We start from the raw sequence: 144179 nt of genomic DNA, 5'->3' as shown, positions 1-144179 counted from the left end.
TCATTTGTGCTGATTTTCAGAAGGTTTCATCATACAGTTTGCTTGCTATTAATTTCTTTAGAATGGTTAAAAGTGGGAGGGGGAAGCGCTTTTTTTCCACCTTGATGATTGACAGATTCAATGCTCAATCATGATAAGTGATCACCTGATGTGAAGCATCCTCCAATCCCAATGTTGGAGGGGGGAATAAGCAAAACAGGATACTTAGTAACTTGAGATACTAGTAACTTTGATTTATATGTCTTTCGACCAGACTTTTTTCAGTGTTTTAAAGCAGTAGCCCCACTAAACTCGCACACACAACCTTAAATCATATACTAAGTAAAATAACAGATAGGCAACACACCACTGCAGGTACCCATCATCACCTTGGGGAACAACTGAATAGATGTAGTGCAAGGAGATTATGTCCATACGGCATGTGGACGTGCCCAGTGCACACTGCCCTGCCTTGGGGGGGTAATCAGAACCCTCCAAAGCGTAGCCAGTGGAGAAGCCAATGTGTAACAAGAGTTGAAAGTGTGATGTGGCTTCTCAAAGGCACGTACCTAAGCAGGACCGATCAAATGACTGAATCCCCTGTCCCTCTGGGCACGTCCACTTTCCCCTTACTGGTAATAACTTTTTTAAAATTACTTTTTTAAAATTCTTGTTGCTGTGATTATTCCTAGATTCAGCAACACTGCTGCTTTTAATTCCACCCCTCCTGGGTTTATTTATTTATGTAATTATTTATTTATTAAATTTATATACCACCCCATAGCCAAAGCTCTCCTGGCTTTCCCTCTTCAGTGAAATCAGGCAGGCTTTCATTGTGGTTCAAGTTCTTCTTGTTGTTGTGATGATGATGATGATGATGATGATGATGATGATGATGATTAATACTAATACTAGTACTGCTATTAACATTATTGTTGTTGTTGTTGTTGTTGTTTACTAATGGCTGTGTGATCACAGTGCAATCAATCAACTCTGAAGCAAGGAAGACAAAGGTTTACTCTTATCCTCCTAGCCCCCTATTAGTTATGGGATGCAAAAGGCACCTCTCTATGCTGCTCCCGCCTCACAGGGCTGTTTTGCATTACTGGCTTTGATGGCCTGGAAAGTGGAAACAATCCTTGACTCATTTACTTGTGCCCCCAGGAATGTCTGCTGCATGCCCGCCTTCCTGCCTCCTCCTGGGTGCTGTCATTGTGGGGTATTGGGATCTGCTGCCTGGGACTTACTTCCCCATAGATCTATGGCACAGTGTGTGTGTGTGTGTGTGTGTGTGTGTGTGTGTGTGTGTGTGTGTGTGTGTAGCACCTCTCTGTCTGCCTCTCTGTCCTCCTGGTGCCTGGGAGATGTAGTTGAGCTGTGTGGGTCAACCCCACAAGCCTTTTGCATGCTTGCTCCCAGTGCTTCAGGCCAGGGCATAGCCACCGCCGCCTGCTGCTGCCTCTCCTTTTCTGTGCCCGCCTCACAGGGCTGGTTTATGTGTGTTTTGCTTTGATTCAGGGCATTAGTACTTCCTGGTGATGAAAAGGCTGCTGCATTGCTGCTGCGCTCACCCTGTTGAAGTTCCTTCTTAATTTTTGAAGTTTTGAAGATTCTTATTTAGGTTTATCTTTAAATATTCCCCACAATAGCATGTTGGGATTTCCTTTCAAATGGCCATGAATAGGGATCTATTTATTTAGAAGCCCATTTAGTTGTCTGCAGGTTACAAAATCCCTGAGATGGAGGGACGTACTAAAACAAAGGACAGTACTTTCCCATAGGGAAACCATATTTGCCCTTAGGGATCCATTGCAAAGTGCTTGCTCATAGCAATCTATAGGGGAGAATTGTCCTATGTTTCCCTATGGGCAAGCACTTTGCAATGGATTCCTACGGGCAAGTATGGTTCCTATGGACAAGTACTGTCCTTTGTTTTAGTACGTCCCGGAGATAGATGCATTTCTTAAAATGAGGTGGTTTTTTTTTACATATTCGCTGGATGCTTGGATTTGCTTCAAACTGGCCATGAATGTGGATACGTGGATAAGCTCTCATGGTGCCGATTCTGAGGTTTCTAACATAAAAAGTGACGGAGATGTAGAAAAGTTTGTTAATTGGGGTTAGGGTTGAGGGTTAAAAAGGTTTAAAAATCACTAAACATCAGGGCATGCTCAGATTTGCTTGAAACTTGGCATAAATGTGGATCTAGGTGGAAGCAGGGATGGTGTCCATTTTCAAGTTTGTATCTGGAAAAATGACAGAGATATTTGCATTTCTGAAAATGGGGTGGGGGATTTTGACATATTCGCCAAAAATTGCTGGATGCTCGGATTTGCTTCAAACTGGCCATTATTGTGGATACATGGATAAGCTGTCATGGTGCTGATTTTGAGGTTTCTAACATTAAAAGTAAAAAAGTTATAGGTGTTTGATTTTCAATGCAAGTCTATGGGGAGGAAACACGGAGCTCCGATCCGGATCCAGAGCCCCCGCCGCGGAGCGGACCCTAGGCAGATTGGTGCGGGGAGGAGCGGACCCTATCTGGAAGTTGCGGATAGGGATCCAGAGCGGATCGGGGGGTCCGTGCACAGCCCTAATAAATGCGCAACATGAACAATAATTTGAGAGTGGAGCACAAGCTATGTTATGTATTTCAGGACTACTGACATATATAAGATTTCTCTAAGTGAAGAAAAATCTTTGACATTTGTTGCAACATCCAATATACATTAGCCTAGAGTTGCATCTCTCTGCCCATCAGATCTTTTCATTATTTGTTTACTTGTTCTCCTATTCTACTGTTCTCTCCATGGCTATTTAATTTTCCCTATGTGGTGCTATATTAGTGGGTGAATAGATGAAAGTTCTGCATTAAAAAGAGCTGAAAAAGAATAGTAAATTTATTTAATGTAAACCAAAATCTCAGGACTTTATTCAGAAAAGATTGCACTGTATTATACTTACATTTGGTTAAAAGATCTGACATTTTCACATTTAAGTGCTACTTACTCTCTTTTTTAAAAATGTCACTGCCATGGAAATTCAGAAAAACCACCTACATTTTACAAACATAATTACCAAGACAAATGTTATTATAGGTCAGAGTTCTACCACTAATGCACTGGATGTATCATCATAATGAAGCCAATTTTCAAGTGTTCCATCAAGAGATCTCTGAACACTTGGCAAACTGTGAATTACATTTCTAGGAGGCATTATCCCATAATAGGTATAAACCCATAATGGTTTTATAAAGATCACAGAATCAAGAACTGGAAAAAGAATTATTTGTGTCAGTTGAATGACCTTACACTTTAGCCACACTTTATATTTTAGCTTTAATGTTGTTCTCCCTCTACAATGCTTCTTACAGAGCCATGAATCCCATAAATTGTCATCCAGATTTGCAGAGGACTTTCAAGTTATCATTGTTCACAAAGATTCAAACAATGAACAAAAGCTGGGTATCCATGTGAAAGTACATGGGTAGAAAAAATATTACACCTGAACTAGAAATGTTCATTATATAAAACCTGTCTGGGATTTCCAAAGTGTTATCATAGTCTTGAAACCATGATAAAGTCAGTTTCTTGTTGTGTCCACCTTATGATTCCATATCTAACTTGACTTGGTGTTGTGAAATAAAACCTACACACCTCAAAATATGTTGGCTGGGATCCAAAGCTTTGCATATGTTGTTCCACACTTGCACAATGGCTTTTCAGCTTCTCCTTCTAGCAGGCCCTGCACACATCGCTTGAGGCTCTGTTGCCAGAAGTGAAGATCAGTCACCTACCCATGTGAACATAGAAACATTTTATGCACAGGACGCTCTGGTCTCTGGCATACACAGTGGTGCAGCTAGGTAATTTTAAACGCTGGACTTAATGGTCTTATGGCAGCCCCCTTTAGACAGCCTTGTGTATTACTTCAGTTGTGAAGTGCAGAGTAACTTTTCTCCTTGCCCCCATTCCATGCTTTACAACTGTTTCTACATGCTTTACATATTAGAATATTTGCCAACCCTGATTAAAAACAAATACTCTTAAGTATGGGCAGTGTTGCATTTTAGGCTCACTTAAATCATAGCAACAGCATAACTACAAGAATAAAATGGTGTTTGCTTCTGCTACCCTCATTACCTGCTGCTCTCTGGGTGGTCATTTTGGGAGACCCTGGGCTGCTTTGGAGGGATTTGGGCTTTGTACAAGGCAAAGTAGGGTTTCCATGAAGTGTCATGAAGCAAGTTAGGGTGCTCCTGAAGCCTCAGGTCCGCCTCAGAGATTCGGAAGGCACAGATAGTTGGACAGGCTCACTGTTGGTTAAATGCTTACCTTTCCCCTCCAAGCTTTCCACAAATGGGAAATGGCAGGGAGGGAGAGGAGTGGTTCAGTTTTGTGACTGACAGCTCTTGCTTCCAACCTTTGAATAACTTTACCAGGGCCTTGTTTTTTACTTCCAAAAAGGAGAACCCTGTGTTTTGGGGAGAGACGTAGAAGGAACAATTTATCAGTTGGTTAGCTTGAGCAGAAAACCAAAACAAAATCTCAGTTTGTTTTTCATTCATCAAAACTTATCCTTCTGAATTTTTCCAGGTTACTTACATAGGGACATCTTTACAATGTTTGGTATTTTCAAATCCCTTCCCCATAAATGTTAGATTCCCCTTGCTCAAACTCCCTTCACCTATCTGTCTGAAAGTTGTCCAGCTTCATTCCCTCAGAAGAGACGTCTACACCTGCAAATGTCATCCAATTCTGCCACATCTATACCTCCAAACGTCATCCAATTCTGTCAAGAAACTAAAAAAAAAAAAGTTACAGGTATCCCAGTAACCCCACCCTCAAAATCGTAAAGATGCCTAGCAAAGAACATATTTCTGGTACATTTTTTATTTTATTTTTTGGAAATTTGGCAGGCTCCATCCCTTTAGAAAGGGCTACTATGTCTGCAAAATGCATCCAATTCTGTCAACAAATAAAATGTTTGAGCTGTTGTCCATTTCCCCATGTAAGTCAATAATATGGTGACCATATGAAAAGGAGGACAGGGCTCCTGTATCGTTAACAGGAATGTAGAAAAGGGAATTTCAGCAGGTGTCAATTGAAGGGGGTGAACTTCCCTCTTCATCACAACAGTTAAAGCTACACTAGCTATAGTAGAGTGGCCAGATACAAGAGAGGGCAGGGCTTCTGCAGCTTTAACGGTTGTGATGAAGAGAGAATTTCACCTTCTTTAATTGACACCTGCTGCAATTCCCTTTTCTACATTCCTGTTAAAGATACAGGAGCCCTGTCCTCCTTTTCATATGGTCACCCTAGTCAATAAGGAGACATACAAAGCTTCAGCTTTTCCAAAGTAAGACTGTACTTTGGACTTGGGGCCAAGCAGATTGCACCCAAAGTAGTACAAGTTAAATCGGCCCACTTTCTGAAGTGGGATCTGGACTGAATTTTGTCCTTGTTTTACAACTGAAACACACCATTTCTACAAAGGACTCAAGATGGGCTAGATGGGCTATCCCCCTCCCCATTTAATTCTTAAAGACTTCTTGCAAGATATATTCAGCAGAGAAATAATTAGCTCAAATCCACTTTGCAAGCTTCATGACTTTGCAAGGATTTTAAATCAAGGGCTGCCTAGTCCAACACCACACTGGCTGTCCAGCTCATCCTAACTCCTAGCTGTTTTCTACGTGTTTGTGCCAGCTGTTTCCTAAATATTATGACATGGTAGGCAGTAATATATGTGGTGTAAGCATATCTTGAATATGTGTTAATGGCGGAATCATTTTTCCAAGTACAAGAGCCTTGTCACTATTATAACATTTTGGTTTTTAATTTTAAAGGATTGGCTTTTTTAGGGTGCAATCCTATTGATTGTGCATTCGCTGAATGGAAGTCTGCAAACTCAGGGGCTTCTGAGATTCCAATGCCTTGCCCGGCTGAAGCCAGCAGGGCAGGAGGAGCTGCAGAGGCGAACTTTGCCTCCCCAGCCTCTGTCTTTAGCGATTTTCACTAGGGTTTTTCAGCTGGAAAGCCACTGTGTATTATTTATTTAATTGTTGCATTTTTATACCGCCCAATAGCCGAAACTCTCTGGGTGGTTCACATACACAACGCTTTGTATCTCAGCTAATATATTTGAAGTTTTGTTTCTTATTTCCTAATAATTCCCTAATTTGATAATTCCATATCAAATTAGATATGGAGTAATTTAGAGGGATAGAGAAGGAGGCTGGAGGAGGCTCAGTATACCTCATATTCTGGCATCTCCAGCCCCTTCCCCTCTCACTGGAATGGCCCCTTTTCTCCTCTTCCAACATCGCTTTTCTGATCGTGTAGTTCTCTCCATGCTGGGTGTGATGTGGCAGGGGTGGGGTTGGATCTCTGATTCCCCCTTCCGAGGTCAGAGCATTGTCTTCAACTCTGGAAGGTTTTTTCTGAGCAATCCTATGATACCGGGGATTCTCTCTCCAGCAGCAAATCCCATGGAATGCACAGGTTGAATGAATGCACAAATTATTCCTTTGCCTCATAAGTAGCCAACATTCAGAACAAGTGTCTCAGTATTATCACTAGAAGAGAAGAGTGACAAGGGGGTTGAATTGAATACTTCCTCTCCATTGAGTTCTATTGAGATAGTGCCATCTAGTGGGAGATGATCCTGCTGTTTCCTGGCTATTAGCACTTTAAAAGTGGTTCTTTTTATCCCAAGATTTCCAGAGGATTCCGTGGGAGACATCCTGGTTGTTGACGATGCCATGAAATCGACTCCAAAACTTCCGTGAGTGGCCAATCACAAGCATGCAATAAATCGCTCATTTAGAAGAGCTCAGAAAATAAATCATTCCCAGGGATTGGAGAGCAAGGGCCAGAACAGCTGAAATACTGAAGGCTTTTGCACTTAGCTAGGGTGCTAATTTAGGATTTTTGTGTCTTTGATTGATACTACTTAAAACCTTGTCTTACCTGTTTTCTCCTGTCGCCCTGTAATGTGTGTTCAACCTGATCATTTGTAAATAAACACATTACAGCAAAGTCAACATACATCTCCCATGCTTTCTCTCAAAAGGAAGCATTCCTTTGGAGGCTGCCCTTAACATAGATTCCCCAACACTCAGGGATGGAAGAGTACAAAGATAAATGATGGAGTCCAAAAAATACACTTTAGCAAAATGCTCACTAACCGGAAGAATAAAGATGCTCATTAAGAGCATCAGCAGACGAGTGTCTGGTCTTTTTCCCCACAACAACCCCCCCGTAAAAATCTCACTTTTGGGGGTTGAAGCGAAACATACCGCCATTTTATACTGAGTGCAGGAAAAGCAGCTTGCTAAAAATGCCCACTGAATGGACCATGTGGTCATGGTTTACTTCCTCTGTCTTCCCCGTGTGAAGAAAGAGGAAGTATTGTGGGATAGAAGCAGACAGAAGGGGGGTGTGGGGGGGAGAAATGACAGTAGGGAAATGCGGTTCCCCCCACCCCCCATCTGATGATGCTGTAAAAGCTTGGATTATGAAGAAGAACTGATGCTTTGCACTTATTAAAAATAGCATTGTTTGGGGCACAATCCTATGCATGGTTCGACAGAAAAAAGCCCTACAACTAGCCATGCTGGCTGAGGAATGCTAGGAGCTGAAAGGCTTTTTCCCCCCATGTCAAACCATGCATAGGATTGCACCCTTCATCACTTTTATAGCTACTGGAAGCATATATGCTTACCCAGAAGTAACTCCTACTGTATTCAAAAGGGGGAGATAACAGTAGTCATGAGTCTGCTCTGAGGCAGGACCAAAAAAAGATGCTGCCTTCTGTGCAATTTAGCGAAATAGCAATGACTGTGGAACAAGCCTGGCACACTAGAGAAGCAACTTGCTTTTTGAAAATGTTTTTTTATTATTATTTTAAGTTTCAACAGAACAAAAAATAAAATGAAAATGAAACTACATACTTTGAAAGCAAATCACTTCATATTGGCCTTTAAGCACTGAAAACCACAAGAAAGGCCAATATGAGGGCGTGTTCGAGATACCTGCCCCGTTCTCAAACACCCTGGGAAAAAAATATAGCCTCCACAACCACGTGCTTCAATCTGAGATGCCAGATTAATATCCAGAAGAGGTATAAACTATAATTATCGAAGCACTTCTTTGCATGCCGCTTCAGCATTGGAATGAGGGTGGGGCTTGGCTGTTTGTACTGGCAGACAAACATGTGATATTGGATTTTTCATTTGTTGGTGTGCATCTGCATGCAGTGCCAGTGAACAACGCTCACTTAATTTTACCCGGGCAACACCTAGATTTAAAAGCGGCGTTTTACTAAATTTCAGGACTGCCTTCTCCAACCTGGAACCCTCCAGGCTGGCTGGGGAATGCTGGGCATTGTAGTCCAACATGTCTGGTGGGCAGCAGTTTGGAGAAGGCTGGCATAGAATATTGAGCTTCATCCCACGTACCTGTTTCCCTCAAATTATCCCCTACAGCGCTAAACTGTCGCCGTTGTTGTTGTTGTTGTTGCTACTGGGCGGCTAGATCCTTTGCATACCAGGAAATGGTTTTAAGGGGGGAAATGTAAAAAAATCATTAAAAAATCAACGGATGACCCAATCTGATTCAAATTTGGTATGCTTAAAGCTCTCCTTAATATCTATTACTGTGCCAATTTTGATGTCTTTATCTTTAAAGCTTACGCAGATATAAGCATTTGCTTATTTTTCCTTCAAATCCTGCTCCTGCGCCTCAGTGACCGCTCAGAAAGCAGCAAATGATACGCTCGAAAACTAGTAGCAAAATATTGAACTTCTTTTGGCTAAGAAGCGCAATTAAAGCAAGATGCATGGGGGTACTTCACAATAAAAGCAGATTATAAGCTGCTTTGCACGTGATTCACAGTGATTGCACAGTATAACACTGGTGTGATAAAGCTCATTGTCTGCCGACTAGGCCACTGTGCTGCTTTGTTTACTTCAAGTTGGGGCAGTAGTCAACAGAGGAGCCCTGCTGGATGATCAGACCAAAGGCTTATCTAGCTGTTTTTAAAGAAGGATATGTTTGAGAGCCTTTAATGAAATCTTGACTGATTGATTGCAAAATGTTTTGTTGTTTGCTTTGCAACTAGGACCAGATCTACACAAAGCAGTATATAGCACTATGAAAGCAGTATATAAAAGGAAGGAGCCACACCACTGCTTTATAGCAGTATTGAAGTACACTGACAACGTTGGGGCCCATGGACACATACCATATACTGCTTTCATAGTGTTATATCCTGCTTCGTGTAGATGGATCATGGGCCCCAACAGTTGTCAGTGCACTTCAATAAAACAGTAGTGTAGATCCTACCTAGGCATAAGTTTCTCCTCTTCTTCTTTACCCCCTTTTTTTCTCGCACACTGCTGGCACTGATGCTGCTTAGACATGGAGAAAGGTGACAAGGCAAGGGAAAACTGAAGCTTATACATGCCTTGGGTAGTGCTTTATAGGAAGAATGTGCACACACACACACACACACACACACACACATGGTATGGCAGCCCATACGCTCCTAAACCTGCTGCCAGAACCAGTCCTAGCAGTTGGTATCGGAGGAGCTCACTTACTCTGATAGATTCAAATCCGGTCAGACTGTTCAAAACCTGGCCACATGGGTAGAGGGCCTTCTCTGTTGTGGCACATTGGTTGTGGAATGCTATCCCTTTGGAGGCCTGACTAGCACAGACACTGACTTCATTTCAATGCCAAGTTAAAATGTGGCTTTTTATCAAAACTCTTGAGGGCTAAATTTGTCTAAGGCACACAGTTTTAATTGTTTTTGCTGCTTTTACTTTTTAAACTGGTTTTAGCTTGTCAATGGTTTCATACGTTTTTAGCTGTGCAACTTATTTATTGTTTTATATTGCTTCGATTGATTTTATCTGTACACCACCCTGAGATCCCAATGATAGAGGGCAGGGTACAAATGTTTTAACTTGTAGTCATGGATTTTGGAGTACAAGAAAGCATTTCAAATCCTATTATTTTATGTTATTTTCATCTATGGATGTAAGAAATACATTGCTTTTTAGTGAGCTTCCAGACCAAGGTCCTTTCTACACTGTCTGTTTTTTCCAGGGATTATCCCTGGATCATCCCTGTGCGTCCAAATAACGCACAGGGGATCCTGGGAGCAGGGAGGGATGATCCCTCAGTTATCCCGGTTTTACCTGCAGTCCTGAGATGATCCCAAGGGCGGTGTGGGCACCCATCTTAGCTTCTTCCCTCCTCCCCGGGAGTAGCGGGGACCATCAGAGGGAAAGAGCTGGGATGGAGGGAGTCCAGGGCCATGGGGGGTGGGGTGGGGTGGCGAGCGGGGTCAGGATTTTCTTTTTTACCTTAATTTTGGCTGGAGCGCAAGTGCTCTTTTTTTAAAAAAAAAAAATGGCCGTCGCAATGGGCATGACGCCCGGGACATTGCGCGGCCTATGTGGACTGAGGGCGACAATCCCGTAAGTAGGTAAGTCCAGGATCTCCCCCTCTCCCTCCCTCTACACCTATAGGTGTAGAAAGGGCCCAAGCCTCAAGAAATCCGGAATGGCTCAGCATAGGTGGTTCTGAAGACTGCAGATATGATGACATAAATCATTTTGATATTAGTGGCATGTGATGGATTTTAGTGGGGAAGAACATTTCTGATGTTTATGTTCATTAAGGCCTGTTCAGGGTGTGGCACCAGAGTTGAGGAGTAGCTCTTCTTTTATGATCCGATGCAACATGCTCAGCTCTGGGTTTATGCCAACACCATGTAATTATGTATTACATTTTAGTTCAAGAGCCAAATTCTAGATTTTTATGTTGCTCTGATCAGCAAGCCTGACTCGCTTGAAGCAAGTGGCTTATTAACCCACTTGCCACCTGCTCTTCTTAAGCCATTGCTTTGCCTGGTTTTCCTTGGCTATTTGTTCCCTTTTTAATGGTGCTTTCCATAATGGCATCATGGTCTTGCGTTCAGAATGCTCTGGTTGGATCTTCCGCTTTTGTGACATCTCTCTTTTTCCTCCAGCAAGGGTCAAAGAAAGTTGGGTGTGTGTGTTGGGGGGGGGGGGTTCTATGGGAAATGACACTTGAAGGAAGAATTGAAAAGGCCCTCCCACCCTCCACTTTCTTACCTGAATAGACAGTTACTGAAAAACCAAATACTATGGAACTCTTGAACCAGTGTCTGGAGGCTGTTTTGGGATGGATAAGGGTGAACAAGCTGAAACTTAATCCAGACAAGACAGAGGTACTGTGCGTTGGGAAACCAATTACTTTGGATAGAGGCTTACCCTCCTGCTGAGAGAGGACACAGACCTATTTGACTCCAGAAAGGAATTGCAAATAATAATGCAGGGTGGGGGGAATAAAAGGGCATTAAGCTTTTGGGCAATGCTCCTTTAAGAGAAAATGCAAGCCTAGTACTTGGAAAGTTCAAACAGTAAAAACCATTTCTCAGTGGGAGTGTGTTTGTGAAACATAGTCGAAAGGAACGTTTCTAATTACACCTGGCATTTTGGTTTGGCTGTCTCTCGCTAAACAAATGATACAATTTGTGGCATTGGCAGTAAAATATTGACTATAAACAAGAGCCTATTTAGATTTTTATCTTTATGATTCAATGAGGCCAAAGTTATGTACACAATGATCATGATGAGCAAACCTCCATAATTTTCAGCACAGTGAGAATCTAAACCAGAAACAAATCAGAAAGACAAGACAGTGGTTGACCTATGAGTAGCAGTGATCTGGACTGGGAATTTCAGGGCTGGAGTGGAAGATTGGCAGGCCAATCACATATTGGGTAGGCTTTCTAAAATGGGAGTAACATTTTGGCAAGGATGAGGTTTGGCTACCTGAACTGCACATTTAAGGAGGCACTTGGTTAAGGGTGCTAGAATAGTAGTAGTAGTAGTAGTAAAAATAATAATAATAAATATTTATTACCCACCTCTCCCTCCGGATCGAGGCAGGGAACAACATAAAATACAAAACATTATAAAATACATAAAACTGATGAAAACATATAAAAACGAATACATTATTAAAATAACAGCCAGACATCTTAAAATTCGATTGGTTAGAGCTGCTGGAAGAGATCAGTTTTATTGCTTTTTTAGAGTTTCATAAAAGGTGTGTCTTGTCCGTGACTTCTAAATGAAGCTTGTCCATAGCCATAGCTTGTCCATATACAATTAAATTGATTTTATAGCTACCCTTCCTCAAGAACCTTTCGTTTTTATCCTAGGAACAACCCTGTGAAGTAGTTAAGGCTGAGAGATGGTGATTGGTGCATGGACACTCAGTGTGCTTCATAATTTAGTAGGGATTTGAACCAGGGTCTCAAGTCCCAGTCCAGCAGTGTTATCAGTACATCTCACTGTCAGGCGTGCAGGGGCTTTCAACCTGTTTTGTGGCAAATTGTAAGACCTCCTCAGAAGCTTTTCATGGACAACGCAAGAAAAAGATCAGTAACATTGGCCCAGCTTCCCTGAAATTTTGCCTGACTGTTACTGCTCTTCCTTTGCTGTATGCAGGTGTTCATTCGGTGTGTTTTGAGGGTAACATCTCTGTCCCCCCACCCCCGGCCACGATTTAATCTTTTTTTATTGTTTCCAAACACCAATAAATAAAAGACACTACAGAGCAAAATATAACACATATATTATATTGTTTATCTGATCTATTCCGGCAGGCCTATCCAGTGAAATTTTAGAATGTTTTAAAGATGTTTTAATGTTTTAAAGATGTTTTAATGTTTTGAAGATGTTTTAATCATGTATGGTATCTTTTTAATCAATTTTTAATGTGTATTTTATATCATGTTTTTATACTGTTTTATTTATTTATTTATTTATTTATTTATTACATTTCTATACCGCCCAATAACCGAAGCTCTCTGGGCGGTTCACAAAAATTTAAACCATAGTAAGTAATTTATTCTTTGAATGGTTTTAATTTTTGTGAACTGCCCAGGTAGCTTCGGCTGTTGGGCGATATAAAAATGCAATTATTATTATTATTATTATTATTAATAATAATAATTGCCACTTCTTAAAACCATTTTTCCTATTCACCAGAATAGACATCCCCATGCCTAAATTGGTTGGCGCAGTTCAGCTGTGTGAAGGTACACTGATCGGGGGGCGGGGGGAGCAATGAATTACTACAAGGAGATCATTTAGGAGCTCTCCTCTAGAGATATTGCAAAAGTCAGGACATAAATAAGCGTCTGTGTTTAGGAAGTGGGGCATGAGAAAAATCTACAGAGAGACATTTGAGCTATAATGAAGCATGAAATAATTAGATGACAAATACAGATACAAGAGGAGTGGAGAATTAGGTTGCAGTTCTAAACAGACTTGCTCTGAGTAGGCCTCATTGAAGACAGCAGGATTTGCTTCTGCATAAACATGCTGCATGGACTGAAATGTACTATTGAGCCCCCACCTAAAAAAAAGTGTATAGGACAGAGAGGCCATTTTTCTCCCTCAGTCTGTTTTGAATGTCTCTTCAAGAAAAAGAACTGGCTTCACAATTGTTCAGAGGCTATATTAATATCCTCTGTGCTAATTTACAGCATGTGTTTCATTGTTAACATTTTAAGGGCTTGGGTAGTGCTGTTCTGACAAATTAATATTGTGTTGGCCTGGCATCCATTGGTTTTTCTGAAGAATCATTAGATACGACTCACTGCACTTTTTTTAGAGGACTGGGGAAAATAAAATGATTTTCCAGACACAATTAAGACACAATACAAGCTCCTTTATTAAATCACATGGTGCCTTGTTTAGGAATTGTCAAAGGTAATTTGTCTAACATTTCTGTTTCCACTGCCTAATCATAATAGTGTCTTTGCAAAGGCTCCATTAGGAGACTGAATGTCAGGTACCAAATTTCATTTGTTTCATTTTCTCCATAAATGTCTATTGACTCAGGGAAGAATTTGAAGGTGTTTAATTTTTATTTTCCCCCTCCCCAAACCACTAAATATAAATTCATGCCTGGTGGGACACTAAAAGAAAATGAAATGCTCATGCCAAAACCTGATTAAAGTAGGTAGTCACGTCGCAGTACAATGCTATAATGTCTACTCAGAGGTAAGCCCCACTGGGTTCAATGGGGCTCGCTCCAGATAAGCGGGCATAAGATTGCAGCCTGAAAAGAACACTCCTCTAAAGCAGGATGATGAATATCTGCTGTTTGGTTATCTTTACACTCCGCATACACGGTACTTGTTCACTGCACACTTGTTCACATCATACAACGACTTGTTCGCTTCACACAGCTGTTTTAATCCATAGCTGCCGCAGATTTTCGCCAGCTCTGCCAAGGCGTGAGCAACTTGTGTGAAAGCTCCTTGTTGCTGCCCACTACAAACTGAACTGAACTTGCATGGGCTTTCACATGCCATCACAGCCACTCAAAAAGCCGTAGTTGTGACGGCTTTGCTTAGCATGTAGTGCATGGGGCAAATTAGCAGTCTTGCCCAACATCTGGTGCCCTCCAGATGTTTTGGACGGCAACTCTCAGAATTCCTAACCATTGGTTAAAATGGTTTTAATGGAGGGCACCAGATGTTGGGCAAGACTGCCAGTTTGCCCCATGCTCCACATGCTAAGCAAAGCCGTCACAACTACGGCTTTTTGAGTATTTCAATGGCCTACTCTAAGTAGACTTATGTTGGATTTTATCCATTGACTATACTGGGTGGGGCTGATGGTAGCTGAAGTCCACCTGATTTGGAGGGTACCAGATTGGGAAATGCTATTCTAAATATTCCTCTATGTATAGCAACATTGAAAGGTCAAAAGCAGCATGCACTTGTGGGAAAGGGAATTTACAATGAGTTCCTCCTAGCTTCTCAGGGTCATCAGCCACAGAATGAAGATCCTTCAGTTGCACTCTCTCTAACCTCATCTATATGTCACATCCACCAGATCCTAACTATTTACAGTCACTCAGAGGCAGTCTTCCTCCACTCAGAAAGGTTGCTTGGCTGGCAAATCTAGAAAGCCTTCCACTCCTATGGTGGCTTTTAGAAGCAACCTGTACGATCACACACATGGAGGGGGGGGAAATATATCAGGATTATCCAAAGCCTCATGAAATCATAGTCTAGGCTCCTGCTTATGGTAACATTACATGGAAACCTGTTGCATATGTGTATAGGGTTACTTTAAAGAATAATCAAGTGAGTGGAAGACAAATCAGAGTAAGGAGGAAACTGGGAGAGCACAGCAGGAGAGGTGGGAAATGGACAAGGAAAGCTGGACAGGAGAGGGAAGAGATGAGCCAGTGTGGTGTAGTGGCTAAAGTGTTGGACTGGGAGTCAGGAGATCCAGGTTCTAGTCCCCACTCAGCCATGGAAGCTCACTGGGTGACTTTGGGCCAGTCACAGACTCTCAGCCCAACCTACCTCACAGGGTTGTTGTTGTGAGGATAAAATGGAGAGGAGGTGATTATTTACACCGCCTTGGGTTCCTTGGAGGATAAAAGGCGTGATATCAATGCAATAATAAAAGAAGAAGAAAGAGACCAGACACTTGGAGGACAGAGGAGCAGAGGAAGCCTGAACAAAGTAGGAGAAAGGAGAGCTCAGATAGCTCTGTGAGAGATGGAGGGTCCTGTTCACCAACCTGATCAAAACTCCCAGAAGGGAGAGGAACTGAGGCAGAGATTCCTATCCTGAGGCCACATCCAGCAGCCAGCCTAGCCAAATGTCACTATGAAGAGGCCTTGAGCCTTGGACCTGCCCTTGGACTGAAGTGGTCCCTTGGCCAGGGATGGATAAGAGGAGCCGGCCCTCTCCCTGCCAAAAGCAGGTCAGGGAGCAAGCGAAGAAGGAACTTATCAGTACTTCGGGGGAAGTGTGAAATCTTGATCAAAACCTCATCTTTGGGATCGAGGGGCAAGAAACTCTGAGCTGTATTTGTGGCCCCATGATGTAACAAGGACTAAGCAAATTACCCCTGTCTCCCTTTTGGAGGGTTTGATTGTATCCCCTCCTTGCATTGAAGGGGATGGCGCTTTCCATAGTGTTCCACTATTGATAATTAAATCCCGATTCCACCCCTCTGCTTTTCCCAGAAATGATGCAATTTAATCTGAGTACCATCTGTCCATCTGCTTCCTTTGGTATTTAGCAGCATGCCAGGTTAATAGGTTTGTTGTGATCATATATTTTTTTTAGGTTTCTGGGCTGGACTTCTCAGTAAGCAGTAGATCACATACATGACAGGAGTTTACTTCCACTATGAGAGAGGGACATGTAGCCTCCAGATGCTGTGTTAAATTGTGTAGCTAATAAATTACCTGTTTAAATTCAGTGGAAGCACTGAAATTATTATTAGTATGGTAGAGGGTCAAACCTTTACTTATCCTACTGAGATCATTTCAGCAAAGATGCAATTGCTTTTAATGATGCGGGTTCAAGTTTTCCCCAAAGACCAATGTTCTACTGAAGATACTTCATTATTGTGCGATATGATTGAAGTTCTTCCTTATGTGCTATAACAGGAAAAGGCAGAAAATAGGTTATCTAATTGTTCTTGGGACCTTAGTATGATTCATAATGGCATTTCTTGTTTTCTGAGGGAGGGGCTACTCGGGATCTTTTCAATTAGTTTACAGGGTAACTGTTTAGAGTCCTGAGTATGTACTCTTGTATTTAAAAATTTAACACACATTAGCAGACATGAGGATTCCTGGGGGGGAAACCCCCAGACCATAATAGCTTCACTTTTCAAGAAAGATTCTTCTTTTTAAAAATACTCCATTTGGTCATCTTCTGATTGGTTTGGTTGGTCTTTTGCTAATGTCTATTTGAAGAAGTATCTGAAGAAGAAGAAATAGATGTTCATTGTTGAGGATTCTGAAGTAACCATTTCATTTTTCCCACATACAGAAAAAGGGTAGTGGCAATAAACTGAATTGGTTTCCCCTACAGATTTCACAGGAAACACATAGTTAAGAAAAATATGTTGTTTTAAAATCCCCCCACCCCCAAATATGAACAATTATATGATGATAATTATTTTTTTAGCAAATTCCACATTATCTTTTGCTTTACTTGCTTCACTTCTGCAATGTTATTCTCCTGGCTGCTGTACTGCTTTGAAACAGTGTGGTGACTCTGCACAGAAATGCCAGAGCTGTTTCTTTGACGTGTATATTTTTCAAATCTCGGTGCAAAACTATCACTACTGCTAAGTCAGTGTGTAGCAGAAGAAAGGAAAAGCTACAGATAAAAAAGACCGTCCAGGGAGGTGGATGGGATTTTCTGAAAGAGACAAAGGAATTAGTCCTACCTGGTTTTCCAGACTGTCAAATTTCCTATAGGGGCTTATGAAAACCTGCCAGTGTGTTTTAAAGATGACGACTACGATGACGACGACGACGATGATGATGATGATGATGATGATGATGATGATGATGATGTTTCCTATCAGAGAATAGGGCTATCAGTGTGGATTGCCATGAGGCAATACCTAATCAATATCTAGAGTTGATCCCACCAAAAAAGTTGATAGCCTTTATTATTCAGATGATGTGTCTTCTAAGAAAGCCAGATCCCACCCCCTCTAGCTTGAAAGAGTTCAAAGAAAAGAACAATAGACTGAAGTTTGAGACTGAGAAAGATGAAGAGAGTTCAAGTTGGGCTCTGTAAGCCTCTTATGATGCTGGCCATCTTCCTAAAGATCTGATGTGGGAGCAGTGGACTTTGTCTGTTTTTTGGCATATTCAAGCTGTGCCTCTTGCTATGCTTAACCTGTAAATGTGCAAATAAACACAAATATTATAAAATGGCAATAAGGCTCCAGAGGAAACACTGGTAAGCTCTGTACCCCTGAAACTTCTCACTGCTCAGAGAACTGGGGTAAGTCTACTCATTGAGGTAAACATCACCTCAAGCTCAGTTTAGAAGAACACTTGGCTTGTAACTAATGATGCAGTGTTGCAATGCCTTAGTAGTACCCTGAAGCTTTGAAAACTCCCACAGGGTGTCATCATTATGATGCCAAGTATTGGTTAGTCATTGACTTAACACCCTATCAAAGGATAATCCAGCTCCTGTGTGGCACCATTGCTCCACCAGGCATGAAGAAGTTCTTAGGACAAGGGAAAGTTGGCTAAAATAATTGAGGATATATTGTAGGGATAGAAGACCGATGACCCTGCAGGCATCGTTGGACTCCTTCTTCCATTAAACCCAGCCAGCAAGCCAACAGCCAGTGTTCATTGAAGTTGAACTCTTCAAAAATCTGGAGTACCCTATGACCATCCCAGTGTTGTTGGTTTACATGGTCCTCCTCCTCTTCTCTATTTTATCCTCACAACAATCCTGTGAGGTAGGTTAGGCTGAGAGTCAGTGATCGGCCCAAAGTCACTGACTTCATGGAAACCAGAACCTATGTCACCCCAGTCCCAGCCCAACACTCTAAACACTATACCACGTAGGCTCTGGTATTGGATGTATCTATTTTATACTATGCATTTGGTTTCTTAAAAATGTATTCGCATGGGAGACAATTCCACGTTTTGAGATTATCTGCTTCCATCTCTTAAAATGTAAGGCTCAGATCAGAGGTAGGCAATGTGGCACGATCACGCACCAGTGCTCCCCCAGACACAGTTCTTGGCACCCGACTCCTCCTACTTTTAATTTTAAAAAAACATAACAAATGTATTTATTTATTAAATATTTATAATGCCCAACAGCCTCAGCTTTAGTTTACAACTAAAACCATTAGATCCACATTAAAACTTTAAAATCACATAAAAACAGAATAAATTACTGTCTAGGGAAGGCTTGTTTAAAAAGATATGTTTTTAGGAGGCGTTTAAAAGTGATTACATTTTCCGCCTCTCAAACCAAATAAGGAAGGGTTTTCCAGAGGGTGGGTGCCTCTACAGAGAAGGCCCGCCGTCAAGGTTCTTCATGGTGACATTTTTTTTGTGTTGGGATGACGAGCAGGGCCTCCTCTGAAGATCGTAAATGTCGCCTGGGTGTGTATAAGGGAAAGCGGTCTGCTAGGTATCCTGTTTAGGGCTTTGTAAGATAATAGCATAACCTTGTACATGGCTTGGAAATTTGCTAATGTCAGATAAGTTTGAAAAGTGAGGGCCTTTAGCAGCTCCCATCTTCTTTTCCCATGAATGTCTCTAGGCCAGTGGTCTTCAACTGGTCCAGATCCGAGACCCACTTTGGACTCTCAGCCTGCAACATGGGGCCCACTTTCACAATTTTATCCATGCTCACCATGGTGGCAACAGCTTTGCTGCAACCCATCTGGACTGATCTCGCAACCCACTTTTGGGTTGCAACCCACCAGTTGAAGACCACTGCTCTAGGCCACACATGGGGCCTCATAGACATTCTTTGGAAACGAAGATCACGGGTGGCTGCAGGCTGATACTTTCATCTGGTGCACATCCATGTTATGGTGGTGCCCAGGACAGTTTCTCAAATTGCCAAATGTGCCCATAGACCCAAAAATGTTGCCTGCCCTGGCTTAAATGACTAAAGACATGGTATTGGATTAAATTCTTAAAACACGTGAGGGAGAGAGCAGAGCCATTCCTCCAGCCCTGCTGAAAGGCCTCCCTCACAAAGGCCAGCAACCATTCCAGCTGGCTTATTATTATTATTATTATTATTATTATTATTATTATTATTATTTATTTATTTATTTATTTATATAGCACCATCAATGTACATGGTGCTGAGGGAGGGAGGTGAGATAAAGAAGAGCTGGGCCATTCCATCAGCCCTGCTAAAAGAATTCATTTTTTGGTTGGTTGGTTGGTTTCTTACCATCTTCGCTCCCCATTCCTTTTTCCCTGGGTGTCTTTTTACCGCCTGCAGGCAGGGACTCTTCTTTTAATGGTTGCATGTAAGCTGCCTCTGGGAGCCATTTTGGCTGAGGAGTGGGATAAAAATACTCTAAATAAATAAATAAAAACATTTATTTATTTGTTTATTTATTTCATTTGTTGTGAAAAGCCCAGAGAGCTTTGGCTATTGGGCAGTATAGAAATTCAAGTAAATACATAAATAATAATCTTGGAAACAATTCAGGGCACAAACCTACCTTGTTTAGAAAGGGGGAAAAAGTCCTACAACTCCCAGCATTCCTCTAGCCAGCCATGCTGTCTGAGGCCTGATGGGAACTGTAGGACTCTTTTCTGTCTAAACATGCGTAGCAGTGCACCCTTTGTGTATTTGATGCAAGAAAAATATGTGATCTAGGTCTGGACTCCAAAGAGCTGCTTAGGTGTATGCTAGTCCAACAGAATTTTCTCCATCTCCCTCCACCCCCATGAACATTTGACCCTGCTCAAAATATAACAAATTGCCTTTGAAATTCCTTCCCCTCCTCCGAGCAGGGTTTTTTTGAGGGGAGGGGTTGTTTTTACTGTGGTGGGACTTTTAGATCTATGTTCTGCTGCCCTATGTGGCAAGCCACAGAACTGCAAGTTGGAGCAACTGCTTTGGCAGTTAAGTACCCTCAGACCCTGGCATATCCTGGACGCCAAGCTGGCCACTGGATCGTCTGGGACTCACAATGAGTATGTGCTCGACTATACAACAATGGGATGGCTCCTCATTAAATAAAAACCTGATTTTTTTTTGTTGATTCGAATGTAGGTAAAGAGCGTCACACTGCAGCAGCAACAGTGATTCATTCCTGAATTATTATTTTTTTATATTGAGTTATTAATGCGCACATGCACATAATCACATTATCCCATATACAGTGATGAAGAGTAGAAGCAAATGAAGCTATAAATCTTATCTGCAGGGCTCCGCAGACTAATATAACACACAAACCGAGCGGAGCAGTGGGGTGGTGATGGTAATGAAGGAGGCCACAGAGGGAAAGGAATGAGGCTGGCTGCCTGTTTCCTGCTTTGTTCCAATAGCTGTTCCTGTCACATCATTGCTCCCCATAAGGAGCCTCCATGAACTGGGAGCAAGGGGGGGATGAGGCTACAGAGGGAAAGGAAGGAGGCAACAGACCACATCTCCTCGTCTGGCTGCCCGTTTCCCCCTCTTTCGTTTTGTGAACCACCCAGAGAGCTTTGCATATAGGGTGGTACAGAAATGCAATATATATATATATATATATATATATATATATATATATATATGAATAAATTTGTTTTAAGAAGGTTTCTCTGTGGAGCTCCGCAGAGAGACTTCAAACTAAAATTGGCGTGAACGAAGGAGGCAGTGGATTGCTGCAAAATCGGGAAATGGGCCAATCACGTTATCCTACCATCAAAGCTCTGCCCACATGTCAAAATCCAACATAACTCCCCCAAAGACACACAGCCATAATGTGGTGCAAACTTGGACCTGATCTAAAAGTCACGGTAAATCGCAAATGTGAATATGCGCATTATTGCAGTTAAAAAACAGCGCCGAGGTGAATGGGTGGCTGCGTCATGTAACCTAAAACACGAATATGTGCATTAAAGAAGCTGTATAGACAAGCCCAAGATAGAGTTCTCTGTCTCCTCTGGATCTTTGCTTGGAAGTAATGGCTTTATTTATTTATTTGTTTATTACATTTTTATACCGCCCAATAGCCGAAGCTCTCTGGGCAGTTCACAAAAATTAAAACCATGAAAAGCATAAAAACAACCAACAATTTAAAAACAGAAATACAAAATACAATATAAAAAGCACAACCAGGATTAAAACCACACAGCAAAAATGGATATAGGTTAAAATATAGAATTAAAACAGCAAAGTGATATAGGTTAAAATATAGAATTAAAACAGCAAAGTTTAAATTTAAGTTAAATTAAGTGTTAAAATACTGAGAAAATAAAAAGGTCTTCAGCTGGCGACGAAAGGAATACACTGTCGGCGCCAAGCGCCATTACTTGTGCATGGGCAGTTTCCAAAGCCATTTGCCATATACATCGCAAAAGGTTGGTATTTGGGGGCAAAGGTTGGTATTTGGTTGGTGTGTGTGTGCTCGGGGCTGCCAGAACTAATTTCAGCCAGTTCTGGCTCCCAGTTTTGGAGAGCCCCAATTGTATTTAAGATGATTTCTGTTATAAATTTGGTGACTAATTGGCCCAGTGCTGTCTTATAGGTCTCTTACACCAGGAGTGTTTATATTGATATCGTTATTGGGGACCGTGTCCTGTTTTGTTTTGTTGAGCTCTTAGGTCAGACAGACACACACACACACACACACACACACACACACACACACACACACACACCACAGTGAGCCTATCCTCTTATTGCCATTGCCACCAGTGAACTACTGTGATACTTTGTTCCTCATTCAGAAGAACTAGTTGGTGATTGAGATGTCTCCACTCGAAAGGCTTTCTACATTGGGAAAGCATGTTCCACGGCTTGGGTTGGGAGATGTCAAAAGACTTGCTGGGAAGAGCATGTGCACAAAGAATAACCAGATCCAAACAGATGCAGGGCTGCAGGGAAGGGGGGCTGATGGATGGCTGCCAGCCACGTACCTTCCCGTTGGATGGTGCTGCTGTCCTAGTCCTCCGCTGCTGCCTATCCTCCGTCATGCCGCCGGTCCCGTCCCGCCGTCGCACCGACTCGTCACTGGGAAGGGGTGGAGGACACATATCCAGCTCCCCCCAGTGCCGATGGCGCAGGCCACGTAGAAGGCCCCATCAAGGCAGGGAGGGGGCGGGGACGCGTCCCTCTAGCCCTCTCCCCGAGCACCAAAGGAGCCTTTTACATGCCCTGCACAATCAGCCCCATCGAGGCAGGGAGGGGGGTAGGGACATGCCGGGCGCCTGTTTTCCACGGAATTTGGGGGCCAGGCCCAGTTGCCCCAGAGACCCTTCCTCTTACCGGAGGTCTCCGGTGTTTTGGGAGTCATATGGTCACCCTAAGTTTAACTATGTGCTGTGTGAAAAAGTACTCCTTTTATCTGTTCTGAATCTCCCACCAATCAGCTTCATGGGATGAACCCAGGTTCTAGTATTATGAGAGAGGGAGGCCACACCATGCATAGTTTGCACACCTCTTCAGTCAAAGCCCCCAGGGGAGGCTCATCATGAGATAAATACTTCCCCATGGGGACCTTTTCAGAACAGGAAGGATGGGCAGTGGAGTAGGCTGCAGGGTGATGAAGAGAGGTGTGAAGAAAAGAAAAAATACACACAGCCCCTGTGCCTCCACACAAGTTACTTTCATAAATACCACCAATTTTTTTTAAAAAAAAAAATGCTAGGAAAAATGGAAGTTTCTTTTTGCAGGGGGCAAAAATGTTCAAGGAAATTAGAGGGCAGGGCTTGACACAGCCCTACTTGTCACATAACATCTGTTAGTTTTTAAGATGCAAAAAGAACCTGTGTTGCGGCGTTATCAATAAATGTATGCATTCTAACTGGATTCTGTCTTCTCTATAACAGCCTGCTCCCAATTTGTCTGTTCCCTCCCTCTTTCGAAACTTACGGGCTGACAATACTGGTATATTTAGGCATAGAGCACATGCCTCTCATTATGAACGTGCCACACCCTACTTGGTCCGAAGAGGATTGAGTTGGCAGAACATTCAGGGGATCAGGCTGTTAAGCCTCCTTTGATGCCACGTGTTTCTGGAAGTGAGAGCAAGATTTCGTTGGCCTTCTAAGTTAGTCTCAATTTTATAGTACTCTTTAACAACTTCCTCAGGAAATTTCAACGGGCACGTTGGCAGGCATTGATTCCAAGCAGAAACTATCTCATCAGGAGGCTTAAAAGGTAAGGATGCATTGTAATTATCTCTCTTGCGAGTTGGCAAGATTGTGAGAGGCCCACCATAAGCTAAATGACACACTGTGGTTATAAGAGCAGCTAATGCTCTAATTGATGCAGTTAGGGCTTTTAAGGAGTTTTCAGTGTAATTAGAAATCTGGATCCCAAATACGTTCTATTACGTTGGTGAAACACATGAGCAGGCAGAGGAGTCATTAAATGCCCTGTTCAGCCCTGATGCTCACAGCAACAAAATGAGGCAATTAAACCATCACGCATAATTCCACTTTGCTTAAGTTTATGAAGCATGCAGAATGCAAAGAGTTTTACAAGCAATTTATTTTAAAAAAAACACCACACAAATATTTTTAGTAGGAAAGTAAAAAGCAGAGCAATGTGGACAAACATCATGAATAAGAGAAATCAAGTGAGATTTGCCACCAAACATTGAAGTATATCCTTACTTCCTAACAGAAGTGGTCCGCTTCACAGGCCAGCCATTTGTGTTCTCTTTTGGAAAATATAGTAGCTGGATATAACCTAGTTTTCACTATTCAATTGTCAGGTGACAAGCTTCAAGTTCGGTGTGGAAGGACTTTTAATGGGCCTTGGCATTTTAGGGTTATCATGAAGGAATGTGTTCTTTTGGGGGGGCCTGCATCCATCAAATACATTGCCGAAAATAAACATAATTAAAGGTAATGTGAAATTGTTCTTAGTTTAGGGACCCAGGATTTTCATAGTGGTCTAAATATGGTGGCTACATGTATAGGCTCAGTCACTATTTGATGCATGCCCCGTCAGAACTATAGTTCATTTAGCAACTTGAATTACTTACTTTTGTGAATTTGCCTTAATGGTTGCAAGGAAAGCAGAGACTAGGTACGAAATTGCCAAAAATTGCTAGACAGGTTTTGAAGTTGTAAGGTGAAGTAGAAGCACGAAATCATCCAATTCTCATTTAACAAAAACAAAAACAAAAAAAGCGTCATAGCTTCATCATTTGAGCAAAATTCCATCAGAGCAGTCCACACTTGTGTCTGAGGATTTAGAAGCTGATAATCTGTGCTATTTAATTTTGGAGTCTGTGAATTTCATTTTGTTGTGGTATTTTATGTTGCTTTTGATGTTATGGTTTTATGTCTTATTTTCTATTTAAATTGTTTTCTATGTTTTGTCATGCAAGCAGTGAGATGCTTCAGGAGTTACAGCATTTCTGTGATGAAAGGTTTAGTTACATGTATATCCAAACTAAGATGAGGGTTCCGGGGGCTTCCTGTTTCCCATCAAATTTCTAGTGCTGTAGAACCCATAATGCCATAACATTTCCTGCAGAGCAAACTCATCTCTTTGCATGCTTTTCAGATCTCATTCCAGCACAGGCTGACTTCCTGTTACAGATGAGCTCTCACTCACTCCTTCCCCTTGTCTAGTGGGGTGAAGGAAGATGAGTCATTTCCACACATCACCTTCCCCAACCTGTGCCCTCCAGAAATTTTGAATTTCTGGCCAGCATGCCTGACCATTTGCTATACTAGCAGCGGCTGATGGGAACATTGGGAGGGCACCAAGTTGGAGAAGGCTCACCTATACCTTCTTTGGCTATCCTAGCTCCCATTGAAACTCATCCCCAGAAGGTTGATTTTCCTTTGTTGGGTCTTAAGAGGTACTGTCTCAGGGCAGCCACACTGATAGCTCTACTTACAGACCCTGTTCATCACAGCAGCAAATTGAGGGTTATTTAATCCACAATTCACAGGGATGTGCATCTCTGGTGGTTAACTCATGGTTTGTTTAGCCCCTAAACAACCCATCTGTCTGAGTTCGTACATCACACTCACAACCTCTGATGGGGCGATCGGAGGGAGCAGCTCGCACATTAATTAACCCATGATTTGAACTGGCCCTCAGAAATCTTTGCGTCAAGTATGACAGAATCAGAAAGGATCCTGCATCTCTTTGCAGTCAGAGGCACTGGTTGGCACGAGACCCCTGAAAGGTTATTTTTGATTAACCTCAGGCCCATCACAGTTTGTAAGCCACCAAGAGAACTTAGGCCCTTTCTACACCTGAGGGTTATCCCAGGAAAATTGAGGGATTGTCCCAGCCTGTTCCCGGGATCCCCTGTGTGGCATTTGGATGCACAGAGACAATCCTAGGACGATCCCAGGTTATAGGGCTGGTGTAGAAATGCCGTTAGTTGCAGGTGGCATATAAATGGTGTAAAATATACAAGTGGATGCAAATAATACATCTGAAAGTACTTGAGGCCGGCACTGCCTCCTCTTCCTCCTCTTCCTCTTCTTCCTCCTCCTCACTGGCTTCAGTGGCCTTCTGTTCTGTTGATAGGAATTCCACAGTCCCCCCTGGAATTGACTGCAGCTATGATACAAAATGGAGGCAAATACAGGCCATTGCTGCAGGCTGGCCCGTGTTTGTCATTTGAATGCTGAAGTTGTTTTACTTTGCTTATCTCAGGAGAATAACTACTGTTTTCTATTTTATTTTTTAAAAATCAATCGGGGGGGGGCGGGGAGTTATTGCCAGCATGAGGCTATTTATAACATGTTGAACAATAGCCGACCTTGGACAACTACAAAGGTTCTCCTTGCCTTGAAGTATCCTATACCCACCCAACAGCCTGGGGCTGGCTTCCCCAGTGAAGGTTGCCAAAAGGAGGGTGGAGACATCAGAAGAAAGTGTAAACAAAGGCAGGGAGTTAAGGCAATGCAAGTCGCTCGTGTGTTTTGAAGTAACTACAGATGGCATTTTGTTTTTCTTCTCTGAAAGTCTTCATTTGACTTGCTTTTCAGATTGCTATTTTTTCTAAGGACGTTGGCTGCTACAAAGAGGATTTGCAGCAGCACCTATTGGTATGACCACTGCTTTCTTCACGCACACATTTTCTCTCACACAGGATGGACATGTCTCCTCTTTTTTGGAGGACGGTCCTCTATCTGAGAGGCATCCTCTATTTGAAGACCTGTCCAGTCCAAATCCAGTTAGATAAAAGTTAAAGCACCTTCTGAAGGAAGTGTTGGGCTTGAGGTTGCCCATCAACAGCACCTGGGCAGCAAACTTAGCAGGGACACAAGTCCCCTACTCAGTTTTCTCCACTATGGTGAGAGGGACTGTATAGGTGACCATATGGGAAGGAGGACAGGGCTCCTGCAGCTTTAGCAGTTGTGATGAAAAGGGAATTTCACCAGGTGTCATTTGTATGCATGCAGCATCTGGTGAAATTCCCTCTTCATCACAACAGCTAAAGCTGCAGGAGCTCTGCTCTCTTCTGGTCATGCTAGGCTGGGCTCCTGCAGCTTGAACTGTTGTGATGAAGAGGGAATTTCACCACGTGCCACATGCATACAAATGACACCTGCTAAAATTCCCTTTTCTCTATAATTCTTAAAGATACAGGAGCCTTGTCCTCCTTTTCATATGGTCACCCTAAATTATATTAATAATAATTTCTTTGCATCTATACATATCAATTCGAATATGCAAGTGTTATGCAAATCACTGTCTTCTTTTGGCCTTTTTGTTGTTGTTGTTGATAATTCACAAGTGGCTACCCTTTACTCACCCCTCAACTCTGGTTTAGGAAGAGTGGGAACAGGTGGTACAAATTTTGTTTTGTTGGGGCTGCCAGTCCCATAGAACAGGGATGGGGGATGCGTCAGGCCCTTGGTCCATCTTGACCAGTATTGTTGACACTAACTGGCATCTCTCCAGGGTTTAAGGCAAGAGTCTTTCCTAGCCCTACCTGGAGAATCCATGGACTAAACCTGGGATTGATTGTGTTGGAGTCTAACAACATCTGGAGGGCCAGAGGTGCCTCACCCCTGCTATAGACCATACATGATGTGTTTTCATTTTCATTTATTATTTATTTAAGGCCTCCTGCTCTTAGTCAAAAAGCATCTGGCTTCTAAAATAGTGATTCACATAGCTGGCCGCCAGAGGGCTCTCTTGCTTTGAGCTGTGCAAACTGAACTAATAGAAGAATTAAAGTCTTTTTATTTCTGGAGGATAACATCTGCTTGTTTTAATGGCTGCCTTTTATCTTTTTGCATTCTGCTGCTTTTAGTAATTTTGGTTTTATTTGTTCTTAAGGTATTTTAAAGAAAAGGAAAATATAAATGTTTTAAATAAATGAAAATCTGTTTTGAGGATAAAGCCATATTTGGGGGACGGGGACGGTGGGAGGCAGTAGTTATATCTGAAGTTGATAATTATATCCTGTTTTGCAGTGACATAATTGTACAGTTGATGCAGCCTGCTTGGAAATTAAAATAGCAAAATATTCAGAGTAAAAATATTATATAGGTTTAAGTAAGATACTAGCAGCCCCTTTCCTCTGACTGTTCATTGTTTGGTGGCTTCCTTTGTTTTGCACAGGTTTTTTTCCCCATTCTAAAAGGATGAAATGCCTCTCCTAAGGCTTTAGTTACTGGCACTAAGAGCTTTAAGTTCAAATACGCTGGTATTTTTGGAATTTTGCCCCAAAATTCGTGGCTTTTGTGTGGCATACAGCTCACCCTTCTTATCTTCGTCACGATTTAAATACCTTGGCTTGGCAACAGCCCGTGGCTTCTAACTTCTGGTTCTACCACTGGTAAAAAGGAAGGCTGTTGCCTGGCTGTGTGACAGGACATTTCAGTCTGACACCGTTTTACAGTAGGGGGTCAGGATTGAACCAAGCAGCTGTTGGGCTATGTATGCTCTATTTCGACATACATTTTCTCAATGTACCTTCATTGCTAGCGATTTTAACACCATTTATTTTGTGAACAAAATAAACCAAAGGAATTTTCAATCTGGGGTAACTGATCACGTGAACAAAATGCTACAATATACCCTATTTCCGGCAGGTCCCAATACTATGACTGCTGCTATTATATAAAACAAACTACCAAGTAAGAAACACACAATCTGCAGTAAGAGAGGCCTCTCTCAGGCAAATGTACAAAGACAAGACACTCTTGCTACCAATTAGCAGCTCTAGCACTAAACACCTCCATGTTATTGGTTTGGGTTTCAACTTCCTACCATAGGAAGGCCCCCCATCTGCTAAGGCAGGATGGGTCAACCTCTCTGTTTACCTCCTGGTAAGCCCAGGGACTCCTCTCAACCTCTCCAGAGCTTTCACGTGGCATAGTAGCACACAAATGGTGTTTAGCCGGGCTATTAAGACACAGCAGCTTAAAAATGAGGTTTAGCAGCAGAGACGTTCTGATTCAAAGCCTGGGCTTGGTATTCCAGGTGTCTGATTTTTAAAGTAAACAGATTGTTTTGTCTCCGCCAGAAAGTAACCGCCCAGAAAGTAACCGCCCAGAAAGCTTTGGGTATTGAATCATAGAATCACAGAATAGTAGAGCCCTATAAGGCCATCGAGGCCAACCCCCCGCTTAGTGCAGGAATCCACCCTGTTGTCCAGCTGCCTCTTGAATGCCTCTAGTGTGGGAGAGCCCACAACCTCCCTAGGTAACTGGTTCCATTGTCGTACTGCTCTTAACAGTCAGGAAGTTTTTTCCTGATATCCAGCCAGAATCTGGCTTCCTGTAACTTGAGTCCATTAGTCTGTGTCCTGCACTCTGGGATGATCAAGAAGAGATCCTGACCCTCCTCTGTGTGACAACCTTTCAAGTATTTGAAGAGTGAAAGGTTGTCACACAGAGGAGGGCGTTATAAAAACATAATAAATAAATAAAATAATTCAACAAGAAGGATATAATGCTCTCTCTCAAAACCAAGCCACAAAAGAGTGTAGGCTGATGTTTTTAGCCCATGGGCTTCTTTAGATTAAGGGAAATTGTGTTGTTTTACCAGGGCTTTGCTTCCTGCTTTTCTTGTGCTGTTGTAATGGTGTGCATTAAATGGGCAGAGTGGGGCGACCATGTGGTCTATAATTAAAAATTCTCCTCCTCTCGGTGCTCATAGCCTTGAATGGGACAGTGCTCTCTAGTGGGTGCTTTGTAGCGCAACTTCAGCTGTACATGGTAGAAAACCCTGCGATATTTCAGAAGAATCTGGATATCCAGGGGGTTTTTTGGAACAGAATAACTGGGGGAAGGTGCAGGAGACATGCAGGAGATTGATGTCATTGTCAAAAGGACTGGTGAACTTCTGTGAGTGGCCAGTCAGGAGCGTGTCTTATTTTGCTTGTGTGAAGATCTCTACAAGGAAGGTTTGTGCCAAAAGTCTATGCTAGAGATGTTTAGCTCAAAAAAGAAATAAATCTACCGTCAAACCCTAATTTTCTTCTCCTCATTTGAACTTTGTGCTCCTAATGCAGATAAAAAATCTCCCTGTCTATAACCTCTAAGTCTGCAATCCTAAATCCATTTACTGGGGCGTATGTCCCATTGAACTCAGTAGTACTTGCTTCTGAGTACATAGATATTGGACATCAGCTTTCTTTCCAATATGATGTCCCTCAAAGGATACAATGACCAGGGCTGCCCAAAACTTTTTGCTGCCTGACGCGAAGGATATAATGCACTCCACACAGAAGTGAACCAGAGTAAGGGTTGGATCTTATTTTAACACTGGTAATGGGACACCATCCTCCTCCAAATCTGAAGACAGAAAGGTAGCCTAGGAGGTACAAGGCAGGCTGCATGTTACCCATAGCTCTGTTTTCCTGACACCTCACAGCTGCCCACCCCCAGCATCTGCTGTCTGATGCAGCTGCTTCACTTTGCCTAATGGTAGGGCCGGCCCCAATAAACAGTTGTGCAAGTACATCTTGTCTTTCGTGAAGTTACTTCAGCCCTGACCTCCTTTGCATCTCTTCTTTTGGTCACCCTATCAAAGTCGTTTGTGGAAGAAAAAAAGCCCTTCTTGAATCACTGTAGCCTTGCTTTTCTGAGCTGAGCTTGACAGAGTTTCTGGATTTGCACATAATTGGAATTATTTGGGCCTGTGTGGCTGCTAAACACAGCTGTGTGTACAGTTGAGAAGAACTGCTCCAGAAAAGCTGAGGATGTATTTAAGTAAAAAGATGGCAGGGGGAGCTTAATGCCAGCACACAAAAGAGCTCATGAAGGAGGAAGTGTAGCTAGAAGAACACACACCCAGTTCATGACTCTTGAAGCATCGTACAATGCAAATTTCTGATGGGGGGGGGGGGGAGAGACAAATTTGGAAAATTGCAATTACTAGTTTAGGAGAAGGTAACTATTATCTATTTAAGATAATAGTCTTGCGGACAAACTGCCTGCCCTCAAAAAACCAGCCTTGTAAACATAGAGGTTGTATTAGAAATAAACACCCCTCCATTTCTTAAGCCTCTGTATTTTTGAAGGATTGAAAGACTAACTCAATATGTTATTAACTTGGGAAACAATACTATAGTTTGTAAGACTGAATTTGCACAAATGCTAGCCCTACAGGAGACTGGGGAACAGAGTGGATTCCCTCCTCCTCTTTCTCTCCCTCCTTTTGCTTTGATAGATAAACTCCACGTTCAGACATTCTAAATAAAGGGAAGTATCCGCCTGTGCAGGTGTGGATTTGGACTTCACCCACTGACCCAATTTAGATTATCAAAACAAGCCACCACGACTTAAACATCCACCTGTGCCACCTGTGTGTGGCACGTGCCGTGGCTCACAAGCCACCGTGGCTTGCCTTGATTATGCAAGCTGGCCCTCTCTCTCCACTCCCAACCTCCACAAGTTCATTGACTGGCTTGAGAAAAAACCACACACACATGCAACTTCTACATGCATAGGCTCTCCATGCAGCCATGGGACGTTGCGTTTGGATGGCTTCCCCACAGCATAATACCAGTTGTACACACAAAATGCACATAGGCCAATCATATTGGCTGTATACAAACAGCCAATCAGCACACAGAGATTGGGAATGGGGGCAAGGGTTGTCCTGCGCTTATCAATTGTATTTCTGTTCAGGGCATCTGAATAGGTCTTGAATTAAAAGTGCTAGTGTAAACGCGCTCAGTACCTGATAAGACCAGAAGGACAGCTGTCCCACGGATGGTGTTTCCCGTTCCAATCAAGTTTTGCTTGTGCTGCTCCATAACAAGGATATGAAAACTGATCTTTGCCACAATGCACATTTGCTGTGGGTGTGTCCCCTGCCCCCCGCCCAATTCTATCTAGCATTAACACTATGTACATAGGGTGGGAGAGGCTCTATCGCTTGACATTGGCACCGTGTGAAAATGCTCCGAGCAACTCACATCTGATTTGGCTCAGCTCCCCTCGCCCTCAGGCAAGCAACAGCACTGAAGTCTGGAAAACAAAATCAGTTCCGATCTAAATGCTCTGGCTTAACTGGTTTGGGGCATTTTGACGAGATTAATTTCTGGCCTGTTTTCTCAGAGCACTTAAATTCTGAAAGAATGTTATTTCTATTTTGATAGACGTAGGGGCTGATTTGTGTATTGATGGGCTAGTCCCTTTTCCCGGTTCATAATGGAGCTGTATGTAGACAGATTTCATTTAAGAGGGTTTCCACACACCCGTTCTCCTTTCCGTTTGTTTAATTTATTTATTTTTAAAAGAAAGTTAAAAGCTTTCTTATCAGTTACTTTGAATCCGTGTTATTTTTGTTCTATAAACCACATCCCAGATGCCTTCATTTCAAATGAATGCCAGATTTCATGATGGCATTGGAGCTGAAGCAGTAATTCCTTTGGAAAGTAAAGAGATTTCCCTGACGTCTGTGTGCTTTTCCCATCACAGAGGAAATTCGTGCAGTTCTACAGCTTGTTATAAAATGTAGCGTTGTGTTACAAGTTAAGAAGTGGTTCGTGGTACTCCGCTCATTTAGAAGCCAAAGCCCTTCAAACAAATGACAGAGAGGAAAAGTATAGTTTGGTAAACACAGGCAGAAGGATTGCTTGTACAAAATTAATTTTGTCAGGCGAAGTGTGCAGGCCGCTAAGTGATGAAGCATCAGTCAGCCTTTGCCAATATCACTAGAGGTTCTATTTGATTATATCATCAGCACTGGGACTTTTTTTTTCCTATTAGCAGGGATGCTGCTGATATGACCTGCCACAACACTGCCCAACCCCCTCCTCAGACTTCCCTGTTCCCTCTGAGGTTAGCCTCTGTCCTCACAGTAACTGTGGGAGATGAATGTTTCCAGCAACATATTATACACAGTTTTAAAATTATTTATTTATGGCATTTATATCCTACCTTTTATCCTCCAAGGAACTCAAGGTGGCATACATAATCCTCCTCCTCTCCATTTTATCCTCACAACCACAACCCTGTGAGGTGGGTTGGGCTGAGAGTCTGTGACTGGCCCAAAGTCACCCAGTGAGCTTCCATGGCCGAGTGGGGGCTAGAACCCAGATCTCCTGACTCCCAGTCCATCGTTCTAGCCACTACACCACACTGGCTCTCCAAATATTTTGGCGTGGCTTGACTTTGAATGGGCAATTAAGATCTTTTAGCTTTACCAAAGACCTGTTCCTGGTGGAGATGAAAACTGTTCAAACTGGTTTGTGGGCGTGGATCAACACAGTGGTCTGTATTTTGGGACTCTCCATGGGGGCATGGCAATGGGGACTGTTATGATGAGCACCTGCTGTTCAAAATTTACCACAACACCGCAGTGTCTAGCTGGAGGGTGGGCAAATAGAGGGCCTACAGCTGTTTTGGCCTACACCTGTTTTAGCTACAACTCCTATCACTTGGCAACATTGGCTACGCTGGCTAGGATACTACTCACCCCTACTCTAGCCGCTACACCACACTGCCTTTCAGTTGTGTTGCTTTGTTGTTTGTTCTAGTATAAACAAACTATTTGGGTTAAAGGTTTTAGACTTGTCCTCTGTGCTGGGAAGATTCTTACAATTACATTTAGAATACTTTGTACGATTTGTCATGAGTTTCAGTTGCAGGGGATGTGTGTCATTTCCAACATTTATGATTTTGAAGAAGTTACAAAACCTATAGCTTTCCTCTTACAGAAGAATGTTTCTAGCCCTAGAGATATTGGTACCTTGTTTTTAAAGCATGAGCTGCAGTGTGACACAATTTGGAAACTGAGTTAGACAGCATTGTTGAATATTCTCATTATTATGAAGACTTAAATTTTCAGGACTAGAAATCCTAGACCCTAGGATTACCACCTCCTCCACTATCACCTCCTCTTCCTCCTCCTCCTTTTTCTACTTGCTTTCTTTACAAGTGATGATACTTCATTCCATGTCCTGCAGAACTTTATTTACTGATTTATGCAGATCAGCTTTCTGATAAAAGGACAGAAGTGGGTCTAGATCTAGCCAGGTGCTCCCCCCCCCCCACCAGTAGCTCACACCACCGATGCATCTATTGGACCAAAGAATCGAGCATGATTCAGAGTTTGATTGTGGTACCCCTGGGTTGGCCCAGAACAAATAAACCAAAGCATGTAAGTGAATGAGAAGAGGTACACCAAAAAAACCCAAACAAAGCAAAATGGTTAACTCAAATCATCTATACATTATATGGCACAAGCAAGAGACACCAACTGGCCTTGTACACACATGTGTATCACAGTTTCATCCAGTACTGTCTTTCCCAGCCTGGTGCTCTCCAGTTGTGTTGAAGTACAACTCCCAGCCATGCTGCCTAGGGCATGCTGGAAGTTGTAATCCAAGAGATCTGGAGGACACCAGGCTTCATGAGACTCTCTCTCTCTCTCTCTCTCTCACTTGAGCATGCTGGCAAGCAGGAGGTTAAGAACTCTGTGCAAAATGTTTGTACCAGGTTCTTGCCTTCTGCAGAAAGGCAGCCAAGGAGTTGCTGAGCTATGGAAAGAATGTGGCGCTGCAGAGCCAATGTTAATCATTCAGCCAGGGAGGAAGCAGCCGTAACAACAAACAGGAAAACCCCTGGATGCTTCAGGTGTTGGAAATGAATGTGTTATCATCTGTAAGGTTGCCTCTCTTTTCCCCACCCCCAAGTAGCATTCATGCACCTTTATCAGATGTAGGATGGTAGAAAAGTTGTTTTAAACCAAGAAACAGAACAGCTTGCTCAGACTCACTGGGTTCGGACGATCAGCAGAGGCAACGAAGCTGCTGACAGCACACTCGCCATTTCCCTAATTACCTTCACCGTGGTGTGGGTTGCCATGTTGTTCGAACCTGGCAAAGTGCATGGTGAGAGTGGCTTACAAACCACCTGGTAACCCAACTCCTATTTATTTATTTATTTATTTATTTATTGCATTTCTATACCGCCCAATAGCCAAAGCTCTCCTACAACAAACCATGGGCTGTGGGGTGGTTTGGAAGCCACCCCTGTGTGACCTCGCTGGGTTCGGACAACATGACAACCCCCACCACGGTGAGGGTACTTAGGGAAATGAAAGTGCACAAGCAGTTTCTTTTCCCTGCTGATTGTCTGAACCTGGCCATTCCCAGAAGTCTGGGGTTTCAGTTCTTGATGTCCCCACGCCTATGGCTGATGCCCATGGAGACCACAGAATTCTCCCCCCTCCCAGGCTGCCATAGGCCATTTCTACACCAGCCCAAAAATCCCTGCTGGTCACAGCCGACTCCCTGTGCATCCAAATGACACACAGGGACTCCTGGGAGCAAGTGGGGATGAGGGAAAACCTGATTCTTCCCACAGTCTCGGGATCATCCCAAGAACACAGGAGACGTGTGGGCACCCATCCCAGCTTAGTCCCACTTCCTCACGAGTAAACACAAGGAGGCGAGGAAACAGGCACTGGTCACAGAGCTCTTCAGGCACTCCATGCCCATGAGGAGGGAGGGGGGAGCAGGAGCAGGGGGATTTTTGTTTGTTTTTTAAAATCTTACCTTTAGTTGGAGCACACGTGCGCTCAACTTCTGGTTGTTGTTGTTTTAAAAAATGGCGGGCGCAACACCCTCCTTCCTCCCAGGATGTCATGCCTGCATGTGGACTAAGGGGAGGATCTCGCAGTCAGAATATTGCGAGATCCTCCCCCTCCCTCCCTCTACACCCGTGTGATGTAGAAAGGGCCTCAATCTCTATAGGCAGTACCACGGGCAGAATAAGTCTCTCACCGCCACGAGCCACCAGCTATGTGCTCTAATCTCACAACAGTTCCCACACCAGGCTCCATCACCAGCCCGTTTGGAAACTATATGGACAACTTACAAACCTTCAGTCTCATTTGGCTGTTGCTCTATATAACAACCGAGATAGAGCACATTGTCTGCACAAGCCATTGCCCTCCTGTAAAGGGCCAGTGGGTTCCCAAGTGCTCTTTTGAGGAGACTCAGAGATTCAATCCAGAGAAGCTCATCTGAGGGCCAAAGCAGACATTACTTAAGATAGATTAGCTCTACCAAAGTAGGCATTAATTTAAAGACATTGGTAACAGCTACAGCTTTCTTTCATTTTTACTCTAGAGTAGAGAGTAGGCACAGGGGCCCCAATTGAGATTGAAATCCTGGGTTCTCAGAACTGAGGGAACATCATGCAATACCACTGAAACAATAGCAGTTTTAGTTCTTATATATAAATGTTTTAACTCTGTATTTTAACCTTATATCAATTTTGCTGCGTGGTTTTATCCTGGTTGTGCTTTTTATATTGTATTTTGTATTTGTATTTTTAACTTGTTGGTTGTTTTATGATGATTTTAATTTTTGTGAACCGCCCAGAGAGCTTCGGCTGTTGGGCGGTATAAAAATGTAATAAATAAATAAATAAATAAATAAATAAATACTGGCCGTGGTTCCCCAAAGGAAGGGGTGAGATTGAGTTGACAGCTTCTGCATCAAGGCTTAGTCAGTTTTACAACTACAGTGGTCAACTGAGGGGATTTATTTATTTATTTTTATTTATTTATTTATTTTGGATTAATGGGAAACATTCCTTGTTGAGGAAATAAATTCAAGGAATAGCAACCACATTTAAATAACTTTGCAGATGGGAAGTAGGCTGCAAAGGAAAATCCAGAGTAGAATGAAATTTTTGATTTGGAGTAAATGGACGGAAATTGTTTATGATATTGCTAGGGTGCTTGGATCCTGCCTGGATTTTTAAGACAGCGAAGGAAAAAACAACTCCCTTAGGACTTAATTTCATTTATTATCCTCTGGTTAAGGAAAGACACACACATTTTAATCAATATCTTCTACAGTGAAAATCAATATTAAAAAAAATTTTAAAGGGAGGGGAAAGAAAATTCAAGGCTGTTCCCTCAGGACATCCGTGTGCTCACTTGCCAGCTGCCACTAACAATTTCTTGATGTCAATTATTAACCCATGTTGTGTGTAAAAGCTCGTGATGGACAACAGCATTTAGATTAGAAACACGGCAAGCAAAGCACTTTAAAATGATCAGCTGTTAAAAGAACTCCCTCGGAGCTCATAAAATGTTTGCCAGGGGAGGCAAAGGAGTGTCATATTGCTTATTATGGAAGGTAGTTTTGGCTTGGCTACATTGGCCCAGTAGAGGGAGCGTTTCTTGAAGTTCGAGTCTCTGTATACAAATTGATCAAGTTTCTAGCCCACTTTACACATCTGATGAGGTAAGCTATTGCAATGAGAGGCCATGCCAGGGTAAATTTGTTCATTTTTAAAGTGTCATTTTTCATCACAAACATAAGTTTTTCCCCCCGGAAGATCACCAGGGAATAAAGGAAAGGATAAGAAGTGAAGGAAAGCAAAGGTTTATAAGGAAAATGTGCAGCATGAACAGAACCCAAAGTCTGCCTGCCAAATAAATTTATCCCTTCCTCTCTCCATCCCTCATGTAATGAATATTGGCCTATTTTCGACAAGAGGAAGTTCTTGTAATGAATAGCTGACTTAGCAGGACTCAAGAGAGTTTAGGCTAAAATGCTCCAGCATGGAATCTTAGCTCAGGTGGTTGAACTGAACCCTGCTGAGGAAGTCAGACGTCTGTCTAGAACCTGGGAGGCAGTCTTTTGAAGTCTGTGGTCAGAACACCCTGCTGGGTTGGCTCCTCCAATTACTCACCCCCTTGCGCCCTCTTCGAGATCCAGTGGTGCCCCTCAGGAACTTAAAATAACCTGGGTTCTTCTTTGGTAGACTGCTCAGCATAAAGAGGCTGATTTCTGGAAGACATCAGGAAGGATGTATGGAAAGCAGTCTGAAATAACGTGGACATCATTCAATATTAACCTGTAGCACAAATGGAACAGAGCCAGAATAGCTAGTTGCCATGATTGGAGAGAGGAGTTAAGAGCAAAGAGAAGGAATGCAAATTGGAAAGTTAAGTAGGGTCATCATTTTTAGAACAGATCAGAGAAGATTAAGGCTGCAGGCCCATGCACACTTACCTGGGAGTGATTCCCATTGAATGTAATGGGACTTATTTCTGAGTAGACAAGCATTACATTGCACAGTAAGCCTGCAAAGTGTAGGATGGATTTCTCACAGGTTCTCCAACCATTTGGTTTAAGTGGCAGAATTCCCAAAGCACTGCAAAAATCCCAACTATTCCCTTTGTATGACTGTGATTCTTACATTATTTGTGTAGTTTGCAGCAGCAGCAGCGACAAAAGTAACCCAGGAGGAAGAGGAATGGGGGTGCAATGCCTTATGAAAACCTGGCTCCAGTTTTCATAAACAAGGTCTCCTCTGCTGAAAATGGGACTTATACTATAGCTACAGCACTTAGCCCTTGACATTACAGGCACTACTCCCAAGTAAGGGTAGTGAAGATTGTAGGTTTCAAAGATACAAGATGCACTCTGACAAATTTGTCTACTTCATCTCCAACACTAGACAAGTATGTAAATACATTTAGGGGTGAGAAATGAGAGGACCCACCCTGGGCCAAATCCAACCTCCTGACAGATGCTAAGTAGCTCTCCAGTTGCCAACCTAGAAACCAAAAGGGGTGGATACAGTGATGTCTGTGTTAATAGAACTTGCTGGCAGATCCCTTGAAAGGTGGAGGCTCAAGTACTGGCCCGCCAACTCTCAGTTGCTTCTCAAACTGCCCAACCACCCACCCGTCAACCAGGAGAGTTCTGTGAAGTCATGTGTAATATTTGTCAACTTTAGCCCCCGTGGTCAGGTTCAGCATTCACCTTCCATAGGGTGACCATATGAAAAGGACAACAGGGCCGGATCTACACTACTGCTTTAAAGCGCTTTATAACAGTTATAAAGTTTTATAACAGTTATAAAGCGCTTTAACTGCTTTAAAGCGCTATAAAACTGTTATAAAGCGCTTTAAAGCAATAGTGTAGATCCGGCCCAAGGCTCCTGTATCTTTAACAGTTGTATTGAAAAGGAAATTTCAGCAGGTGTCATTTGTATATATGGAGAACCTGGTGAAATTTCCTCTTCATCACACCAGTTAAAACTGCAGGTGCCCTGCCCTCTTTTAAATCCGGTCACTCTAGTATAGCTCCTGCACTTTAACTGTTGTGATGAAGAGGAAATTTCACCAGGTTCTCCATATATACAAATGACACCTGCTGAAATTCCTTTTTCTATGCAACAGTTAAAGATAGAGGAATCCTGTCCTCCTTTTCATATGGTCACCCTACCTTCCTTCTGTATTTGGACTTGAGGTGGCAAGTGATGGAAATCCTTCCTCACACAAGCATGTAGTAGCAAATGGCACTGCTTTGCCTTCAAGTTATAGGTTATCTCTATTTCTTTGAATCCACAACTCCAGTAGAGGATTTTGACCTAATCTGGGCCTGGTCAAAATGGCCTCGATCTTTGTCATCAGAAAAACAACAACTCAGGAACAACGATAAATATTCTAGACTATTTCTGCACCTTTTGTGTGGACAACTGAAACTGAGTTTGTCGACCACCAGTGGTCCATGGACTACAGTTGAATTCAGTATCTACTTGTTGAATTCCTACTTGTTGGGCTACTTTCAAAATAAATTTGGAGCTGGGATTTTGTGGGGTGAGGAAGAGAGATATAAGAATAGAGGATGGAATTGGCAGAGTTAATTGTGCTCAAAATGACCCAGGCCAGATTTTCACCAAGCAGGATATAACACTTTGAAAATGATTTGAAAATGATACATGGAATGTGTCCTGGGCCCCAACAGTTGTCAATACCATTATAAACCATTATAAAGCAGTAGTGTAGATGCTGCCCCAGTGAAGACCAACCTCCGAAGCCCCATGACTGCATTCTGAAGGCTGGTCTTGTGCTTCCACCAGAATGTGTCATCCAGAAATAGCAGCTTTACCAGAAGAAATTGCTAAAGGCTATACTAAAAGTTTTGCCACCACTAACTACTGATGCTAACATTCAGTTGTTGTTGTTTCAACATTCATGGCTTTGAGGTGACTAGAAAAACACTTGGCTCAGATTCATAAAAGGATCTTTCAACATGTTGAGAAGATGACTTCCTAAAATCAGTTCATCACATTGTTTTGATGGGAATATAAATTTTCTAACACTCAGTCCACAAAAATTCTTTACAGCTGATACAACAATGTGCCAAAGACGTCATCAGCATCATGGATCTGCCATAAGCTGCCATAAACATTTCTAGCTGCTCTTATGCTATGTATAAATCCAGTCCTCCATTCATCATGCACTTTCCATTAATAAATCAACAGGCTGCAACTCTGCTGATCTGTAATTCTTTATTTATAACCATTCTTGATCCAAAGCCAACATTCAAATGGGCAGCAGGGGCTGTGAATGAACTGTCCAAGGTGAAGCATTACTAAACTTCGGGAGGCCTCAAGAGGCCTCCAAACTTTAAAATTTACGAGAAACTTGTTTACTTCAAATAATCTCTTCCCCCTCACTGACTTGTAAAATATTGTAAAATATGTGCTGACTTAAAAAGGCGCGCAGCACATTGGGCACAGATTGATACACATAAGTGTGGAGCTACGATTGGCTTGACAGGCCTTCATGAATGAAGGCAATGTAATTGTCCTTGTGAGTAGGGCCAGCATCAAGGGGAAGTATAGTTGGGCATTGGCCAAGGGGGCCAAATCCCAGTGCGGGGGGGGGGGGGGCACTGACAAAATTATACATGGTGTGGAGAAAGTGAATAGGGAGATTCTCTCTCTCTCTCTCTCTCTCTCTCTCTCTCTCTCTCTCTCATAATACTAGAAACCAATTGGGTCATCCCATGAAGCTCATTGGTAGGAGGTTCAGGACAGATGAAAGGCGGTATTTCACCACACAGCGCCTAGTTCAACTATGGAATTCACTACCACAAGATGCAGCGATGGCCACCAATTTGGATGGCTTTAAAAGGGGGTTGGATAAATTCCTGGAGGAGAAGGTTATCAGTGCCTACTAGCCCTGATGCTTGTGTGCTATCTCCAGTATTTGAGGCAGTAAGGTTGGCCACTGTGTGAACAGGGTGTTGGACTAGATGGGGCCTTGGTCTGATCCAACGCAGGGCTCTTTTGTTCTTATCTTCTTAAAAGCCCCTCTTCTTTGCCATTACACCTGCTTGTTCATCTGCCTCTTGCTCTTGCCCCAGCAATCATGGCGGTGAGGAGGAACAGTGCCAATGCCTGCTTGCTCACTGGCTCTCCCTAGCAATTTATTTATTTATTTATTTATTTATTACATTTTTATACCGCCCAATAGCCGAAGCTAATAGCCAATTGGGGAGGCAAAGGAAGAGGAGCAGCAATGAAAAGTAGACTCACTGAGGGAGGGCCCCATATTAAGGGAGTCTTGCCTAACGGAAAATTTGTACAGTGCTAGGAACAATTATTTCATTCTCTGACATCACAAAATATAAGGGCAATTTAATACCCATATGGACAACTACTCAGTTAACAGCCCATTCTTATGCATGTCTACTCAGAGGTAAGGCCTATTGTGTTAAATGGAGCTTACTCCCAGGCCAGATGTACATTTCATGTCATATTGATATGACTCCATCCTGGTGAGACTATATTCCTCATTTATGTGGTATCTTGGAAAATACAGAATAAAAAATGGGAAATAGCATCAGTCAAGTGGTATACAGAAAATGTAATGTGCCCCGACAGTTATCAGTGCACTTCAAGACTGATAAAAAACACTCGTGTAGATCTAGCCCCAAGATAACTGGACATAGGATTACAGCTTAAATGAATCAAATATGAATTCCTTAGTGGATGCTCAACTCTGCTCTGCCTTTGAGGTTAGAGCATAAAAAGAGCCCTGCTGGATCAGACCAAGGGACCATCTAGTCCAGCATTCTGTTCACACAGTGGCCAACCAGCTGTCGACCAAAGAGCCACAAGCAGGACACGGTGCAACAGCACCCTCCCACCCATGTTCCCCAGCAATTGGTGTAAATAGGCTTAATGCCTCTGATAATGGAGGTTGATCTTTTTGGAATCAGAGTGCTGTTAACTGGGCAGTTGTCCATAGAATATGAATGGAAGACATCACTTCATTTCACAGGAGACACTAGGGAACACTTTTACAATCTCAAGGCTAATTCACACAGGTATGGGTGTCACTTGCAGCTAACTGCGTCATTGCAAACCATTGTGATTGAAGGGATGTGAGAATTCTCTCAGTGTTGTTTGATGTGTGATGGAGCATGACTTGCCATATGCAAATCCACCACTTGATATGGCAGCAAAAGTACAGATGCGGAAGTGTATGAATTAGCCTTTCACTTAGATCAACTGTGCCTTCCATGTTGTATATACAATTGGGAAGCCCATGCACAGCAAAATCAGGTCCCCAGCCAACGTGCTAGGTGGATAATCCACCAAATATGTTGGCCAGGGAGCAAATGGCATCAGGGGCATGGCCCCTCCTCTGATGTCACTCAGTCCAAGGAGGGCTGGGAGGGTCATCTGCCCACCCCCCAGCAAATGAAGGCAAATAGAAGTTTGTACAAATATGTTTTTATCTGGGTAAATGTGGAATTTATCCAGTTTCTGAAACAGGAACATTGGTTTTACATGTTTGCCTTTTACATTGCAGAAATAAGAGACTAATGACATAATGCCATGCTAGGGAGAAAGAAATCTTAGAATGTGCTTTTCCACTCAATTAATTCCACTCCTGCGGTTCATACATTCTTCTGGGAGCAGTGCTGAAAGCACAGTGGAAGAGAATTGCATTTGAATCATAGGCAGTGACTGAGAGGTCTAATCTGCCTGGGATGTTCATAGTTCTATGGGGGACTGTGGGAGGAAATATCTAAAAGCATTTCCATGAACCACTGCTTGTTATTTAGATTGGGTTTTGTGGATAAGGAGGACTGACACCAGGATCTTGAAAGGACAGGCTTCCAGGGGGCCGTCTATACATGCTCAAAGCCCGGCAGTGGCTGCGAATCTCTGCTGTATCAGTTATATGACACAGCCACAGGTTCACAGCCACTGCAGGGCTCTTCCGTGAAGTTGCGCACTAAAAAAGTCAGGGACTTATCCTGACTTTTTCAATGGGAACAAGGTTATCCCAGCTCTTGTGCCATCTGACCTCACTCCATAGCCGATCTGGGGGGGGGGGGGGCGGTCCAGGCAGAAGGCGATCAGCAATAGGCCGCTGGATGCCAGGAAGAGAGCTGGGGCAGCAGCTCCAGTACCCAGATGACTGATGGAAACCTGGCGCTCCCTCCTTGGCATCAGGATTACCTGACACCATCCCGGGTAAGTGAAACTGTGGGTCTTGGGGGGGGGAACACAGCAATGACTTGATGCCGTAATGACAGCCCCCAAGAGAGATTGGGTGTGGGGCTTTGTCCTTCAGGAAAAATACACAGGCCGTTTCTACACAAAGCATTTATTGTGTGCGCATGATTGGTCATCCACAGAAGTTCACAGGTCCTATACATGATGTCATCAACCTCCAGGGCACAACCCACTCTTTGCAAGATTTATCGCAATGTTTTTCATTACAATGAAAGTCCAGAATTTTTCTTCCTCTCTCAATGAACCTCTTTAACTAAATAGGGTGCTGATGTCATACCGGATTATTCCAAATAATACAACAGTGCCATCTAGTGGCTTCATAATGAAACATATAGACCTTGCTGAGGGAGAGAGAAAAAACAGAAAAAAGAAAAACACGTGGGAAAGTCCAGATGCAATCCCATGAGGAATCCGGAAGCAGAAGCCCCAGTAAAGTTGTGGGATTTTTGCCTGGTGTAGAAATGCTTACGGCATCAGGCAAATACACAGCAAGACTACTTCATTCATAAGTGGTTACTAAAAAGAGAAGTATGCTGGTTAGACTAAGGCAGAGATGAGGCTGAGGTTGCAGCAGCTTTGATCTTTACTTTGTGGAGCCTTTGGAGATAACCTGAGCCTCTGGTGCTTTGAGAGTTTTATTGTGTGATTGCACTGCCTCATTTGTAGATGTTTACTGGGGGGCAGATGTTGTCAGCCTTGAGTGAGAGGTGCTTTCTCACCACTTCTTCCATTCTTTTTCTTCTAGGCATTATAAGCATTGGGCTGGATCCATTGGTGGGAGGGAGCGGGATTGGGCTCCCTGCTCCATCATGGTAACGGATCTAGGGGATGTGGCACCAAGATCAGACCAGCATAGGGGCTGCGAGCTGGCCACATCGAGGGTGGTGGAAAAGTGTTGACATTAGTGGTCTGCACTGTGGTGTGACCCTGGCCCTGCCATCCACCACCAGTGTCCCTGGCATGCAGGCCAGGAAAGGAAATCAGTCAGCAGGCGGGCGGGCCAATGATAGGATCCATGCTCCATGCCGCCGCCAAGCCTATTCAAGTGAGTCAATAAAGTTGTGGCCAATTTATCATCCCAGTTATTTTATTTATTGCATTTGCATTTGTATACCGCCCCATAGCCGAAGCTCTCTGGACAGTTCACATAATGCCTGTGTGTCTAATTTGTTCTCTTCCCTTCACCAACCGGAGCCAATGATCCACAATGAAGTGCTGCCCCCCTGTCTACACACACAAAAACTATTAACAAAGAAAAGTCGGAATACCTGTGTAATCCTTTTTGGCTAGTAGTACCCTCTGTCATTCCAAAGGATAACATTTTCTTATCCCCAAGACTAAAATCCACAAATGTGGCACAATTCTATTTTTTTAAAAAAAATAGTCTTATGCCTCCATGCCAGAAAAACATGAACCTCTTGCTTTCTTTAAAGGCCCTAACCTATCCATTTTATTTTTCACAACACTTTCTTAGTAGCAACATACTTCGTGCGTCCTTTGCTTTGGAAAAATCCCCTGATCCAACTGGAAACTCGTAATATTTTTGCAGGGAACTAAGTGTGTCCTGCACAATGTATCTTTCAGCAAAAAATGCCATAAATCAATTCCTGTCTGTGTAATAAAAGGCTACTCTGCATTTCTGAGAATAGATTTTCAGGAAGTTGTCTAGTATAGCAACTTTCTAGAGAGGGGGTTATTGGGGTTGGGTACCTCTCAGATGCTTTCTTTTTATCAGGGCAGCTTTGTTCCAGGGCCTAATTGTGAGTTTGCAGCGATATGCAAAGCAGTATAATTCTGCATGCAGCACAGGCCTCCTACAAAAAGCTCCCTGAAAGGAAAGAGCTGCTTATGTGAGTGAATGTAATGCATTGATTATGAAACCTTGATTTTCCCCACACTCTGTATTGATTGGTTTGAAGATTCTTCCGAAAGCACAGTGCTGTTGTTCGTAAGACAATCAAGGTTCTCTACCAAATCAAGACTACCTATTCTCCTACTTACCAAAGCAGGTAGGTAGGAGTAGGGTGACCATATGGAAAGGAGGACAGGGCTCTTGTATCTTTAACAGCTGTCTAGAAAAGGGACCAGATACAAAAGAGGGCTGAGATCCTGTAGCTTTAACTGTTGTGAAGAAGAGGGAATTTCACCAGGTGCTGAGTGCATACAAATGACGCCTGCTGAAATTCCCTTTTCTATACAACTGTTCAAGATACAGGAGCCCTGTCCTCCTTTCCACATGGTCACCCTAAATTAAAATGTCATGGATGGGGAAAAATGCCCCACCCACGACACACTAGGCCATCATGAGCCTTCAGGCCTTGGCCCTTGCTCTTCATTTACTGTCTATCACACTGTCTGCCTATCAATCATTGCTAGGTCAACTTTAAGGTGGTGTGTACCACATAAAACAAGTACAATATAAATTCAGTGGATACATATTCAATTAAAATTCCATAAAAACAATGATTTTTTTAAAAAAAATCAATAAAAACAGATATTACCATTATAAACCAGCAACCTGAGACACTACGAGAAGGACGGCAAAACCCGGTGAGTCTTCGGAGCTTTCCTGAAGGCCTGCAAAGAAGACTCCTGATCAACCACTACTGGAAGCTGATTCCAGAGGTGCAGGGCCACCATTGAGAAGGCCATTTTGCACCATTTTACACCATTTTGTACTCATCAGCCTAACTGCACTTGGCAGCATGCAAGTGCAAAGGGACTCTTTGGATGACCTCAAAGCACAGACAGGTTGATATTGGAGAAGGTGATCCTTCCAGTAACTTGGGCAGAGTTTAGAAATGTCATCAAGAACCTCTCCTAGTCAGAGAACCTTTAAATAGTATATGATGCTCAGTTGGTACTTTGTTGCCAACTTCCTTTCCCCCCTCCCCTAAAATGCAGCCATAAAGGCTGCAAATTAAAGGAGGGCTGAGGGACAGGTTTCTTCATCCTTTCCCTTCATTCCAGTTTTTCTACTAGCAGCTCCCCCCCCCTCGTTACAGTTCCTTCTGGTCCTGCAAACTCTGTAGAGGAACTCTGTAGTAGTATTGGAACAAAGTGAATGGAGATGTCCATTGACTGGAAGCTCAAATGACTGTGTCAGACAACACGATAACCAATGGTGGTTTAAATAGTCTACACCCCTGATTTATAATGATCCAAACAGCTCCCAGCACCTTACATGGCCAAGTGTATTTGTTTAATACAGATGGATCAGCAGCATGGGTAAAATCCCTATTTATATCTTTATAATCTTAGAGTTCTGAAAATATACATTATGTCTACTAAACTTCTCTGAGAAATTCCATCCTGGCTCCAGGGCCAGATCTACACTGAACAGGATATGACACTTTGAAAACGGTTTGAAAACGGGAGTGTCCTGGGCCTCAACAGTTGTCACTATTGTTATAAACCTTTTTAAAACAGTAGTGTAGATCCTGCCCAGGTATTAGATAAGTTAATCCGGCTAGCTGTAGCCCACTTACCATGGAGCTTAGAAGTGGAAGAAATGCCCCCAGCCTCTCATTGGCTAGCACACCCCAGGTGGTCCTGTCTATACTCCAATCTCTTTCCTGAAAGGGTCAAGGGGAAATCCAGCCCCAGCCCCAGGTTGATCGGTGGGAACCAGAGTTCAAGCTAACCGCTCTCTGGGTTGTATTGCTGAACTGCTTGTATTGGAAACATCTCACAAATCATGAAAAATACCATTAAAAAGAAGGAAAATCGAACACAATGCTAAGAGCCTCTCATTAGCATAAGGAAGTCTGAGGCAAGGCAACCGGTTCATCATCAGTTCACTCTCTTGCTGCCAAGGGAATATAGCACCTAATATAACTGCTGTGCTTGACATTTCCGCCCCATCCAACTACAATAAAAAGAATTGCAGTGAAGCCAGTAACTCTGATCTTGATTTTCCATATTTATTTCCTTTACTTCAAGTTCAGCTTGCAATGTGCTGCTAATGGTGTGCTTGATTCCATATTTATTTATTCAAGTTGCATTTAGTGCCTTTCCACTAAAAAAATACTGCTCATGGCGGCCAACAATAAAATGCAAACAAAATGACCAAATTATAAGTAAAACATTTTACATCCCATCAAAAAAAGACATATCCCAATGAAAAAGTCAAATAAAAACCCAGCAATAAGAACAGCATCCACCAGATCAAAAACTACTTCTGTAGCACAGAAGCTTCGATGATCACATCAGCCCACATCCTGCCTAAATAACAATGCCTTTGCCTGCCTGAAGAATGACAACACAGATGGAGTTAGCCTAGCCTTCTTTGGTAGGGAGTTTCAGGGTTTGGGAACAGCCACCAAGAAGGTCCTCTCCTATGTTCCTGCCAAACATGCCTCTGATGGTGGCAGGACGGAGAAAAGGGGCCTTGTAGGCAGGGCCAGTGCTACCATTAGGCCAACTAGGCAGCCGCCTAGGGTGCAGACCTCAGAGGGGCACAGTACTGCCCTTTAAGGGTCACAGTTTTATACAAATTAGCTGTTTTAAGAAAAAAATAATAAAAGTAAAATGCAATAGTTCATAAACTCTTCTTGAACAGCTGAATCGAAGTTGGCAATTTGTGTGTGTGGTGGTGGGGGGGGGAATGCAAGTAGCTCACCTTGCCTAGGGTGCAAAATAGTCTGGCACCAGCCCTGCTTGTAGGGGGACCATATTCTTTCAAATACCCTGGTCCCAAGTCGTTTAGGTCATAATGAGCCCTTTGAATTGTGTCCAGAAATAGAACCGTAGCCAGTGAAGCTGTTCTAATAAGGGAGTCACATGATCCTCCTTGTAACTGACCACAGTCAACAGTTTGACCACAGCATTCTGGACCAGTTGAAATTTCCAAACAGTCTTCAAAGGCAGTCCCACATAGAACATGTTACGGTAGTCCAAACAGGATGTAACTAAGGCATATGTCAACATGACCAGATCAGACATCTCCAGTTGGCACACTGCCCTTAGATGTCCATGCACACTCCTGGCCCCTGCAAAAACTGGGCAACCAGATTTAGGGCTGAATATATGAGTAAACCCAAACTGAAAAATTAGCCTTCCAGAGGACTGTAACCACATCTAACACAAGTTAACTCCTTTTCCCCTGATTTGCTTTTGACTGGCCAGGACCACCTCTGTCTTGCGTGGATTAAGCTATAATTTGTAGGGATGTGCTCCGCTCCGATTAGAAGTGGAGAATCAGAAGCGAATTGGCCTGTTCTGCCTTGCCCAGAGGCGGAGTAGAAGCGGACCGGGGACCCGTAGAACCACGGCGAAGAGAAGCAGCCATTTTGAAAAATTTCGCCCATAGGATTGCATTGCGGAAAAGAATAGGGGATAACTGTGTTGTTTTTTAAGCTATCTTTCTGAAATTTCTTGTGCTTAGAGAGTCGTGGCTGGGGGTCATTTTGAGCCTACTCTCAGCTCTCTGCGTGCTGCGGTTCACTTGCTAGAATTTTTGGAAAAATCAGGTAAAACAGCGGGAAAATACCTTTTTCGAAGGGCTGAGGGGCAGAGTCAACTCCCAGTCATGATCCCAAAGTTGGAGGAGGGGATAGGCAAAACAGGTAACTTGGGATTCTGGGAACTTCTCTTTCTTAGTCTGAACGGACTTTTCCCAGTGTTTTTTAAAACAGTAGCCCCATCAAATGCACAAACACAACCTGAAATCATATACTAAGCCAATAATAAGAGATAGAAAAAGCACAGCACTGCTACCCACCCTAACTTTGGGGAACAACTGAATAGATGTGGTGCAAGGGGATGAGCTCCCCTAGGGCATGGATGTGCCCTGTGCACTCTCCTGTCCTTGGAGGGCCATCAGAGCCCTCCAAAGGTAAATCAGAGAATGCCTATCATGAGTTGAAGTGATCGTTTACTTCTTAAAGACTGGTACCTAGACAGGACCAGTCAAATTGGCAGATGATTCCCCCTCCTCTTGGGCATGTCCACTCCCCTCTTACTGGTAAAAGACAGATACAGGCTTTATTAAAAAATTTCTTCTTGTTGTTTATTCAGCAACACTGCTGCTTTTAATTCCACCCCTCCTTTGTTTATTTATTTATTTATTTATTTATTTATTCCATTTTATATGCATTACTGGCTTTGAAACTATCCTTGGCTCACTTCCTTGTGGCCCCAGAAATGTCTGCTGCCTGCCTGCCTTCCCTCCCTCCTCCCCTGCCCACCTCGCAGGGATGGTTTTTGTGTGTCTTGCTTTGACTCAGGGGAGAAGTCCTTCCTGTGCTCAAGTTACAAATCAATTTTTCAAGTGTGGAAGAAGATTCATATTTAGGTTTATCTCTACTCCCCAATTCATGACATGTTGGGATTTCCTTTGAAATGGGCCCATTGAGCTGTCTGCAGATACTGGGGTGTCTGACTTTCATAAATTCCCCAAAAATCCGGGGATGATGGGATTGGCTTGAAACTTGGTGTCCATGTGGACACATGGGTAAGCTGTCATGGGACCGAAGGTGAAGTTTCTGACATGCAAATTGACGTAGTTGTAAAATGGGACTTGATTTGGGGTGAGTTAAAAGGTTAGAGCCCGCCAAAAATCAGGGGATGATGGGATTGCCTTGAGTCTTGGCGTGCATGTGTATCCCTGGATAAGCTATCATGGTGCCGAGTTTGAGGTTTCTAACGTGCAAATTGACAGAGCTATCGAAAGGGGTGTGAATTGGGGTTATGGGTGGTGCGTTAGAGGTTAGAGCCCTGCCAAAAATCAGGGGATGATGGGATTGCCTTGAGTCTTGGCATGCATGTGTATCCCTGGATAAGCTATCATGGTGCCGAGTTTGAGGTTTCTAACGTGCAAATTGACATTGCTATCGAAAGGGGTGTGAATGGGGAGCCCGATTTTCAAAAATTCCCCAAAAATTAGAGGATGATGGGATTGGCTTGAAACTTGGCATGCATGTGTATACCTCCATGAGGTGTCATGGTGCCAAACTTGAGGTTTCTAACTTTAACAGAAAAAAAGTTGTATACTTTTTTAGCTTTCAATGCAAGCCTATGGGGGAGAAAAACGGAGCTCCGATCCGGATCCGGAGCTCCGCAGCGGAGCGGAGCGGACATAGGCGGAGCGAGGGCGGAGCGGCCCAATCCGCAAATCGCGGATCTGGAAGAGAAGCAGAGCGGGGGGGGGTCCGTGCACACCCCTAATAATTTGTTTGGTCTCATCCAGTCCATTACAGACTCCTTGAACCTATACCAACTACAGCATCCAAGTCAGCATGGATACAAGTGATTTGATCTGCCAGGGGTAATCTACACCGGTGCTTTAGTGTGGAGGGAGAGCAGTCTGAGGGTCTTTGCAGTACATGACATCCTCACCAACCTGTAGCCAACCAGTAGCTTCCCTTCATCTTTTCCCCTTAAAGCGGCTCCCTCCTCACTTAGATTACCATCCAAGATCCAAATAGGGATTTTCAGCAGGAAACCCAGATCCATAATGTGCCATGTTGAATGAAGCAGCCCATGAAGTCCTGAGCTACTCCTGACAAAGTAGCCTCAAAATGCATGGTGAAGTCTCACAGCACAAGAAGCCAGGAGGACTCCAACACCACCCCTGAGACCATCTTGGCTAGTACAGGAAGGGACACTGTTGGGCAACAGGCTGAATGGTATACCAACAGAATCCCAATTCTGTCCTCCCGAATACCTGCCTTCAGATGCACACATTCAAAACTGGAAGGCTGGATAGAATCATGATAGACCATGGCAACTCCACTTCCTCATTCCTCAGGTCTTGCATGATGTTTCAGCTCTGTGAGATAACAAAAAACCCTCTCATGAAAGCTTACCAGGCAAAATAAATAAATGTGCTGAATGACAAATAAAAGGAATTGTAAATGAAGCATGTTGGAAGACATTGTTTTATTTATTTATTTATTTATTACATTTTTATACTGCCCAATGGCCGAAGCTCTCTGGGCGGTTGGGCTATTCATTGCCCAACCCAATCTTAGAGGGTCGTATGTGTTGCCCATTTGGAACAAGGGCACACTGTTCCTAAAAACAAATTTGTCTTTTCTGTACTTTTTTATGCTTAGCTTGTGCAGTAGCACAACAGATGTTCTGGCAAACTAATCAAAATTAGACAAAGTAAATCAAGGATGCTTTCTCTCCAGGGAGTTGAAAACACCAAAGATTTATCAGAGCATTGTGAAATGCTGTTTAGTGTATTGTTGGAATTCTGCTTCTTTTACTTTAGTTTACTGTTAAAACTAAAGGCCTGTCAGGTGACGAAGAAACCAGAAACTAAAGTAAAACTATAACAGTTATGGCAACACAATCATTTCTGTAATGAAAGGCTTTGTACAACACCACTTGGTATAACACTCTATTTTGCAATAAATTCTGTAAAAAGAAAAACATGCCATGAACATCACAAGTATCTCTAATCCATATTTACATTGTTTTCCCACCCACACTTTTAAGCAGGGCATCCATGTCCCAAAACATCAAAGTGCCTAAGAGCCCAAAAGCAGCCCAACATTTAGCAAGTTCACTGCTTTCCTGTCCCCAGAACACTTTAGAGCAGGAATACACACCTTGTGGCCCTCCAAACATTTAGGCCTACAACTCCCATCAGCCATTTGTGAGGGCTGATTGGGAGTTGTAGGCCAAAACATCTGGAGGACCACAAGTTCTTAATTCCTGTTATAAGACCATAGAGAAAGAAAGAAGCATAGCTTGGCGCTTTAAGGCAACTTGTGGCCCTCCAGATATTTTGGCCTACAACTCCCATCAGCCCTTACCAGCTAGGACAACAGTAATGGATTGTGGAAGTTATAGGCAAAACACCTGGAAGGCTATTCATTGCCCAACCCCATCTTAGAGTTGTCCATTTGGAACAAGGGCACACTGTTCCTAAAAACAAATTTGTCTTTTCTGTACTTTTTTATTATTATTTATTTAAAACATTTCTTGACTGCCTTTCAGGACAGAAGCCCTCACAAGGTGGTGAACAATAATAACAATACTTCAGATGCTGACTACTGACTTTGCACTAACACCTTGTTGAAAACCAACTCCAAACTCATACTAAGAGTTATTTAATTGTTAAAGAAGGTCTGCTTCCAGCCAGGCACACATTTTGTCTTGAAAAAGTAATGTGGCAGTGTGACAGAGGGCTTCCTGCTCTATGCCATCAAGCCTATCATGCTAAGCCAGGAGAACCAAGGAACGGTGGGGTGAGGGCAGTGCTGAGGCTCACTACTCTAAGTTTAAGCACCCTGTTGAACAAACAGAAAGAACAATCTCCATTCAGTCTGCATGGGTGATGGAAGGACCTTCCTGTGGAGTAGGGATGTGCTCCACTTCTAATCGGACCGGCAAATTAGAAGCGGAGCGGGGGGCTTCGCCTGTCCTTAAGGCGGAGGCGAAGAGGATTGGGGGGCCGGCGGAGCATGGCGAAGAGGATCGAGGTGAAGGCGGATCCTTCGCCTCGATCTGGAGCTCCGCCGGAAAGGTAATTGGGGTTTACCGGGCCCTGCCGCTGTCGCTGTCGCCCATGCGGCGACAGTGGCAGGGCCCGGTAACCCCCCCCCGCCCTCCTCTCCCTTACCTGCCTCCGTCCGCGGTCCGTCGGCGTCTTCAATTGAGCCCGCGGTTCAACCAGGAAGTCTGGGCCGCTCAATTGAAGATGCCAACGGACCGCGGACGGAGGCAGGTAAGGCCCCCTCTCCCCTGGTCCCTTACAGGGCTCTGCCGCCGTCACCGCATGGGCTGCGTCGGTGGCAGGGCCCGGTAACCCCCCCCGCCCTCCTCTCCCTTACCTGCCTCCGTCCGCGGTCCGTCGGCGTCTTCAATTGAGCCCGCGGTTCAACCAGGAAGTCTGGGCCGCTTGCGGCCCAGACTTTGTGGTTGAACCGCGGGCTCAATTGAAGACGCCGACGGACCGCGGACGGAGGCAGGTAAGGCCCCCCTCTCCCTTGGTCCCTTACCGGGCTCTGCCGCCGCCGCCGCACGGGCTGCGATGGCGGCAGGGCCCGGTAAACCTCCCGCCCTCCTCTCCCAGCCTTACCTGGCGCCACTCCCCTCCACTGCGGAGCTCGGATTCGGAGCCGGAGCTCCACGGCGAAGAGGAGCGGAGTATGGGCGGAGCGGCGCGGAGCGGAGCGGGCCGACCTGAAATTTTCGGATCGGCCCGCGGGGCGAAGCGGGGGGTCAGTGCACACCCCTACTGTGGAGTACTATTCGTATTTTCAAGGGCTTAAAAAACTAGCCAGGAACACCTTTGTCTTGTCTGAATTAAGTTTCAATTTGTTCACCCTCATCCAGTCCACCAACTAGAACTAGAACATCTTCCTTGGATTTAGATGGAAAGGAGAGTCTCATCAGTTGGGTCTCATCACCATATGGGTGTCATCACAGTTGGGTGTCATCAGCCCTGAACCACAAAATTTTGGACAACCCTCCTAGCGCTTCCACGTATGAATCAGTTTTTACAAAAAAAAAAAAAACACCTCAAGACTTTATTTCACAACCCTTCCTAGACATGATGACATTAAGTATGTCTAAATGGCATCAATGGGGGGATTTCCTCCCAATACAAATAGCTTCAGAGAAACAGTTTATGTCAGGAACACATTAGGAGAGGAAACCTTAAACTCCCCTTCCCCACCTGCTGCTATATGTATTTTTAAAAAATGTGCCTACCAAATGCAAAGACAAGTTTAACATTCCATCTTGTTTGGCCTTTAGATGCTTACATCCTGCTTGATCACACAAATTTAATGAAATTATATAAAAATAATGCAATTTATTTATTTAAATATTTTTTAAAAAACTGCCTCTCAGCCTATGGAGTTGGAAGTGACTTCCTACCAAATACCTCTTTTCTCTCCGGGAGTTTATCCTGCAAGCCCTTTCCTTGTTGTCATTGGAAAGTGAGACAACAAAGCTGTTGAAACTATTATGGCTGAACATCCCAAGCAGTCATTGTTCACATGGGTTGACATGGTACAGGTTCTTTCTTCTTCTAAGCCCTCTCCCACCTCCATCAACCACAACTTTGGAGACAAGCCTAATAGGTACAAGCCACCAGTCATTGATGTGATGCTATGATAAGTCATTTATAACTATCCCATAATTTGCTCTCTCTCGCTCTCTCTCTCTCTCTCAGCAATAGCATGTGGGTGGTTTCACCTTTGCCTTTCACTTTGCCTATTTGGAAAAAAAAAACCTTGGGGGTTGTGCCTCTATCATTGCCTTCCTTATTCTTTGCAGACTATTTACCCTGGGTGGCCTTTTTATACAAATGAATGCTCCCACTGTTACACGTTCAGCAACAAAATGCTGAGAGAGCCCCTAATGAGATGCACGTCCATGTCAATAGTGCATCTGCTAGAGTTTGCTGCACAGTTGTTCTTTGACCGACCACCCAAACATCAGCCCATGGGTCTAATCGGCTCCAAACCTGCTTTGTAAACTAGGAAAACAATGTACTGCTTTCCCCTCGTGGCTGAGAAAATGCACCCTTTACAATAGAACCCCTATGTATGGACTTTCTGTTGAAACTGGCCATCCTCTCTTTCTCCCAGTATTAAAATGCATTCGCTGAACAGCAGTGAAAAGTTTAAGGAAGCAGATCATCTGGAACCAAAAGAATTCATTTAATGCTATTTTAAAGACAGATGTTGGCAGCTGTTTTTACTAAAAAGCCCTGCTATTGGGAATGCTACTTGCTGGTTGCTCTCTCATACAATCGTCCAGAGGACTTTTATCTCTGGCCTTTAGTTCTGCTAACAATATTCTGATAACTATATCCGGATGACCTGCCTACCGCCTTTGGGTCCTGATGCACTGATTTGAAATCACATCTTAAAACATACGTATTGTAAATATAAGCTGGGCAGAAAATATTGTGCTGGTGCAAACGTTTGAACTGAATGCAAAGCTAATATAAGCAAATCTGCCAGATTTTTTTAAAAATATTGTCTGTCATTTGTTCCAGTGCCTATGAACTTCAAATATTAAAAATCAAACTCAAATTTATGTAAGTTCAATTTTTAAAACTTTGAAATGTGAATGCTCCCATGTCGGCATTTTAAATCTCGCTAAATATGATGTTGCAGAGGCATTTTAAACCTCGATAAACTTGATGTAGCACTCCCAGCAACCCCTGAAATGAGGAGCTGCCTGTTCTCAGAACATCTGGATTGAGAAGAAGTGGGCACCAGGACCCTGAGGAGGCTGGCAGGAGGCTCACTGAAACATGCTATAAGCCATCAAGAAGCTACTAACTCAGAGGGAGAAGAATAAAGCCAAGACACTGGCAGATTCTCAAGGCAGCTGAGGTAGAATGAGGAAAGCCATTCTGAGGGAGGACTGTTGCAGATGGGGCTGTGGCTATCATTGGCACGAGGAGGTGTTCTACACAGAAGTTAGCGGGCGTGTGGTAGACTCACTTATAACTGTAAGGGTGACTTCACTGATCTGGTCCAGAGTGGTGATCCACAGTGCTTTTAATCCAGTGCTGTGGGGAGGATAGCATGGCAACTTCCCTTAGAAAAGAGAGCAAGGAAGCGCAGCCAATCTGGGAGCTTTATAAGCAGGCCATGGCACGGAACTCATTTCCCCACATTTAGGCATGTTGCAGGCATGCAAATGAATGCATCTGCAATGAGGGAGGTTTGCTGCCACAATCCTACATCCCCTAAATGCATCGGGTCATACGAATGGCAGTATGCTAGCTCAGATGCTGTAAGGTCATGTTCAGGATCAGGTAGCAGGAGCTGAGTGGGTAGAAATGAAGTCCCTCATGCTTTTTTTGCAGCGGATTGGGCTAGTATCAAAATAATATGGAAAAGGAAGCTTATGCCCATGATGAAGCAAAGGCTGAGGCTAGGAAGCAGGCAGCAGCCCTAGGTAGATCATCACTAGTTTATACTGGATCAGAACAAGGGTCCATCTAGTCCACCATTCTGTTCACACAGTGGCCAACCAGCTGTTGATGGAAGAACCACAAGCAGGACAGGAGTGTAAAAGCACCCTCCTGGCCATGTTCCCCAGAAACTGGTGTACACAGGCATACTGCCTTGGACACTGGAGGTAGCATAGAGCCACCAGGGCTAGTAGCCATTGATAGCCTTGCCCTCCATGAATTTGTCCAATCCCCTTTTAAAACCGTCCAAATTGGTGGCCGTCACTACATCTTGTGGTAGCGAATTCCATAGTTTAACTAGTGCTGTGTGAAGAACTCCTTCCTTTTATTTGTCCTGAATCTCCCACCAATCAGCTTCATGCGATGACTCTGTGTTCTAGTATTTTGAGAGAGGGAGAAAAATGTCTCTCTAGCCACTTTTTCCACACCATGCATAATTCTGTACACTTCTATTGTGTCTCTCCTTACTCATGTTTTTTTCTAAGCTAAACATCTCTGTCTTGTGCTGCTTGTCCAAACGATCTAGCTGGCCCCTCCTCTTCTGCGTTGGCATTTGGGTCTGAGCTGCTGTTCCTTGCACCCTCTGACTTTAGTTGTCAGGAGTCTCAGTTTCAAGACTCACACATAGTCATATCCACATGTGATTTGCCTGAACAGATTAAGCATGTTGAAAGGGGCAGCAGCGCCAACGTCCCACTGCTCCTTCTGCCCCTGTTGTCACTTGGGGGCCAGAGCCAAAATGAGCAGCCCCATAGCCCTTTTCAATTAAACACATAACACATGAACAAAGCCGAATGTCTTTGGATAAATGTGATGCATTTCCCTGCCATGAAAAACCAAACCAAAGGAAAATACATTTTAGCAGCATTTGGGGGCAATTGTAGACTAAAGCCCACTTAGGCTGTGGTTGATGAAGTTCATAGCTCGTATGAAGAACATAAAGATTCCAGCTGACTTCACTAATGGAGTAGTGTTAGGCATGGCTGTGCCTGGAACAAAGTATTTCACAGGCCTGGAGCTTGGGGTGGTGCTGGACTTGGCAAGGAACAAACCTCAATAAATCCCTTGAATCCTCTCACAGAGAAAACAATAGCAGAAGCTGTTTTCATCTGAGCAAATTACAGGGTTTTCCCCCTGTTAGTCAATGTTTTCAGCAAACAGAGCTTCCTCTCCATTTTTGACTGAAGTATGAGGGAGTCCATTGTATAAAGAAAAGGGAATGTTGATTTAAGGCACAATCCTATGCATGTTTAGACATTAAAAAAAAAGTCTTACAGCTCCCAGCATTCCCAAGACAGTGCTGGGAGTGTAGGACTTTTTTTTGTCTAAATACTGCACTTTTATTGCCCTATGGAATTCAGAGTCCATGTGACCATAAAAATGATTGCTGCTTTGGGACAGAGGCAAAGTACCACCTAGGTTTCCTGGTAAATTTTCCAGAGCAATTGCATGTCACTGCTTTGCTATTGCTATACAACTTTGCTCCACACCTTGAGCTTTGAGGTGACTTTCAGATGACCATTTGACTACACATCTTGATGTGTGTGTTTTTAAAAAATACATATGACACAGCAGAGCGATACAGAGGTTGAATACAGACAAACATTTATCAAGTAGTAACTTACCATAGTGTGCACAGATCACTCTAAGCATTAAGATTTTTTTTCATAGTTCTGCCTAGGGAAGGAATATATTTCTCCTCTTTACTTGGCAGGGCAATACTGGCAACTGGTTTGCCAAGTTGCTGCATGCACTCTATGGTACATTATCACTTGGTAAGCCAGTTCAGCCACTGTGGTGTAGTGGTTAGAGAGTTGGACTGCACTAGTCCTTACTCTGTCACTGGGTGACTTTTGACCAGTCACCAACTCTTGGCCTAACCCACTTCATAGGGTTGTTGTGATAAAACTATAAAATGAAGAAGGCCATTTGAGCTGCCTTGGGTTCCTTGCAAGAGGAAAAAAGGCAGAATATAAATGTAATAATAAATAACTACTACTTCTTCTTCTTCTTCTTCTTCTTCTTCTTCTTCTTCTTCTTCTTCTTCTTCTTCTTCTTCTTCTTCTTCTTCTTCTTCTTCTTCTTCTTCTTCCTTGAATGGCATCAGTCTTCAAATGGTGGAAGAATGGCTTCACCTGCTCCCCTCTACTATGTAGACAACATCACGTACGATGTGGGCACTTCACATGGCTGGATGATTTCTATAATTCTTTGTACTCAAAACACAGTGGAAAAATTGCACCATCAGGAATCTATGCAACTGTGTATCCATGTGGAGTGGCCACAACATATATAACATTATCTATGCAGTTGTGGGGAAGGGACATGGCTGCTCCTCTCTCATGCAAAACTGCCACCACATAGGTGAAGCTGAGTGGGTGAGATCACGTGGGCTGTTCTCATCCAATTATCATACAGACAGAAGGTAGCGAATCTACTGTTGTGTGGCAAAATGCAAAAAGGCATCTATCTCCACCCAGAGATATTTTAGACTTTCCTTTTTTTTTTCCCTTCTTTTTTTTTGGTATGAATTTTATGAGCCATAAATTCTACAAGGCCCTCAACTGTCCAGTCTGGGATGTGTGATTATCTGGGGCTTCTGTAAGGATATAGAATCATAGGGGCTGTTCACACAACACACTATTCCACACTCAGTGGTTCAATGAGGGTTGTTATTGAACTGTGGATTAATATGTTGTCTGAATCCATGGCATTTTCTGCAGGGTGGCGTATTAACCATGCATTGTGGCTTATTAACCACCCTGAGCAACCCAACCACAAGCCATGGCTTCTCAAGGTGGCTTGTTCAAGAAAAATAAGCCACACCATATGGTTTAACAAGCCAACCTGCTGGAAAAGTCCTTGGTGCAGAAAACACACTAACCATCGTTCAGCAAACAATGTGAGTTCAACACTAAACGTGGGTTAGCATTTTGTGTGAACATCCCCATGGAGTTGTAAGGGGGGCATTTAGACCATCAAGGAATCCTGTTTAAAGCATCCCTGAGAGATGGGTGTTTAGTCTTACCTTCAATGATGGAGAGCCCTCCACCTTCCTAGGCAGCTGGTTCCATTGTCTGTCAGTGAGGATGCTTTTCCTGATGTTCAACTGAAATCTGCCTTCCTGTATCTTAAGCCTGTTGCTTCGTGTCCTAGTCTTAAATCATAGAAAACAACTTGTGACCCTCTTCTGTGTGACAACCCTTTAGATATTTGAAAAGTGGTATTGTACCCCCCCCACTCAGTTTTCTCTTCTCAAGGCTAAATGTACCCAGTCCTTTCAGTCTTTTCTCATGGGGCTTAATAAGAAGTCGCCTGATCATCTTTGTTGCCCTTCTCTGAACTTGTTCCAATTTAGTTGAATCCATCTTAAAGTGGGCTGTCCAGAACTGGTCACAGTATTAAAAGTGAGGCCTGACCAGCAGAGAGTAGAGTGGAACTGTCACTTCCCATCATTTTGAAATACTTCTATTGCTGCAACCTAAAATTCCATTTGCTTTTTTTGCAGCCACATCACGCTGCTGATTCATATTCAGCTTGCAATCGACTCCAACTCCCAACATCCTTTTCACACAACCTATTGCTAAGCCATGTATTCCCCATCTTATGTTATGTGTGCATTTGATTTCACTTTCCTAAATGAAGAACTTTGCACTTGCCTCTATTAAATTTCATTCTGTTATTTTTTGACCAGTTTACTACCTGTTAAGATAATTTTGAATTTTGTTTCTGTCTTTTAAGGAATTAGGTGTTTGGCATAATATTTTAAGAAACTTATTTGACCAGAACAAAAAGCACAGAATCCTAGCAGCTAATGTCACATAAAGCAAGGGAAAACATAAGCATAGATACAAAAAGGGGGCAAAAAATAGCTGCCAATAGCCTAGCAATGAGGGCCTGCAAGTTTGTCCAGTGTGACTAATGGTCTCAGGTTGGAAAGGTAATGCTGCAACAAAACTACTAGGTTCCATCATGGATTTTGTAAATATAGGCATTGAGCCACAGAGGTAACAGTACTGCTCTGAACAGCATTGATTTCCTTTATTGAAAAGGAGTAAAAAAAAAAAAATAGCTTCCTTGTTTGTGACCTGCATAAAACAAAATATGAACTGATATTTGATAACAATGGTAGTTTAAGGTAGCTTCTTTCCAGCAGGCAGTAGATCACAATAGTTTAAGGCTTGTTTTGAAATATGTCAATATTGGTTCCTTTAGCAAAAGTTCCTTTCATTTCCCCATTTGCTCCGAGAGCAGCTGAAAACTGAGTTTAGCAGTGCTATGTATTTGTTTGAGTCCTTTCACCATTAGTGCATCACACAGCACAGGACAGAGCTTAGTAGTTCTGCTTTTGGGGGAGGGCCCTTCTCCATTGAACTATGCTATCCTGGCAGTTCTCTTCTCTTGTATGTATTATTATTTTCCCTGCGAAGATTTGGTCTGGTCCCTTCCCCTCAGAAGCATGCAGTTCCTTTAACCCATGGGAGCATTTTGTTTCTAAATTAACCCCACTTAATGGCTTGGTGTGCATTTGTTCCAAATTACATTATTTAACATCTGCCTCAATTCCTGGGGATCCAAGAATTAGCACATGTTTATCTGTGGGGGTGGGGGGAACCCATGCATAGCCAGAATCTAGAACTAGCTCTGACTTTCACAACTCTTTTCTCGAAGGAAATTATCCACTTGTTTCCCATAAACTTTAGGGTAGTTTACACAGTGAGCACCAACTTCAGATGAGGCACTGAGAAAACAAACCAGTTTGTTCAGTCATCTGCCAGAGAAACCCTGTCTAGGGCAACCAAGTATGGGTTAATGTTATATGCAAATCAGGCCTTTGGCTGCTCACAACTGTTTTGACCAATTCTTTGGGCCAGATACGGGAGACACAACAGTGCCATTTCTTCCTGAACAACTGGTGCAATATGAAAAACCACAGACCATGAGGGAGGGTCCTCAAAACGGATGTAGAGGAGCTTCTGCATGGACTCCTTTCATGTGTCCAAAGCATCTCATGTTACTATGGTGGTTCAGGAAGGAATGGGACTAGAGTGGTTCCTTCACTGCCAGGTTAATGTGAGTACCGGACCTCTCAGATAAAACTGTGTCTGCAAAAACAAAACATGCTGAAGCCATTCATACTATTTACACAGTGTATTTAAAGATTTTAAATAAAAAACAAGTTTTATTACAAATGAATTGTTTATTCGAAGGTTTTGATGAGGGAGAGCTCTATGACCACATTACAGAGAGGGTGCATTTTCAGACTCAGGAAGAACAAAAGATATTAAAGTTAGAACCATATGTGTAAACAAAAGCTAATTGACAGCACTGATCAAACCACAGGTTATATCATGCAAATTCCCTAATATCAACAATGAGGCTTTTTTAAAAATGAAAATGTTAAAGCGCAGAATTGGTTTTCAAAGCACAGGAGGGAAGAAAATAAAAACCACATGTTCTTGCTGAAGTACACAAATTACATTGTTCAGAGTGCGCCTAGCAATGTCTCTAAGATTACTGGCCACAATTCAGAGAGGTCATGTCAGCATGTGTGACAGCCTGTACATGTACAGGCAGCTTTTTTTTTAATAGTCTCCCACATTAATTTGCACCCCCCCTTTTAAAAATCTAAATTTCAAGAGTGTTTTGCCATCTGTTAGGGACTCTTGATGGGGTGGGATGTGGATGAAAAAGCAGAAAACTTAACTGCATGTGTGAAGCTAGCTGTGCATGTATGAAGCTAGTTGTTCCTTGGACTGTTAATACAGAGGCACTGTTTAATTGAAGGCACAGGTTTATACTTTTTAAGTCTGCTTCCCTTAAAACGTACACATACAAACTTATGACCAGGTTGTCACAGCTACAAGTTTTGGGGGAAAAGTTAGTGAATAGTGATTCCTGCATTGCGCAGAGGGTTGGACTTGATGCCTTATAGGTCCCTTCCAACTCTATTATTCTATGATGATACTATGATTCTAAGTTCTTAGGTTATTGTTATGAAATCTGTTGCCTGGTCTTCATTTTCAAAATGTAACTACCCCCACCCCTTAAGTACACTGCCCCCCTTAACTACAAGAGAAAGACCAAAATGGAATATCTTAGCTGGTGGATTGTAAGCCTGAAATCAGAAACTGTTAAAGAATTCACAAAGCTGGATGCTTACTCTAATGCGAAGCTTCTTTACTCTGTGATTTATTTTTATTTTTAAAAACCAGCATCAAGGTTTAGAGACAGTTTCTAACCTACAAGTACAAGCTAATGATTCTGACACGGAACATAGAGAAATGAATACTAGATGGTTCTGTGACTCTCCTAAAAATAGTTCACAACAAAAACTCAATGAAATAGGAAAATCTGTTATTAGCACCTTATAAAAAAACTGACCCTCCGATTGGCCCCCAAGGACAAAGAATACAGTTTAGGCCATGAGCTTCACCAATCTTTGCAGGGAATTTCTGCAAAACTGTAGGGGCATTCTAAACTACTGCATTTTTTTCAGACTGTAGACAGAATGTAGTATAAAACAGAAGCCAACCTGAGATTAATTCAGACTAATTCAAAAGCTCAGTAGCTTCCTTTTCGGAAGCCAAATCCGCAACTATTTCATATCAGAAATATTTGAATATCTGGGGTGGGGGGATCTTAATGTAGGAAAACATCTCAATTGGGGAAAGCATGTAGCTCAGTGGCAGAGTGCATGGTTTGCATGTATCAGGGCCAAGGCACAAGGTTGTCAGCAGAAATGGGAAAAACTCATACTGGAGAACTGGAAAAGTTGCTGCCCAAGAGAAGAAATAGTTCTGGGCTAGATGGATTAATGGTCTGACTCAGCATTTGCTATATAAGATGTTCAATTCCTGACAGCACGTACAAACTTTCTTAAGCACTAACCTGAGAGGCATAGATTTCAGGCTGACTGTCAATCACAGTCATACATTCTTAGTTCTCACATGCCTAGGGATTGAGCCTAAATCGTTTTGGAGTAGACACCCATAGCTGACGCTCCCTAGATTTTCAATTACCGATGGGAACAAAATTAACGTTATCAAACAATGGTTTAAATATATGGCTTTTATTTTCTCTCCTTCATTTCTGTTGGGAAAAGGTCATCTTTCTGTGATACAAGCTGCTAGTGGCAGTTGTGGTTTTTTGTGTTTTGTTTTTTAATGGAGTCCTTCTCTTCAACAACCCAATGGCAAAAGCTAGGCGAATCCTTGGTTGTGCTTTACATGAAGAATTGCTGTCACTTTAATGTTTCATCCTTGCTAACAATCTGGAATACACAGGAGCTGAAAAAGGAAGGAAGCAGAAACAATCGTTAAGTGCACCTTATTAATCACCCTACCTGCTGCTACAACTCAAATAGTTACACTGTTTCCTCCTTGAATTAAAATCAGTAATCTTTTAAATTTCTACCTCTCTGTTCTGTCTAATCTGTTCTGTAAACACTTAACATGAAAATGTGGATTGCCTGAAAGTAGGGATGGAATATGCCTACAGTGATTGTTTTGAATATAGGCTGCAATCATGCATCCATTCACACATACTTAATTCCAGTGAATTTGCAGAGCTTCATTAAATATAACTGGATACCTTTGGTCATAAGCGAAAACTCCTCAGAGCTCTGAAATGTGCATGGTGATTTGCAGGAGCAAGGGAGCACCCTGCATAACAGCTGCCCACGGGTAGTGGGGGTCAAAAATGGCCCCCTAACCCCCGAAGTTGCCTACCCCTGGTATAGAGGCTTACCTGGTGCCCACGTTGAAACCTCCTCAATGCCGGACTAAAATGTTTTTGTTCAGCGTGGCACTCTAACTTGTTTATATTTTTAACTGTTAAGGTTTTCCGCTGTAGTTTTATTGTTGTATTTTATGTTGTGATTTAAGAAACAGTAAATTCTATACAGAACGTAGGGCAATTAAAAATGGTTTAAATAACTAGTCCATTCTGCCACCCCGGGGATAGTTCATTCTGTCACCCATACATTCTGCTGCATGTATGGGTCGGCCTTAGTTTTGGAGAGCTTCAGCTATTGGGTGGTATAGAAATGTAAGAAATAAATAAACAAGAGAGGTATCTGTGAGAGAACCATGATAGGAAGCATCCTGCTGCTGAATGTCAGCGAGAACAATGAGCAATAAATATATATGATCAACTCACAAATATTGGAAACTCCATGCAAGTTCTCTTTGTTACAACAGTGAAGATGATAGAGTGGTTCCAGATTTTGGCTGGATCAACTGCACTGGCAGAAATGGACTTCATCATCCTCTACTTCCCAGGGCAGCCCCTCTAGCCCCCTGAAAATGCTACACAGAGAGTCAGGAGATCCCACTGAATGGGGTGAGCTGTGGTGTGTGTATTGGGGTGGGAGGAGATCCCCCGAAATCAGGCGGACAGACCTTCTGAGACTTGGGACCGTACTCATCCAGAAGGCAGATCCTGGATCCAAACCCCATGTATTTATTATTTGGGTTTGCAGGCCGTAAGAAAAAAGCCCTCAATAAAAATGGATGAATGATAGAAAATGAAGCAGATGTGGAAATAAGAGGGTAAAAGGCTATGCTGACAACAACATCTACTTCCATAAATTATGAAAGTTGGACAGTATGTTCCGTTTATATCTGCAGACTTCACACACTGAAGCCATTTGAACATTGGCTCCAAAATTCATGCCGGTGCAATGCAGTCACGGATAAGAAGTCAAGAGCTGTTTTCTTCATCTTACCTCAGCAATATTTGCCAAGTATGATGTGACAACAAAGCATGAATAATAAACCATATTTGGATTCATTAAAGCAGAGGTCAATAATGTACCCAAAAGATTTCTCTCTTTGCTATATTTCTCTCTTTAATTATTGTTCTGAAGACAAAGGACAGAAGCTTTCAAGAGTTATGCATGTGGTTAAAGGGCCTTGCATTGCTTACTTCCAGTTTACAGTGGGGGGGGGGGGGAGTTACAAATGCATCATTTACTGGAGTTTTTGTATATATACATTGTGCCATGGTGAAGATTCAGGAAATATTACATAACCCCAGTACAATGAGATCCTATAAGTGTGGGGCTCTCCAACATGGTGCCCATGGCCACCAATGTGCCCAAAGACATCTCTCTGAGCACCTGTCCAGCTCCCTGCCTCTCCTGTTTTTTATTTTCTTTACATTTTTTAAAATTATTTGGTGTTTTTTTTAAAAAAAAAAAAAAACTGGGAGGCTGCCACGCTGCAAAGTGAAGTGTTGCTCTCCAGCACCATCTTTATGTAAGTTCAAAAGAGTGGTTTTGTGTTTTACAGTTCCAACCGCACATCTGCCTTGTATTTCGGTTCTTGAACAAGCTATTTTGTTTTTAATGTCACCAATTTTATTTCTAGCCAATGAATGTTTTGAGACCGGCCATGTCCACCATGACAGCCATTTTGTGAGCACACCCTCAACACTCTCTCAACATTCCAAAAAATATGTCCACCAACCTGAAAAGGTTGAAGACCACTGCTATAAAGTCCATAGGGTTGCTTGTGCTGCTGAATCCTAGATGAGGCCCTTTCCAATGACGCCTGTCAACTAAAATCCATTGCAGCTATTTTATATAATACTTCAGACAATGAGGGTTGCACTGCAGTAGCAGGCTCCAGGATATCCAGATGGTTTGTACGTAAGAATCCCAGAATCTCATCCCTAGCTTGTAGCCTTCTAACCATGTTGTGCAAAGCCATTGTGCTGCACTGGGTGGAGGAACTTCTTGCCAGGCCAACAGCAGATTCCTTGATCAGCTAGTGTGGTGTTGGTATCAGTGTACAACCCTCCATATTGATTTGTTTTTTAGAGATGGACAGTCATTAAGATTACAAAACAGTCTCTCCAACTTCCCAGGTTGGTTTATGAGCTAAAAACATTTCTCTTGACTGGCACTCAAAACACATTACTAAGATGCCAAAAGGTGCAAGTGAAGATGCCGGAATCACACGGGTCCTTCCCATGCCACGAGGAGGGGTTCTGATGGTAGGAAGCATCCCCATTGTATGGGACACTCACGAGTGGGTTCCTCAGGCGAAACATGGAGCCAACCACAGAGTAGTAATTTGGGGGGAGCAATCACACCACAAAGAAACCATTCTAATTGCCCCAGAGCATGTCATATGTAAAAAATACTTACCTAGCCTAGAATTCTTTATGGAAACCTGCAAAAAATAATAATATTTTTTTAATGTTAGAGTAAGCATCAGTGTGCATAGATCAAGGTGGCTAACTCATGATCCTCTAGATGTTTTGGCCTAAAACTCCCATCTTTCCTAGCCAGCATTGCCAATAGTGAGGTACAATGTGGGTTACCCACCCCTGATATATACAAGTTACCCACCCCGGTAGACATAAACAGACAGACAGATATAATGCTGATATAAATTTATGTAGCAACAGATGTATAATAGACAACACAAATAAAGAAGAGACTTCTTATGCATTTATCTTAAGAGGTTTGGTTTCTCTTCATATTGGAGTGGAAAGATACTGCCTTTAAAGACAGCAGTGGACTAATATATTGCTGGAATCCTGAGTCTGCCAGGCAAACATCTGTGTGCTCTGCAGGGCTTATGAGGACTTCTTAGACAGCAATCCTATCATCCCTAGACAGCGTCTGAGGGCCGATAGGATACTTTGGATTCTCAGGGACAGCTATTCGACCTCAAAGGGGGGAATTGTAGCTCTGTTCAAATAAGAAAAAAAATGCAATTTTTGAAAGGTCGGGCATATGTTGGTTGGGCCTTATGTTTACCTGGGATAATGCAGAGGCATGCTTGAAGATTTCCAGTGAAGGGTTTGAAGGATCATCATTTCTTTCAGTCGGCCTAGAAGCTGAAGAGACACAATTCAAACAACATCAACACATAATTGCAAATATTTTTCTGCTTTCACTAATTAGCAAATTGTTTTGTTTAATGTTTTTATTTGGGACTTATGTTTTTTGAATGGTTGGTTGGTTGGATGGTTGTGAGCTACCTTAAACATAGCAAAGAGGCAAGATATGAAGGTGTGAAATAAAATGAATGCTGTACAGGCAGTAACACTGTCAACTTGTCCACGGAATCAAATATTAGAGTTGTATGCAGAAACCTAAAGATTCCACCTATTATCCCAGATATATCTTTAAGACAAATGTCTGGCTGCATATAGGGGATATCTCCACATCTGAAACACACATTGAAATACATTGCTTCATCTTATATCTGGTACTCAATCCTTCGGTGTGTGTTTTTTTTAAAAAAAGCATGACATATCTGACCAAGTCACGTGAGTGTGTGAACACATAAAGAGAATGTACTTCAAGTTAGTCTTGCAGATGTGGAATATGTGGGACACATCCATTTGGGAAAACAATCTTCTACAAAATCAGACCATTGGTCAATCTAGCTCAATACTGATTATCCTGACTCCAGGGTTTTAGACAGAGGTCTTCCACAACTCTCCCTGGAGATGACTGTCAGACAGACAGATAGATATAGAAGATTCACATGGGGGACCGCAAGGGTGGAGACCCAATTCAAAAAATTAAGAATGATTGATTAGATGAGCAAATTAATAATTAATTATATTTACATATATTTGTATTTATTTTTATTTTATTTATTTCATTTCTATACCGCCCAAATAGCTGAAGGGCAGTTCACATAAATTAAAACCATAAAGTACAGCTTGAAGTATAAAATATGGAAACATAAATCACAATATAACCAGAATAAAACTGAGTGACAATACATGTTTAAAAATATTTAGTTTTTGATATTATATGCCCTTCCTTGCAAAGATACCTTTGGAAACAAAAAAACCCACCACATCTATTTTTGATGATGATGATGATGATGATGATGAACATACCTGTTATCTAGCAGGGTCCATCTTAGAACAGGCATTCCTCTCTTCTGGGTTGAGAGAGGTAGCAATGCCTTTTATAAGATGCCCCCCCCCCAGCTTTTGTGAATATTTATTTATTTATTTATTTATTTTATTACATTTATATACCGCCCCACAGCCGAAGCTCTCTGGGCGGTTTACAACAATTAAAAATAGTAAACATTAAAAGTATATAAAAATTTAAAAAACATAAAAACAGTATAAAACAACAGTATCCATTTAAAAACAACAATTCTGGGGTCCATTAAAAACAAACTTAATGTTGTTAAATGCTGTTAAAATGCCTGGGAGAAGAGAAAAGTCTTGACCCGGCGCCAAAAAGATAACAATGTTGGTGCCAGGCGAGCCTCATCGGGAAGATCGTTCCACAGTCGGGGGGCAACCACTGAGAAGGCCCTCTCTCTTGTTGCCATCCTCCGAGCTTCCCTTGGAGTAGGCACTCAGAGGAGGACCTTAGATGTTGAGTGCAGTGTATGGGTAGGTTCATGTCGGGAGAGGCGTTCCATCAGGTATTGTGGTCCCAAGCCATGTAGGGCTTTATAGGTTAAGACCAGCACCTTGAATTGGGCTCGGAAACATATAAGCAGCCAATGCAAGCGGGCCAGAATCGGTGTTATATGCTCAAACTTCCCTGTTCCAGCTATCAATCTGGCCGCCGCATTTTGCACAAGCTGCAGCTTCCGGACTGTCTTCAAAGGCTGCCCCATGTAGAAGGCATTGCAGTAATCTAATTTGGAAGTTACCAAAGTATGGACAACTGAAGCTAGGTTATCCCTGTCCAGATAGGGGCGTAGCTGGGCCACCAACCGAAGTTGGTAGAAAGCACTCTGTGCCACCGAGGCCACCTGAGCCTCAAGTGACAAAGATGGTTCAAGAATACTTCATTAAAATTATTCAACGTTTAAAAAATCGACTACATATTATCAAGGATACCTTTTTAAATCAATAAAAGGTTCTCAGCTGGATTCTCTAGCTCAGTCTTCTCCAAACTTGTGCCCTCCAAATGTTTTGGACTACAAGTCCCAGAATACCTGAGCATTAGCCATGCTGCCTGGGGCTGATGGGAGTTGGAGTTCACAACTTCTGAAGAGCCCCAGGTTGGAGAACACTGTCCAAGCTTAAGAGATGGAGTAGGTAAAAAGGGGATGGCAGTTGTGGGCAGGTGAAGGGATGCCAGGCAAGATATAACAGGGGTAACAATTGGAACTGGTTGGCCATGGCATTTTTAGAGGCAAGCCATTTATCCTATTATCAGCCGCCTCCCTCATCAAAACCGATGCAAGATTATGGGTGTACGTCATAGTGCATGGGAAGAATTCCATGTGGTAAGCTGTTCCTGTGAGTGGCTTTCCCTGTAGTTTTGGTATATTTTAACTATGACAGTGCAAACCTCTGGCGTGGTTGTGGGGAGGTGGAATGTGGTTGGAGCCTCCTACTATCCCAACTGTGTGTGGAGCCCACATGGCTGCTGCATGTATGAACTGAGCCATCCAACTCTGTGCTGTAATTACCCAATGATTTTTGCTGGAGTCATCGTCTTTGCTGTAAACATGTGCTTCTGGTGCACGTGCAGGGCCTTTAGTTATACAAGCTGAGATTTTGGTGGATTCTCTGCATGCTCTATATTCTATACAGAATCCAGGACAAACATGTCAGCAACTCCCTCAGAGAGAAACCATGACTGAGTGGTAGAACGCCATCCCGCTGCAGGCCAAAGCCATTCCAGCAGCATGCAGAAGTTCTCAGGTTCAAACCCTGGCATCTTTTCTTTTTTTCTCCCAAAGTTTTCAAGCTCTTTATTTATTTATAGAATTCATAAAGCTCTTTTCAACCCACCAGGGCCCTCAAAGAGATGTACAATTTAAATAATAATAATAATAATAATAATAATAATAATAATAATAATAAATCCACAATGTAGTAAAAGCAGAACCAAAACATTCTTTAAAAGTTGTGGCCCTCCAAATGTTTTGGCTGACAATTCCCATCATCCCTCACCATTGGCTATGCTGTCTAGCACTGATGGGAGTTGTAGGCCAAAACATCTAGAGTTACCCACGCTGCCTTTTAAAAAAGCTAGAATAGTATTAAATTCTGACAAAGTTCTGGTGAAACAGTCAGGTTTTACTGCCTGTCTAAAACTCCATAGGGATGGGGCCTGGAGGGATTTGAATAATCAGGATGCTGCTACAGAAATGGCATGATATACGGCACCTATTGTTTTTCTAAGTTTCATCTTTGGCAGTATACTCAAAGCACTTCATTACTACATGTGTGCCTTACTGAAATGAACAAAGACTTTTCGAGACTGAAGCTATAACGTTTCTCAGGAAGATGAGAATCACCCGCTTGTTTCCTTCTGCACAGGAAATGAACTTCCTCTTATAAATACGTATTTCACTGGTGTTCCACAATAATAATGTGCTCTTAACCACTTAGGAAAAAGAAGCAAACTTGAGGGAAAATATGAGAACTCTTTCATGCTTCAACCCAATTTGACCTACCTGGTGGTTGTAAAACAGTATTTACAGCATAAATCACACCATTAGTGGCCATAATATCAGCCTCAGCAACAGGTTCCTTGTTGATGTTTATTACGTTGTTTTTCTGAGGTAAAAAGAGTCAAAGATACACAGTTAAAAACATTATACACTAGGAGAAAGAATTCTAGAGGGGTTTTCAGGTTCCTCCTCCCAAGGCCATAGACACCCCAACCCCTCCCCATGCCCTCAATAGGTGCTGTAGAAAGAACTGTGGCAGCTGCTTCCCAAGTTCACGAAAGGGAGAGGTGAAAAGGGGGTGTTCCAGCAGATGGGGTGAGGAGAGGCCGGGATGCGCAGTATCCTGCGGCCTCCTCAGTCCCTGGTCCTGTCCCCAGTGACATCAGAAGAAGAAGAAGAAGAAGAAGAAGAAGAAGAAGAAGAAGAAGAAGAAGAAGAAGAAGAAGAAGAAGAAGAAGAAGAAGACCCAACAAGGACAGAGAGGTGAAAATTGCCCCCATCACTTCTCGTGCTCTGCCAAATGTCTGCCCACAGAGCAGAGCATATATTGGGCTCCTTCAAAGGGCATAGAATTCCACCCTAAAGGTATTTGTAGATAAACAGCCAGCAGGGACAGAAAACAGAGCTTCCTTAACACAATAAACTCTAGTGTTAGGGAAGATCTATTTTAAACCTTAACACTTCTTTAGACTCCTTATGTCAATGTTCGGTCTACTAGCACCTTGCAGCACCTTTTTTAGTAGAAGGGATGTACGTTTAGAAGCTGTTCTTAAAAGGGCATTAGAATAGAGTGATGGAGCTTGAAAGAAAAACAATAGAGTTTCTTTAAACAAAATGGAGAGGAGAGGGAGTAAAACTTACAGAGCTGATTTCCAGCTTTTCACCCTGTAGAGACTTGATTCTTACAACAGCACCAACTGCGCCACTAACCAGAATTTCATCCCCAATGTGGTACTTCAGAAGGTCAGCAAGTTCATTCGCATTATCTGGGAGAGAGCAGCGGGGAGGGAGAACCAACAATATAACGTATTTCCCAGAATTCATGATATTTAAGAAAGAACATAAAACATCGTGCTAGGATCTCACATGAGTGAAACAGATTGGAAGAAAAATATCAAACCAAAAAAGGATTTTGCCCTCTGCTAAAGGCATGCAGCTATTCCACAGAAGGGAGATCTGTCCAGAATCTCCTGTATATGAGTACATTCCTTTCAGCTAATAAACCGTACTACACAACATTTTGGACAGCAACAGGAAGGATACAGCAAATTTCACATCAGGTTTCTTTGATTTAGCTTAGTGGTTCCCAAACTTTTTCAGGTAACTGCCCCTTTGGTTCCACAAACTCATGCCCAGTGCCCCCTGCGTATGGCCCCTTTAAATGGGAAGCACCCGCCGCAGGTTTGCCGAGGGAGGGAAAAGAGAGCGAACACCTGTGTTTTGCAGCCAGCATGGCAGGGCACACCAGGGTATGTCTCTTCATTAGCGTTTTGGTGCTTTTGAAACATTTCAATTCACCGTTAAAGGGACTCTTCTTAAACAGTATTCATACATGTGTGGATTCTTCCCCAATATGGCTTGGGACCAAACTACCTTCTCCCATAAAAATGTCCCTGGGTTTTAAGACCTTCTGGAGAGGTGCTTCTCGGAAAAGACCACCTTGAGTGTCCCCCTGCTGCCCCCTTGCCTCTTAACGTCCCCCTATGCAATCCTACTGCCCCCAAGGGGGCGGTACTGCCCACTTTGGGAACCACTGATTTAGCTCTTCCACTGCAAAAACAGGTGATTCAAGTGATCTGATTTTTTTAAAAATAAAAGGAATCTCTTTTTCTCAACAGGAATGATGAATTCCCGCAGTTCTCCATTTTTAGTTAAAATGCTTGCTTGACATTACACCATTTCCTTGCAATATTTTTTTCTGCTATGCTGTACTGCCACAGCTAGTACCACACTCCTGCTTCTCCAGCTGTTTCTTTCACAAACAAAAGAGGATGCCAGCATATACTGGCACTGAATCACTAGTATGTACATCTGATATTGGCAAAGGTGATCCAAATGTAGTCCTTGCTTTGCCTCTCCTGTAGCTGTTTAGGATGCACAGGACACTGCAGGGAGGAGGAGGAATCATGACTCTCGTCTCCCTGCCCCCTTCCTCTGGCGCAAGCAGAACTCTGCTAAGCATTCATCCAGATCCAACCCAATGTATATACTGCCATCCTATAATCTTGACTACTGGATGGTTTGGCACGCACATGCAAGTCAAGTTAAAAACCCATTGGCCCCAATCCAGTTGCAACTACCACGAGTACAGCCAGGGATTCTCTCATTGTTGGCCATGGCCCAGCTGGTCTTTGCAAAACTTTTCCTTCCATAGCAGACAGTGGGATCTAGTTGAACTTATGGTTACTTGGATCATAGTCATTGTATGGAAGTAAGTCCCAATGATGTCAGTGGTAATTGCTACCACCCAAGTTGTTTAGGATCAGGGAGTCAATCCAATATGACCCCTGGAGGCCCAAGTCTAGAAACACAAGCCAACTTTCATATATCAGAAAACTGTAGCAAGATTAGTCAAACACTGGCAACAAATTCTACCAGAATCTAGCAGGCTTTCCATCATGATCTTGTACCATGGTTATTTTAAAACTTTACAGGGGCCAGCCTGCCACCATTTTTTATGATGTGTGAAATGCTCAAAGATGCATTCGCTTTCAAGAGATAAAACTGAACAAACAAGAAATCACAGCTTCTTCTTTTCCCCCTTTTTCCTCTTTTACAAGTCTGTGCTTTGCTATATATTCTCACCAACTGTGATTCACTACTTTCAGAACAGTAAGCTAAATATTTTGCTTACAAAGCCTGAGAACATTGTGACAGTTCACATCTGGCATGTTTCAGCTCCACAGCTGCTTACAGTAGCTACAAATCACTTATGAAATATTTGTGCATTAAGCAATAGAACAAATGTGCAGAGTGCCGCTCGACGAACTTAAAAGGCGAACCGGCTCCCATAAGCAGATGCTGCATTAAGATGACACAAATCGGTTGGGCTTTAACAGTGAAAAGATATTGCCGTAGAACAGCTCGTATTCTTTCTAAGCCATAACAGTTTTTCCACTCGGGAGAGAGAATGTTTCAATATTTACATGAAAGATGATTGAACACGTCCACATACCCTTTCCTTATAGGGATTGCAAGCTAGCTCTTTGTTGGGTGGCTGGTCCCTATGATCATCTGATCCACTAGCTCAGTTACTTTCATCACCATTTATTTATGACCATCTGTGATTTCCTTCTTTCCTGCAATAATTCTGGATAACTGAAGGAGACATGCATATTACATTTTTCTAACTCAGTTCCTTCCCATATTCAAGACCCGTGCTCTCTTTAGCACCTTTCCTGGTCTCTCTGTTGCGGAACATATAATGACCCAGTAGGTTTCGGGGTTATTAATAATTATGTTTGTTAGCTCTTTGGGTGCCCCATTAAATGAGAATGCAGCAGATAAATGCCAAAAATAAATCCAACACAACGAACTAAACGTTGCACTTAATCTATGTACAGGAAGATTTGGGGCAACCCAACCACATTCCACTATTGGTCCATCCCATCTTGATGAACACTCCTCTTTCTTTGCATTTTCATCACTCCCCCAATGCGCCTGTAATATTCCTTAAAGCAGGGTTGGGCAACTTTTTTGGCCCCAAGGGCTGCAGGCAGTGCCAAGAGTTGGGGGGCAGGGCGCACATGAACATACTCCCTACCCACACACACCCAAACCACATTTTGGCTGAAATCAAGGGGATGTAATCACTGGGCTGGGGAAGTTTAAAGCCTCTTCCACTGCCCCAACAATTCCGATCCCGACTGCTGGGAGGGGGCACCATCATCCTCAAGCGATCCTAATCCAGATAGCTATTTCTCCACTGCTATTTCCAGTGGGAAATCAGTGATCTGTTCCCTGCCCTCCTGCTGAAGGGTGATCAGTTGGGCAGTCAGGAAAAATAGAATTGGTAGGTTTGGTAACCTGGGATTCTGTGGGCCACACAGAGAGCAGTCAAGGGCCATGGGTTGTTTATTTATATTTATTTATTACATTTCTAATTTCTATTGTTCTCATGTGCCTTAAAAGACCAAAGACTGTGGCACATGGATGAACACCTGGATGAAAGGTGTTCATTCCCACCTAGGCAAGACACATCATGAAGCGCTTGCTGTTAGAAGAGTAAGGAGACTGAAGCCCGGAACGTGAAGAAACCTGGCTATCGCTAACAGGAAACGATGAACAGAGCACCTTTCAGTAGTAGGAAGGGACAGTGGTATAAAATATGCATTGGGCCCATTCCATTAATAGACACCATTCTGTTGAAGAAAGTGCCATTTGCATATCACCCATTCAGTAGTAGTAGTAGTTGCAGCAGCAGCACAGCAATAAAAAAATCATACTTCTAGATCATGCTCACAGATCTCCAAGTAATAGAAATATGTCCTTTGCTATTGCATGCTTGGCATGAAAGGAACATTTTAGCACCTTCATTAAAATACTAATAATAGCAGACACAGCCATAGTGGTTCTTGAAGAGTGTATCTCATAAACAAATGTCAAGGCAGTGATGACAAAATAGTTCCACGTGCACTCTTTTCCTAATGACATGCGTTGAAACCTGAGTGCCATTTTTGTGACTTACTGTCACCTCCCCATGGACACGCAGACCAATCAGAAACCGAGTATTTTATGAGACTGAAATGGAATTCCCTGCTGGAAGCATACTTAGCCCAGGAATGCAATTTCAGCAATCTCAACATCAACCAAAAAGATCTATGGACATTTACTCATAAGTCTTCTCAGCTCCCTTGGTGGCATGGCCTGGAAAGCTTCATTTGTAGGTGCAAACACTGTGAATGACCTCGGCCTATTCAGTGTTTCTGTCAGACCCGCAGCCTGGATGGCAGCTACTAGAGTACTGTAAGAAATCCAGAAATTGGGGGAAAAAATCATTGGTTAAGTATCAAGTGTTTTCCAAGAGCTTTTCAAAATGTCACTACTGACTTCTGTCTAAAATGCCCTGTGGTCCCAATGTGCGCTTGGAGCTCCTAAGCAACTGGGCTTCTCCATTTATTCCACTGGAGGAGAACACTATGGGTTGTATCCAATATTAGTCCTACTTAGAGTAGGTCCATTCAAAGAAAGGGTGGCCACTGTTGGAAACAGGATGCTGGTCTAGACAGACCTGTTGCAGTGGCTTGACTGGCCAATTTGCATCCTGGTAATACAGGTCCCCATCAGCTTAACTAATCACTCAATGAGCAATCTTTGGTCATCGCTGTCTCTAAAAATGACCTCCCCGTGTGTAAAATGGAATTAATATTGACCTACTTGCCTGACACTTGTATTGGGAAGAAGAAAGAAAAATGCACGTTAAAGAAAATAAGGGGGTGTTAGGATCCAATTAAGTGACAGCATTGGTCTGTGTTTCATTGATTTTACTGCATGAATATTGGGGAAATATTTTTTAGCCTGGGTATCAATTAGTTGGTTCACTTTAATCATATAAAATAAAATATATATTCTAAAAGATAAATATATAGAGACTTTCATTCTAGTACATCTAACTTTTATTTAAATACCTAGTCAAAATATGTCCATCTTTTAAAAACATCTTTTATTTTAATTTTTTAAAGATAATTAATTAAAAGCCAGGCTAATCTCCCACCACCACACACAATATTCATTAATAGGGAAAACATTTATTTTATTTTATTTTATTTATTACATTTATATCCCGCCTTTTTTCCTCCAAGGAACCCAAGGCGGCGTGCATAATCCTCCTCCTCTCCATTTTATCCTCACAACAACAACCCTGTGAGGTAGGTTGGGCTGAATCAGAGATGAATTAGATTCAGGGTGCAATCCTATGCATATTTAGATAGAAAAAAGTCCTAAAGCTCCCAGCCAGTCATGCATAAGACTGCATCCTAAGTCAGTATTTCTTAATAATACGGAGACAGTCAGAGCAGAGAACCATATAACTAACAGTGTGGCCAGCAGAACATTTGATTATTCCTCTAACAAAATAGCAATATTGCATGGCAAACTACTTTTGAAATTCAAGTAAAACAAATTTCTTGGATGTGTTAATTTTCCATCCCTGGCATAGCTAATATTGAGCTAGATGGACCAATGCTCTGAATTGCTATAAATCAGGTTTCTATGTTCCCCTTGCATTCTTTTAGAATCAGATGAGTGGTTTATAAAGACAGACATGTACTTAAATACATGAAAATAATTCGCTCCACCAAAAATGCCCTTACTAAAGCAAAACTACTTCTCCCCCTCCACTGTTCTGACACTAATAGTCAAAAGTGAAAACGTTACCTGAAGCGATCGTCTGCTTTAAGCACATCCATGACCGTTCCGACAGGAGGAGTCAGCATCTTATCTACGGAGAACAAGGTTCCAAATCTTCCTCTCTTGTCATGGGCAGCAATGCAGACATTTTCGATGCAGAGATTCTGCAAGAATGGTGGCATTATAAATTTATAATAACAATCGTCAGCCAAGTTTGAAATCATTCTTTTCCTAAGGCCCGTTTAGGACCATTTGGGGGTCTCTGAAATGTGCTTGTACACCAACTGGCTACTTGAGCAGTACATCTGTCAAACAGTCACACTAGGCTAATAGATTCTTGACTGCATGTTCATCAAGTCACTCAGAGGGCAGAGCACTCTGGGCTGCATTATTGCAGAAGCAAATTTGGTGCTGTTTCAATAAGTCTTTCAAATGAAGGAAGAGAAGAATTCAGCTACACTGAACCAGAAATGAGCCAGCAGATGTGGAATGGGAATGTCAAATCTTTCCTGTTTCATAGAATCATAGAATAGTAGAGTTGGAAGGGGCCTATAAGGCCATCGAGTCCAACCCCCTGCTCATTGCAGGAATCCACCCTAAAGCATCCCTGACAGATAGTTGTCCAGCTGCCTCTTGAATGCTTCTAGTGTGGTGCCCACTACCTCCCTAGGTAACTGATTCCATTGTCGTATTGCTCTATCATGACGTCCCTGGGAGATCTTGGCCTAACCAGCCCTATAGGAGTGTTGCAAGCATAAATATGGAAAAACCTCAGGAGTGTCTGGGGTAAAGGCTGGGATTCACACATGATACAGAGGCAGCACAAACTTCCATGGGTAAAATCCAACATAAGTCCTACTTAGAGTAGATCCATTGAAATGAATGGGACTTAAGTTAGTCAATTTAATTCCCATTCATTTCAGTGGAGCTATTCTAAGTGGGACTTACATTGGATTTTACTCCATGAGGTTATTTCTGTGCAGTTTAGTGTGGATAAATATTAGACAGCCTAATCTTAAGAGTAAAACTGGGAGTGATAATTAAATGGAAACATACGTTGCGATACACAAAGACTCTCAGTTGTTTCCCACTCAGCGTTTCTAGCTTCTGTCCATGATAAAGGTACTTAGAGGAAAGCTGTTCCTTAATAATATGATCCCGGAGCAAGTTCCTATCTGCTGAAGGAGTGTGATCTGTAGAACAAAGTAAAAAGAAGGTTTACAGTTGAATCTGCTTTCTATGGAATCTCATTGCTTAAATATAAGCTTCAAATGCAGAACTCTCAATTGCTTGCCTTAAAAATAATCCAGGCTGTATTTGCAGGAGCAAAATCAGTGTCCATATGGGGAAAGGCTATATAGGAACACAGAACTTTTGTTGATGGAGAATTATGATTCACAGTGATGTCATCCTCAGTGGATATTTCACAGAAGTAAAATTAATACTAATACTACTAATAATAGTGTTTACATTTCCAAGAGAATGCACTCCCATTCACACCTTCCTTGCCTGCCAGAGACTAAGGGCACAATCCTATGCATGTGTAGAGAGAGAAAAAGTCCTACAACTCCCAGCATTCCTAGTATAGCTGTCTGAGCACTGCTGGGATTTGTAGGACTTTTTTCTCTATATAAACATGCATAGGATTGTGCCCTTGGTTAATCTGCAAAAAATGCAGAAAGTGTTTCCACTCCAATTAGCTTTATCATGAAGTCCTGGCAAATGATGATATAGTTCTACAAGTGGGACCTGTAACAACGTGTCACATTTTGAAGGACATTTAGGATGCCACATACTTCATTTCATACCCTCTCCCCTACACCCAACCAACAGTCTGTCAGCATTTGGTATCCAGTGAACATGCTGTGTCCTCATTGGGCTGTTTTGGGGTGGGTGGGAGGTCCATAAGGATTTTTTGTAGTTCCACCAATCTGGAGTTTTCCCCAGGCTTGCTGATACCTCCCTCTTGGGTGTGGATGGTGTTGTTTTGGCTATATAAAGGACCAGCTCTCAGAGAATTGATTGTGATTTATTTATTTATTTCTAGGTTGCCTTTAAGATCAAAGCAACATACATTAGTATATGTAATTTCTACTAGTCCTGGACTAGTTAATGCACATTAGCCCTAATACAAATTAGCACGAGTAGAATGAAATTCTGGTTTAAAAATTCTGATGAGCAGATGCCAGAAGGAAATCTGATGTTCTGTGTAACACAGACAGAATTGATTTAACAAAATCCATTACATCCCTAATTGTAATCTAGACTAATATGATGGATATAAGTGAAAGCACATCTATCTTGCATGCATTAAAGCTGCAGGCCTGGTTTTGGAATGAAAACTGCCCTGGTTGCCCTGTGGGATGACCTTTGCCGGGAGAGGGACAGGTGGAGTGCAACCCTGTTGGTTCTCTTGGACCTCTCAGTGGCTTTCGATACCATCGACCATAGTATCCCTCTGGGCTGTGAATTGGAGGCACTGCATTGCAGTGGTTCTGCTCCTACTTGGATGGCTGATTCCAGAAGGTGGTGCTTAGGGATTATTGCTCTGTGCCATGGCATTTAGGCCATGGGGTTCCACAGGGCTCTCTTTTATCCCCTATGCTGTTCAACACCTACATGAAACCGCTGAGAGAGGTTATCTGGAGATGTGGATTGAGGTGTCATCAATATGTGGGAGACACCCAGCTCTACCTCTCCTTTTCATCAAACCCAAATTAGGCAGTGGCTGTTCTGAATCAGTGCCTGGCCATGGTAATGGATTGGATGAGGACCAACAAACTGAGATTCAATCCAGAAAAGATGGAGGAACTGTTAGTGGGTGGTTCATCTGTCCGGCTAGGTGATGTTTACCCTGTTCTGGAGGGGGTTGCACTCCCCCGAAAAGATTGGGTTCATAGTTTGGGGGTGTTCCTGGATCCAGAACTGTCACTTGAGGCACAGGTGGACTCAGTGGCAAGGAGCACCTTTTTTCAGCTCAGGCTGATATACCAACTGCGCCCTTATAACTGCGCCCTTATCTAGCTACAGTTATCCATGCTCTGATAACTTCTCGTCTGGATTACTATAATGCGTTATATGTGGGGCTGCCTTTGAAAAAAGTCCAGAAACTTCAACTGGTACAAAACAGGGCAGCCAGACTGTTAACAGGCCAACAAGACCACATCACACCAGTCCTTTTCCAGCTTCACTGGCTGCCAGTCCAGGTCTAGGCCTAATTCAAAGTGCTGGTTTTAACATTCAAAGCCCTAAACGGCTTGGGGCCAGGTTAAGGAACGCCTCCTCCCATATGTGCCTGCCCACACCCTAAGTTCATCCTCAGGGGTCCTTCTCCATGAGCCCTTGCCAAAGCAAGTGAGGCAGGTGGCTACCAGGAGGAGCGCCTTTTCCACTGTGGCACCCCAGCTGTGGAATGAGCTCCCTAGAGAGGTCCGCCTGGCACCTGCATTACACTCTTTTCGCTACCAGGTAAAGACCTTCTAATTGCCCCAGTATTTTAACAGTTTATCATCGTAGTCTTTTAACCTTGTTTTTTAAAATCTGTATAAATCTCTCCATTGGCGCTCGGCTTTACTCCAGGTTGTGCTTTTAGATATTATTTTTACTGTATTTTTATACTATTATTTGTTTTATACTGTTGGTTTTATACTTCAATTTGTGTCTGATGGTTTTAACTTTTGTGAACCACCCAGAGAGCTTCAGCTATTGGGCGGTATAAAAATGCAAAGACAAATAAGACTGTCAACTAATCAATTATAAGACTGTCAACAAATCAGTAAAATGTCTTTATTATTGCTATGTTATTATTTAAATAATAACAACAATATTTATTGTTCGTAATAAAACATCTCTAAGTGGTTTAGTCACCTGTTTTCGCTAACCAATTGAAAGAAATGTTAATATCTTTGCATATTTTTAAAACCTGAATATGACTATATTTGTGAGGATAATAAAAGAAGTTCAAGATGCAAGGGAATAAAGAAAAGCTACCATTTATTGTGAGAAGGCAAGGCTATCTTCCCCATTTTCATTTTTCAATCTCTATTACAATCATGCTTCAGAACCAAAATAACCTCAAAAAAATAAACAGATGTGATCTTAACTTGCAATCCTACCCATTAAAAATGAATCCTAGCAATCATCTGAAGCTTTCGGCATGGCCATGGGCCCGGTTCCACATGTGGGGAAGGGATCGCCTGCTCTCCGCCTTCTACCTCACAGATGCCCACTGATCATGCATAGAGGAGAATGAATTGCGGCCAGAGTTGACTGAAGCTTGCAGCTCTAATTCTAAGCAGATTGTGTTGTCTATGAGTTCCAGCACTTACCTTCATAGAAAGAGTTGATAGGGACCAGGAGCGTCAATCGTTCATTTCCAGTGAGATGAGACTGGAGACCAGCTTGTCTAAAAAGGTCAATAGACTTTGAAACTTCAGATTCCATACCCAACTCCAACAAAGTTTTAGCTTCAATTTAAAAAGAAAGAACGACAAGATTGATCTCACAATTATTGTTCATGATTGAAGGATTAGCTGATTAACGATCAGGGCTCTTAGTTCTGAAATGAAAAGATGAGCTAAAAATGTGCATTTTCAATGCCGTACACATTGCTGATTAGATTTTAAACCCACAACTCTTTCATGCTTTTTGCCAACACCAACCACCCCTCAGAAGTAGGAAGTGCAGAGCAATGGGCAAGCAGCTTTCTACTGAACTTGAGGGTGAAGGCAGCATATACTCTGTACAGCACCATGTACACTGATGGTGCTATATAAATAAATAAAAATAATAATAATAATAATAATAATAATAATAATAATAATAATAATAATATGAAAAAATGAACAGAGATCACCACAATTTATTTATAATACATTTACTTAGGGCAAAAAAAACCCCACAAATGCTTGGATGAACTTTCTTTTTTTTTAACAAATGACTCTTCCTAAACTACCATGTGAATCCTGCAGTAGCATAGAGATGTTTGTTGCTAAGAAATCACAACAGAGTTCCATGACATGTATGACTTGATTTGCATCTGTGAGCAGAGCTGCAGGCTTTTCCCTGAACTCTGTGAACTTTTTTGCGCTGGGGTGGGGGTGGGGGGTTCTGCAATTTGCACAAATAACTCAGAAATTTGCATAAATTGCAGAATCTTCACACACACACACACACACACACACACACGGGTGCAAAATGCCTGGCAAATCCTCAAATTGCCCCGGCTCACTGCAGACCAAGTCAGGAGCCGTATTGGGAACTGGAACAAAGTCCAGGGGGCCAAACCTAGGAAAACTTTTCATCCCTATGGATTTCTTCAACATCCCTATAGTAGCTATTAGCAAATTGCGTTCTAGTTTATGTAGGCTGTCAAAAATCAGGTGCTGAAAGGGCTAACTGCAGACAATTCATGACTGTATGTAAGAAACCTCAATAGACGTCTTTTATAAATCAAAGCAGATTTGGGGCAGGGCGTTTTTGCACAGAGAAACAATCAGAGAGCACACATAATACTTTGCCTGCTCATTGTTTCCCCCTTAAATAGCCTCAGTCAACCAACTGCTTTCTTTGCCTCAGGTTCCAGTTGCATATTTGTGAAGGTATCCATGCAACTAGAACTTTGTGAGAAGAAAGGCAATTGGACCGGAGGGTGGGGCGGGACGGAGAAGGAGCAGAAAAAAACATGGGCAGAAAAATGGTTAATTCTCCTCTCCACCAAATGCACGTGAATCTAATATTTAGAGTGGCCATTGAGTCATGACTGGGGATCATTTAAAAAGGAGCAGGAATTGAGTCAAGGTCAGGCAAGGTCAGGTGGGAATTGAGTCAAGGTCAGGTCTTGAAGTTGAACCAGGTCATTTTGTTGCAAAGGCAAATTCCCGCTTTTTTTGGGGGGGGGGACTTAGAAAACCTGGGACAAGAAAAGAAGAAGTGTATGAACTGGCTGGTGGAACTCTGTCTGGTTTGCTGGGACAAACTAGTTCCCTCTTCAAGCTTTCCAAGTAAATGCCCCACCCGCAACGTGCCCTCAGCGCCTCAGGGCTTTCCTCATTGAGTTTTCAGCTGAATGTAGGGTTCCGAATCATGTGGAGGCTTCTAAGCATGTTTACCTGAACCCAGTTTTAAGCCCCCTTCAGCCCTTTGTGCTGAACATGGAAAGGTCTGATGCTCCCTCCATAGGGACAGAGACATAGGGCATGGATCAAATGTGTGTTACCCCATTCCCCTTCATTCATGTCAGAAAAAGACTAGAGTCATAGGCTGTTCTCCATATGTTTGAAGAAAGGAGTGCAATTCATGATGATTAAGCTGCATTGTTTACATTGGCAAGTGCACGTAGCACGTCTCAGTTTGAAGGGAAAAGTAATAAATGAGGAGGGGGAAGGCCCCAAACTTTTTACCAGAATCTGGGATGAGTAGTTCGTTGACAAAGTGTATCACACCATTGGTCGCAATGACATCCCTGTTAGCAATAATTGGCTTTCCGTTGAGGGTCAGTTCATCACCATTACAGCCGAGTTCCAACATGTTACCCTCCAACGTTTCCATGGATAAGCCAGCAATGATGGCTTCAGCACACATAGCAGTTTTCAAGATATGGTTGCTTAACAGATCTACAAGGGAACAAAATATAGTAAGTAGCTGACCTGAAAAAGGGGCTTGAACATTACTTCCAGCGTACTATAGGCAATGACTGCCCACCCCACAAAACAACAACAACTAGGTGTCATACTTAACCTGGTTCCCCCACGAAACTTGCTAAATTATCCAGCTAAAGGATCTCAGTGTTTTAACAGAGGGGCACATCAGCACAGAGGAACAGCCTGCCTGAGTACATAGGCACATAAATTGCAAACGGCTGGAGAGAAGGGAAGGAGTTACTACTATCACTCAGTAGACCTTGGTGTCCTTGTAATTAGGGCTGTGCACCGCCTTGGCCTGAATTCCCAAATCCAAGGTGAGGCATCCCGAATTAAGTGTCACCGGGTTGGCCCAAAGCACCCTGAGGCCAAAGCAGATTGGCTTTGAAGCCTCGGGGGCACCTCAGTTTGATTCAAGGTGGTGCAGGGCTGCTCCCCCATACCCAACCACCTGGGAAAGCCAGTGCAAGGCCGGTCATGAGTCCAGGTGAGTCCAGTGGACTCACTGAAGTCCCTTTCCTTCCGAACCCTCCCACCACAGTGGTCTCCCACCCACCGCTGGGACTTACCTGCAAATGTGTCCTCTTCCTGAGAGTCAGGGCATGATTTAAAGTAATCGCAGGGGCTCTTTACTTTTAGTATATCTCTATGGTTGAAAACTACGGCGGCCGTAAAAGGGAAATGATGTGCAAGGCCGACCCGCTTCGAGGGGGGGGTGAGTCTCACCTTGGCTTCAGTCCCAAGGCAAGGTGTGCATCCCCCAAAGCACCTCAAGTCGAATCAGGGCCATTTCGGAAACTCCAAAATGGCCTCCAAGGTGAGTCAGATGGGCTGTGCACAGCCCTACTTGTAATGTCATAAAGTAACCAGGGAATCCAGTGTCAGTTTTTACATATATGCAGAGTCTTCCTTACTATTTCCAAAAACATTTCAACTCTGAGGAAACATTTCTGCTTCTGCAAAAGTACATTTTTCACAATGGTAAGATTTCCCACACTTTTATGTTTCATGTTAGTTCAGATCCTACCATTATTGAGTATTGTTTCCCATTTAAAGGCATTGTTTCTGCTTTGGAAATGAATGTAGTTTGTTTTTCAAACCAGCTGCACAGGCTACTGTGACCATACTGTTACCATACTCATCTCAAACATCATTCAAAGTGCTGACCAACTAGTTCATCTAGTGCTGACCAACTGCTCATCTAGTTCCCCATGGAAAGTGCTGACCAGCCTGCGATTACTCATCGAGTTCTCCATGCATCTGGGCTCCCTGTTTACCTTCTGGCTAATGACTCAATGCTGACACAGCTTTCTTCTTGGCTTTCTCTCTGCGTTTCTGCCTTAAAGCCAAAAGGCAGAGTGGGGAAAGCCACCACCATAACAGTGTGTCATGGCAACACAACACACAACCATGGAGAGTGGGGTGTGCCTTCCATGCATAGTCTTTCTCTCTGTCTTCTGTCCTTAAAAGGGCCTGAAGGAGAAAAGTCAGAGAGAGAGAGGAGCCCAAGTGCATCAGTACAGTGGCTGCCCCTCCCAGCTCTAAATGGTCAGGATGGGGACCAAGCGGAGGGCTCCAGAGATAAGTGAAAATAGATGGCCCAAATTTTCCACCTGTAGCCTCTCCCCTCCCCAGTTAGCCCGAGGACATTGCCATTTGTCTAGGTGAGTGGAAAAGGTCTAGCCAATTTTTAAAAGAAGAATATTGGGGGGCCCAAAAATCTGTGTGCTTGGAGAAATATTGTTTGTTTGGCTTTTTAAAAAAGTAATACTTAACATTTTTTGATATAGCCTTTCAAGATAAACAAAATTCTGAAATCAGCAGTACAAAAGACTACTATAAAACAGAAATAAAAACAGCAAAATAACCAAAGCAGAAGCAAAATGCACTGTCATTAAAAGTTTGGGAGAATAGAAATCTTCATTTAGCATCTGAAAACTAACAAAGCAGATGCTAACAGAGTGTTCCTGGGGTGAGTTTTCCACAGCTAGAGGAGTATTATTAGAAACAACAACAACCTATATCTAATTTTATTTCTCCTAACCTCTGAAAGCTGGCTCTCTTGGGAGAAGGGCCTCCAAGGAAGTTCTTCAAGAATGAACAAGATCATACAGTAGTACATCAATTACACTGGTCTCAAAACAATATTTATAGGTTATAACCAACGTCTGTATTTTCTCACAAAAGGAGACCAAACATTTGGCACAATCCAGGCAAAACTAATCATGTTTTATTCCAGGAGGAGAAATACAAGCACCTGAAAAACTGGTGGAACTTAAGAGTGTGGGCCACTGTTAACAAGGGCAGCCTCAGTTTTGCCAATAGCATACGTGAAGATGTATCGAAGGGCCGGATGAACAACAAAGCCAAAGACGCAATAGCCCTTGAGTCACTAATCTTCGGAATGGCATGTTACAGCCACTGATGCAGCTAGGGTTGGACCATGGGGGCAAAGTCCAGAGCCCTGCAGCTCAGAGGGCCCTCAAATCAGTGTTAGTGACCAATTTTGTGGTATCAGGCCTGTTGAAACAGTTGTAAAGTATGGGATGATAGTTGGGGCTTTGCTAGACCTACTGCCTAATCTGGGCAGGAGGAGCGGCAAGCCCGTGCTACAAGTAGCATGGGCTGTCGCACCTTGCTAGACATGGATGCAATGGGGGAAAGCAAAGCCCCGTTGCGTCCGCCATTTTTTTTTTTTTAAAGGGGCTGGACGCAGGAACGCTCCTGCGCTTAGATAAGGCCCTTTTTTTAAAAAAAAACCTTCCACCCACTCCCCGCTCCCTGGCCATGAGTCCCCCCCTCTCCCGCTGGCTTCGTTTCCCCCCCATCCCTGCCAGCTCCATTGCCCGCCCGCCTGCCCGCCCCCTTCCCCGCTGCCTCCGATCTTCCCCCACCACCTCCCCCAGGCTCTGATCTCTCCCCCACCTCCCCCGGGCTCTGCTGCTTGTCCCGGCTACTCACAAGTAAGCGCAGTAGCCGGAAAAAGCGGCGGAACGAGCTAGACGCCCGCAGTCTCAGGCTCAGCCTGAGGCCGTGGGTAATACCGGGCCAAAAGACGTTCTGGTTAGCCCGGGCCGAAGGAGGTTTCAGCCCTGCCTATGCCCGGGATCCCCTCTGCATCATCTGGATGCACAGGGGCCGGCCCAGGGCTCGTACCGGGCTACCCGGTCATCTAGCAAGGCCTTGGTGTGCTTCACAACTGATGCAAACCCATGGCTGTCTAAATGGGAGGAGATAAGATCACTAAGTCCAGGATTTAAAACTACCTGGCTGCACTATTGGTTACATCTCTACACAACATATTCCAGTTCTCTTATGATTGCTTTACCAACTGGCCAAGGTGAATAGGAATAGACAGCAACAGTATACGATCAAAGCAGTATGAGAGCCCAGAAATACATTTTACCCCCATCCATCACAGTATGAGACCTCTGGCAAAATGTGTAGTCAAACTCATCACTTTCCACAGTCTCCAATGCCCAACTCATGATATCCATGTACTACGGACATGTTGTAGCAGTTTACCTTTTAGAGCTTCTGGGTCTCCCAGGATCCTGGTTAGAGTTTCTGGTGGGATCTTCTCAAAGGCTTCATTGGTTGGAGCTAACAGTGTAAATTGGCCTTCATTTTCTAAAAGATTGTTGAGACCAGCAGCTGCCACAGCAGCCTTTAAAGGAATGCAAAAGAAATGTAATTAAACATGTTAGAAGAATGAATCTGATGAGGCTACGTTAAATAGATTAGGTTGGATCCAGACCAAAATGAAATCAATGGGACTTGAGTTAGTCATTACTAACTCATCCCCTTGATTTCAATGGGTCAACTCTAAGTATGACAAATCTGGATCTAACCTATTTCCAAGAAACTGATCCCACTTTAAATTGGCATCAGAAGATACGTTAGAACCATTTGAGATGGCCTTACCCGAAGGGTTTCAAGACTTTCTTCAATCTCAACAATTTGCAGGATATTGTTTGTTGTTGTAGAAATGACTTTGTCTATCAGATGGACCACTCCATTGGTGGCATGATGGTCAGCCTTCAACAACCTCGCACAGTTCACTGTCACAATCTGGAGAAGACAGGGACCAGCAAAGTCAAAACCATAAGCTAATGTATTATTGGCACTAAACATGTTCGTGTAATAATAGACCATGAGTTGGTTGGAAGAATTACATAGCTCATTATGTGTGTCTTTATGCCCCTGTGTTCTTCTGAGAGACAAGGCGAGTTCTAAAGATTGTTTGTGTGGATGTGCCGGAGCTACTGGTTTGAAAGGCAAATCACTAATCTTAATAAATAAATAAATAAATAAATAAGGTCACAATCCTATGCATGTTTAGACTAGGGATGTTGCGAGTGCCCGATTGTGTCCAGGAATCCAATGGACCTCAACGCATCTGCTCCCCCCCGGACCCAGTTGGGTGCTCCTGGCTGAGTGTGGACCCCATTCGAGCACTTGCAAGGCCCCTAGAGCGTTCGGCAGCTGCCCACCTTTGCACCAAAATTGCGCACTTCCCATCCCCATGTCAATGGCAGCTGCCACTGACGCAACGGGGGAATTGCGCAATTTCCAGAGCCTCTGTAAACTGCGCATTTCCCACTGCTGCACCAATGGTGGCCGTAAAGGCCCCGTTTACACAAGGGTAAAGGTGCAAACGGAGCATTCATACCTTTACCTTTGCATAAATGGGGCGCAATTTCAGCGCAAAGGCAGGTGGCTGCCGAGCGCTCCCTGGGCCAAGCTGAGAATCAGAAGAGGCTCATGCAGCCTGGCAAGCAGGGGTGGATGGCAGCAGCAGGTGAGTTCACCCATCCCCAGTTTAGACAGTGAAAAAGCCTACTACTCCCTGCATGGCTGGCTGGGAAATGCTGGGTTTCTGTCTAAACATGCATAGGATTGCACCCTATGTAAGTAAGATTCATTTTAAGAATGAGTATCACTGATATTCACACCAATGTTTGTACTCAGACACAAGCACCCAGGTCCAGAATCCATGTCCACTGACTCAACTATGAAGACTGCAGGCCTGTATCATCCCCTGCTGTTCCTTCATACCATCTCTACTACATCTGCCCATATGCATCTACAGTAAAGGCATCTATACATATTCAGGTGTAATTGTGCAGCTGCGTTTTAAATTATACATAATAACGTAAAGGTTCTGTGATCACAGATGTGGAGGCAGCTATGCACAGGCAGTGGGACGCTTGAGTCTTCCCATCATGAAAGGAATTCCAAACACAGTTTAACAAGCCCCCAATGAAACCCAGGGGGGGCATTCCAAATGCTCCATGCAGAGCGGTTAGGCGAAAAGAATTAAAAAAGCCCCCATTCACAGGCATAAGCTCTTCCATGTGCCTAATGTTTTGTTTAGAACTGTTATTAATTGTTGTTGTAGTTGTTACTGTTGTTGTAGTTGTTACTGTTGTTGTTGTTACTGGATTGTACACTTTGTCTTAAGCCTTCCTTATATATCAAACATAGTGGAAGAAACAAGTGAATGCTAAGAAGAAAAAGGACATTGGTCTATTAAGAAAGTGCAAACAGAAGAGCTAGGCCAACATATATCAGTTTCATACAGTCCAATGTAGAATAACGGCTATGTTATTAAGTTTGGATGTTCAACTCACCAAAGTTCAAGGCTGCATTAGGAAGGGGAAAGCACCCCAAATAGGTGGAGGTACGCAGAGCTCTGCTCCACTCAATTTTGGCAAAATTCCCCCATGCCCTATCTCATACTGCTCAGGAGGGCCTCCACAGGTGGCTTCAAGGGAGAAAGTAACAGGAAAGGGACCTTCCATGAGCCCACTTCTGCTTGCAGATCTTTGAATGCAAGCCGAGATGAGCATCTGCCATAACTTGCCATAGTTATGGTGCTATCTACAAATTACAACTACCACGTGAAGGCACTTGAAACAACTTCTCTGTGGCAGGAACTCCATGGATGGCCATAATGTAGACCAGGGCAGGATCCACACTACTGCTTTATAATGGCATTGAAGTGCACTCACAACTGTTGGGCCCAGGACACATTCCATATACTGTTTTCAAACTGCTTTCAAAGTGTTATATCCTGCTTGATGTAGATCTGGGCAACTTATGGAGTGGGCAACTTATGGCCTTCCAGCTTCCTGGAGAGGTACCACGGCTGATGAAGTGCATAGCAATAGTGACTGGAGTTATATTTCAGTGGAACATTAGGATTACAGTTAAGGCTCAGGTTAGGGTCAGAGTTGAGGAGGCTGGAAGGCTAACGGTGAGGGATTTGGGGAACTGTAGGCCAAAATAACTGAAGAATCACATGTTGTGTAATGCTAATGTATACTATCCAGTTCTAAGTCTCTTGTTTACATCATCCACCGCTTTTTTGGAAAAGCCAGCCAATATCAACATATCCGGTGAAATGATTGATTATATTAACAAACACATCTAAAAGAGGAACAAAATAATAATGATAATTTCATCCAATATAAGATTGGTACTCTTCCAAAAACAAAAACAAATCTGTCTTCAGTTATATTTGCAGATTTACCAAATACTCACTCCATTTGGGTAATGGTGGATCTGGATATGAATATCTTGGTACATTGAAGGGAAAGATGTTCCATGTTTCAGATCATCAGTTAGGACTCGCTTATTCACCATGTGGTAGCGAAGAGCATTTAGCAGCTCAATATTAACATTACTCACCAAAGAATCCAACATTTCCTAAGAAAAAGAAATCAGTTCCATTAAGCTTAATTTTCCAAATAGGGAAATGAAATTGTATGTGACTATTTCTATCTGGGAGGAGGAGGGAAATTAGTCCCTAGCTTGACCAGCCCCTCTGCAGTGGGACTGAGGACTTCGCCAGTGAAGCAATAAATGGTTGCTGTGTTATTAGATTCTTTGACTGGGGCTTCTTATGCACAGCCCCTAGATCAGGGATGCACAACCTTTTGGCCCTGACAGCTGTATCTGGAGCATACACACACACACACACACACACACACATTATTCTTGCTGATTTGACCATTTTCCACCAAGCAAAGCATAGCTCAGTTCTATGCATGTCTACTAAGAAGTAAGCCCCAGCACAAAAGTTTGCAGGCATGCAAACTGCAGCTAATTTTTAAATGTAAAGGTATTTAAACTTTAGATGCACAGCAAGGTACTCAAAGTTTAAATGCAGGGGAAAGTGAGGGAATTTTAGGATGCTTTTAGTATGCTTTTAGGATGTTTTTAGAATGTTTTTTAACAGTGTATACTATGTTTTTAATCAGTATTTTATGTATTTATGTATTTTATGCTTGCTGTTGTTCCCTGCCTCGATCTAATTGGCGAGGTGGGTAAGAAATTATTATTATTATTATTATTATTATTATTATTATTATTATTATTATTATTATTATTATTGTGAATTTGGGCTGCAAAACCCACAGATGAGGACCACAAATGACCCATGAGCTGCAGGGTGTGCAGGGTGTGCCCCTCTGCCATAGATGAAAGTTTCCATAAACAATCATGTTTATGGAAGAAGCAATTGGTACACAGGATGCACAGATCCTGCTCAGTAGAGTGCGAATAAAATTATTATAATATCTTCTTGACCCTAAATCTTATTTTCAACTATTAAACCATTTTGCAACCTCTTCATTTTTATCAGGGTCCAATTATAAAGAACAGTTCTAACCAAATTTCTACTGCTGCATAATATTATAATCACAGCTGCAGCATAATCTCAGTCCTTTTTCAGACTCCATGCATTTTAAATGCCTTTGATTATGGCAAGGCATCCAATCTTAATTTTTCTTATCGATATTCCTATTAAGATTATAATGAAAGATTACAACAGCAGCTGCAAGCTCTTACAACAATGAAAATGTCTGTGCTCTCTATACCCATCCACTAAGGAATTTGAGCACAATTATAAGAGTTTATGCGGCAGGGTCTTGCTATTTACTGTGTAATCTGTACAGCACCATGTACATTGATGGTGCTATATAAATAAATAATAATAATAATAATAATAATAATAATAATAATAATAATAATAATAACTCCACAATGAATAAAGAAAGCAAATTTATAAGGGCACCTAAATTCTCAAGGAATTTTATTTAGAAGCCATTTTGCATTTTCTACTTTAAGAAAAATCACTTCTTTGCTCAAGGTAAAGCTTTTCTTTAATTGTTCTTCATATGAATGGTTATAGGACACACATAAAGAAGCAAGAACTGGAAATAAAAAATAAGGAAGGTTGTATGGGATAAAGTGCAGAATGGGAACTGAAGTATCTAGGATTGTCAGTTAAGCAAGTGATCACTCCAGTCATGGTGTTCCATGGAACATCTTGACATAGCAAGAAGTCAACCGAAATTAGGGATCATTGCATTTGGCTACTCTTATTGTCTTTATGATGGCTCCATTCAAGTGCTGCTTAGTGTGCATTTCCGACTGTGTGGACAAATGATTTCTGTTTCTCTTTGGGCATGTCTAAACCAGGGGAGGGGGAGGATCTCGCGATATGCTAATGGTGAGATCCTCCCCTCAGTCCACATGGGCCACATGAAGTCCCGGGCATTGCACCCGTCATGTCGGCCATTTATTTATTTATTTATTTATTTATTTATTTTTGCAAACATGAAGAGCTGGAGCGCACTTGCGTTCCAGCAAAAAGTAAAAAGTAAACAAACAAACATCCAATCCCTTTTTCCCCACCCCACCCCCAATGGGCCCTGTACCCTGTGCCTGGTTCCCAGGTCCTTGTGTTTACTTGCAAGGAGCTGGGACAATCCCGAGACCATGGGAAAAATCGGGCTAAAAGCCGTGCCGGTTATCCCAGGGAAATGGAGGGATCTTCCCTCCCTGCCGCAAGGATCCCCTGTGCGTCATGTGGACGCACAGGGATGATCCTGGGGCAATCCCCAGGATAAGGCAAGGTATAGACAAGTCCTTTATCTCTTCAACCCATTCAAGTTTAGTAGGGTGACCATATGAAAAGGAGGCCGGGGCTCCTGTATCTTTAACAGTTGCATAGAAAAGGGAATTTCAGCAGGTGTCATTTGTATATATGGAGAACCTAGTGAATGAATGAATGAATGAATGAATGAATAAGTTTATTATGGTATAACAACCAGCACTCCGGAGAACCTGGTGAAATTCCCTCTTCATCACAACAGTTAAAGCTGCAGGAGCTATCCTAGAGTGACCAGATTTAAAAGAGGGCAGGGCACCTGCAGCTTTAACTGTTGTGATGAAGAGGGAATTTCACTAGGTGCTCCATATATACAAATGACACCTGCTGAAATTTCCTTTTCAATACAACTGTTAAAGATACAGGAGCCCCGGCCTCCTTTTCATACGGTCACCCGAAGTTTAGGGAAATGAAGCTATACTTATTCTTACAGCAGGCAAGGATGCCCAGGCCTCGTTGGTTGGGGCAAAGATGGTGTAGCTCCCAGGGCCTGTGATTTCAGCACTCAGGTTAGAGCTGGCAGAATAGAGCTGAGTGGTTGTGGCCCCAACAATTCCAAGTGTTTCGTAAAGGTTTGAAAGAGGCAAAGCTGTTAAAAAAAAATCAGTTCACTTTAGCATGATGGTAGTAGCGTTATAATATCTGCTACTTTGCAACTGCAATAAAAGAGGCTGATTGCCCAAAGAATTCTCAAAATGAATATCGGGCAGAGGGCTGGATCCAGACTTAGTCATGCTTAGAGCATGTGAAATCCGTGAGGAAAGAAGTTAGTCATAATTAATTGAAGTCCTGTTGGTTTCAATGGTGTACTCCAGTGATGGGGAACTTTTGGTCCTCAGCCCCAATATGAAACTCCCTTGGATTCTTTAGAAAGCCTCCAAGCCCCACCTCCCAGAGGAATCCCTGCTGTTATCTCCAATATGTGATAGGAAATAACAGTGGGGATTCACTTAGATGTTCTACCCACCTTCCCAGTTAGATCATAGATAACAGCGGTAATCTAGCTTCTCATGGCACTTGTCTTCCCAAAGCTGGCTTGGAGGAGCCGAGTCTGTTAGTGCACTGCTCCTTGCCCCATTTGGGATGGTGCACAAAGGAGGCACAGGCTTGTCCAGGGCCTGGAGGTGCCACTTCTCCAGGCACCAGCCAAGTACCTGTCTCCATGCAGAGAGAGACAAAGAACTCTGGGCCTTTCTCTACATGGAGAAAGTCCTAATGGGTGGGGCAAATAACCTCAGGGGGGCTTGTGGCATGGTCCCACGGCTGGACATCATCTGGCTTTCCTCTCTGGTCTTGCAGGGGAAGGCAATGTGGTCCCACAGACCAAAACAGGTTCCCCATTCCTGGTCTACTATAAGAATGATGAAGTCTGGATTCAACCCAGTGGATTCAACAGGAAGCCAGATTCCAGCTGGACATCAGGAAAAACTTCCTGACTGTTAGAGCAGTATGACAATGAAACCAGTTACCTAGGGAGATTGTGGGCTCTCCCACCCTAGAGGCCTTCAAGAGGCAGCTGGACAACCATCTGTCAGGGATGCTTTAGGGTGGATTCCTGCATTGAGCAGGGGGTTGGACTCGATGGCCTTATAGGCCCCTTCCAACTCTACTATTCTACAATTCTATGATTCTAATTCAGAAAGATTTTTCACATGCTGCTTTTTATAGCACAGGTCTTGATTTAGCTTGAAGAACATTCCAGAAAAGAGACACAGACCCTGCCAATGTCTTAGGGCCAAACTGCATGGATCTAACATTCAGCCTGTGTCTTTAAAAGAAAGGGGGGAAATGGAACACTGCTTTGGGAGTGGGGAAGCAGCCAGAGAGTGGAGCCCTTTCCCCACTCATTATTTCCCATGCCACACTGCACTCCCAAGCATTTTTCTTGGTGGGTTTTCAAGTGCGTGTTTCTCCTGGCAAATCACAAGAAACAATCTAAAAGTGGGGAAAGGGTCTCCTGCTATTTGCCCACTCCAAATCAACTCCCTATTAAAGGAGGTTTTCTAGTAAGGAAAAGGGCTCTCATGTTGCCATTACATGAAATAATAGGAGCTCTTGCACACTATGTTAATTTGAGATGTCAGTAGGACACAAGATGGGTCCAGCAGAGTAGTTGCTCACCACATACTGTATTCATTAGCCAGTGAAATACACACATTTCAAGAAATACTTGTGTTGCTGGTTAATGAATGTGTTTTGTACTTCCAAAAGGCAATATGGAACAGTAGTCCTTGGAGTTTAAAAGAGCTGCCACTTCTCATATTAACATGTCTGGAATCTGTACTAGATTAGGACCTCTGCTCCTCTTCACTCAAAGGTATCGGCTGAATCAGTATACATGAACCAACACCCTAACCTTTACAAATTTGCACAAGATTTTATATCTCTTTAGTTTATTTACCTGCTGGGCAGCCTTTTTCTCCAGGAACTTCTTCATATCCTGGACAACATTCATAGGCAATCACTCTGCAATGAGAAAGAACCATAGGATATTAAGTTGCATGACCAACCATAATTCAATCCTTATCTGTTGCAGTGTCTGTATGGAACACCAATTGGACTGAAGTCCAATCAGACCAGCCTTCTCCAACCTGGGTCCCTCCAGATGTTTTGGTCTACAACACCCATCATCCTTGGCCATTGGTGCACTAATGAGAGATGCAGGCGAAAACATGGGGAAGGCTGAATTACACTGGCCAGAAGGTGAAGTCCATTTTAAGAAACACAGCACAATACACTCCTCTGAGAACCATACCACTGTAGGTGGTAGATCATATGTTTGAATGGTCTCCAATATTAAACATAAGCCTCCATCCCACACACAGAAAACTACCATGACAAGGAGAAGGCTAGGTTAGAACTATTTCCCTTCACATACTGTCTTTTCACATGGAGGGAATTTGGAGCACAGGGTGGCATTCAAACATGTAGCCACTATTCTAAACTGTGCCTCGTTGAACGACTCCAGATTCTAGTATATGTTACATAGGAAGCAGGTCTTAAACGTACAACTTTCAAGATTATAGCCAAAAGTTACCACCTAATGCTGAAAGTTACATTTTACAATATGCAAATTTCTCAAACACATATAGATTTGCTTATTTCCCCTCCTTAGATTTTGTTGATGGAAGCTGTCTAGCGAACCAGGGTTATGCAGCATACTTAAGTCCTTTCTGCAAAAGGTGCAAAGCCACTTGGATTATAGAATACCATTAGAGTGGCCACTTATGAATCACCCCCAAAAGAGGACAAAATAAGATTGTGTTTTGCATACAATCTGCATACAGTAATTGATATACATGCAAATTTAGTAATAATTATTACAATTTAAATAGAAATACAGTCCATCTCAGCATAGTTCAGAGGACTGTGACCAGGTGACTGACCAGTATGCCTGCCTGTTCAGGTGTTCACTGCTGATGGGCAACAATTCTTACAATTCATTATCTTTAAACTGCACAGGAGAGCCCTCCAAATAGAGGACTGTCCTCTGTGAAAGAGGGCACCTGGCCACTGGGGCCTGCCTATGCTGGCAGTTGAGGATGGGGGAAGTGTCAGCACAATGCAGCTTAATTATGAACTGCACTTTAATTTTTGTGAACCACCCAGAGGCCTTTGGCTACTGGGTAGAGTGACCATATGGAAAGGAGGACAGGGCTCCTGTACCTTTAAGAATTGTAGAGAAAAGGGAATTTCAACAGGTGAAAGCTGCAGGAGCCCTGCCCTCTTTTGTATCTGGTCACTCTAGTATAGCTCCTGCAGCTTTAACTGCTGTGATGAAAAGGGAATTTCACCAGGTGCTGCATGCATACAAAGGACACCTGCTGAAATTCTCTTTTCCATTCATCTGTTAAAGATACAGGAGCCCTGTCCTCCTTTCCATAGGGTCACCCTACTACTGGGCAGTATTGAAATGAAATAAATCACATAGCATGCATGCCATGTGATTAGGTTGCAATCCATAAATAATGGATTTTGTGTTAAAGCTACAATTGGTAAGATTCAGGCTTGAGTCTTACTTATGCAGACTTACCATACCTGGATGTAAGCCCTGTTGAATACAGTGGGGCATACTTCTAAGTCAACAAACAGTGTTCTTAAATTGCCTTGACACTGTAGGCTCTTATCTCAACCGTGTGGCCTCCTGTTTAGCTGTGGCATATGGAGCCTCTTGCCAAAGCACCAGAGTGTTTGGTAACAGTCTCTTGTGTCCACTTTGAAAGGAATGAAGTTGCAAGTGCAGTGTTTTGTTAGCAGATTATGCTATTTTGGGAACTGCTGGGCTTCTACTCCACGTTTAATCATGTTTGGATAACACTGTGATTCCATTATGTTTATTATCTTAACGAAGCAACCTAATGTTTTCTCTCTCAACAGGCCCCAGTACTGCAATAATACTTCTCTCCTTGAGGCACACTTTTTTGTTTCCTTGGATCGAATTGTAATAGAGACATTCAGCTGGCAACATTAGGAATTTATCCCTGGATGTAGATGGCTTTATTTACCCTCTGTACCTATTTAAATAGGCTTGAGGGACATCTAACTATGTTATGAGCAGTTTGATAAGTAAAGCAGCGAATGTAACCTCTGTGATATAAAGCAAGCAGCTAAGCCAATTAGTTATGTTCTAAGGCTTTATAGAAAAGCCTGAAAAGTTGGTCAATTACACACTAATGAACTGTCTGATATATTTAACAGCTGCTGGCTTGTTCTTTCTCAACCTTTGAATGCTGTTAAGTCATTCTAGTAACCCGCAATTTAATTAAGCTACAATGTATATGCCAGCTTTAAAAGAAACCTCACAACACTTGCACTTACTATGATTTTTTTAAAAAGCAACAACAGACAAAGGCTATCCTTTCTTAAAATAAGAAAGGCAGGCCCACAGTTTCCCCAGGGTTGTTTTATTTCTAGCCTTACAGCTTTTAGTAGAGAACAGACAATATAATCTCAGTGTCAAAACTGCAAAGAGTAATAGTATGTTGACTGGTGACCTGACTTGTAGAATTGGCTTGGAAGCGAGTATAGCCAAGAGCTGGGCAGCAATTATATAAATAAAAATGTACACAAGCTTGTCTGTGACTGTTATGTATGTGTGTGGGGCAACCAAAACTATGTGCATGTCATGATTTAGTCCAATAAATCAATAGTGGATTAAAAAAAAAAAACCAAAAATGTGAAGGTAATTGAGAGTTAGCATGTGAAACAAATACCTGCACTTCAGTTACAGAAGCAAATAAATTATGTGTCACAGTTTCCAAGCAAAATTACACAGAAATCTCCAGACTGATTGTCTAGACATTATATATTCCATGTGGGAAATGGTTTGCCTAGAGCAAATTGCTTTCTTTGACTCCTGGAGATCTCAACACCCCACTGGTACACTTTTCAATCTCAGCTACCCTACTTTCTCATAAAGAAACACACACACACACACATAAACCTGTATTCCTTAATTGTACTTTTGGGCCACAAAAGAAACCAACCATATATTCTCTCAAAGTCTAGACAGCACTTTGGTTCAAAATTGAAATTAAACACAAAGAGATGATTAAAGACGAGTCCACCCAAAGTTTAGCATAAAGAATTCTCAAGATCTGACGTCGTTCCTCAAAGGCTTATTTATAGAGAGAGGGAAGGTTAATGAGCTGTGACTAACAGACCAGGAACCTAATGTACACAAAACTCAGGATGGCAGTCTAAACTCTCCAATGGATGTGTCTGCCTGGATAAGGGAAGCTGTGGAAGAGGCTGAAAATTAACTTACAAGGGGCCCAAGGGAAAATAAAACTATAATAGAATTTCTTTTGCTGACATGGGCGTCAGAACTGTTTCACACATTATGGAGAGGCAAACATGGATTTTCTGCCAAACATTCACTCAGTGGCCAATGGCAACCTATGAATATTTACAGAACCATGACCTTAGTATCTGTCCCAGTGCAAACAGTGAGCCTCATAGGTATAGAACCATATCTCAAATACCACCTATGCTCTGGGCTGTCTGAATGGGCTGTTCTAATCACTGGACACTTAACTCCAACTGCTACACTAGATGCTTCATTGCGCATAATACAGTGGTAGTCAACTGGCCATCCCTTCCGCTGGACCCCAAAGCCATTTTGTCTGGGCCATTTCAATCCCACCAAAATTTGTTACATTTTTGTTTGTAAGTAAAAAGGCTGAGAAAGGTTTTCAAGAAATAGTGACAGTAACATCACACATCTCTTTCAGAATTCTGCAGGTGTGCAAAAAGAGCAGCCTGGTAGAATGCAGAAGTTGGTTGTGACTGTTCTAGTACATCATCTTAACTAAGCAGGCCCTCAGACCAGGTGTCCATCCTAGACATTCCTGATGGGGCCATAGCTCAGTGTGATAGAGCGCATGCATTGCATAAGGAAGGTCCCAGGTTTGATCCCAGGCTTCTCCAGGTAGGGCAAGGAAGGAATCCTGCCTGAAAGCCTGAATAGCTTCTGCCAGTCAGTATCAACAATATTGGTCTAGATGGATCAATGGTCTGACTGAGTATAAAGCAGTTTCCTATGCTCAAGTTGTGGTGAGTATAGGTTCTGAGAAGGATTTCTGGTAGACTACACTGTGCTGTCAGCTCAGCCTAACTCTCTTCTGTTATTGCATACCCCAACTGCTATCAAGGCTGGGTTCCACATACTCTGTCTTAGAGGGATGGCATGATGGTTTCCAGACCCCAGGAGCTAGACCGTTATCAACCCTCCTCCCTCCCAATCCCCTTTCCTTTTGTGTCATGTCTTTTAGATTGTAAGCCTGTGGGCAGGGACTGTCAAGAAATACCTTTGTAAGCCGCCATGAGAGCCTTTTTTGGCTGAATGGCGGCATAAAAATCCTTAAATAAAATAAAATAATAATAAAAAAAACCTGGCTCCCTGACCTATTTCCTTGACTTAGTTCTTGCCTCCTTTCTCAGCCAGATTTGCTGCAGTGACCTTATGGTTTCTGAATTCTTCTGGGTTCCCTGTGTAATATGTACCAGCCCAAGCCCTGGTAACATCACTCAAACTAAAGCAGAGCCTTCAATCTTGCCAACTACTGCATTTGCTATTTGTTTTGCATCAGGCCTCCTCACTAAGACACAAGCTATACTTACAAACAACCAAACACGCCTACATGAAAGTAATCACGTTTTGCGGCAGTTGCAGTGCATAATAAATTGCAATGGGAGTGTCCTCAACATGGTCAACCATGGGAATAGTCATCTTCTGCCACTTATCACTCTTCCAAAACACAAACAGCAGCCCATCTGTCATTTTGTCCAGAAGAGATAGCCAGCAGCAAAACAGCCAGACACCATCAGCATGCCAAACTCATAAGCTGAATATTACAGTTGTAACTAACACAGTAGTAACTAACGAATACTCACAGTTCCCATAAACCAGAGCAATGTAGTAAGGGACAGAGAGAGCAGAGACAATAACGTAAGTGCATCACATTAACCAAAACGCAAATCGACATGCAGTTTAAAGTACCTGGCTTGAAATAACACGTTTGAGCTGATTAGTTTAAAAAACTAACCGGAGAGAGAAGTGGGGAGGGATTTTTCCCTCTTAGATTAAAAACTTTTCTGATAACTAAATATATATTGCTGCAAATTTAAATGCTGGGCCAAGGTGTGTGTGGGGATCGCTGAAGAGCTGAGATATTAAAAATAAAATCTATTAAACTACACCAAAGTGAGTAGAACAACCATTTTAGTGCTATTCCAAAAGAACAAATATGTCTCTTTTTTCTTAAGCAGTTAATATTGTTGCATAGGAAAACCATGAAAAGTTTTTCACATGACCATCATATGTGTATTGATTTGAGTGTGCATGTAGCAAAATGCACATAGATGTGATTATTGCCCATGCGCTTCCTACATATTCAAACTCTTATAAAATAGGTTTCAAGTGTCCCAACAATGTCAAAGGTTCTAAAAATATTTTGTTCTCATCCATGTTCATGCAAATGTGTAGTTACTGGAAAAGTAAGCTCTGATTCATAATGCCACAGAACCATCCATTTTTCGGAAATGAAAGCTCTGAGGTCAGTTGCTAGAGGGTCATTTGACACAATGTTTACAGTCAGCAAACTGCACAAACTACTAGTATACTCTGTGTAACAGTGCTGCATTTGCATTCTATATGGATGGTTCTGCTCAGCTGCTACAGATATTTACATCTCAGCAATGCTGAAGCTCAAACCAAAGTTGTTTGTCCTATCTACCCTAATCCCTTCTAACCACAGTTTCCTGACTTCTTAGGTGGGTGTTTTAAGTGAAGACTTACTCATGAGTCAATCAGACTTTGATTTCAAAATGTAAAACAGACATGTTGGTCGTATGGCTTTTCTCCCCTCCCCAAGTTAATTTTAACTGCATTTTAAGGCATTTAAAAATAAGTTTAAATTTACTGGCCAAGGGAGCAGCTTCCAGGGGAGGCTTTTATTGTGCAATCGCCCTGCCTCATTCAGAGAATTTGATGGGAGGGTCCAAGTGTCATTTTCCATTTGTAGCCCTCCCATGTTTTCCCACCATTCCTTCTGTCTTTTTTCTTACCAGAAAAAAAAAATATGTTAAGGATAAAAAGCCAGAATAACTGCACAATGCTTTTTGATTATTAGTACTAGGCCACCGTCTCGAAGGCAAAGCGGGCACGGCCAATGGCAAAAGAAGAGGGGCAACGATACAAAAGAAATTAGCCAATTTTATCTTAGAGCTTTTACGGTTAGCAAGGAAGCCTTGGGAGAGACATTACAACTTTTTAGAACGGGGAAAAACTGCACAACAGCTGTGAAACACCCAGATGATCAGTGGTCACAAGAAGGGAGTTATGCCAGGGAAAGACATATGGCCTTTTGAGGAACCCCAGATGACTGGATTGGGACCCTAGGAGGACAAGATTCGCTCTGAGGTTCCCCACCCCTGGTCTAGAAGCTTCACCAATCAAGATCCATGAGTAATAGTTTCCTGTAATCAAGTCTGTGGCCTCAGCAGCACAATGGTGGTGTGACCATTTCGGCGGAGAGTGGGATGTTCACGGCAGCATCTGGGAGCCTCGGGGAGCCACACAATAGGGGTTGGGGAGCTGCTGGAGGGCTGTAGGTTGTGCAACCCTGCTCTACAGCCACCAACCCACCAGCTTATGAAATCTCATGTATTACTGATCTAGAAGCAAAGGTATTCTTATTTGTAGTTGGTGGGACAGAATTCTAACATACTTTTGTAATTCCGAGTTAAATGTGGAACAGGTGACACATAGCAGAAAAGAAGTATAAACGTATAAGGGAGAATGATTTCTTCCTTTGTCCTGCATCATCCAACCCTGGAAAGTTACATTAATTAGCCAAACAGAGCTCTTCTTTCCCTGTACAGTTCATAAAATACCATGATGTCACATTAGCTGCCCTTGCTCTTTCGCCAATTTATCCACAATTTATCCAAACATATGCTGACAATTATCCAAACCTACTTCCAGACCTACTAGATTTACTTCCAACCAAAGGGCACGCCCTCTATAATGTGGAATACCCCAAAGAATGTGCTGTACTTTGTGAAGTTTCATCCACATATTTTGCAGTAGCTGTAATACATATACCTTAGCATTTATTTACTGGAATATAAGCTTGAATATAAGCTTCCAAACATGTTAGCGGTATTGCAAATATCCATGTTTTTCATATTCCAAAGCAGGTAAATAAGATCACTATATGATCCCAGGATTCATTTAAAGCTGGTTTGGCAACTCCTATGCATAACACCAAACAGGTCTGGAGTAGGGGAATTCACACAAGAGAAAGGAAGGAACATGTGCCAGATCCCCAAACCCAGACATTTTATGTCTGCAGTTGACTTTTAGGTGTGCATAAGAATATGTAGAACAAGACAGATGATGGTAGAGCAGTGGTTCTCAACCTTCCTAATGCCGCGACCCTTTAATACAGTTCCTCATGTTGTGGTGACCCCCAACCATAAAATTATTTTCGTTGCTACTTCATAACTGTAATTTTGCTACTATTATGTAGCAAAATTATGTAGCTCGGTTCCTAAGACCATCGGAAATATGTGTTTTCCGATGGTCTTAGGCGACCCCTGTGAAAGGGTCGTTCGACCCCCAAAGGGGTCCCGACCCACAGGTTGAGAACCGCTGTGGTAGAGTGTCAAGCAGCTCGCAGGAAAGCTGTAATGACAATAGCAAGACAGACACTCTTTGGTTGCTTACTCTAAGGACAAAGCATGGTTCAGAGATGTTTATAGGTGTCAGATGTTCAGGTCAGAGCTGGGAAGGGGGCAAGTACTTTTCAGATGGCCCATCAGTGGCAGGAGATCGAAGTCTAAAAACACAGAATAGATGATAGCAGACCAGATCCAAGCTCTTGTGGAGGACTCGGATTTTTCTGAGTCCATTTCAACTAATGTTTAGGTCTGGATTTGGCACCAAAATAGCAATATCATCATTACATTACTGATGTAATGTGGCCAGTAGGTTGATGACACATAGTTCTATTTCTCCTTCTCTTCAGAGCCAGGTGACCCTGTGGGTGTACTAGACTGGTGTCTGGCCGTGATAATGGACTGGATGAAGGCTAATAAACTGAGGCTCAATACAGACAAGACAGAGACACTGTCAGTAGGTGGTTAGTCAGTCCAGATGAGTAGGAATCAACAAGTTTTGGAGAGGGTTGCACTACCCTCAAAGGGTGTGGCCATGCCCTCTGACATCATCAAGCCAACGTAGGGTGGGGGAAGGGTCATCCAGCCCCCCCTCCATTCAAGTCCAACATCCATACTGAAGACAGAGATATGAAGACACAGATCTTCTGCATTACCATTCTGTAATGGGACACCCAGAGGGAAATGCAGGGAAGGCAATGTTGCAGAGGCAAATGTTTCTAATTACATTAGTTGTGCCTGTGCCAATGATACATAGCCACTAGACTCAATTGGGACTTCTCCGTAGACAAGATGTATTAACCACTGAGTGCTAAAATTAGCTTCTTGTTTAAAACAGGAAGGAAGAGATGGAAGACAGAATTTAAAAAGAAACCGACAGTGATCTTTAGGGTTGAAGCAAGTATGGTATTCAATTAGGTCTTAGATCAGATGGTTGAATTCCAATATGTGTGGTAAGATTTCACAGACAACGCTGCATCTTTCTTTGGTTGTGGAAGCTGGATCTCTGACATTTGTTTATTTACAACATTTATATACCACTCCACATCTAAACAGATTCCAGTGTGGAATCTGTCAAAACAAAAACAGAGCACTGTTCCAAAGGACACCATGCACATGGAGCCCGTTCAAAGAGGCTGAAATTCTGCCAATCCACATATTTCCCAGGGAAGGGGCTGCCGACACACCATCAGCCATTCGGCAGAGAAGCAGCTGCCCATCCACCTTTATGAAGAGCTGAGCAGAGGAAGAGCTGAGCATATGTTCAGAGGGCTGTACATATGCAGTTCTAGTTGTTGGATCTATAAGGGGTACTACTTGTGCAAAGGCTGTTCCCTGTCCATCTGGGGATATCTACATGGAAACTTGCTAGGGTGAGTTGATATATTTGCACTGACTGGTGGAATTCTATCAAGGAAATGGAAGCTTTGTCTTGTCAATTCTCAGTTTATTGGGTGTCTAAACATTTGAAATATTTACTTGGTCAAACCCATATATCCTTGATGGCCCAAATAACCGGGGCAAGAGGTGAAATATATTTCTAAACAATACATCTGAGACCATCAATAAAATCTAAGCACATTTCATACCACATTAGCTTGCTTCTGTCAAATGTCCTTTCAATTATCTATGCATTTATCGAAGTATTTATTAGTCACTTCCTGCTCCACCCAAAAGCCCCGCAAACTTCATACTAATTAAAACATATATAACAATATCATATAAACAAATAACAAAATAAACCAATTAAAGCAAACATCTTTAAAAACAGAGAACAGGATTAGATTTAAAATCACTCCAATGCTAGGTAAACAAAAAATGTATTAATGCATCCACAGAAAAGGCTCTGCCCCATGTCCACACCAACCTAACCTCTCTTGGCAGTGAGACACATAACCGGAACTCTGAAACTGATCTTAAAACTATGGGCAGGCTCAAATGGGAGGAGGCGGTCTTTCAGATACCCTGCCTCCAAGCAATTTAGAGCTTCATAGGTAAGCACCAACACCTTGACTTGTGCCCAGAAACAGATCAGATGCCTATACTGTTTGACTGGTGTAATGTGGCCAGCAAAGCACACACGAGGAAGCCATCTGGCTGCCACATTTTGCACCAGCTGCAGTTTCCGAACACTCTTCAAGCAGGTGTTGCTACATGCTATAGGACATTCCTGTCCAGGCATGCTTTGGAAGGGATTGGATGTGCTGGAGGTTTTTTTCTGGCTTTCAGTATCTTAACATGGTTAATTTTATTAATTTAACTTGGTTTCATTGTCATTATTTTTGTGAACTGCTCAAAACTGTGGTAGATCAATAAACGCAGGAAGCCACTTAGGTAGGGTGCGCTGACTAATCTGGATCCTAGAAGTGGGGGACTCACATGCATCATAGCACATCCCTACTGGGCAGACTGGAAGTACTGGTCCTCTCAATGGGCTCTAAAAACATAATTTAGCTGTGTCATGGTATCCTCAACTAAAGAGACTGTCCTCAAAGCATTGACGAGTCCATGCAAGACAGACAATTACTAGTATGATTTTAGTATTGACAATTGCCTGAATGAGCATGAAATTCCCTTTTAGCCCAATGGTTCATCACAAGTGTGTTTGGCAAATCTATACTGAAGGAAAATATGTACAGGATGAGAAACACACCCACCAGCTGTTCTGTATGGACACTCACATTCTTCTTGTCTCAAAGAATAATTGCACTGAACGTTTGAAAAGAAGCAGAAGTCTGAGGTGAGAGTCATCCTTCCGCAATTCCCCCAAGAACAAAAAAAGTACATTATATAACCTTCAGAGTTTATTCTGCTGCTCTCAACAGCCATTTTCTCTCTGAAGCTTCCTTTTTCATATGCATGTACAGCTGTCAATAGGAACACTCTATTTGCATGGTTTTCCTATTTGTTCATTATTTATTTAAAATATTTATAGACTGCCTTTTAGAATCAACCCTCCCTCGACAGTATACAACAACATTTAGAACCACAATACACAATAGAACAATGATAAAGAAAACAATAATAAAATATCATAATTAGCAGCTAAAACCAGATAGCACCATATATAGAATGGCACCCAGTAAAGCCTTAATTCAATTACCAGCCAATGTAAACAGGTAAGATTTCAGTGCATGCTTCGGGGCCTGGTGGACTTCAATTGGAACAGAGTTTCATAAGTAGGGGGCCACTACTGAGAAGGCCTTCTCCCTTGTACCTGCCATCCTAATTGCTCTTACAGGTAAGTACACAAATAGGGCTTTCCAATGCTGATCTCAGAGTGTGGGCAGGTTGGTATGGATGAAGGTGATTCTTGTTTATTTATTTACAATATATACCACTCCATATCTAAAATAGATTCCGTAGTGGTGAACACAGGAATAAAACAGTAAAACATTTGAAAGATTAAAATAGCATATTAAAATTGGTCAACTTAAAACAGAATACCAATAAAAACGGTAACTGGTCAGTTGTAGAAAAGAGCTGTTTTCAGAAGCCATCAGAAGCAGCACAGTGTTGGCACCTGCCTGACCTCCAGGGCAGAGAGTTCCAAAGAAAAGGGCCCACCGCACTAAAGGCTCTTCTCCTGATGGACTCCAATCAGGCATAGGTCCATGTGGAATCACCAGGAGCATGCCTTCTAATGACTTCAATGAATGGGCAGTGGGGTCATTAAATTTTTGTTTTCTCCTTGATAGTACTTCATGTAAACAAGTCATTAGCCTGTTCAAGTGACTAAATAGGGAATACTGTATGAGTGGGAGGGGGGCACAGCAACCTCTGCACATTGATTGACGCTTCTACAGAGAGCCTATATGCAGATATGCTGAACATATGCAGGGTTCCTGATTGTGAGGAGAGAGAGAGCCTACATGTGTACAAGTTGTATGTGTGGTAGGCTCTGTGCCAATGAGTACACAGATGGCTGAACTTGGCACAACAATCCTACATTCCCCCACACCCCATATGCTCAGTGTCCCCTGAATGGTATCACGAACAGACAGACACTGAGTGAAGAACAGGCATGTGTCAAATTGCCCTGATTAGTAGTTGAGGAGTACAATAAACCCAAGCAGGCAAATTCTGTACCTGTAAGAATACATATTGTTCCCATGAAAACTGAAGTTAAAAGTTATCTTGGGCAAACAGACATTTGAATAAAATCATCCAATATCAAATTAGGGTTGGATTCAGACAAGTACGTTCAACACTTGGGGATTTCATTGTCAAGTGAGGATTTGTATGGGATATAACATCACATAGGACTCATGCATATACCAGCAATCTCAGAAGAGACATTCTGTACTCCCATTTCTCTGATAGAAATAGTTGAGCAATGCAGTAAGCTCCTAGTAGAAACCTATTTCTTTCAAAGATGTTTGAGACTATGAAGATGTTTGTACAATATAATGCATAAAGAGCTGGACTTGGAGTTGGGAGCCACAGTAATGCTCAGACTGCCATGTGGCTACAGAAGAAGAGTTCCTCCATAAAGTTAGAGCTGCCATGCAGATGTGATTCAACCTCAGTCTGGCTTGTTAAAGGAAGTGAGAAACCACAAATTGTGATGAGTAAAGACAGGGAACACTAAAAACCCAAGTTATCTTGACCGAGCAGGGTGCTTGGTGAAAGGCAAACCTAGAGCAAAGAAGAGTCGGAAAGAACCTTGTTGGCCATGTAACCAAAGGGTGGGCAGATGGTTGATCTCAGGTGTTTTGGACTTTTAACTCCCAGAAGCCTCCACCAGTATGGTTAAAGGTCAGGAATGTTGGTAGTAGATGCCCCCAAACATCAGGAGATCTACTTTCTGCCCCTGATCTAGTTTAACCCTCTTCTTGGGGCATGTCTACACCAGGAAGGTGCAGGGGGAGGAGCTTGCGATATGCTGATTGCAAGATTTTCCCTTGAGTCTACACACAGCATGCAACGTCCCGAGAGGAAGAGGATGTCGCACCCGCCATTTTTTATATATATAAAAAATGAGCACAGGAGTGCTCCAGCGATAAAGGTTTGTTTGTTTTTAAACTCTCCCTCCCCACACCGGGGGAGCCAGGATGAAACCGGGACGGCGGCCCACACCTCGGGCAATCCCGAGACAGCAGGAAAAAACGGGATTAAAGCCATCCTGGTTATCCCGGGGCAAGGGAGGGATCATCCCTCCCTGCCCCTGGGATCCCCTGTGCATCACGTGGATGCACAGGGATGATCCCGGGGTGATCCCCAGTATATCCCATCATCTAGAAATGCCCTGGAACAAATAGTGGGAGTAAAGATTACAATGGTGGTTTTTGGCGGGGGTGAAGAGTTAGCATAGAAAAAAGGTGAATAAGGTAGGACATGATACTTCATCATAGAGGTGTATGAGAGTTGTGTTCCTGTTCGCAAACATATCCTGTCCATAACCACGAACACGAGCAGGAGGGAAGTTTTCAGGGAAATTTCGCAATTTCCCAGATTTGCGTTCATGTTCAAAAGTGTGTATTTGTATAAGTGCACATTTCCAGATGCATTTGCATGCTTTAGCCTATGAAGGAGAAAGTGTGCATTTTGGGTGTGTATTTTAAAAATGAAAATTTTTCCCAATCTGAAAAAGAAGTTTGCATCTATTATAATTATTACATTTTTATACTGCCCACAATTAAAAACCATAAAACAAGTAAAAAAGGTATGTTTCCAGGAGGCGTTTAAAAGACGTTAAATTTTCTGTCTCCCGAACCACACGAGAGAGGGTTTTCCAGAGAAGGCCCGCTGCCAGGGGGTTTCATGGTGGCATTCCGTTCATTTCGGAATGATGAGCAGGGCCTCCTCTGAAGATCGTAAATGTTGCCTGGGTGTATAGAAAGGAAGGCGGTCTGCTAGGTATGCTGGTCCCAAGCTGCTGAGGGCTTTGTAGGATAACAGCATAACCTTGTACATGGCTCAGTACCTAAGAGGCAGCCAGTGCAATTCTTTTAATACAGGTTTTATACAAGCAGAACTAAGTGTCCCGTGAGCACCCTACCTACAGCATTTTGCACTAGCTGCAGCTTCCAAACCACACACATGGGTAGCCTCACAAAGAGCGCTTTACAGGAGTCTAATTGTGAGGTTACCAGTGCATGAACGACCGTGGGCTATCCCTATCCAGGACCGGGCATAGTTGGCATACCAACCAAAGTTGGCAATGGGCGATCTGGGCCACTGGAGTCACCTGGGCCTCCAATGACAAAGATGGATCCAAGAGCATCCCCAAACGATGGACCTGCTCCTTCAGAGGGAGGGCAGCCCCATTGAGAACAGGCAAACACCCCAATTCCCTGGTGGAGCCACCCTCTTCTCTCTTACTTTCTGCCAACACCACCCTTCCTCTCTTTATAATATTGAGCTTCATAGACCAACATTCCCACATTGGTACTATTTAGAAGTACTTCTGTTTGACTGGGGTTCTACATTACTGTCATAATGCCAGGATTCTGCTTTCCATGCAGATTGCCTGGGTTGCATATTAAGTAAACCCACACCAGTGTTGCAGCTCCAACCATGCAGAAGCCATTTTCTGCAGCATCTCACTGTTGTGGTAGCATTAAAACTGGCCTTAATGCCACATTGGAGCATAGAAAAAGAATCTCCTAGTCCAAGGAGGGAAAAGGGGCTAGGGGATAGCATTTCTACCATTTTCCTGAGAGAGGCTCTGTGCCTTTAACCCAAGTCCAACACTCTTTTCACTATGCCATGCTGAATTTTTAAAATGGTGAGATCGGGAGCATGAGGGAACGCCCCACCTGGCCATCATCACAAACTTGTAGATCCTTACTCACTTAAGGCACATGTACCAATTTCTGTGTTGTTGTTTTCCTTTCAAAATATTACTGTAAACTACTGCATTGGCCTCAGCTTACACAGACACTTTTATTGACCATTATTACTGACAAACATAGAAGTCACTCAAGTAAAATTAGCTGTCTGGAGTCTCTCATGTACATTCATGAGGCTGTCTCATCTCCCAAATTCCAATTTTCTGGAGCTCGCGTGACCTTGTGGAGGTTACACCTTTCCTAGAAGACTAGCAGGCTTCAGCTCAAGGCTGGCAGTCAGCCAGCCCTGTACACAGTCTTAATTAGGTGCAGACTGCCCCTTCCAAGGGTCCACGTCGAGGCCACTTTTACAGGATGCTTTATGCAATGTCAATTGAATGCTAACATCTGCAGGGACAGGCCTCAGACTGTTTTGTAAGTCTCCCTTCTGTGGCTGAAGGGGCCGGGGGGGAAAAGGCAAGTCGTTTTGAATACACTTTAAGTACACAAACACATGCAATCATGAACCCGCCGTGCAGAGAGAGAGAAAAAGCACTTGCAAAGTCTGCATTTTCCGACATGGAAATGACCTCCCTATGAAGTGGCCCTTTGTTTGCCACCAATATAAGAGAAGTAGCTTCTGTGTCACACAGAAAAATGGCCCAAAATCTTGATTGACCTGAGTCTGATTCACATAGAGACCGTGTCTACACCAACCATTTATTCCAGAATAATATTGAAGTCATCCCTGCCAGGCCACATGACGCACAGCTCCTCTCACAGTGAACTCAGGTCCACCCCTCAGCTTTCCCGGAATATCGCTGACTGCTTTTGTCACTTTTTTCTGGCTATCTCGGTACAATTCCAAAGTCCACGGCTGGTGTGCCCCCCCCTTCGCAAAGCTGCTGCTGCAGCACAAGTGTCTGGCTCAGTGAACAGCCAATCATCTGTCAGGGGTGTGTGCAGGCCTTTCAGAGGTGTGTGGGAGTGGATGCGGCCACCATTTTTGCCACATGTTTTGGATATGTATCAGCATCTTGTGGTGGCAAGAGTGTGTATTTTTCTTAACACAAACATATCTCTGTGCAGCATCGCACATTCAATGGACTCCCTTATCCACCCCATGTGTAGCTGCGAATTTGCTTTTGTGCGCATCTCTAACGAGTCATAAACAAGCCATCCCTGCAGCTGCATAATCTGCCTATCCCTGCCCACTTCTCCCAATCCACATGTAGAAGTGCCATCACGGGGCACACGTCCTCCCGCAACGGCACTCCTGAAAATGCGGAAAACTTCGCTCACGTGTGCCCCATGAGTGCCAATCCCGGAAGTAGGAAAACTCACAACCGCCCCCTCCAGATTAGGCTGGAGTCACTGTGAATTACCAGGAAAAGCTCGTTGTTTGGTGGAAACTTGAGTTTAGATAAGAACAAATGCACTGGATCACCTAATAATCCACCCAATCCAGTGCCATCTGTGACAGTAACCTCATCCAGTTTTCATTCCTTACTCCTAGACTCAAGTGGTTTAAGGTATTAGAAATATCACAGGCATTAAGGTGGATGCTTTGGACATCCCACGTAACAGCTGTCCACAGCCCAAGAAATGCTTCTCAGTTTGTTATTACCAGGAAATATTTTGATGTCAACAGAACATTATTCTGAAACATTCTCCCAAGATGGTTTATTCAGGAGGTGAATGACTTGAAGGGTCCTATTCAGGCTTAATGCCTGAACAAGGCATGCTATGTTAACATGCATAAGAGGAATGGGGTTGTGCATGCCAGCCCCACTTCCAGCCTCTCCAGCCTCTCCATGTTGAGTGGGGACGTCAGCAAGAGGATTTTTCTCCATTCGCCTGAATGAGATTAGAAGCCGCCATGAGTCAGGAGGCCTGCTTTATCAGGATTCCTGTGTTCAAGTAAAAGTAGAAGCTCGCCAGAGGCCTCCCCACTCAACATAAGGATATCAGGCACTGGGAGGGTAGAGTCAGCACATACAAGACTTTGGTGCGCAGCCAGGGCATACAGCCCTATGCTTCTTACGCATGCAAAGCATGGGCTCCACCCCCGAACGATGGCTCTTGCCCAAAATGTTATGTGAACAAGCTCAAGAGAGTCACAGGATCATGCCCTTCTCTTTGCGCAACATGATTCCCTTTTTTATGACAGCCAGGATTGCAAACCAGAGTCAAACTCTAGTTTGCATGGGAAGCACAAACCATACTTGACTGGAATCAAAGAGCGACATTTGTACACACCAGGAGTTGGATGATAATCTTCTCATTTTTATTTATGTATTTTTATTTATTACATTTATATCCTGCCCTTTTAGCCCAAAGGAACCCAAGGTGACATACATAATCCTCCTCCTCCTCTCCATTTTATCCCTGTGGGGTAGGTTAGGCTGAGAGTCTGTGACTGGCTCAAAGTCACCCAGTGGGTTTCCATGGCCAAGTGGGGATTAGAACCTGGATCTCCTGACTCCCAGCCCAAAACTCTAACCACCACACCACATTGGCTCTCATTTTTAATTTCTACTACAAAGGCAGAGATGTTGTGAAGCACCTGAAAGGCCACAAAATGTGGCTGGTGCACTGTGTTTGGCCCCGTGGGTAACAAGAAGTGCAGCAAAGTCACCAGATGTGTGCATCACGGCATAGTGTTTCCCTTAAAACCCTGCCAAGTACTTACGTTGATTTTCCACAGATTTTCCTCTGGTACCACAGTTTGCAGTTTGGCAGGTATTGCCTGTTTGTTCCAATGAGCTTCAGCACAGCACACACATTGGGACTATAGATAAAAGAATAGAAAGGGTAGAGAAAGAATTACTTTTAAGTCCCCCATTTATAGCAGGGTATTCAAAGATGTCTTTTCAATAATACATCTGAAAAGAAGCAGAGTATTTATTCCTATAGTTTAACTTCCCAGGAGATCAGAATATCAAATGGCTATTATGAACTTAGTTGAAATATGAAAGTGTTTTTTCTTCACTAACCCAGGTGTGGGTTTTTTTCCCTTCTCCTTCCCTTGAATGAATATAAAGACTTGATCTTTCCTTGCCCTGGCAATAATAACAAGAATTTAAAATGCTGTAATTACAATTGTGTCTTTCTGCTAGTACAACTAGTCAGGAGGAGTTATAATTTGGGAATAAATTGCCTTCCTAATTAAATAAACACCAAGAACAGAGAAAAGACATTACAGATTCAAATCAATTATACAAAACAATACCCTATAGTGTTTTTCATGTGAACTCTTAGATACTTACCAAACTTCAGATCTTGCTGAGTATATACTCTGGTCACCTGATTATAAGGGACAAACTACGCATTCCATTGATTACGTACCATGTAGCTGAGCCTCTTCATTTTTTCTCCTCAAGAGTATGTGTGGCCCCAATTCAGATCAGGGCCAGTGTGCACTAGGAGGGAAGGATTAACCCCTCCCCACACCCATTTGTTTCCCCAAATTCCTGATAAAAATTGGGGTGGGGGAGTCTCCATTGACACCAATGGGGGTGCAACTTTGGGATGCAAACAGGGAAGGGGAGTTTAATCCACTCCTCTAGATGCATGGTGATCCAGATCCAAATTGGGACCACACATATTTACTCTCAAGTAAAAATAAAAGAGAATAGGCTCAGCTACGCAATTAACAGAACATACAGTTTGACCCTTACGTTTGTAGTGCTGAATACTTCATCCATGCTTTTCCTTCCATACTGCAGTGATACTGTGGGCACACTGAACATAGATATGTTCCCACACACACACTTGCCAGAATCCATTATTTTAAAGTTTCCCGTATGAGGTCATAAGTTCACATGTAAATTGCCATGTGCAGTCAGACCAAAGGCCCATGTAACTCAGCATTCTGTCTACAGCCCTGCTGTGGCGGCATCATCTTATATAGGGAGGGGGCACCGAAGGACCAAAGTGCACTTCAGGATGGGAGAAAGCATTGTCCCACATATTAGATGTGGAACAGAAACAACGATGCATTATTGCTCCTATCCCATATATATATATATATATATTTCGGGAGCAAACCCTATTTTAAGTTTGATGGAGGAGCAGGAGATGAGGGGTTATGGAGGAAAGTTGAACTTCAGTGGCTTGGAAGGGAATCTCTCTCTTCCCTACCAATAAGTTCTGTCACCGTCAGATAGAAATCAGCCCATGGAGACCTGTTTACTTACACACATATGCACACACTAACACAAAACTAGGTCTGCTGACTAATAAAAAAGGGGAAACTCCAGATGCTAGAAAAGAAATGTACTCCCAGCCCAACGTGTTTAGAAAAGAAATCTTTCCTCAGGGGAATGTTTCCAGCAGCAATTTTCAAATACAAAGGACAATTTGCTTTTGGAAATGTACCCGCAAGGAAGATTTTCTTTCCTAAACACATTGTGCCTGGAGTAAATTTACTTCCTACCAAATGGAACTTTCCCCCTCTTTTTTGCATACTCACACACACACACACACGCACACCAAAAGCACTGAGCAATATAAAAAGTACTTTTCCACAGAAGCCCAGCAGTGGGAAGGGTGGGGAAGGAGCTGAAGTACATGTCTGAGGGAGTGCTTGCTCCCTTCACCCTCTTCTGGTGCTACTTCTGACACTCATTCCCACAGTGCTGTGTCATCTATTTCCCTGGATACTCATCATGGGGAAGTGGATTGTATACTGCTGCGTGTGAGACAGAGGGAGTATGTCGGGTTGCCGGGAGCCTCCCAACAGTGGTGAAGCAGTGGCCAAGTAGAGAGAATCAAGAGCCACGGTTTTAATATTGTTCAGCACCCTGATCAAGGCAGGGCTACTGGTCAGGGGAGCTCTGTTGTAATGCACTTACAAGCCCCTATTCAGTTCTTCATGCTAAATGTGCAAAGATCTTGATGTAGCCAGGGTCGTGGGAACATTTGGAGGTAGGGCAGGCAGGGTTACCCATGTCCCATCTACACTCGTTTTGTAACTGGGTTGCAAGCCAACAACTGCCTAGGGCTTCTGAATGGGAAGCCCACATTCAAACCATTCACTTAGCAATGAAGCTGCCTCACCGGCCTTGGGCAATCACTAGCTCTCAACAGAACTTACATCCCAAGGCGGTGGTGAGGATATAATGCTTCCCTTCTTGGATGAAAGGCAGGATGCCAGCACGAGCCATCACCATGTCAATTCCCCACATCTAGTCAGTGAAACTGAAGCTGCACTTCTGGCTACCAGGACTACCAATCAGACATGTATTCATCTCATTCTATAAAAATACTATATATATAAAATAGACATATATCATGGTGGTAAATTTTGCAGTGCAGGTGCTCATCATAACTGTCCCCATAGCCACATCCTCAAGGGGAATCCAAAATATTTTTTGCATTACAACAGGATAGCTGAAAACATCCCTGCTGTAATGCAGAGCATCTTGGAGTGAAGATTACAGCTGAACTCAGAGGGAACAGGGAATTCAGAGAGGGGAGGCAACTTCCCTACTAATGAAAAAGTTCTGGTGCTGCATCCTCTGGTTCCATGTGTGTGTGTACGAGTGCGTATGCTAGCGGGTATCACACAGTCTTGTGGCAACCAGTTTGATTGGTTAATTATAGATCACATAAATTGCTACTTAGTTTTCCAAGGGCAGGGATCCTAGCCATACTATAATAGAAGTAATCCAGACAATGTCCTGCCAGTAACGTGTGCGGTATTAGAGAGAAATAGGCTGCTGAGACTGAAGCTTGTCCAATGTCCATGCTTCAACACAGGGTCACGATGGCTGTCATAAGCTATGTGAAATGGCCCTGAGGAAAGGCATCTCATCAGAGCCCATCTGCAGGCAGATATTTTGCCTCTTCCAAAATCCTGCTTGAGAGGAGGAGGTGGCACTGGGAGGAGATGGCAAGTTTCACTATGGCAAGATCTTTATTTGTTTCCCTGTGAATTTGCCCTCTGTTTCTTCCCCATTCTCCTCCCTTTCCCCACTTTGCTTTTTAGGTGTTCTACTTTGCTCCAGTTTGCACCAGGATTTTTTGGATAAAATAAAGTATTAAAAATGCCCCCAGAGGACTAACGTTGTGACTGTGCACACACCAGCAAAAGTGCCAGCTAGAAGAGTGCATCCTCTCATTACTCAGATCCCTCTGACTTTTTAGCTCCTACCGTGTGGTGGATAAAAATCTCTACACAAATATGTAGGAGGAGACAAATAGGACGTTTACAATTTGGCATTCAAATGAGTAATTTGTTTCCTTTATATTCAAAGCCTTCCAGGAGCCTTTCATCTCCTGCATGTATCAGCTTGATTTGATCCGACTGTGTTTCATTTTTGGTAGGCATGAAGGATCGCCTCAATGCTATTTGCTTTGCTTCATTCACTAGCAGTCTGAGACTAAAAGGTGCTGTTCCAAAAAATGTGCTTAAGTTGCAGCACACAAAGAGCTTGCACCAGTGCATGGCATGCACAAATGTTTGGGAGAGAAATGGCAGGTTGCAATCAAGTGCTCAAACATACTCAGTGAGGGCCAACCCTACCATCAGGCAGAATGAGGTGGACATCTCAGGCAGCTCATTATGGGTGGCAGCAAATTGGTAGTTATTTAATTTATTATTGTTGTAATTTTTACTGCCTGGGATAGGGAGAGGTGCTTGCGGAATTTCCTGCCTCAGGCGCCAAAATAACTTGGCTGGCCTTGGGTTCTATGTACCTTGACTTGGGTGGAGGGGAAGCAATTTACTGCTCTGCCTCAGGCAGCAAAAAGTCTTGGGCCAGCCCTAATCCCATCAAACCAAGTAAGGCTGGCGCACATGTATGATTGGACAGAATTTGTACCGTTGTTTTGTTTTGCTTCATTTTCTCCATATCCATGGCATGAAGAGAGGATGAGCCAAGGCTACAAAATACATCAAATACCAAAGCACCAAGAAAGATCCTGCAGCACTTTGGCAGAAAACAGTGTGATAGTTCATCTTCTCTCATGTTGATTCAAGTTTAACTTCAGCTTAAAACAAACTATAACTGTTTGAAAAGAACTTTGAACTTACATGGGAGACTATCCTATGCCCACATGTCATACTTTCTAGGACTTTCCTCTACAGAAATTGAGATGGATTGCATTTATGTATGCTTCCCCTTCCCTAGAATCTGTCCAATTGTCCATTAAATCCTACACTACTCACCTTGATGACACACTGACCCTTTCTTACACCTTTCAGAATTGGCTAGTATAGTGTGGCTGCTATTCAGAAATAGAAAATAGTTTGCCTTCACATGGGTAAACTGAGACAGGCAAGTTTTAAAACATTGACTTCTTATATTCGAAACCAGAATGGTCAATAGAATATCAAAATATACATTGGTTAAATATCCTTTAAGCAAGACACATATCAGCACAGAAGCCAATGGGTTTTCTGCCCAGCATTACTCACTGCCTATCTCAGTTTATGTGGTAGGCAATAATTTCTCTATGGTCATGGTTTGAACTTCATAGTAGTTCATGATATGGCTAATTCAGGCATTCTCAAACTGTGGGGTGGGGCCCTCAGGAGACTCAAGGGATCCATGGGATGAGACCCCAAGAAGTGTCCATAACATTCCAGAAAAAGAGAGGATCTCTAGGCAAGTGATGCTTTGAATGTTGAGGTCAGTGGATCATCATTGATCCACATTGTCTGTGGGAGTGCCTTTTCCCATAAAAACCTGTTCCAATTCTCTGATTTTGGAAGATAGAGGAGTTTTGAAAGAGCTACTGCTTTGTTCTTATGTTCTCATGTGTGTGGCTTTAGGAGGCAATTGGAGAGATCCTCTTCCAACACCAAAACAACAAAGAGTCTTGTGGCACCTGAAACACCAACAAGTTTATTATGGCATAAGCTTTTACAGACTAGATTTCACAGATCCATGCCTGCAGCAGCAGGTTGGCTGCATACAACTTTGTGCAAAAATCTCAGCTCTTCATCTGCAGAACAGATGACTGGTACTAGGCTGGGGGATGGGGTGAAAAAGCTGAGAAACTCTGGGATAATTGATCCTTTGTTCTTCTTAATATAAGACAAATATAGGCTATAGATTTGACTGGCTTTCAGAAATCAGAATTCGAGATACAATGCAAAAGCTTTCCAGGATAAATGCATTTTAAAAATAAATAAAACCAAATATCACGAAGATACACATATACACACACTCGATAAATTCCAGGTTTAACATTAACACTAGTATAGTATTTCTTTTGCCAATTCCCCTTTTCGTTTCCTTTCGTTTTTGCTCTATTGTGTCTCAAGGGTTGCAAACTGTCAAGTCCAGCGTTTCTCTAGAGGAAGAGTTCTATGTGACTCTAAAGTTTCCTATCCTAACCACCCTACACAGTTCAATAGAAGGTATCATCTGATTGGCTTTGGATCTTATCCTTTTAGGCATGTGTATTGGGTGCGAGTGCGTTTGGCATGGAAAAGGGTTTCACTGCTTTGGGCAATTTGGACTCCACAAGCCATTTGGTCTCCATGTACCACAATCTCAAGCGGCTCCCTGGCTGTTTATCAGGGCAGGCAGATGGCAACGAACTTTCCATTCATACTTCACGCTTTCCCTTACTACACCTAATCTACGAACAGCCCTGCACTATGGGACTGCACAAGGCAATCCTTTCTTGCCGTCCATCTTTCCGTCCGGCACGGATTGCATTCTAAGTGAAACTCAGGAGCTGGCCTCATACCTGGAGGCGCTACACACAACCCCCAAAGTCTGTCCATACATTCATGATCTCGCCCCTGCTTTATCATGTCCACCACGCAGTCCCACCCACTTCAAAAACCACTTCAGGCGTCTCTCTTTCCCCCGCCTCTGTCTACCCAAAGGTGGAGATTCTCGCCTCCCGCCAGAGGCATCGGGACCATGGGATGGTTGGGTCAGGCCTCGCCAGAGACCACCACCTCCCCTTCCCCTCAGGGTTTCTTACCCTTGATGCCTGCCCCGGATTCGGCTGTGATGCAAAATCTGTTGGTAAGGGGTCCTAGCAGCCCACGAGATGGTGACCCACATTGCCAGGGCCAAAGGAAGCAGCAGTCCGGAGCGCATCTTGATGGATGGATGGAGAAGAAAGGACAAGGCGATCGGCCAGAGGGGAGGCTGCTCACACGCTTAGTCCCAGGGCGAGAAGCGGCGGCGGGACAGCCAAAGGAAAAGTGAGCAGCTCACGTACTGGGGCGATGCAGTTAAATAGGGGCGTGAGAGAGCGCGGAGGCTGGAAGGGGCGGGGACAGGCAGGCCCCGCTCGGGCCATGCTCTGTCACGACGGCGGGCTGCCCCAAAGGAGCGAGGGCGGCAGGGGGCGGCGGCGGCGGCGGCCATCTGGAAGTGCCGAGCGGCTCCTCAAGCTGATCCGGGCGTGTGGGGAACGAAGGAGGGGGCGTCGAAGTTAAGCCACGAGGATTCGTTTCTCCTAGGATGGGAAGGGGTCGAGCGAGACGCCTCCTGTTGAGCCAAAAGGTCCCGGAATCAGTAGCAGAAACAAGCTGCGGTTCTGTTCAGCTTTCTTTAAAAAAGAAAAACTGGGAAAAGGGCAGAAAAGGGCAAGTAAAATGATTAAGGGGCTGGAGCATCTCCCCTACCAAGGAAGGTTACATCAACTGGGGTTGTTTAGCTTGGAAAAAAGGAGGCTAAGGGGAGACATGATAGAGATGTACAAAATTATGCATGGTGTGGAGAATGTGGATAGGGAGACATTTTTCTCCCTCTCTCAGAATACTAGATGGTCATCCCATGAAACTGATTGGTGGGAGATCCAAGACAAAAGGAAGTACTTCTTCACACAGCGCATAGTTAAATTATGGAACTTACTACTACCACAAGATGTAGTGATGGCCACCAATCTGGATGGCTTTAAAAGGGGGTTGGATAAATTCCTGGAGGCAAAGGCTATCAATGGCTACTAGCCCTGATGGTTGTGAGCTATCTCCAGTATTCCAGGCAATAAGCCTGTGTGCACCAGTCGCTGGGGAACATGGGCGGGAGGGTGCTGTGGCACCATGTCCTGCTTGTTCATCCCTGGCCGATGGCTGGTTGGCCACTGTGTGAACAGAGTGCTGGACTAGATGGACCCTCGGTCTGATCCAGCATCAGGGCACTTCTTATGTTCTTAAGAAGCCACAGCAGGTAACTGCCGAGGAAATTAATGCAACCTACTGGTGAGGGAGCAAAATGTGTAATTTGGGGTGTGTTGTCTGCTCGTGCAGCTATCCTTAGAGTAAGGGTGGCCTTCCAGTAGTTGGATTGCAACTCTCATCATCCCTCACCATTACTGATGAGGCCTAATGGGAGTAGGAGTAAAAAAAACTTCTGGAGGGCCACACGTTCCCTGCCTTCGCCTAAGGAATCTATTCCATTTACAGCATGATTGAATTTCAGCCTCTGTGGATGGTGCAGCGTTCCAGGCTTCCCCAACCTGGCACACCCCAGATGTGTTGGACAACAGCCCTATCATCCGTAGGCGACATGGCTCATGAGAAAGGTAGCCTAACACATCTGGAGGGTGGCAGGCAATTCCTCCCATTTCAGTTCTCTATCTCCAGCGGGAAGTTATTGTTCTGAGGCTCCCGACACCATAAAGTCTGGGAAGCAGTTTGCAAGTACCTGCATACATACATGGCAGACAGTCACATTTACTATTCATGAGGGGTGGCATGGCTTCTGAAAAAGGAACTCGTGCCTCACCCACCTTTTGGAGTTCTTTGAAAATGTCCATCTTTTTGAGACAGTTGATCTGTTAGACATTATTTACTGGGGTTTCATACAGTTTTTAACGAAGTCCTTCATCAAAGGCTCTTGGTCACAATGGTTTCCTGGAGTCCGCAGGTTTAAAAGCACACACCCAATATCAGCTTCTGGGGAGCAAGAACAGGGGCAGTTATTGTCTTGGTATTCTGTTTGTCAGTTTCCTGGAGGCATCTGATTGGCAACAGGGAAAGAGGAAGCTGGACTGGATGTCGCAAGATATCAAATAGGAGAAGCTCACAAAACTGAGCAGCATTTCTCTTTAATTCCCCTCTAGCAGGTTTTAGCCAAGCAGGAGACTGCTTGCCACCTCTGGCCTTCCCAAGGGCCTGCTACTTGCCTGCAATAGCAGGGGAGTCAGCTGCAGGCATTGTAGCTCCCAGGTGGAGCATAATTCCTGCTGAGGATGATGCTCAGAAGACTACAAGTCCAGCATCCTGAATACAGAATGCACTCTTCAGGACCAAGGTGGAAGGAAATGATGGCTGCTTAAAAATAAACAAATGGTTCAGCTGTGATTGGCAACAAACTTCCAACATCTAAGTCAGAGATCACCACCACCACCACAGCTCTGCTAACCTGAGACTCTTACCTACAGCTCTCAAGGTTTGAATGTGGGACCTTATGTGGAGAAAGCATGTGTTCTGCCAATGAGCTATGGACCCCTTTGAGAGAAAACATAGGAAGCTGCCTTACACCATTGGTCCATCTAGCCCAATGTTGTAGACAATTGGCCAATTCTCATGTAGATGTACTACTCTACATGCAGTAGTATTCCAGCTACTGGAATACTGTGGCGCATTCCAGTAGCTATTTTGAATATTCACCGCCCAGCCACAGCTTGTTGTGTTGTGTGAACTTGGACAGGAGGGTTGTTTAACCCTCGCATTATCCCCAGAACAGGCCATGGCTTATGTATGTGAGCATTGTTTAACCCTCGCACAACCCCGCTTCCAAGGTTTGCACAACTTGACAAACCATGGCCAGGCAGTGAGTATTCAATTCCTGCTCCGCAGTCACCATGTCTTGAATAAGTCATGGTGGGCTATATTGATCATGCAAACTGGGTCATTGGGGCTATTTGTGTGACATGACAGCCCACCGAGGGGTGCATGCAGCTACCATTTTAATATGTGACCTCTGCTCAGGTGTTGTCATGTTCTGTGCACCTGGCGAGCATGGGTTATGTGAGGGTTAAACAACCCTTAACCCCTGCTCACCAGGTTTCCATGACACAACAACCTCTGATTGGGGGTTGAATATACAAGTTAGTGCCAGCAGGTGCCGTGGCTTGTCATGGGTTAAATAACTCACAATGAGCCATAGCGTGTTACCCAAACCTGGTCACTGACTGGCAGCAGCTTTTCAAGGTTTCAGGCAGGATTCCCCCCCCCCCCAGCCCTACCTGAAGATGCCAGGAATTGAACCTTGGGCCTTCAGCACTACCACTGAGCTACAGCCACTCACCAGTGGCTTTTATTTGTGCAATTATTTCAGGACATTTTATGATGGAATTCTATTATTGAGGGACAGCCTTTTATTAATTGCCATCCTTAGGCAGTTTATGAAATTGATGGACAGATACAATATTTATATCGCCTCCAAGAAAGAGTCACTCATGTGGCTAACAAAGGATAAAGGAACAAGCATAAAAATGACCATAATCTATTGTAAAACAAAATTACAAGATTCAAAGCAGCATCAAGAGCAAACAATGCAAAGAGCTAAAACAAACAATTATATCATATAAACCATGTTGGAAAAAGAAGGAAGATGGGCTGGAAAGTTTTAAATCAACAGATAAGCAGTTTCCTTCAAATATGATGCAAACTGTTCCTCCTGAAAATCGAAGGGCTGTTTCCATTCAAAGTCTCTGCTGAGAACCAGCTGAGGCTCTCACTAGGATGCGGGGAATGGGCTAATGTTTGCCAGTTGGAAAAACTGCCTGTCTGCCTCCCTCTTCTTTCAATGGGAATGTCCCATCAGTTGAGTTCAACTAACAGGAACTCTGGATCCAGGCCATGGCTTCTGCCATCCACCCTAGGGTGGCCAAATGTCCTCTACCCTAGGGTGGCCAGGTGTTTACAGAGGATTTGTCTATTTTGGAGACCTGGCAGAAGATATTCCTCTATTTGAAAGTGTCCTTGGAAGGGCTGTTCAGTTCAAGTCTAGTTTAAGTCATCCAACCATAAAGAAGGAGAGAATTGGCCCATTATAACAACACCTGGACAACAGACTGACAAACAAGGCCACAGGTCACCGGGTCAGTCTTCTTCACTACTGTGAGATGCCTTGGATTTTTATTTGAATTATACTTATTATTTCTAGATTTGCACCTATACATATTAATTTGCATGTGCAAATGTTATGTGAAAACAGACACAACCTCCTCTGCTAACCCCAATGAAACAAACAGGAGATACACAGACATTGTCATGTTTAACCCTAATGCCCTTGTGTCGGGAGAAGGTGTTTCAGGTAATCAATCAGAATCAGATTCCAAACTAGAAGACGTAGTGTCAGACACCACCCAGCCAGTGCCAGTGGGGGAGGAAGCTCTCACGGGAGAGGCCTCAGCTGGGAGTCGCCCCCCTCCAGAGCTTATCTCTTCAAGGCCAAATCCTACAAGCTCAGTGGAAAGGGAGGGAGCTTCCGGGGGTGAGCATTGACGCGCTAACTGATGCTAGGGTCCACCAGAAGCTAAAACACTCAGCACTGACAGAGGCCGTGAGAAAGTCAGAGAGATTACGCCAGAAACTACCACCGCACCAGCCCCTTTGAAGTTATGGATGTTTGAGATGCTATTTCTTTTCTTTTTGAATGGACAGTTGTCTTGCTTAGTTTACATAGTTTTGCGTAGGGGGTTGTTTCACAGCGGTGGCCTCTATACAGGTTAAAGAGACGTTTGTTGCTTGAAATAAAGCTTTATAGATCATTTAGCAAGTTTCCTCATTTCTCCTCCCATTGAAAGCATGAGCAACTGAGAGACACAACAGACATGAAGGAGGTGCTTATGCTGGTATGTGCCCAAAAGACACAAAACCACGACCAAGACAGAGAAGTACAGATCCCAATAAGCTGGACAGTTTTTCAACGCAGTTATTATTTTAGTCCTTAAAAAAAGTGATCTCATAAACAATCATTTTCTGCATGGTGATAGGGGAATACCTTGCTCATTGTCTCACATCTCAGAACATGCTGGAAATATTGACTATATACACATTGACACAAAAATGCTTTTATACACATTTTCAAAGCAAGTAGCAGCCAAGAAATGGCAGCTGTTCCAGTACAAGTCAGGAAGCAAATTTCTCCCAAAGGTACCACAGAGCCAAACAGAAGAAGCCTTTAGCAATGATAAGGCTTTATTATTTGGAAAGCCTCCCCCCCATTTTTTCCTTCCGTAAGCAAAATACAAAGAGCAAATGACTAAATGACTCAACTTTTTGCACCAAGGATACTGTTGTTCTTTTTATGTGAATTGCATGTGGCAGCCAGGAAGTCGGTAGACATATCTGGGTAATTTCTAGAACTTGTTTCTGATTGAAGCTGGCCCTACCATAAGGTACATGAGGCAGCCACCGCAGGCAGCTGATTTGGGGTGTCATGAAAGGGAAGCAAACTGTTAGTTATTAAAGGTACTGTTGTTATATTTACACTAGGGATGTGCTCCGCTCCGATTAGGAGCGTAGAAGCAGTAGCGGATTGGCCTGCTCCGCCTTACCCAGAGGCGGAGTAGGAGCGGACCGCGGACCCCCTAGAAGCAAGGCGAAGAGAAGCGACCATTTTTCGGAGCTCCGAGTTCAGTCGGAGCGCTCCGGTCGCCATCTTGAAAACATTTCGCCATAGGATTGCATTGCGGCAAATAATCGCGCATAACTACGTTGTTTTTGAAGCTATCGTTCTGGAAATTCTTGTGCACAGAGAGTCGTGGATGGGGGTCATTTTGAGACCACTCTCACCTCTCTGCGTGCTGTGGTTCACGTGCAATATTTTTTTAAAAATCGGGTCAACCGCGGGGCTCAAACTGCGTTTCGGCTTTTCGCCCATAGGATTGCATTGAGGGAAAGAATCGGGGATAACTGGGGGGGGGTTTAAGCTATCGTTCTGAAAATTCTTGTGCACAGAGAGTCGTGGATGGGGGTCATTTTGAGACCACTCTCAACTTTCTGCGTGCTGTGGTTCACGTGCAATATTTTTTTAAAAATCGGGTCAACCGCAGGGCTCAAACGGCGTTTCGGCTTTTCGCCCATAGGATTGCATTGAGGGAAAGAATCGGGGATAACTGGGGGGGGGTTTAAGCTATCGTTCTGAAAATTCTTGTGCACAGAGAGTCGTGGATGGGGGTCATTTTGAGACCACTCTCAACTTTCTGCGTGCTGTGGTTCACGTGCAATATTTTTTTAAAAATCGGGGTTTGGGTTTTTTTTTTTTATTATTATTATTTTTTTGGAAGCGATGACAGGCACATTCAACTCCCAATCCTGATGAGAATTCATCTCCTCAGAAAGCATCCTCCTCCAATCCCAGCGTTGGAGGGGGGACTAAGGCAGACCCACCCTGAGAACTTTCTGTTTTGTGTCTCTTTGTGGGTTGGCGTTCGTGGAGGGAACACTTACTTAGCTAGTGCTCCTGCTTTGGAGATAGATTAATTTAATATAGGTTTAGTTTGGCGCGTGTGTGTGTTTGTTTGCTTCTTTCTGACTTGTAGCTTAGTTTGCCCTGTGTTTTCCCCTTACTTTGATTTAATATAAACTTTATTTTTGAATTTTGGAGTGTGTGGTTGGGTTGGTTGCCCCCCCCTTCCCTGTATTAAAGCCTGACTGTTCTGCTTTTGTGAAAGCTTTCTTTTGAAAGCATACACACACTTTTTGTCCCATTTCCCTACATTTATATTCTTAAACATATTTTATTATATTCTTTCACATAGTCCATTAGTATATATTCTCATACATATTATATTAGTATTCATATTTTGTTCTTCTTATAGTAGTGGTTGGTTCTTTTTCCCCCTCCCCTCTCTTAAATCCTGATTGTGTTTCCTTCTATCTTCTATATACCAAATATACCAAAAAAATTGGATTCTCTTTTTCTTCTCTGTGTAACTTCGACGGAGTGGGCTGCTTTTGTCAAGTTCAACAGGCAGCCACAGATTGAGCATTTTGGGGAAAGCATACGCACACCATTTCCCTATTCTTAAACATATTATTATTATATTCTTTGACATAGTCTTAGTAGTCTATTAGTATACATTCTCATACATATTAGTAGTAGTATTCATATTTTGTTCTTCTTATAGTAGTGGTTGTCCCATTTCTTGTCCCATTTCCCTACATTTATTAGTAATATTCTAAAACATATTATTATATTCTTGTAGATATTCTTAGTAGTATATTCTCATACATATTAGTAGTAGTATATTTTATTGTTCTTGTCCCATTTCCCTACATTTAAACATATTATATTCTTCTTATACATATTCTTAGTAGTACCTTATACATAGTATTAGTAGTATTAATATTTTGTTAGTCATCATGAAAAGAGAAAGCAGGCGTGCTGAAAGCAGCAAGGCTCAGTCTGCCAGCAGGGCTTCCTCTCCTCCTGTGAAACTCAAACGGGCAACTCCTTGGCTGACTGCTCCAAAACAGAAGCAGGACAAGCAGCAGGCAGAGCCACTCTCTTCTGCAACTTGTGCCCGGCGTTCTCTTTTTGAGGGTGGGAATGGGAAAAGTGCCCGTTTGCAAGAGGCACGTGGCAGCAGTGCCATTAGAGGAGGAGGAGTATCCCCAACTCCTTCATTCTCCTTTCAGCCCACGAGCCCGCTGATGGACCTAGACGAGGTCCTCAGCACAGTGGAGGGGGGGGAGGAGGAGGAGGCGGTGGGCCTCCAGGATGTGGGGGCTGAGGAGGAGCAGCAGCAGGCCGAGGCTCTCTCCCCAGTCTCATCCCACACCCCTGTTTCTGTGGCAACACCAGAGAGCTCAGGCGGGCAATTGGTGGTGTCACCACAGAAACGAAAGACAAGCATCGTGTGGGACCACTTTGAGTTGGGAGCGGATCCCCGCTTTGCTGTCTGTCGCCACTGCAAACTCAGCCTAAGCAGGGGTTCATCGACAGGGCATTATGGAACCAGCAGCATGAAGATGCATCTTCATAGGCAGCACCAGGCGATCTTGCTGGGGAAAGAGGCGGGCAAGGCGACTGGTTCCAGGGGAAAGCCGAAGGCTGCTGCTGGCACTGCCACTCTAAGCTCTCCATCTCCCATCCCCACAAGGGTTAGGCAGGCAACCCTGCAGGACATGGGGTGGGGGAAGTATTGACCCACAAGATGGCGTTTTCCAATGCCCACCCAGGGTGCTACTGTGTTGGGGCATCTGCCGGGACTGACTCCTCCCCAATACTAGATCTATGACATGTCACTCTGCCTGCCCCTCTGCTAGCCTGTCCTCCTCGGTGACCGACTCGCTGGGATGGTTTGCGTTTGCAATGCGTGACTAACTGCAATGCTGGCTTAGAAACCAGCCATCACTTCCTTGTGCCCCCAGAAATGCCCGCAGCCTGCCTGCCTGCCTGCCCGCCTCCCCCGGGGTGCTGCTGTGGTGGGGCATCTGCCAGGACTGACTCCTCGCCTACTCTGCCTGCCTCTCTGCCCGCCTGGTGCCTGGTTTGCTCCCAATCGTCCTCCTCTGTGCCCCTCAAGGCGTAACTGCTGGCTTAGAAAGAAACAACCAGCCATCTTTGCCTCACTTTGCGCCCACTTATGGGTTGGTTTGCTATGCGTTAGTGCTCAAGCCATCCTTGCGGCACTACAATGCATGCTGCCTGCCTGCTTTCCATTGATGGTGCTATATAAATAAATAATAATAATAATAATAATTCTCCCCTTCCCGCCTTGCAGCGATGGTGTATGTGTCTTGCTTTGACTAAGGGGAGAAGTCCTTCCTGCGCTCACTTAGACTTTATCAAATTCAATAATCCCTTTTTCAAATGTGCCAGAAGATTTAGGGTTATCTCGTGGCATGTTGGGATTGCCTTGGAACTGGCCCCATTGAGCTGTCTGCAATTGCAACTTTAAATCCCTGACATACTGGAGTGTTCAAATTTCAAAAGTTCCCCTAACATCAGGGGATGATGGGATTGCCTTGAAACTTGGTGTCCATGGGGACACATGGGTAAGCTGTCATGGGACCAAAGGATAGGTTTCTAACGTGCAAATTGACGTAGTTGTAGAATGGGACTTGATTTGGGGTGAGTTAAAAAGTTTAAGCCGCGCCAAAAATCAGGGGATGATGGGATTTGCTTGCAACTTGGCGTGCATGTGGACACATGGATAAGCTCTCCTGGTGCCGAGTTTGAGGTTTCTAACATGCAAATTGACGGAGCTATCCCAAGGGGTGTGAATGGGGTGCCCGATTTTCATAAATTCCCCAAAAATCAGGGGATGATGGGATTGCCTTGAAACTTGGCGTGCATGTGGACACGTGGATAAGCTATCATGGTGCTGAGTTTGAGGTTTCTAACGTGCAAATTGACGTAGTTGTAGAATGGGACAATTTGGGGTGAGTTAAGCCATGCCAAAAATCAGGGGATGATGGGATTTGCTTGCAACTTGGCGTGCATGTGGACACATGGATAAGCTCTCCTGGTGCCGAGTTTGAGGTTTCTAACATGCAAATTGACGGAGCTATCCCAAGGGGTGTGAATGGGGTGCCCGATTTTCATAAATTCCCCAAAAATCAGGGGATGATGGGATTGCCTTGAAACTTGGCGTGCATGTGGACACGTGGATAAGCTATCATGGTGCTGAGTTTGAGGTTTCTAACGTGCAAATTGACGGAGCTATCTAAAGGGGTGTGAATTAGGGTTATGGGAGGTGCGTTAGAGGGTAGAGCCGCGCCAAAAATCAGGGGATGATGGGATTTGCTTGCAACTTGGCGTGCATGTGGACACATGGATAAGCTGCCCTGGTGCCGAGTTTGAGGTTTGTAACATGCAAATTGACGGAGCTATCCCAAGGGGTGTGAATGGGGTGCCCGATTTTCAAAAATTCGCCAAAAATCAGGGGATGATGGGATTGCCTTGAAACTTGGCGTGTGTGTGTATACGCCCATGAGGTGTCATGGTGCCAAACGTGAGGTTTCTAACTTCAACGGAAAAAAAGTTGTTTACTTTTTTAGCTTTCAATGCAAGCCTATGGGGGGGCAAAAACGGAGCTCCGGATCCGATCCGGAGCTCCGGGCGGAGCGGAGCGGAAGTGGGCGGAGCGGGGGCGGGGCGGAGCGACCCGCTCCGAAAAATGGCGGATCTGCAAGTGAAGCGGAGCGGGGGGTCCGTGCACACCCCTAATTTACACTGTCAGGGAGGGGTAGAGGTGCATTTGGGATTTTCTGCCAAAATAACATGAGTGGCCTATGCATCTTGACTTGTGTGTATGTGTGTTTATCAGAGTTGCTCCTCCTCCCTTTGAGAGAGCCCTGGGGATGGCAGGGAAGTGGTCATCATTGAAATGAACCACACACTGGATCAGGCTTATAGCTGACGGGGGGCTGCCCCTAAAATTTATCTTCTCTGCACCCCCTAAAAAAAGTACAATAAAAAAAACAGTTTACAAATTTGTCTTTAAAAAGCCTCCTAACTAGATGAACTGCCCCTCCTACCTGCTCGCGCCCCCTGAACTTTTAGGTTGGCTACAGGCTTGCACTGAATCAAAAAGTAGAATACATGGTTGGCGTCCAGCAGTTATGGAACATATAGGGAAAGAAGAACCACAGTGATTTCCACAAAGAATTTCGTTTCTCTTCTATTTTTGATTCAGTTTTCACTTTGGATGAAAACAGGTGCTGCCTTTTCTCTGTAATATCTTGGAATCAGGTTATGTGTTCCTTGGAAGTGACTCAGGTTTTGTAACACCTCTCCAATGCTTTTTTCTGGGTCAAGGACCTTTCCCAGACATTTTTCTTTGATGTCTGAGCTACTACAACCAAGTGTCCTTTATAATGGGCATCGGATAATTTTTGCCTATCTCTAGCCACTTTTGACCATGAGCTACACTGACCACTTGAACTGGAGGTGTGTTTGCAGAATCTGAGTTCATGCACCTCACCTGTTGTGTAACAACAATCTATCTCTAAAAAGTAGGGATAGGGTCCACATTTTTTTAGTGAACCAATTTAATTCATACTTCCCAATCTAATACACAAATCAAAATACTGATGCTGGACATAATCTAGTAGCTCTTCCATTCCATCTACGACATCATAAAAAATCCACTTCAGTAGAAGATCGTTCTCCCAGGTGATAAGAACTGAGAAGATTCTGCTGGACTTTTCAAGCTGCAGGGTTTTGTTGTGTTTTATTTGGGCAAAAATAAATAAATAAATAAGAAAACAGCTGCTGGTGGTTTATGATGATTCATGGGGCCAGTTTTCTTAACAAGACAATTTCACTGTGGGTGGTCCTGGCTCACAAAAGGCAGTGTACAAACACACACACACACACACACACACACACTATATGGCATAACAATGACAGTGGGCAGAGATCTTACAGGTGCTTAATACTTTGCCTAGATGTAAAGGCTGACTGACCTGATGAGACAGTAATAGTCTTGGATACTTGTTACCAGAGCAGAACATTTTGTATATGGTTATAAAAAGAAAGATGACGGCGAAAAAATGGATTATGTTCAATGTATCATTTGATACGTAGCGCTAGGAGCCCTCTGTCTAGAAGCACCTTCAGTTTCAGCCTCCTCTCAGTAACATGACAAAATTTACAGGGTTGTTGTGCAGGTTAATCCTGAGAGAATGTATATGAAGTATTTCAAACACTCTAAAGTGCAGGTAAAGACATTTTTATTCAGGCAGGCCTTTGGCATGTAAGCTGATCTGCTGCTGAAGGGGTCTAACTGGTTGCCATCTACTTTTATTGTTGTGTCTATATTAGCGCTGTGCTGAAAATTTAGACCATTCTCATTCAGTTTGATAGAAAAGAAATTGCTTTCGAAAGGAAATTCAAAGGAGAAGACTTTTAGGAGAAATTCTCATGGGTTTGATTCAGGGAGTGTGTGAGAGTGCCCTGCCTTTCCTCGTACAGTCACCTCTCTGATAAGCCTGCAGCCTCCTTGGCTTCCTGAACTTCCCACTGGGAAAGACATCATGAATTTATTCTGGCTTGAGCACCAGGTGGGATATAAATTCTTATTACATTTATATCCTGCCTTTTTTCTTCTTCTTCCAAAGAACCCAAGGTGGCCGACAGTAATCCTCTTCCTCTCCCTTTTTATCCTCCTAAGAAACCTGTGAGGTAAGTTAGGCTGACAGACTGGCCCAAAGTCACCCAGTGAGCTTCATGGCTGAGTAGGGATTAGAACCCAGATCCTCCGAGTCCCAGTCCAAGACTCTAACCATTACAGCACACTGGCTCTCTGCAAATGTAATAGATAAATTATAAATAAATAAATGCATTGATGCTAAGTATTTTTCTTACTACTCTTTGGTAAGGCTTGCCATTTCTCTTTGTCCCACTTCACTTGGTGTCCTCTCAGCATGGATATGTCACTGCTGAGTTTGATGCAGCAACCTGCATGCCATAAGCAACATCAAAAACATAAAATTGGGATGAGCAGTAGCTATTCTCTATTGTCTTTCCTACCCTTACACATAAGTCTCATTTTCAACAAACTAAATTTTAAGGAGGAGGAGGGAAAGTCAATATGTATACCCTTTGCTGCGACCGGCTGATATTCATCTTAGGCACTAGCTATGGAACAATCTATGTCACCACTGGAAAGAAGCCATATCTGGAGTTGATCAGCCCAAGTCTGAAATGGAGAAGATGTTTCTGCTTTGCTTTCACTGATGTCAATGTTTTATAGATGCCTAACATTTGTGTGGTGGTGATCTGCTCTTGTAGTGGTTGGCTGTAGGCCATTTTGTAACATAACAAAACACCTGTTTTGGAGCCTTGTGTCATTTTGAAAAGATATGCTTTCAAAACTGAATCAATTTTCCTTACTATGATGGACTGTCAGTGTGCAAGAAGTAAATGACATTCATCACAGCTTGGACAGCAACGATTACATAAATGTTCTGTGAACAAACTTATATTGGAACTGGGGCCAGATCTACACCAAACAATATATAACACTTCGAAAGTGGTTTGAAAATGGTATATGACATATATGTCAATGGGTTTCAGCATTTGTCATTGCACTTCAATACCGTTATAATAAAGGAGTTGTGTAGATTCTGCCCCAGGATTCACTGGGGAGTGGGGAGTGGGCATTGTTCATATATTCAGGCACTCTGAAGTTACTAAGAACTGAAAATGCCTTTGAAAATGAATAAAATGTTCGAGAAACTGCAGACAGACCAAAAGAGGGTGGCAAGATTGTTAACAGGGATCTGGCAATTCAGTCCTATGACTGCACTGTTCCCAGTCTGTTTCCAGGCCCAATTCAAAGTACTGGTTTTGACATTTAAAGTTCTTAACAGTTTAGGATATCTGAAGTGTTGCCTGATCCTACATATATCTACCTGAACCCTGATATCCGCTTGGGAGAACCTGCTTCTTGTGCCCCTGACAAGTGAAGTAGGGGGGCTGTCAGGGTGCTGCTACCTTCTCTGTAGCAGCACCCCAGCTATGGAAGGACCCACCTTGGCAGTTACCTGGTAGTGGTGGTGAAACTCCAGGCAGCACTGGATGGCTGGGTCTAGTCATCATTTCAATTTTCTACAATGCCCCAGAGGGATGCTACATCAGGAGCATTGTGGGAAATTAAAAGGTGACAAGCCCAGCATAGAGGGGAATCATTAAAGCAGTGTGCAAGGACAGGAAGTAGGGGTGGGCCACCCTGCCAGAGCATTGGGGCCCTGGCAGTTGCCCAAGGATGCCAGGTGCTGATGTCAGCCCATCTTTGAATGTGGGTGTGGGGTGTGTAGAGGGAGTCCATTTAACAGTGCCATTTAGAGTTTGGAGCTCCACCCATCCAGTCTCAGGCTACATCCGGGGCATCTATGTTTGGGAAGTCCCAGATGACCTTCCTTCCTGATACATTTATAAGGTACTGTGAGTCTGAATCTTTTTAACCTCAGTGTGTTTGAGCTTTGGGATGCGGAGTGGCTATTTATTTAATTAATTTTTGGGTCACTGATATGTTTAATACAGAGTTCATTCCCTTTCACCATTACATCATGATGTTAGACTTCCTAAGGTTGGTCCAGGCTCAGAGAGTGGAAAAATGGCAGCCAGCCATCTCCTTCCCCTCACCCTTGGGCCTTATACTGAGAACACTTTAGCCAGCCACAGGAACCCGGCTTCTCATATATATATATATATATATATATATATATATATATATATATATATTCCTATCATTGTATTTGAAAAACATCTGGTTTTCTTTAGCAAGAGTGATTTTGTAGATTACAGTTAAGCAGATAATTGGGGAAAGATGCTGTTTATAGAAAGCGAAATAAAAAGAGAGCCAGTTCAAGAGATTGGTAATAGTTCCTTGATAAAGAATTGGGAAGATAAAAGAACATTAGATCTATTCTTTCACTGCCCACTTAATAAGCTACGTTTTCATAAATCATGTTACATTTTTGTATAACGAATGCACAAGGAGAGTTTAATAGTTAAGCTAGTTCAAGTTAGAGACAGCCAGTAAATATGCCAATGCTGAGTCTGTCTCAAAGTGCTCTGTACAGAAGTTATTTGTGCTTGCAGTGGCTTCACACCATCATTGTGATGCCTTGGGGCTAAAGGAGATGTGATGCTCAGTCACATGTATTTTTTCACCAACTAAAAACCAAATGAAAGAAATTAAAAAGCCAGGAGCTGCAATCTGGAGGCTTAACCCTTTCTGCTATGGTAACTGTTCCTCTAGTTGTTGTTGTTTTTAAATGCCCAGAAGCTGCTTTTTTTAGTCTGAGAGAACATTGTAGGTACCCGTAACTTTTCTCTTATGAGGGGAAAAATAATTTGGACAGAGGACAATCTTTCATGGGGAGGGGGAATATGAGAGAGAAAACTGAAGGAATTTCCCTCCACATCCCAGGTTGAATCCACAACCATTGTTCCACCACTGGAAGGATACTGAGGGTTGGGGAACCCTCTGGAGAAGATTTGGAGAGCACATAGGGGACTGCAGAGGCAAGGGAGGGGAGAATGGGGAAGACCCATTCTGCAAAGGATTTCCCACTTTTCTGCTGTAAAGAATGAGAGTTCTGGCTACATTTTGGGAGAAGAAGGAGGACACATGATCAAGCATTACACACAGCTTAACCTCCAGGTAATTGTAGTCAGAACTCTAAAGGAGCTATCCAAGGAGCCAAACCTATTTTGGGGATTGGATTCAGCACCATGGCTAGCTCCTTTACAGTTCTGACTGAACTCTAGAGTGGATTTACAGGTCCACTGCTATCGGAGCCACCAGTCTCCATGACAGTTGTGCAAAACTGCCTGAGAGAAGCCATTCCAGCATCCATTTTCCTCTTATTTATAAATGCACATACACATACTCTTAAATCCATTTATTTTGAGATAATGTCCCTTTGATTTTGATCAAATAAGTCAGCCCAACCATTGGACACATAGCACTTTTGACCCAGCCATGCATTGAGTTTATAAAAGCAATAATGTCCAAACTCTATTTCTAACCAGCCAACATAATTTGGGGTGGGGGAAGGGGAGATAATCCAGAAGTAGTGGTTTCTTGCTTTGCATAAGTAGCTGGGAAAAGGCAAATGTCAATCAAATTTAGGTTTCTTCTACCCTAGCTCAGTACAACAAAGTTGTTCACCTTAGTATTTAAAATGAATGTGTACCTGAAGAAGCTGAATTAAGTTAGGAGTCTCACTTTAGTAAATACTTTTACTTTGCCATGGTCAGAAAGCTTTTTGTTCCCACACTAAAATTTAGAAAATCATTCTCATACTTAGGCTGCAATTCTGTTATACATACTTACCTGGGGGAACTTTCTACTGAACCCAATGAGCTTACTTCTGAGTAGGCATGTACAGGATTGCACTGTTAGCCTAGTATGTTCCACAGTGCAGCCCCACATCCACTCCTGGCAACTTGGTGTAACACTGTATTATGCATGTTAGGAATGAGATGCTACATTTCTTTCCATCTAGAACCTGTAGATCACATTGTACTGATTTTTTCCATCCCCCAAAATGTATGAAGTAAGTCCTAGAAAGTGTCAGTACAGCAAGCTGATGCATCATCATCATTATTATTATTATTATTATTATTATTATTATTATTGTCATGGGGAAAGAAATAGCTACAGCTACATTATTTTAACCATGATGTAATCTATATAAAATTCCAGTAGGATTCATCTATTTTTTGTAACATGATTAAGACAGGAAGATTTGGTGTTTATTACTTTTACTCATCTGAGCCTATAACACGGAAGGATTTGGCACCGTCAGCAAAAAAAAAAGCTCTTTGAATGGAAAGCTGGCAAATAGAAACGGTTGCTCCTACAGATTATTGTACCTCTGGGGGTGCTAATTAAGGCCCTTCTGTATCTGCTAAACTGTAAAATAAACAGAACCCCCCTTCCTGCCCCACAAAAGAATCAAGCTTTTCTTGTCTGACAATGCAGCAAGGGACTAGGGGTTTCAGAGTCATATGGTTTTGATCCTTCAAATTGTACAAAGAGTTGAAGTCATTCTTGGCTACTTCCTTTTCTGCAGTTCTTTCCTAGACAGTAGAAGGTAAGAAAAAGGAAAAGGCATCTTTGGCATGTTAGAATCTTTTCAGTGGTTTCATCTGTTTTGAAAGGGGCCCACAAACTCCAATTGACACGGCTCCAGATGACTATTCAACAACATGTAAAGATTTGTAATACAACATGTCTGCAGCCTTCCCCGACCTGGTGCCCTCCAGATGCGTTGGACTGCAACTCCCAAAATTCCCAGCCACTGACTGGGAATTATGGGAGTTGCAATCCAACAAACCTAGAGGGCATCAGGTTGGAGAAGGATGTCATACTACAGTTTATTATTCATTATTATTATTTATTTATATAGCACCATCTATGTACATGGTGCTGTACAGCGTAAAACAGTAAATAGCAAGACCCTGCCGCATAGGCTTACATTCTATTAAAATCATAGTAGAGCGATAAGGAGGGGAAGAGAATGCAAACAGGCACTGGGTAGGGTAAACAGGCGCAGGGTAGGGTAAAACTAACAGTATAACAGTATAAAGTCCAAACAGCATCAAGTTGTAAAAGCTTTAGGAAAAAGAAAAGTTTTTAGCTGAGCTTTAAAAGCTGCGATTGAACTTGTGGGTCTCAGATGTTCTGGAAGAGCGTTCCAGGCGTAAGGGGCAGCAGAAGAAAATGGGCGAAGCCGAGCAAGGGAAGTAGAGACCCTTGGGCAGGCGAGAAGCATGGCATCAGAGGAGCGAAGAGCACGAGCAGGGCAATAGTGTGAGATGAGAGAGGAGAGATAGGAAGGAGCTAGACCGTGAAAAGCTTTGAAGGTCAACAGGAGAAGTTTATATTGGATTCTGAAGTGAATGGGAAGCCAATGAAGAGATTTCAGAAGTGGAGTAACATGGTCAGAGCGGCAAGCCAAAAAGATGATTTTAGCAGCAGAGTGGTGGACAGAAACCAACGGACTGATGTGAGAAGAAGGAAGGCCAGAGAGAAGAATGTTGCAGTAGTCCAACCGAGAAATAACCAGTGCACGAACAAGCATTTTGGCAGAAGAGACAGACAAAAAGAGAGACAGAAGAGGCAGAAGAGGCAGAAGAGACAGACAGTTCTCAAGAGGTGTTTGATTCACAATCTGCACACATGCTAAATCAATTATAGGAATGATTAGATGCATGGAAAGGTCCACTTGTGATGACTTGAACACACAAAAATGTTCATGAGCGAATCAGCTTTTGATTAAGATTGATGGTCCATTACTGGACTGCTCAAGCCAATCCTAGAGGTTGGACAGCCAAGTGGCCATGTATGGTTCAAAGCTCTTTGTAACATATGGCTGCAAGCTGCAAAACGTGTTTACATTACACAAATTCCTGATAAACAGAAATGTTGAAGAAGCAATGATGGAGTTGGCCTGCTGTCAATTTCAGTGCAACGTTGCTAGTTTTCTGTGTCCTTCTGGTATAGAGCATAGTTGTGAATGGTGAAAATTGCATGAATTTCAGACCATAGCATACTTATGGACTTAGGCAAGTTCTAGTCCAAAAGAAAAGTAAGAAGTCTCTTTTTCTGGTAAAACAAGCATCCTGTTTACAGAGTTTGCCATCAGATATAGTCCAGAGAAGCAGCCAGGTGTTTCCCTAGTATGTTTTTATGTCTGGATATGTTTCAGTAAAGAGGTGCTAGTCAATGGTATTCAAAGTGTTGGCTGACTAATAAAATACCTTTTATGCAGTGGAACTGGCTGTCATTTACATAAACCAGCCTTCCCAAACCTGGTGCCTCTAGATATTTTGAACAGCACTTCCAACATCCCTGACCATAAGCAATGCTAGCTGAGGCTGATAGATGTTGTAGTCCAAAACATCTGGAGGGCAGCAGGTTGGGGCAGACTGACCAGAATCTGCTACACCTTAAAGTGAAGTGTGTGTGTGTGTGTGTGTGTGTGTGTGTGTGTGTGCGTGTGATGTTTTATTGTTTATTGGCAATTATATATGATGTAAGAATTTGTAATGTTTTAATGATTTTTGCTAAATAATAATAATAATGATGATGATGATGTAAATGCAGTCTGGACAGTGAATAGAAGGTTGGTAAGTGGTTAATTCTGTAGGGTGGGGAGCAAGTTAATAGAATGTGAAGTAAATGCTGATTGGCTGGTGGGTCAAAGGTTTAGATTGGCAGTTATCAGTGAGAGGGAGGAGTTAGGGGAAGAGCAGTTGAGAGTTGGGTGTGGAGAGAATCTGGGTTTAGAACAGAGTAGGAACAACATCTTTTATTATTTTGGGAACAGAGTGAATGGTAGCAGATAGTGTAGGCTAGTGGGTAGCATAGGAGTACATTTGAAACTGTATGGAAACAAACAAGTAGTGTGACAAATGAAACCACAAACTCTGAAAACTGCATAAACTTACTTATTGTTATTGTAGCGGTGAAGGAAAAGGGTGAATAGAGAGTGCTGGGCAGGTTGCTATGAGGCCAAAATGGATCAGTAAGTCACAGAATCAGCGAGCAGCATTCTGGTGATGGGATCCCTGTTTGGGATCCCTTGATTATAGAGAGGAATAAAGGAGACTCAAAGGGGAAACCATCACAGGGTGTTGCTGGCCAGTTGACCCCTCTCCCCTTCGCATTGTTAGGAGAAAATATTTTTGGTTCCTGGTGCATCATGGCTCTTTGAAAATGCCCCCATTAATGAAAAGAAAAGAAAAGAAAGAAAGCTCTTCCTCTTAATGACCCTTTTAGCTGGTTGCATAGAAATGCTTTCATACCATGCCTCTAAAATCAAGATCAGGTTGATAATATCTGTTGAAACCAGGGCAGCTACAACATCACAACTTTATTTCAGCCTCTGGGAAGTTGGACCTGAGTTGCTTCTTTTCCTCTCTAATGTTTGTGTTTCCTATTTTCAATTATTTTCCTATTTCAAGCAAACAGGAACCTTTCTTGGTAAAAAAATTAAATGACTATTTCCTGTTCTGTAGTATCTTCTATTATAAATCTTTTCTCAGCCTGACCACTTACCTTAACTTTCACACCAGTATCTGCTAAAATACTTTCCAGTTTCATTCCTCATGTTTGTCCATCATCTATCATTTCTTCATCATCTATGAAGACACTCCTTCCATTAGCTTAAATGTGCCGTTTCACTCTGACCTTAGATCCAGCTGCATGTTTTGCTATAAAGCCCTGAGACCTATGCATGCATAACTTACTTCAGTGCACACAACGTCCCACCAAAATGAATGGAATTTGCAGCATTTCTAAGCAGATTTAAATCCTGTTTGCTTTACTTGGAATTTAAACATCTCTAACTGTATCTGAATTGTGCCCTGTATTTTTTCATTTATTGGCAATCTTCATGCCAATATCAACACAGCAAATATCTATAAGTCATTTTGGGGGGTTTTCCATAACGTTTTTGCTGTCCAAATCTTCCAGTGTTTTCCAAATGTAGCAACAGCAGCAGCCTAGAGCTTTTTATGAGCTCTTCACATTCCATTCTTTGGGACAAGTCATCTAAAAGATGTTTTCCCACCTCTTCCAATTGCTTAATCGGTTTGCTTTTCTTCTGCTTTCTTGTTTAACCATTATGCTCTATTCTTTTAGTATCCTGCTTTGGTCTCTTCCTCGCTTGAGTTATTCTCTTCCTTGTTGTTGGCATCAGCTTCTGGAATGTGAGCTGATGAATCCAAAAGGCAGAAAATGGAAATAGATTAATTTTGTCACAAGGTCCAAAGACTTAATGAGATTTTTCTCATAAATAACTTCCAGATGTTTAGTACCGGGAGTCTGCCACACGCGGACATGACCCAATGACAAGTTGCTCCCTCTTTGGTAATGACAGCTACTGTTTCTCAAGAAGGCCGCAGGACATCTTTTTCTGCTTTTTCTCTACAAACTCCAAAGTGATTTTGCAGGAGCTTTTCTTTTTGCTGTGGCAAGCAAATCAATCAAACTCTTAGAAAAATGACTCCTATGTGAATCCTAAAGCTATGCTCTAAGGCTAATCATATCCTGGAAGTTCCTGCCAGACAAATATAACTTATAAGAAAGAAAGAAAGAAAGAAAGAAAGAAAGAAAGAAAGAAAGAAAGAAAGAAAGAAAGGGAGGAGTCCCTGGCACCTTCTGGCAGTTGCCACCCTTATCTTTTTCCCTGACTCAGCACTCTAAACACTTGCAAGCAGCTGAATTGAGCCATCTTTTTGATTTCTCATAATGCTCCATACCTCATATTGTTCTGAGGCATTGAAGGAAATTGTAGGGGTGGCTAGATAGAACCAGCCATTGGTACTTGGAGTGCTGCTACAGTAGCCAGATAGGCCTGCCACCACCAACTGAAAAAAGAGGGGGACCATTAGAAAACACTTTGCCCTTCCAACCTGGAACCAGTCCAAGAAAGAAAGAATTCGATTTTAAATTATTATTATTATTATTATTATTATTATTATTATTATTATTATTATTATTATTATTATTATTTAAAAAGAGATAATATATTTGAACTTACTGCCGGACCATAACTCACACCACAGGGTGCTCTCTGCATGAGGCTGTACCTCTCTGATTCCATGTCATCCTTGTCCTCACTCCCGCCCACATCTACCATGAGTATTGCATTGGAATGGAAGCAGAGGCATCTAAAGTGAAGGACATGAACTGTCTCACCCGTTGACATTGTCTTTCTCAATCTGTCTACCTCGGTATCAGGAGAAGGGGCTCTGGGTGGCCAGGGGGTGGGTAGATGACTGCCTCTCCCTGTCACTGTGAATGGGAGCTGTCCAGGGCACTGGTGCTGAAGCCCCCCACTCAATGCCGAAGGACTGGAGGACATTGTGAATGTGGTTCCCAGGGCTGCTGCCAGAGGCATGCCTTCCTTACTGGGCAGCCCATTTCCTAGTCTGTCAGCCGACTCTCCAATTCCCTCGCTTAGACAGGCCCCTCACCTGACATGTTATTGTTGCCCAGACAGCTGGTGCTTGGAGGAGAGGAGGTTCTTCATGGGGCAGAGATGAGTGACAGCCTCACCAGGCCTGAAGCAGAGTTGGTGAGGCCACAACAGGACAATGACAAGCAGTTCTGAGAGCAGGGAGAAGCGGTGATGGGAGATGGGAATGCTGAGGAGAGGGAGGGCAAGGGAGGGAGGATGACAGTGCCCTGGGATGAGGTGCTTTTAGCCTGGAATCCCTATGGGCAATTGGAAGCAGAGTAGGCATCACGCAACCTTTGTCCCCAAAACTGAGGTCCTCAGCCTGCCCAGCCCCTCCTGCAGACCATTTAATCTGTCTGGGGACATATTGAACAGGTAAGGACAGAGCCCAGGCACTTGTAGGAAGATGCTGCTTCTGCCTATCAATTTACACTCAGCAGCATCCAGCAGGGGTGTCAGTGTGCTTTAACTCTTATCATTCATTCATTCAGTCATTCAGTCATTCATTCATTCCATTTATATCCCACCTTTTTCCCTCCAAGGAACCCAAGGTGGTGTACATATTCCTTCGCCTCTCCATTTTATCTTCACAACAACCCTGTGAGGTAGGTTGGGCTGAGAGTCTGTGACTGGAGTCACCCAGTAACCTTCCATGGCCGAGTGGGGACTAGAACCCTGATCTCCTGACTCCCAGTCTGACACTCTAGCCACTACACTACACTGTTATGTTTACATCCCACCTTTCTTCCTATAGCAAAGAACCCAAGGAGGCTTATGTGGTCCTCCTCCCCTCCATGTTATCCTTACAACAACCTTGCGAGGTAGGTTTTGCTGAGAGTCATTGATTGGCACCAAGTCACCCAGTGAGCCTCATGGCCGAGTAGTGACTAGAACCTGGATGTCCCAAGTTCCAGTCCAACCGTCTAATCACTACCTCACACTGGCTTCTCCTATATGTCTCCTCTCTTCGCTTGGGGTTACGGGGATGCTTGGGCACAATCCACCTGAGGAGAAACATATCTGCAGACATTTCAGATGGACTTCTTGGTAGCATCCCACCTATGCCATTGCCCCCCTGCATGGACCCCAGCAACATAATCCAGAGAAGGATACATACTTATTTTGCTTAGGTAGCCTTTGGTATGTGCCAGCCTGCCTCCTGATGCCACTTTCTATTGTCTTTGATTGAGTGCTGAAGTGTTTTTAGTGGCAGTAGTGGTGGCAGTGGTTTTGCAGGAGATGAGATGGGGAAAGAAAAAAGCAGGAAGTTGAAACACTAAACCCACCCACCCACCCGAACACTACAGATATGTCAGGGATGAGAGCAGCAGCTGCCTTGGGCAAGACGAGGCAATCGCCAGCAAGAATCGCAGCCTGAGGGAAAGCGGCTTTCTCCTGCACCCCCTTATTCTTGTGTGAGTGTGTGTGCATTGGTATATGAGAGAGTGGAGCAGGGCGGGGTGGGGGGTGAGTGTGGAAGTATGTCGGAAGAGGCCAAGCATGGAGTTTCCCCCTCCCCTCCACACACACCCCGGTTCAAGAGTTCTGAAGTAAGTAGGGTGGACAATGATACATCACCCCCCCCAAAAAAAGACAAAAGCGGATGCTGATTTGCATAAATTTGCATATGCTTATTGATATGTATCAAGGGACCTTTAGAAATGATTTGATGCAAATTTAGAAATAATTACTATAATTTAAATAGATTCTATGTGCCTGCCCACTCTGCTGTCTAGGTGCCTGCTTATTTAATTGATGTGTGTACTCTTAACTGGCAAATGTAAACCACAGGGCAGTTTACAATCATAAAACCAAACAGCAACAATACGTAAAATTACAACTATGAAAGTATAGAGATAGTTCAATATTAAATATTAAAACCATTGAGAAGACATTTTGGCACTGGGGGCCTGGCACTGGTAGTCTAACATCCATTAACTGTGCTACATTTTTAAGGTTAGGCCCCAAGCCTCACTGTGTTTTAGCTCAGGAGTGGGCAGGAGGTAGATCTCCAGATGTTTTGGACTTGAACTCCCAGAAGCCCCTGCCAGCATGGCCAATAGTCAGGAATGCTGGGAACTGAAGTCCAAAATATCTGGAGATCTATTTCCTGCCCACCCGTTTTGATTGACAGTTATACTTTGGCCATGCAGTCAGGGTGCGACTTATTGACACCTGATGGGGCAGAGGGAGGAGCCTGATAGACATGGGGGCGGAGCAAATTACAAAAGCTCTCATCATGCCCAAACAGACACTGAGTTAGATAGTAGACATTTTCTGGAGAAACTCTGAAATATCAGATCAGACTCTGAGACCTGGCATCTCAGTTAAACTTTGTGGCAGGACAGAAGGAAAATCTGCTTGGTTCGCTCTGCCAAGGGCTACCCCTATTTGACATGAGAAAATAATACCCAATCATTCATTTTTCTCTTGGCACTAATGTCAATTTGAAAGGCCAAGCCTTTTCCTCCTCTGATTGTTGAAAAACGTTCTTTGAATTTTTGGTGCTTAATCATATGCTGTTGGTGTACCCCTTCAGAAGCGCCCTCTCCTTTCTCCTTTTAATTATCAAAACCATTTCAGGCTTTGTGCATCTGGAGATATGTCTGCATGGTCAGCTTTTTGAAAAGGTTCCTTGAAATGTGCTCTGACTGAATCTTTCAAATTCTGCTATAAAAGTTCATTGGCTTAATCTTGTGGCTTCTACATGCATAATTTCCAATCGCATTAATATAAGAGCTGTATCACACCTGCACTTTAACTGTTGTATTTTAATACTTTTATTATTTTTCTACAGAAACAAATGGGGGAATGGGAAACAATAAATACATAACATCACACGCAATACATCTATTTAAAAAACACACACACATAAGGCTATACTCAATTTGAAGCAATCTTCATGTCAGACGACCACTGTCAATTATTACTATTTAGCTAGCTCAGGATTACATAAAAATGAAAAGGCCACAAGAAAAACAAAACAAAAACACAAGTTATATGTAGAATCCACATACAAACAAATCATTCTTGCGCAGTTCTTGTATATACTCTGTCAAAGGTTTCCAGTCTGTTGCAAATGAAGTTATTGATTTTTCTCTTACTAACACCATTAATTTCACCATCTATACCAACTTTAACACCTTGAGAAGCCATTTTTCCGTTGCTGGTACTTGGTTCCCACCCCACCCCACCCCAGTATTGTGCATATAGTAATCTTACCGCTGTTATCATATTTTGGAATAACATTCATTTTTCCTTTAACTGATCATCCATAAGTCCAAGCAAAAATACTTCTGGTTTCATTTTTATATTTATCTTTAAAAAAAAATGCATTAATGAATGAATTTTAACCCAGTAAGTTTTTGCTTTTTTACAAGACCACCACATGTGGTAAAAGGTTCCTTCTTGTTCTTCACATTTCCAACAGTCTCCCAAACTGCCAAACTGTTGTGATGAAGAAGGAACTTCACCAGGTTCTCTATATATACAAATGACACTTGCTGAAATTCCCTTTTCTATGCAACTGTTAAAGATACAGGAGCCCTGTCCTCCTTTTCATATGGTCACCCTACAAAGTGTCCCAAATATTAGAGGCACAAAGTTTAGATCCTCTTGGGGGAATGTACACATTTATACACAAAAATCTAACTCTCTTTGAGTTGGCCAACTGAATAACTTGCAAGGATGGTGAGTCAGTTTCCAGTTCCTGGATCTCAACATTCAGACTGGTGGACACCCCAAAGGCAAGACCACTCCAACTTCTCCCTTTCTTTTGATCCTTACTAGCAGGTACTGAGAATACTTGAAAGCCTTGTAACTCAATCTTTTGAGTCCAGGTTTCTTGTATACTAAATATATGAAGCCGCAAAATTGATATAAGTTTAAAATACAGAGTTAGAACAGCAAAATTTAAATTTAAGTTAAAATTAAGTGTTAAAATACTGAGAGAATAAAAAGGTCTTCAACTGGCGACGAAAGGAGTACAGTGTAGGCACCAGGCAGACCTCTCTGGGGAGCTCATTCCACTACCGGGGTGCCACAACGGAGAAAGCCCTCCTCCTTTGGGCTGTTCACTGTTATTGTGGGACAGGAGCAGGAGGCAAAGTGATGGTAGGGAAATGTGATCTCCCCCCACCCCCATCTGATGATGCTCTACATCTTTATCCTGTTAGGAACTTAGCACACCATTGCACAAAATAAACAGAAGCCTCAGCAGTAGCATAGAAGCATAATTTCAAAATATGACCCCATTGTGTTTTATGTGCAAAAACTTGACTT

The 144179-nt window shown here is 43.1% G+C and overlaps 1 protein-coding gene across 1 annotated transcript; it reads right to left on the bottom strand.

Moving 5' to 3' along the window:
• Nucleotides 1–61397: 61397 nt before the first annotated feature.
• TGFBI (transforming growth factor beta induced) lies at nucleotides 61398–118637 on the bottom strand. The gene is made up of 17 exons (XM_063120765.1): nucleotides 118478–118637; nucleotides 112221–112319; nucleotides 94975–95039; nucleotides 93005–93162; nucleotides 90161–90325; nucleotides 87539–87685; nucleotides 87140–87281; nucleotides 83375–83587; nucleotides 81302–81439; nucleotides 78030–78166; nucleotides 77001–77137; nucleotides 75458–75588; nucleotides 71487–71611; nucleotides 70629–70731; nucleotides 66989–67068; nucleotides 66371–66395; nucleotides 61398–63506 (listed from the first exon to the last, which is right to left on the bottom strand). Exons 1-17 carry the CDS (start codon nucleotides 118594–118596, stop codon nucleotides 63466–63468), a joined length of 2025 nt encoding a protein of 674 aa, XP_062976835.1. The 5' UTR covers nucleotides 118597–118637; the 3' UTR covers nucleotides 61398–63465.
• Between the last annotated feature and the right edge of the window lie 25542 nt (nucleotides 118638–144179).

The sequence above is a fragment of the Elgaria multicarinata genome, chromosome 3, assembly GCF_023053635.1.
Source record: "Elgaria multicarinata webbii isolate HBS135686 ecotype San Diego chromosome 3, rElgMul1.1.pri, whole genome shotgun sequence".
Taxonomy (NCBI): Eukaryota; Metazoa; Chordata; class Lepidosauria; order Squamata; family Anguidae; genus Elgaria; species Elgaria multicarinata.
Note: the sequence above shows the minus strand (reverse complement) of the source record. Positions and strands in the feature narration are given on the sequence as shown.

Bases quoted from the DNA above. Each gene is read 5' to 3' on its own strand.
- TGFBI (XM_063120765.1), bottom strand. From the start codon at position 118,596: ATGCGCTCCGGACTGCTGCTTCCTTTGGCCCTGGCAATGTGGGTCACC. The intron at 95,040-112,220 runs GTAAGTACTTGG...TTCTCATTGCAG, and splicing joins AAAATCTGTGGAAAATCAAC to AGTGATTGCCTATGAATGTT. The intron at 81,440-83,374 runs GTAAAAAGTTTG...TTTAAATTGAAG, and splicing joins ACTACTCATCCCAGATTCTG to CTAAAACTTTGTTGGAGTTG.